Here is a 135006-nt window from a genome sequence, read left to right as displayed (position 1 = left end):
GGGTTTAAGATGGATTAGAAAAATATATAAAAAATAGACAAACGGGATTAGAAGAAGTATATGCGAATTGCGAAATGCGATTCGATCTTTCTTACTGGCACAAATGTTTGCTTTTTGATAACAGTTTATTTCTATTTTACGCGAGACCGGGTGTATACGATATGAACAGAAGAAAAAAATTGTTTGATTTTTAGCAGAGGCTTAACGAGCGATTGATTATATTTTAAGTGGTGTCAGCCTGAGTCTTTCCGAGGAGCGAAACTACAAATTCTGAGGGAGTGAAACGATCGGATAAGTCAAGTAATACGAGCGCGAAGCGCGAGCTTAAATTTTGTGACATTCAGAAAATGTGACAAACCAGAAAATGGGAGCCTTGAGCCACTGGCGGATTCGGGGGCACATCCGGCTCATATATTGTAGTGCCCCCCCCCCCCCTTTGAGAGTCACAATCAATTTTTTTTTATTGATGTGCCCCCCCCCCCTTAGAAAGTCACAGCATATATTTTTATGGTAATATGCACTTCATACATACATATGTACTTCATACATTTTTTTTTTTTTTTTTTTGGCTTCTCAAATTTTCTTCTGGAAATTCTGCCCCCCCCCCCCTCCCGCCCCTTTTGGAAAATCCTGGATCTGCGCCTGCCTTAAGCACCTTTTGAATCATAAAAAGATTTCACTAGATAAAATAATGCGAGAGCTGCAAAACACGAGCTGATTCATTTATTATTATTATTGTTTAGGACTACTGACTTGAGATTAAATTTCTATTTACTGTTTGACAAGAAAATAATCACGACTGAGCGAACAAGTATGTCAATAAATCAATAATGCTAGTCCAGCGCAGCGACCGAGGACATTATGAGAAATCTTAGCTAAATGGGTACCATGGGCGGATCAAGAGGGTGCGGCGCCAGCCGCCCCCACCCCCCCCCCCCCCCTTATTGGCGGAGAAAAAAAAAGCGAAAAGGGTTAAAGAAAGAAAAAGAAGGTGAAAGAGAGGAGAAAAAAGAAGAGGAAAAATAAAAGGAGGGAGACGAGTGAATAAAATAAGGTGAAGGGAAAACTTGGAAAATAATTTCAAAAATATTTCATATCACTATATAAAATTTGCACCCAAATCCACTTCACAAATTTCATACACACTGCTTGAAATAGTTCTTAAATTGACCCCTTTTTAGATCGGAATATCAAATATTTGTAGCTCGCGCTTGCGTTATTGATTTTCATGATTTTATTTTTTAATGCTTTTCAGTTAATGATTGTTTTGCACAGTGTAAATATTTATTACTATTATTTTTTTATCATTAACTTATTTTTCTGTAAGTGTTTGTAAATTAGGTATAGTTTAGGGGCTTGCCTTTCATACAAGTTTCGCCTTTTTTCGACAAGCCCCTCCGTTTTACTCTAAAATAATAAAAAATCATCTAAGGCAGTTTTGTTAAAGCTATAGACCTAATTACATTATATATGATATTATGTCTTGTAAAATTCTTTACTTTGTTATGTTATGTTTGTTATACCATGTACAACATTGTGAAACGTAAATCAATGAATGAAATTAAATGAAATGAAATAATAAAAAAAATGTATTCAAAATGCCCAGATTCAAGGTCTGAATCTAAAAAATCGCCAGTGGCGTAACAGGCGGGGGGGGGGGGGGGGGGCAGGGGGGCAAGCTGCCCCCCCTGGCGGATTTCACCGGAAGATTTCACCGGAAGAGTTTTAAAAAAAAGGCGGGAAAAAGAGAAAAGGGAGAAAGAGAGAAAGGGGAAGGGAAAGAAAGAAAAAGAGGAAAGGGGAAAGGGAAAATGAAAAGAAAGGGAAAGAAAGGAAGAACATAAATAGGGAGAATGGAAGGAAAGCGGGAAAAGGAAGGAAAGCGGGAAAAGGAAGGAAAGAAGAACACGTGAGGAAGTATAAATATCCCGAAATACTAACAATAAATACATTTGCATGATTAGCAAGAGAGGGAGATAAAATAAAAAGATATGACTCAATGGCACGGGCAAGAATGGCGGGAAAATGGGAGAAAGAGGGAGAAAGAAACAGGAAATGAAGGAAGAACCAAATGTTTAATTGGAAAATCAGAATATATCGAGAAAAGGGACGAGAAAAAAAATAAAAGAAGAACCTAATAACACGACCGGGTTGCCGAGGATTGTAAAATATAAAGAACGGGAAGAAAGGTGGATGGCGTCTAGCCGTCTATTATAAGGGGAAGAAAGGTGGATGGCGTCTATTATAAGCTTGCTAAATTTTATGCAATAATGGTCGCAATCTGGGGGGCGTTTCATGAAAGGACTTGTCGGACGTTTTATCCGACAAGTCCCATTTTATCCGACAGTTACCATAGGAACAGTGCCTCTCTGCCAATCAAAATCATGGAAAGATGTCAGATCTGACAACTTGTCGGATGAAAATATTGATGAAACGCTCCCCAGGACAAAAAATCCCGGGAAAATTCCTTAGCCAAAGTAGGGTTATCCGAGGGCTAGTTATATCCCCCGATATTATGTCCTAACCTAAGTAAAGCTTTGCGCTGGCTAATTTTACCGTAAAAAGCTTGTTTACATTGAATAAATTTCCAAAGCGACTATCACATAAGTAGAATTCAATTTCTAAATCATTTTTAAAGGCCAATTTTTTCTGGTTCGCTTCGCTCGCTGGCGACTTTCATAAATTTTTTCCACATTTGCTATGTTGTGCTGCCTCAAAATATTTCGTTTTTTATCCGCAACTGCGTTGAAGTTATATGTGTCGTGTATGTACCCGAGATTTGATAAAACAGTGGCCATCTGCAATGTTTAAAAATATCACGACGTTCCGGGGGCTCCGCCCCAGACCAGTGGCGGCACGAAGGGGGGAGGCACGGGGGGCATTCGCCCCCAGTGAGTTGGCCCCACCCCCGAAATTAAAAAAAAATGTATAGTAATTGTTGTCATAAGCGGCCTATACTAAAGCTGCAAAGTGCTCCAAAACAGCTTTTTCGTTCCTTAAATTTTGAAAATTTTCTCATCCATTCACTCTTAGCTATTAATAATTTTTGTGACTAACATGAATCTTTCAGGTCATTATATAAAATTAAAAATGTCGCCCGCGCTATACACGCTCGCAGTAACTGTTGACTGAGATAAGTAAGTTATCTGTTCAAATGGGGCTTAAAAATCCATTGTTCAAGTCAATATGCTTCTCGCGATTAGAATTTTTATTATTCGTTTTAGCGAGATACGCATCCTGCCTATTCATAATTTTCATAAATAAAACATTTTCAGCTCGCGGTACGCGCTCACATCAAATGTTTAATTAGCCATCCAGTTCATGATTACAGAAATGCTTATAGAACGTCCAGTTATCATCTCAGGATGTTTAAAATTTTCAGCTCGCGCTTCGCGCTCGCATTACTTACTTGGTGAGATATCATCTTCATGACCCAATGCAAACTTCTAGTCCTTAACAGGTCCCTTTTCAAGTCAGTAGGGTCTACTTTTAAAAAATAACACGCGCTTCTTGCTCGATTTTGAGAAATAGGCAAAATATTTGTGTGTTGACCCGCCCCCAAATGTTCTTTTGTCTCCCCCGAGGTTAGAAAACCTGGGGCCACCATTGCCCCGGACCCGATCCTCATAGCACTGGCCCCAAAAAGTTCTACAACTGAGAACATAAAAGAAAAGATGAGAGAAAAGGAAAGGAAGATGAAAGATATGATGTTATTTTCTGAATACCATGTCAAAATCAATCTCAAAGTTAGATTCTCATGAAAAGCTAATTCTTTTTCTTGCTCACTTCACTCGTTCGGGACCTCTCTTTGCTGCGCGCGCCATGTTGTGCCCCCTCTTTTTTTTTTGGGGGGGGGGTACTTATCAGGCATTGAGCTTCGCCCTAATGCTCGGGGTACAATCATAAAAAATCTTGTTCATACCATGATATAACCGGGAAATTTTTGGCTCTTGCCCCCCTGGCCACCGACCCCTGTTACGCCACTGAAAATCGCGCGCGCACGTTTATTGAGATAAGCAGTTTGTTCTTTATTTAAAACGTGCTTAAACTATCCAGTTTTAGATAAGAATATACAGAAAATCTGCTAGCGCTTCGCGCTCGCATTATTATTATAGGAATAAACACATCCTCTTTATGATTAACAAAATGATGAATAGAGTGTCCCGGTTTTAGGTAAGAAATCTCTCTCCCCGCTCACGCTTCGCGCTCACGTCAATTGCTTAGATGTATACCTATCCCGTTTATGATTAAAAAAAGTGCTTAGAGTGTCCATTTTTTAATGTCGGAATATCTTTTTTTTAGCTCGCGCTTCGCGCTCGCATCATTTAATAGTTGAAAATTTTATCGTCTTCATGGAAACAGCTAATCTTTTTGATCAGGCCAGAACGTATAAAACAAATTATGCTCCCGCTTCGCTCTCGCACTAATTATCTAGTTACATACGCATCTTGTCTAGGATCACAAACATTGCCCAGAATGTTCAATTATCAGAACAAAATACATGAATTTTCCATCAAATTTTAGTTCCCGCTTCGCGCTCGCAATATGTAAATAGGGCTTTTGAGGTCTTTACATATTTAAATATTTGTACTAAGAAGTGACTGTTAAGAATATATACCCCTTCAAAGTAATAAACAAAAATCAACTTTGATCGGCCGATCGGGGGAAGTATGGGTAAAATAATCCCCCCCCCCCTATTGGCGAAAGCTGGATCCGCCCCTGGGGTATTACTGGCAGATAACGTAAATCAGACAAACAAAACCTTGAAAATTTCATCACGATTGGACCAGGAATTGAAAAAGTTATGAAAATTTACATTTTGTCTTGATTTCGTGAACAATACAATATTACTCTTCAAACCTGCTTACGATGTCATGTAGCCCCACTTATCATTTTGCATTTTATCATGTGAAATTATGTTTATTCATATTTTCTCCTTAAAAAATGTAGAAAATAGGATTGACTGCTGATTTACTGTGTGTAATAATCATTGCTAAAACTTAATTTCCTACTACGCCCAGGTATGATTTCATGTATTAAAATTAGAAAACAGAAAGTGGGATATGACATTATCAGCCGAACATATTTGCATATTAAATGACAAAATAACTGCTCACAAAAAATTTACTCTTAAATAACTTTATTCTTTTTCATCAGATTTTAATAGAGTTTGCAGCGTTTTTCTCATTGTAGTTTACTCTTATTTGTTTAGATATTATTGTTTAAACTGTTTAATCAACTAGGCCTACCGTATGAGGTTCATGTAATAAACAGCGATTTGTTTAAATCTTACCAACGTCCAGCTGGAAATTGTAGGATAAGGTATATAAGGAGCTATTTGTATATCATAATTTTTATGTCACAAATTGTTTTTTTTTTATTCCTAACTTTCTCATTCTTTGCTGGGTTTTCATCAAACCTTCGACCAATAGTTGCTCTTTATGTTTTTCTGCTTTTTAAAAACCAAAACCAACATATCATCGGGTGTGATCTTCCCCTTTGCTACTTATTTGGTGTCAGTGTGCCGTAATAACTAAGAACGATTATTGAAGAGGGGGTTCTGGTGGAGGGGGTGTGCAGGCGCGTATCCAGGATTTGCACCTCAAGGGGCCCGACCTAATTTGGGCGCCCCTGTGAATTTTTCAGAAATCCCCCCCTCCCCCGCCAGGCAATCATCTAAACAATTGATGCGAGCGCGACCTAAAAATTGGACTTTCTAACAATGTCTAAGCACTTTTGGTAATCATGAACATAATGAACAGGATGGCATCTAGCTATAAGCATTTGATGCGAGCAGACATGAGCTTGCCCCCCCCCCCCATGTAAAACATGAATTTGGCGCCCCCGGTCAAACATCAAATTTGAGCCCCAAATGTCGAATATGAATTTGTCGCCCCCTCCCTAGGTTAAAAATGAACTTGGTGCCCCCGGTCAAACATCCAATTTGCGCCCCTATGTCGAGCATAAATTCGGCGCCCCGCTTTAACATCAATTCGGCGCCCCCTATGTCGAACATCAATTCGGGCGCCCCTAGGTAAGCCATAAATTCGGCACTCCCCGACCTAGGCTTAACATCAACTCGGCGCCCCTACGTCGAACATCAATTCGGCGCCCCCTAGGTAGGACATCACTTCGGTGCCCCTAGGTCGAACATCAATTTGGCCCCTAGGCCGAACATCAATTCGGCGCCCCCTTAGTCGAACATAAATTCAGCGCCCCCTATATCGAAGTTCAATTTAGCGCCCCTAGGTAAACCATAAATTCGGCACCCTCCAACCTAGGTTGAACATCAATTTGGCGTCCCTACGTCGAAAATCAATTCGGCGCCCCTAGGTCGAACAACAATTCGGCGCCCCCTAGGTTGAACATAAATTTGGCGCCCTTATATCGAACTTAAATTTGGCTTCCCTAAAGGTCGAACAACAATTCGGCGCCCCCTTATGTCGAACATAAATTCGGCGCCCCCTATATCGAACCTCAATTATGCGCCCCTAGGTCGAACATCAATTCGGCGCCCCCTAGGTCGGACATCACTTCGGCGCCCCCTTAGTCGAACATAAATTCAGCGCCCCCTATATCGAAGTTCAATTTAGCGCCCCTAGGTAAACCATAAATTCGGCACCCTCCAACCTAGGTTGAACATCAATTTGGCGTCCCTACGTCGAAAATCAATTCGACGCCCCTAGGTCGAACAACAATTCGGCGCCCCCTAGGTTGAACATAAATTTGGCGCCCCTATATCGAACTTAAATTTGGCTTCCCTATAGGTCGAACATCAATTCGGCACCCCCCTCGGTTGAACATCAATTCGCGCCCCCTATATCGAACATCAATTTGGCGCCCCTAGGTCGAACAACAATTCGGCGCCCCCTTATGTCGAACATAAATTCGGCGCCCCCTATATCGAACCTCAATTATGCGCCCCTAGGTTGAACATCAATTCGGCGCCCCCTAGGTCGGACATCACTTCGGTGCCCCCTGTGTTGAACATCGATTCGGCGCCCCCTATGTCGAAGATCAATTTGGCGTCCCTATAAGCAAAACATCGATTCGGTGCCTCCCCCCTTCCCTCTTTTTTGTTTTCCTTCTCTCTTTCTTTCTACCTTTTTTCTTTTTCTTTTCTTCATTCCCTCCCTTTTTCTCCCCCTTTTCTTTCCCTCACTTTTCTTACCCTTTTTCGCCTACCAGGGGGCCCCGAAAGCCCCCGCCCCCAAGATTACGCGCTTGGTGTGACAAGAAAAAAAAATAAACGAAACAAACTAACGCAAAAGAAATTTTCATCCCAAAATGAAGGTGATTTCGCTTAGGAAAACAACACACAAGCAAATCAATATAAGGGGGAAAATGATTTTACGCTCCACAAAACGAAGGTGTATTGATCAAATTTCTAAATTTTAGGACACCAATTTAATTTCAAGGGGGTGCTACCGCTACCTAGCTTTTGATGTACAAAAACATAACCCAGCACCATGGCTTCCCAGTAGTCTACTGTGCAAACCCTTCACTCGAGTAATCAGGGTCTGTGCCTGCAGACTATAGCTTCCCAGGGCCATGCTGCGTTGTATAGCCTTCTGCTTGTCATTCATATAGGCCCTATAAGTCTATTACACAGTAAAAAAAAATAGCACGTTGTTTAAGCCTGTCACGCTAACAAAAAGTTGTTTAAACTTTTTTGTAATTGTTAAACTTTTAAACAACTTAACAAAATTAAACAGTTGTTTAAAAAGTTTGAACAGGTGTTTAAAAAGTTAAACATCTTGTTTTATATAATTTTAAACAGTTGTTTAAAGAAGTCTGAACAGGTGTTTAAAAAGTTTGTTAGAGTGGTGGGCTCAAACAACGTGCTTAAATTTTTAAACACCGTTTTTACAGTGTAATTTGGATCTAGTTAATTAGATTCAATTCATAATAGTAGCGTAGGACCCACCATAAACAAATAAGCTTATAAACATCATGCGCTCACATCAAAATTAGGGCCTTCTTCATTTCTTTTTTTTTCTTTTTTAATTCGAACTTCTTCTTCTTCTTATGTTGGTTTGAACGCCTGAAAGCGAGGCCGTACGTGTCACCTTGGCGCCGGTCGCGCGATCAAGGGCAACAACGAACAGCTGATTTTCATTCACAAGTCCGGCTCCGCCACAATGAGATCATCTGAGCAGTGAATTTGATTGACTGGGTTTGCTTAATTCCTCGCACTGCACTGTTTACATCGGTAAGGTCACAAAATTTGTACGTGCCTTCATCATCGTACAGACGGAGCGCAAAGACCGGGGGAAGCAAGGGGCTAAACCTGTCAAGATTCGGTCCTCTTCGTTACTTTAGTTATTGGAGGATATCTTTTTGAAAGAGAACCCCAAGATTAGGGCGCGAAAGGTTTTCTCACATGGATATGCGTAGATGGAAACTACATTGTCAGATCATGGACCTATACTATCTATAGGTCCATGGTCAGATATACTCGGATCGCGAGGAATACCACCAGAACTGATCTATACACAGTCATCCCGGGCCCCCACCCGGCGTGCCCGGGGCCTCTGACTTCTGGTTTCCGTTTATCTGCTTGGATGTATAGTGGGAGAGATTGAGAACACGACTACAAACAAAATCTGGAGAGCAGATGGTTGGACTTGACAACTGAAAGGTGAGAATCAAGTTTTGATTGAAGTATGTTTTGACCTGCCAATTAAGATCGAGAGGAGCCCGGAGAGGAGGGGGGGGGGGGGGGGGCAGGGTCGGGTAGGGGGGGGGGGGGCAGGGGGCGGGATGGGACAGGAAAGAGGGTGAGAGATAATAACTGTACCCATTTTTTGTGTTCGCCATTTTTGACAAGTTAATGAAATGAAAGGTCTACTCTACAAAAAGAGAAAAGTGTGACAAACGCATACGTCACTATTCATCAAGGCAGTTATTATTTTTTAATTTATTTTTATTATATATTTTTTTTCATTATTATTCATCTATTTATTCTTTTTATTATTATTTTTGTTTGTTTTTATTTATTATTATTATTATTATTATTATTATTTTTTTTTTGTTTTTTTTTTGGGGGGGGGGGGTGATAGGCTACTGGCCATCCTTATATAGTATATCTGGTGTGGGGGGGGGGGGGTGCGGTCATCTAGAGTGCCGTCGTCTAAAACAATAAATTGTCTGAAAAAAAGTAAAGTGTTAAATGACTGTAAACATGTTAGATCCGTTCCTCTATTGATGTATCTAAAATCAACGTTTTGTGATGTTTTCTCAACCGGTTGTGAAGCAGAAAGATAGCTGGAATTTGCCAGACGGCACTAATTGTTATTAAACTTTAAATTTGAAACGTAAAATCAGACTCCCAACTCCCTGGTAAAACTGAATTCAGACTGTAGTGTCTTGCCTCATCTGATTGAACGAGACTTTATCTTCATACGACACAATGAATTTATGCTTCATCTAAATCAACATTATAAAAGGACACTCCTATTCCTTGATAATATATTTGAGTCTATATTATAATCAGTCAGTATTCTACTAGTAGAAAGAGTTGAAATCATGAGTCTGATCCATTGTTACAAACCGTATACAAGACTCGTTCGAAAACGATGAATCCTCGGCACTTATTATTTCATCCTTGGTTTAACCATGTAGTAGGGTCCATATAGGACATTAAGGACATAACTATAATGATTATGATCAGCCAAATGCTCGGATTCGACATTACCGAAAATACAGAAATGATAGCACCAGTACCCAGAAGACTCTGTTTCGTCTCCCGCTATTCAGTCTTCTTGTTTGGTTGAAACGGCCCCTTTTCATTATCGGAAGTAATAAATCGACCAAGTGCAACTTTTTCATTGTTTATTGTACGACCGCAACCGTGAAAAGTAACAGCTTTTCGAACCATGGACCTACGGTCGAACAAAGGTTCCTTTTCTCCATTTTCCACTAAGCTTGTAACCGATTTTGCAATCGGCAACCGATTCCATTCGATTTCACCACAATCGGCAATCACTTGCCGATCTTCGATCATGCCCCTAGGCGCCCTTGAAGGAAAAAATCGAAAATAAAAAATCGGCGTAGATCTGGTTACAGTGCGTGATCGCTCAGAACATATTTCAAGATTGTTTTTTGAGGTGCTAGCTATTTAGAGGTCGCATTATTCAGGGAGAAAGTCGCGGTATTATCTATGGCAATGTTTAAGGGGATAGATATCTTCTCTTCCAACTCATGCCATGGTGATAGCGGATGCCGCCGTGAACTTTGAAAGGTCGTATTACCGACGGAGCTCACTGCGTTACTCTCTTACATCGTTTATGATTATATACATTTTATTTTCAACCTCGTGGTGATAGCGGATGCCGTCGTGAACTTTGAAAGGTCGTATTACCGATGGAGCTCACTGCGCTACTCTCTTACCCCCTTTATAATGATATAAATCTTCTCTTCAACCTCGTGGTGATAGCGGACCCCGCCATTAACTTTTAAAGACTGTACTATTGACGGAGCTTATTGCGTTGCTCTCTTACATCGTTTATGATGATATTCATTTTATTTTCAACCTCGTGGTGATAGCGGAAGCCGCCGTGAACTTTGAAAGGTCGTATTACCGACGGAGCTCACTGCGCTACTCTCTTACATCGTTTATAATGATATAAATCTTCTCTTCAACCTCGTGGTGATAGCGGACCCCGCCAGAAAATTTTAAAGACTGTACTATTGACGGAGCTTATTGCGTTACTCTCTTACATCATCTATGATGATATTCATTTTATTTTCAACCTCGTGGTGATAGCGGAAGCCGCCGTGAACTTTGAAAGGTCGTATTACCGACGGAGCTCACTGCGCTACTCTCTTACATCGTTTATAATGATATAAATCTTCTCTTCAACCTCGTGGTGATAGCGGACCCCGCCAGAAACTTTTAAAGACTGTACTATTGACGGAGCTTATTGCGTTACTCTCTTACATCGTTTATGATGACATACATTTTATTTTCAACCTCGTGGTGATAGCGGATGCCGCCGTGAACTTTGAAAGGTCGTACTATTGACGGAGCTCATTGCGTTACTCTCTTACATCGTTTATGATGATTTACATTTTATTTTCAACCTCGTGGTGATAGCGGACCCCGCCGTGAACTTTTAAAGATCGTGCTATTGACGGAGCTTATTGCGTTACTCTCTTACATCGTTTATGATGATATTCATTTTATTTTCAACCTCGTGGTGATAGCGGAAGCCGCCGTGAACTTTGAAAGGTCGTATTACCGACGGAGCTCACTGCGCTACTCTCTTACATCGTTTATAATGATATAAATCTTCTCTTCAACCTCGTGGTGATAGCGGACCCCGCCAGAAACTTTTAAAGACTGTACTATTGACGGAGCTTATTGCGTTACTCTCTTACATCGTTTATGATGATATACATTTTATTTTCAACCTCGTGGTGATAGCGGATGCCGCCGTGAACTTTGAAAGGTCGTACTATTGACGGAGCTCATTGAGTTACTCTCTTACATCGTTTATGATGATTTACATTTTATTTTCAACCTCGTGGTGATAGCGGACCCCGCCGTGAACTTTTAAAGATCGTGCTACTGACGGAGCTTATTGCGTTACTCTCTTACATCGTTTATGATGATATACATTTTATTTTCAACCTCGTGGTGATAGCGGAATAGCGGATGCCGCCGTGAACTTTGAAAGGTCGTACTATTGACGGAGCTCATTGCGTTACTCTCTTACATCGTTTATGATGATTTACATTTTATTTTCAACCTCGTGGTGATAGCGGACCCCGCCGTGAACTTTTAAAGATCGTGCTACTGACGGAGCTTATTGCGTTACTCTCTTACATCGTTTATGATGATATTCATTTTATTTTCAACCTCGTGGTGATAGCGGACCCCGCCGTGAACTTTTAAAGATCGTGCTATTGACGGAGCTTATTGCGTTACTCTCTTACATCGTTTATGATGATTTACATTTTATTTTCAACCTCGTGGTGATAGCGGACCCCGCCGTGAACTTTTAAAGATCGTGCTACTGACGGAGCTTATTGCGTTACTCTCTTACATCGTTTATGATGATATTCATTTTATTTTCAACCTCGTGGTGATAGCGGACCCCGCCGTGAACTTTTAAAGATCGTGCTATTGACGGAGCTTATTGCGTTACTCTCTTACATCGTTTATGATGATTTACATTTTATTTTCAACCTCGTGGTGATAGCGGACCCCGCCGTGAACTTTTAAAGATCGTGCTACTGACGGAGCTTATTGCGTTACTCTCTTACATCGTTTATGATGATATTCATTTTATTTTCAACCTCGTGGTGATAGCGGAAGCCGCCGTGAACTTTGAAAGGTCGTACTATTGACGGAGCTCATTGAGTTACTCTCTTACATCGTTTATGATGATTTACATTTTATTTTCAACCTCGTGGTGATAGCGGACCCCGCCGTGAACTTTTAAAGATCGTGCTACTGACGGAGCTTATTGCGTTACTCTCTTACATCGTTTATGATGATATACATTTTATTTTCAACCTCGTGGTGATAGCGGATGCCGCCGTGAACTTTGAAAGGTCGTACTATTGACGGAGCTCATTGCGTTACTCTCTTACATCGTTTATGATGATTTACATTTTATTTTCAACCTCGTGGTGATAGCGGACCCCGCCGTGAACTTTTAAAGATCGTGCTACTGACGGAGCTTATTGCGTTACTCTCTTACATCGTTTATGATGATATTCATTTTATTTTCAACCTCGTGGTGATAGCGGACCCCGCCGTGAACTTTTAAAGATCGTGCTATTGACGGAGCTTATTGCGTTACTCTCTTACATCGTTTATGATGATTTACATTTTATTTTCAACCTCGTGGTGATAGCGGACCCCGCCGTGAACTTTTAAAGATCGTGCTACTGACGGAGCTTATTGCGTTACTCTCTTACATCGTTTATGATGATATTCATTTTATTTTCAACCTCGTGGTGATAGCGGACCCCGCCGTGAACTTTTAAAGATCGTGCTATTGACGGAGCTTATTGCGTTACTCTCTTACATCGTTTATGATGATTTACATTTTATTTTCAACCTCGTGGTGATAGCGGACCCCGCCGTGAACTTTTAAAGATCGTGCTACTGACGGAGCTTATTGCGTTACTCTCTTACATCGTTTATGATGATATTCATTTTATTTTCAACCTCGTGGTGATAGCGGAAGCCACCGTGAACTTTGAAAGGTCGTATTACCGACGGAGCTCACTGCGCTACTCTCTTACCCCCTTTATGATGATAGACATCTTCTCTTCAACCTCGTGGTGATAGCAGACCCCGCCATAAACTTTTAAAGAATGTATTATTGACGGAGCTTATTGCGTTACTCTCTTACATCGTTAATGATGATATACATTTTATTTTCAACCTCGTGGTGATAGCGGATGCCGCCGTGAACTTTGAAAGGTCGTATTACCGACGGAGCTCACTGCGCTACTCTCTTACCCCCTTTATGATGATAGACATCTTCTCTTCAACCTCGTGGTGATAGCGGACCCCGCCGTGAACTTCAAATTGATTTGAAAACGCTAGCTACCCAAAACATTTTAATAACATATTTCAAATCATCGTGTGTGCTTGCGTCGTCTACTTCATTTTAATTGCACTTGCGACTTTATTATGATGCGTCGTAAGAGATCATTCCAATAATTCTAAATCGCTAGCACCTAAAAATACTTCTAAAAGATGTCCCGCCGATCGTTCATTAACCTGTGATCTATGAGAAATATTTTCATTTTATTTTCCTTTGCGCCTTTGCTCGGAAGCTCTCTTACCCCCTTTATGATGATAGACATCTTCTCTTCAACCTCGTGGTGATAGCGGACCCCGCCGTGAACTTCAAATTGATTTGAAAACGCTAGCTACCCAAAACATTTTAATAACATATTTCAAATCATCGTGTGTGCTTGCGTCGTCTACTTCATTTTAATTGCACTTGCGACTTTAAGATGATGCGTCGTAAGAGATCATTCCAATAATTCTAAATCGCTAGCACCTAAAAATACTTCTAAAAGATGTCCCGCCGATCGTTCATTAACCTGTGATCTATGAGAAATATTTTCATTTTATTTTCCTTTGCGCCTTTGCTCGGAAGATGCGTCTTTCGTTTATCTTTCTAATAAAAATCACTCGGTTTATTTTAAAGCAATAACACCTCAAAACCCCTGGCTTTAAAACATGTTCCAAACGATCGCGCATGTTGGCGACTTCCATTCCAATGCATTCGTCTTTGTGACTTTGTCAGGAAGATGCGCGCGACCGCGAACAACATTTTGATGTATTTCTTTGTTTTTAAACATCGCCGATTCGATTTTCGATTCGATTTCGATTTTAGAAGCTTAACTGCCGATCCGATTTTCGATCTGATTTTTGATCCGATTTACAACATTATTTTCCACCATTTAATGGGGAGCGATTTTAGAGGTGGTTTGGGGCATATCAAAGGCGAACCACTTAGGGATTAACTTTGACACCTTAATTCGCGACCTCCAGACGGTTAAGTTCAAGAGCAGAATCCCGTAAGGGTCCAGCGCTTCCAAATCCATTAAATCCGGCTTAAACTTGAAGCGGCTTTTATAGCTCCATGGTATATTCAAACAAGGCTCTGCTACCATGTTAAGAAATTCCTGTTATCTTTTATAAGCTAAGCAGATCATCTAGTAAATTTATGTAGGCATATAGATCAAGACAGTGATTGCTCGACAAATAAACGAGATACATTGAGTATATATGTGCCTATATGTCGAAAGTAGATGTTCTGCTTCCCAGCAACGGGAGGAGGGTGGGCCGGTGGGGGTGTATAGTGGATTTTAGGAATATGCCAAAGTCTCCGTCTGTCCTTGGATGTATCGGGCCTACATTATAAGTTGGAGGGGGGGGGGGGGAGGACGGGGGGAGGGGTGTTCAGCATCAGTGGTGTAACAGGCGGGGGGCAGGGGGGGGGGGGCAAGCTGCCCCCTGGCGGATTTTACCGGGAAAATAAAAACACAAAAAACGGGAAAAGAGAAAAAGGAGAAAGAGAGAAAGGGAAAGAAAGAAAGGAAGCATAAAATCATAGAAGCATTTGCATTATTGAACAAAATTGGATAAGCAATTTTAAAGGGGAATCCAACCCAAATAAAAACTTGTTTTTATAAGAAAGAGAAAAATCAGACAAGTTGATAGGTGAAAGTTTGAACAATATTGGACAAACAACAAGAAAGTTATGAATTTTTAAAAATTGTAAATATTGGTAATCACTATACCCATGGAGACTTCAAATTGACCGCATATGGGATGTCATAGTGATGTAAGGCAAGGACTACTCTTCCATGTACTCCAATACATATTATGGCTAAAATGTCATTTTTCCCAAAAGTTTTATTTCAAGTTATATTTTTCTTTCATGAGGACCTATAACAATATACTACCTGGGTTATATTTAGATTACTGCCCCAGGGGAATGGGTACTTAGGAGAAAACCACAAATCCCTGATAATAAAGTACATGGCCTATGGGAAAGTTGTCCTTGCCCCTTGTCATAATTTACTTACCCAGTTGCCAATTTGAAATCTACATAGTATTAGTGATCTCAATTTTAAAGCAGCTATAACTTTCTTATTGCTTGTCCGATTTCTTTCAAACTTTCACCTTTCTGTTCAATTTATTTTTCTCCTTCCAATCACAACATTTTATGGCCAAGGCTGGATTCCCCTTTAAGGAAGGTGTGAATATTTAAGTTGCACAATTATTAGTAATTAATCAATTCATTAATTATTAAGATTCACAATTACTCATTTTCTGTATCACTGTGTGGGTTTTGAATTGACAAGAAATCAATTTCATTGGGTTGTGGCAAGTCATCCATTTTCTCAAAATAATATATAGGCCTACAACGTGATTAATAGTCTTTTAAAGTTTTATCATTTTCTTTTTACTCAGATTGTGATGCGTCTTAATGTGTGAACATCACACGAATATGCTAAATTTTTGACAAATGGATGGGAAAGGGGGAATCACCATAGAGGCCTATTAGGATTGTCTACATTGTACTTGACACAAAAAAACTCATTACAAATTTTGCATCTAAAGGTCGATTTTTTAGGCATATTGATAGGCATAACTTTCCTCCGATTTGGAACTTTCTCCATTCTGTTTTTCTTTGAACTAATACCCTTTCACACCATTCATTGTATAAGGTTGGGCTCCGCTTTATTAATGATAAAAAAACATTCCATTTCTTTCACTCGTGAAGTTTATGACTGTAGCGATAAATAAGATATATTTGTCAAAATATTATCTTCCTTTACAGAGCTTGCGATACCCACGATGCCAAACCGCAGACAATGGCTGGGCTTGCAGACTGTGACATTTCAATAATCCTGAAAGCTTCAGCGCTTCTGCGTACTTCTTCGGAACGACTTCTGACTGAAAACTGGCTTGAGCAAGGCGACACTCTACCCGTCTATATGAAGCTACTGAAACGGATCAAGTTCAACATGCTCAATGTTAGTACTTTCTTTGATCGGTAATTACAAGACCTATAGGTCCATGGTAAACCCGCTGATTGGTTGGACAGTTACCAGGGATTGAGATGAACTTGTCAAATATCTCCAGAAGTTTAAAGAGATGCTGTTAGAGAGATCATAGAGCTATTATGGAGAGATTATGCAGCCCTACGGCAAAATGAACGCATCACTACATTTTTAAGCGCAATTCTCTGGTGAGACCTTGCAATAATACAAAAGTAGGGGCAAGTATTTGGAACATTGATGCTTCCTGCAAAGCGATGATGGGGTGTTGTGGAGCCGATGACTCGATCACCACATCGACAACGGGATACTATATGCCGAGGATTAAAGGGACCAAGACACGAAGCAGGTTCTCACTCTCTGGCTGGTTTCGAAACAGCGGGTTCAAATACGCCTTCTCGGTGAGTCAATTTTTCTGTCTTCATTTTGTCATGACGTTGATAAAATCGGAGGAAATGAAACGAAAAGTTGTTAAGAAAGTGAGTTGTTAACAGTTAGGGCTGACCAGTCCTGGGAAATTCTATTTTACCGTTTTATGAAAAAAGAAAGTTAATATTTAGGTCACTGATCCTGCATAGGCCTTCAAACCACCATGTCTCTCGACTCTCTCATAGATCCGCTGTAAAATAATGCCAATGAGAGCAAGATCTTCTTTAAACCATGATTTGGTCAACCGTAGTCTTATAATCTGTAATAGTATTTGTAGAATAATTCAAAAAATCAAAATATTTATGATGACAAGAGAAATGACCGCTGCCTGTCTCAGTAGTGTCATGGGTCTCGAGCTCCCACCCTATCTATCTATCTATCCATCCATCCATCCATCCATCCATCCATCTATCTATCTATCTATCTATATAACTATCTATTTGTATATATTGTATATAAATATATGTTTTCAATCAATCAATCAATCTATCTATCTATCTGTCTATAACTTCTATTTATTCATCTATCTTCATATCTGTCTATATCTTTCTATCTACCTATCTATCTATCTATCTATCTATCTATCTATCTATCTATCTATCTATCTATCTATCTATCTATCTATCTATCTATCTATCTATCTATCTATCTATCTATCTATCTGTCTATCTATCTGTCCATCTATCTGTCCATCTACCTGTTTTTTTTATCTATATTATCTGTCTGTATATCTGTCTATCCATATGTCTATCAGTCTATCAATATCATTAAAGGACAATGAAACTCTTGGAGCAAGTTAGCTTTTGTGAAAGCAGAAAAATCAAAGAATAAGATCAACAAAAGTTTGAGTGAAATAGGACTAGCAATAGAAGAGTTATGAGCATTTGAATGTCGAGATCACTAATGCTATGGAGATCCTCCTATTGGCAATGCGACCAAGATCTATGATGTCACAGATAAACAACTCTCCCCTTTTGGACACTGAAAATATACCCCAAAACATCTCTTTTTACTCATTCTAATCATATGACAAACGATTCATCAATGATATAATGTTGTGAAACCTCTGTACTTGTCCTCTCATAAAGAGAACACCTCACCTTGTGATAGACTCTATAAAAGTGAGAATATAAGTGAAATAAGTACTAAAGTAATGAGGGAGTTGTACGTGTGTGACATCACAGATCTTGGTCGCATTGCCAATGGGAGGATCTACATGGCATTAGTGATCTCGACATTCAAATGCTCATAACTTTCTTATTATTCATTCAATCTTCCTCAAACTTTCAACAATATGTTTCTTTGATTTTTCTCTTTGATATGGATTCAGCTGGTTTCAAGGGTTTCATTCTCCTTTAAGTCATTTCCATTTCCATGTCTCTCCTTCACCACGGACCTAGAAGTCCCTGCTCTCATCTCGGGGTGACAGTGAGGTTAAAGGCAATGATAGAGAGTGAGTGTGAGAGGGAGAGAGAGAGAGAAGACAATTAAGGGACAAAACAAGGGAAAAGAGAAGAATATGAAAAAGAGAGCTCTGGGCCGTGTAACTCGTTTGTAGTACCCCTAAAATTCAATTAAGAAAAAAAATGACGTCACATTTTAGCTCGTCTTGCCCCCCCCCCCCTCGTTCCTGTCAAAATCCTGACCCCGCCCCCGCTCTTATCCGTTCTCTCAATTGCCTTATTTCCGTTGTCAGACATATAAAAAAAAGTCTTCCGTCTTCCTATAAATAAATTCATGTTGCTTATCCTCATCAGAAAAGGGTCAATAAACTGAGACAGAGAAACTCCAGACCGCAATTTGTTTACTAATCGATTGCCTATTGTGATGGTTTAATGTTCATGTAACTGTCCTCTCCCCAAAAGCCTTTGTCCCCAAATCTCTTAATCGTTGTCCGAGTTTTAATAATCGGATTCGCCGATTAAATCTTTAAATTGGAGTTTAGAGATATTAAAAAAAAACCTGAATTGGTGGTCATTTAAGCCAAAATCTATAATCTAAGTAACAATCAAACACGTTTTTATTTGCATTTTGATGTTTAGGTTTTGAACTTGAAATAGTTGATTGATTTTGATTAATTGGTTTTCTTATTTTATTGATTTGGCGTTGAGTATTAAAGTCCACCGGACATGACGTCACTCGAGTTCATTCTCCGAAATCCAAAATAACAATAATAATTAAATAAAACAAATAATGAAAATGGTAATAAAAATAATATGATAACATTGTCAAGAGATTTTGATGAAAATTTATCTAAAGATAGCAGAATTATGATTATTTTCAAAATGTTTTTTTAATGTCGCTTGCGATTTGTTCTCTCGCATCGTAAAATGACCCTTTTCCATTAATTTGTTAAACAATTTTAGTTTACCCGCGCATAAAATCACACAAATAGTAATTTGTTGAAGTTATGATGCACGTCATTATGTGTGAATCGAATGATTGGGATGTCACAGAATAAACAAACAAACACACACAAAAAAAAACCTCAAGTGAGTTTATCCTTTGTTTCACCATGCACACTTTAGGTCTATAATTAGCTCACATTTAAGCATTCATATTACAATGATTACTTCCAACACATAATTCTTAATCATATGTGATAGTCATAGTGGGCTTTTAGTGGGGTTGGGGATGGGGAGGGATTGTTGTTGTTGTTGTTTTCTTTCTTTAAATGTTTTATTGTAATTTATATTTTTATATATGTTTACCTGTTTAGCTTTTTTTTTTACTTGATGTTAATAAAAAATCGAGGATAAGACCGCCATTATGACGTTAACTGGCGCTAACTGATTTTATTGTATAACTCTATTTTTAGTATTTCTATTTATCATGCTGGTGTTATTTGTTGTTGTTCTCTGGTTCTTATAGTTGCTTTCTCTGTATGTTGTATGTAATATTTTACTCTTCTTACATTGTATGATATTGTAATATGTTTGTTAACATTTTAACAGGGCTCTCTTGTAAAACAGTTGTATACTGAAGAGACTACCCTGGGTAAATAAAACAAAATAAATAAATAAATAAATAAATCGGATGTTGGATAATCATGGAATAAACCCAGGAAAAACGCTGTTTAAGATTTTATACAACGCTGTTTACTATATGAACCTTACAGTATTTGTTTAACCGTTTAAACAATCATGTTTAATTTTTTGAAAATTAGATATTGAAAATTAAACTTTGTTGCTTAAGATTTAAACAGTTGTTTAAACTGTTTAAACAATTGCTGTAAGGTTCATATAGTAAACAGCGTTGTATAATTTTTTTTACTGTGAAGTCTGTAAACAAAATGCACTTTTCTAGATTTTTTTTCATATAATTAATGCGTGATTCGTAATACGTTGCTTGCTATTTTTGTCCTCCTGTTGAAGTCTGAAAACACTAACCCATGGAATCTAATCATGGAATTTACAAAAGAATAATAATGATCCAGTAAAAATACATTTTAAAGATGGAACTCTTCAGTCTGTCTTAATATTTTTGAAGTACATGACTGTTGCACCGATTAATAGGAAAACCTGTCGATACCAATCAAAGTTGAGCCAAATGTTAAAATTTGATAGTCCGAAAATGAAGAATGTCAATTTCATTTGAGTCCATTGTAAAAATCTGTGATTATAAAGTGAAAAAATATCCTTCTTTGTTCATTATCATGATTATTGCCTGCTTCAGACCACTCAGCCACCCGGGTTATTTTGTCTGAGCAATTTAGCTTCCAGCAATGGAATTATTCGATAAATATTTTGCTTCTTTGTTTGAATAATTATTTGATTTATTTCTTTCATTTCATATCAGTCTCTATTACGTTGAACCAGTATTTAAACAGTACATGTACGTTCATAATGACGAAATTTTTGTTGTAAAATACCAGAAAAAAGGTGGTGAGGTATAGGAGGAGAGTATATTAACATGATTAAGAAAGTTATTAGAAATTTCAGTTTTTTCTTACTGACGTCACATGCGAGCGGCTGCCTTATAATTATGTAATGTGATATAAATGCATAAATTCATATTAAATAAATGAATTATTTTGCAGATATGCATAATTCTTAACGCTCGTTTTGCACGATTTATTGTACCTTGTAGTCAACGCATACATTCGTAATTCCGAAGCTTCGTTATTCCGAAGGTTTGGATATTCCGAAGGTTCGTTATTCCGAAGGTTCGTATTTCCGAAGGTTCGTAATTCCGAAGCTTCGTTATTCCGAAGGTTTGGATATTCCGAAGGTTCGTTATTCCGAAGGTTCGTATTTCCGAAGGATCGTAATTCCGAAGGTTCGTTAGTCCGAAAACGAAATGAGGTTTGTTATTCCGAAGGTTCGTTAATCCGAAAAAGAAATGAGGTTCGTAATTCCGAAGGTTCGTTAGTCCGAAAACTAAATGATTAACTAACCTTATTTCGTTTTCGGACTAACGAACCTTCGGAACAACGAAGCTTATTTCGTTTTCGGATTAACGAACCTTCGGAACATCGAACCTTATTTCGTTTTCGGATTATCGAACCTTCGGAATAACGAACCTTCGGAATAAAGAACCTTCGGAATTACGAACCTTCGGAATTACGAAGTGTAACCGTAGTCAATACAATCAATCGTCAAAAAAAAAAATCGTTATACTGTACGATGATTGCTAAGCTTTTTGTTACGAGGACTAGTTTTACAGGAGCGGGTGTGAAATGATTAATTAAATTGCCTGTTGAATGTTGATATACTGAATGTGCAAGAAAGCTATTTCATTTTTTTTTAATGTCATTTCATTGAAACTTTATTATTGGGAAGCTGCTCACGTATGACGTCACAAATAAAAGAATAACATTTAATAACTTCTCTTAATCTTTGAACCTTCACCAATTTAAACTTTTCGTGAGGGTGAAATCCCCCTTTAAGTCACCATGGTCACCACACGCATGGAACAATAATCTGTTGACTTGTCTCTAAGCTTTTTTATATTACTTATTTTTAGAATGCATGATTTATTGGAACTGTCACTTTTTGAATAATGAATTTTTTCTATAATTTTGACTGTTATTGTCGATCATTTTCATGCACAATCGCCTGAATGAACAACTCGTTTGTGGTGAAGAAAACCGCAAATAACGGCGCAGGGGCGTACCCAGGATTTTCCAAAAAGGGGGACACAATTTTCCGAGGAAAAATTTGACAAGCAAAAAACACGAAAAAAGAAAAGAAAAGGTTTTTAACTAAAAATTAATGATATTTCGTCCCCGAAAAAATGACTTTCACAAGAGGGGGGGAGCACACTTCTGTTTTAATGTCATTTTTACATTACAAATTTTCATTTTGCTTCTCAAAAGGGGGACACGGGCCGGCTGTGCCCCCCCCCCCCCCCCACCGGATCCGCCAGTGTCCCGATGGTTGGTGTTTGTAGAACGTCATGTGTTCGATCTTGATCGTTTCAAAATATCACTGATTTTCTTCTCCGGGTGAACTTGAAATCGCTTTAAAATCCACATTACATTCTCTTTTTAAGAGATTAGTGCATGTTTAAACGAGTTTCATCTTCATTTTTTTTTGAAGGGGGGGGGGGGCATTTTATCGTTTCATTACATTTGTACTTATTATAATCAAACATAATGATAATTTGCAGCTCTGTACTACGTGTTCTAGGTAAACTGCCTGTAGCCAAATTTCCATATCCATCTTATTTCACAGGTTATTTATATAAAAGCATTTTAATTGCTGATGGAGCTACCCTGGTAAAGAAGGAAGAAATGAATAGATTAATGAATATTCATTTTTTGCCGATTTTTATACTATCATATCACACTTATTACAACCCCCCTAAAAAAAGTTACAGAAGTTGAAATCCAACATTGACTGGGTAGGAATTCTGCTGATCACTGCGAGTATTTTTGATCCCCCATTAACTATTGATTATGTTTATATTATGGAGCTCTCTCTGTCATCTGACACAATAGAGTTTTATTATTATTTTATCCAGATCGATGGAGACAGCAGGCTGGGGTGGAAATCTGGTTTCTCGATTGACAATATTTGTCTAGACATTTAAAATGCGTTTGAAACTTTGAAGCTGGATCAAGTTTAGAGTTGCTGTCGTTAATATCTGCCGGGAATTGTTAAACGGAGCTCGTACTATATGAGCCTATTTAATGCGACATGCAGGGTTATGTTTTTATTTCGTCTATATACGTTTAGTATCATAAGGAAGATCGGTTATAAGGAACATGAGAAGACATCAAACTTCTATTTGTTATATTATTTTAATTTGTATATGAATTGAAGTTGTCAATAAAAACTACTTAATACAAAAAAAAATGACTTCAACAAAAACATATAAGACAGTTTGGACAAACCAATATCGTAATATACAGCCCGGTGCCCTATTGTCATGAATTTGTGCAGGAAAATAAGATTAATGACGAACTTATGAAATAATGTACACATTTCTAGAACATGTTTAATTTCTATATAACTTCTACAATCTACAATGATTTTTATTTCATTTCTTTTTAATGTAGGACTATGTCCTTGCGGCAGTACTTTTTACCGTCCGTTACTTTTGTGAATATAACCATGTTCATGCTGGCTCTCTCATCTTTGTTTTTACTCAGAAAAAATGCACTTTAAAATCTTGGTGGTCTTATAGGGGTGTTGCAATAAGATATTTGCAATCAATTTCAAATATTTTCTCGCAATTTTACAATTACAAGATCAATTTTAACTGTAGAACATCATATTACGCTGTTTGTTTATAAACGTAGGTTCTTGGTTTCAAGAAGCAGATTAGCAATTCAATCAATCGAAAATAAGCAGTTAATTTCAAAATTTATGATTGATTTATGGACTGAAAATGTACTTGCAATTGATCGCAAGTTTCTTGCAACTTCCCATTAGTAATGTTATAGTGCTCATTTATCGTCAGTGAACCTCATTAAGCCCATCAATATTGTTGAAACCACATTTTGATGGTACTTAAACTGTCTGTAACTCATCCCGTGGTTTCTTTCAAATTCTAAAAGTATTCAATTATGTGGTTTTGACATATCCCAGTATTTTGTTTTTGGAAAATGTGGAAGTCGTGGGGGGGGGGGGGGCGCTACTACACGATATTTTAAATGGGCATGGCTATAATGGTAGGCTGATTTAGATTAATATAAACCACATTTTGCCTATTTCGAGAAACAACATCTTTCTATAATGACAAATTTGAATCTAAACTGAGTATGACATGTTTATACTACAAGGTTTAATGTGTAATAGGACGGTGTAAGTAATGAAGGGACAATGATTAAGGATATGGGGGCAAATACGAATCTAAAGAAGGGCATCGGGAATATATGGCCCGGGGGGGGGGGTCAAACAAGCTTTACACATGCGTGACCAAATTATTTACCCCCGAAACGAGTTTTTCTCTGTGTTCAAAATAACCCCCTAAACAATTATTTCGCGTGCTTCATTTACACATTTTTTGGCCCCTAAACAAGTTGTCGCCAGAATATGACACCTAAACAAGTTTTATCTACTTGCTCTCCGCGGGAAAAAGCTTGAGGAAAACACGTTTTGCTAGTCTTAAAAAAAACTTTGGAAAAAATATACCCTAAATACGTTTGACCCCGCGGTTGACCGTTGACCAGTCTTTCAAACCAGTTCAAACACACCTTTTTTAAAAATCGGTGTTTTTGATACCCTTAACAGTGCACGCGCGGCCCGCGTCCAAAACTGAAAAAAACCCACACCTTTTAACGCTTTTTTTGGTCACGCACGTGTACGGCAATATATTTGACTGCCCCCCCCCCCGGCATCAGGGTAGAATTAGTATAGAAGTTGGCCATTGCCGTGAACCCAATGTAAAAAAAAGTGCAAGCAAACCAGACAAATATTTGCACGTGATTCGTCTTGCACACATTTGGCTTTAGAAGGTAATGAATTCATTATAAATTGGGGTAACTTGCCTAATTCTAGTGCCGGCTTTTCGCTCAAACGGAATCTTCCAGGAAATATTTTGAAGTTAGAAGACATATTACTGACAACTTTAAAGTGGCAACATCCAAGTCAGGTTGTCTGGGTCGGAAATTGGGGTCGTCTGCCTCTATAATTAGATGGTTTACTTTCCAATAACATATTTGGGTACACTTGCGGAATTTTCTCCCTTTTTGCCATTTAAACGAATAGTCTTATCCAAGGCGTTTTGTTTTCTCTTATAGATCTTGTTAGAGGTCAAGTCCACCGAAGAAAAATGTCGATTTGAATAAATAGAGAAAAATCAAACCAGCATAACGATGAAACTTTCATCAAAATCGGATGTAAAAATGAGAAAGTTATGACATTTTAAAGTTTCGCTTTGAATAAATAGAGAAAAATCAAACCAGCATAACGATGAAACTTTCATCAAAATCGGATGTAAAAATGAGAAAGTTATGACATTTTAAAGTTTCGCTTATTTTTCACATAACAGTGATATGCACAACTCAGTGACATGCAAATGACACAGTTGGTGGTTAGTCTGCAGGCACAGACCCTGATTTGAAATTTGATCAATAAGTGTGCCTCCACGCAAAGACTAGCACATACAAAACTTGCTGTTCCTGAGCGAGAGAGCCTTCAGTACACAAGGCATGAGTAGGCTGCACATTCAGACCCTTAACTCGAGTGAAGGGTTTGCCCAGCAGACTAGTTGATGGTGTCCCTCACTCACTATTTCTTTATTTTTTTATTGTTTGAATTATACAATATTTCATTTTTTACAAATTTGACTATAGGGACCAACTTGACTGAACCATATAGTATTAAACAATGCCATTTCAACATGTTCAGGGAGGAATTGATTGTTTCACTTGACAATGAGGAGATCATTTGAATATTCCATATTTCAAATCATAAAATACAAAAGAATTAGTGAGTGGATGACGTCATCAGTCTTCTCATTTGCATACCGACCAGGATGTACATACAACTGTTTTGTGAAATTAAGCGAAATTATGTCATAACTTTCTTATTTTACATCCGATTTTGATTAAATTTTCAGTGTTATGCTTGTTAGATTTTTCTCTTTTTATTCAAGTAAACTTTTTGTTGGGGTGGACTTGTCCTTTAAAATGAAATGTACTTCCAAACAAGCAAAGCGATGCACTATAGTGCCTATATACATTTAAGGTCTAGAGGTATCCCAGTATCACTTTGATATAAATGGATAATGAAAAAAATATTTTTGTCTTAACTTTTGTTGATATGTATCACTGGCGTACAGATGAGGGGGAGGGGCGGTTTGGGGCCACGACCAAGAAAAATGTTATGATACGTAATTTTTTTAATGTTATGTAAATATCTATCACAAAATTAGATTTTCATTTTAAAAGGTTCATTTGTTTCTCTTGCGTCGTTCGTTCTCGGTTTAAAAAAATATTTTTACGCGCATCATGTTGTGACCCCCTATTTTTTTTCTCTCTTTACGCTTCTGATATAAATGTAAGGGAAATCTGAAGGAGCTAATGTCACACGATCACTATCCCTTCTGTCAACATTATGCTGCCGTCCAATGGTTTTCAATGCTCAACAGTCAATCAAAATCAAGGATTCTTTGAAAGTCACAATTGGATGACAAATTTACCATAATATTTACTTTCATCATGGACCTACACAACTGTTCAAAGGCCCGGGTTATTATCAGTTGTCAGTTGTATGTAAATGTAAAGCCTTTCGGGATGACCCCCACGAATAGCTATGGCGATGGGACAGGGTGGGGGGGGGGGGAATCCATCAAACTCCATGACCCAGGGAAGCTGCTGATGGACCTGGGCAGCCAGCCTCCCTGGAAATCAGGTTAGTGTGCAGAAATGTGACCAAAATACATTTATTGAGGAGCAAAAACCGTTTCTTTTTATTGTCAATTACTCACTGACCAAAGTCAGTTCATTTTGTGGAGCGAACCCCCCCCCCTTCCCTTTTTTTTTGCTTTTCAAATTATTTCCCAAACCAGCAACCCCTCTCCAAAAATCGTTCCTAGGCCTATTTTCAAATAATTTGCAATCGCGTCAGTTCATTGTGTTTCGTACATATCTTTTCATATGCTAAGATGGACAGTACATAAATGGGGGAGACCACACAATGAAATCTGACTGGACAGACGTCAGTCAATGTCACCTAACATAACAACAGATAGATGAACGCTGGAGGATAGGGGGATACTGCATTACCGTTGTCATGGCGATGGGATATGAAGTAATCCAATATATCTCCTACTGATGTCTGCTTGTTATGCTCATAGTCTGCCTTTCAGGACATCCATTTTATTTATTCAATTGTAGGTTAGGCTTCATAACCCCAATCTTCACTTTTTATCTTTAGAGAAATATCGGAGGAACTGTTATTCGCCATTCCCGGGGATGAAGTTTTTTTTCTTCATCAATTGGAAAGCAATGGTTACATGGAGTAGATAATACCGCAGTCACATCTGCTATACGGTGGTCGTACGGAGAGTTGAAAACAGCCGTTTTATTCATTTTTATTCAAACCACTTATATGTAGCTATATTACAAAAAAAAGTTTTAACGGCTGTTTTTGACTCGCCGTAAGGCCGCCGGAGAGCAAATGTGACTGAGGTTTAAACATAGAGATATATATACTCTCTATGGGTATAAACGGTCTGTTTTTTAATGGCAATTGAAGAGTTTAAATTTGACATATTGTGTAAATTTCAATTTATTTATAATTCATAAAATGCAAAACAGATATATACACTAAAATGAACAAATTGTTGCAAATAGTTTGCAGGAAAAAATGTACATTGATATATGGGGATGTAAGATATAGTTAAGATAGAGTTAGGTAAGGTAAAGTTACGCATGGTATTTACAATATATATTTACTATATTGATCGAAACTGTTTGTACAGAGACTGCCATATTAGACTTGTAGTTACGCTTCATTATACAATTGAACATCTTTATAATTACATTACCCAGCCCAGGACCGACAGAGAAATGGGAATCATAATTTGAAGAGATTCACAAAAATACCAATGAATTTTGTTCGTAGAGAATGTAGACTTACTAAACAAAAATAGAAATGACTACATCTTCTGGTATGTGTAAGTTATGACTTATGAGGTGTCACTATGGCTTCATTAAAAAAAATCTTCATGTCGGCAATGGTCGGAATTCAGCAGAGATTGATTCCGCGTCGATTTGGTTTCGATAGTAAAATTTGTATAGCGTGAACTCGAGTATATGATATTCAGATATGGCAGCATAAAGCAGGGGCGGCATCACATTCAAAGGGGTGTGCAGGGGGCGACCGCCCCCCATGAATATTCAAGTAGTGAGAGAAAAAAAATAGAGTAAAGGAAGAACAAGGTAGAAAGGTATGAAAGGAGAGATCTTGGCCCTGGAACTCTACAATATCTCTGATAATAAGAAATGAAAAATGTGATATTAAAAAAAACTAATATATGTCGCCTTTCCCCCATCTAACAGAATCCTGGCGCCTCCCCTGACATGAAGGTATGCATAATTTAGCACAGAGTGCCATTATGATGACAGTCCATGGACAATCTTGCAGAATAAAATCCCTGGTCAGAAACCCATTTGTCACTGCGGTTGTAATGATGCAAATGATGAAGCAAATCTCTTCAGGAGGCTGAGTCTGGAACCATTAAAAATTCGAGAAAGCAAAACGACACATGATGCATACAACCCTATTCCACATCACGAGGGCGCAACTTTTAACTTTTTGGTCCAGAAAGGTACAGAATCACATATTGACGATCTTTGAAAAAAAAAAGAAACTCATCACCGAACGTTTTTTTTTATTGGCCTCTCTTTGTTATACTTTCGTGCATAAAATCGTACCAAAAAATCGCAAAACAAAACAAGGGATCACCAAAAAAAAATCAGTCCCGTCATTCCTACATTTATGGTTAAAGGGGGTAACATGAATCCCGGGATACACGCTTTTCACTAAAGTATATGTGATACACGACAAAACAGGCCAATTCCATACACAACAATAAAAGACTTTCTTCTCATAATTATGATGATCATATCCTTTGCTGGAAAAAAAAATCGTGTATCTTAGGAGTGTATGTACGTCTACCGCTTTAAATCATCACTGTTGAAATAGAGCGATTAAAGGTCAAGTTCACCCCAGAAAAATTTTGATTTGAATAAAATATAGAGAAAAATCAAACCAGCGAAACGTTGAAGATTTCATCAAAATCGGATGTAAACTGAGAAAGTTATGACATTTTAAAATTTTGCAAAGTTTTCACAAAACAGTGATATGCACAACTCAAATGAGACATTCGATGATGTGCCTCACTCACTTTCTTTTGTTTTTTATTGTTTGAATTATACAATATTTCATTTTTTTATAGATTTGACAATAAGGACCAACTTGACTGAATCTTATAGTATTAAACAATGCTAATTCCACATGATCAGGGTGGAATTAATCGTTTCACTTGACAATGAGAGAAAAATAGAATATTCTGTATTTCATATAATAAAATACAAAATAAGTAGTGAGTGGATGACGTCATCAGTCTCCTCATTTGCATATCCACCAGGATGTGCATATAACTGTTTTGTGAAATTAAGCAAAACTTTAAAATGTCAGAACTTTCTTATTTTACATCCGATTTTGATGAAATTTTCAGTGTTATGCTTGTTGGATTTTTCTCTTTTTATTCAAATCAACTTTTTGGTCGGGTGGACTTGTCCTCTAAAGAACAAGATTTTCTCAATTTTTTGGGAGTAGTTCGTTTGTTTGGTTCAGAGGGATTCAGAAGCGAAACGTGAAAGGTGTCAGGGGTCACAGGTCATTGGGAATCTGACCCCAATCTCGTGTTTGTTGAATTCTAATGTCAACCCGATTTCCCGCCCAGTGGCTCCGATGTCAATGACTTCCGACATGGGTCTGTCGTCTGCCAATCTCATCCGTTCTACGTTTCCATGGTTACCGAAGTTTGTACATCACTCGTAGAATTATGATTTGTTTAGAGATGTGATAATAGTAGTAGAAACAGCAGTAATACCATGTTAAATAGCAGCAGTGGTATAATACTACCACACAGTGGCGTCATGAGCCAAAACAATAAAGGGGGCACAACATGGTGTCTGTGACAAATCTTCCGAGCGGGAAAAAAAGTGTTACACCTTTTGAAAATAAAAAAATTGTGAAGATTTTGACCTAATATTCAGAAACTTACATCGATTCTACCCTCCCCTTCCTTATCCTTTTGGGTTTTTTTTTCGTGGAACCTTTAATTTTTTTTTTTTTTTTTTTTTGGGGGGGGGGGTCCTCCCCCAGTCTGTTGTGCAAACCTTCCACTCGAGTTAAAGAGTCTGAATGCCCAGCCTACAATGACTCGTGAATTCTGAGCCAAATTGAAACAGCAAGTCTTGCTAGTATTGTGCGAAGACCCACCAGTGTTTCAATCAGGATCTGTGCCCGTAAACCACCTCACCCCCAGTTTTTACACCAGTGCAACCACTATACTATCCCCGCTGTCGCATTACACATCGTTTAAATTCAAATTAAATACGATCGGTTTAGTGGAATATATATTTTCGAAAATTTCGTCGAAAAATAAAGAATGAAAAAGGTAGTAAAAATATTTCTAGTTTAGTTCAAGTTTAGATATCTGCCCCCACTTCCCATTGAGTATAGTTCGATGTTAAGCCCCCATTGTAGATTTATTGTGACTTTGTGTCCCCCCCCCCCCCCCGGCCGCCGCAAAAAAACGTTGAAGAACAGTCACTGGGTTACTCGTATTATAAGGTCATAACTAACCGTGTGAAACGGTTTGTTCAATAAACAAAATTTGGGAATTAAAACAATAAACGTCATAAATATTACACAGACCCGAACACTAATATGCCACTTACAGCGATTTATGAAATAAATCTTGTTTCTTTTTCATTTATTTGAATGATGCATGAGAATATATAGATTATTATTTATTTGTCTCCCTTTTAAAGGGAAGTAAACGTCGCCTCTCTTTCCGATCCTGCATAATTGTTTATTATGAAACGTTCAACAGTCCCCATTTGTAAACAATTTCTATACATAACTATAACTGCTACATCATGCTGGGCATCTGTATTTCTTACATTGCCATTTTGGCACGCTTCGTGATGAATTAATGCATACTTTATTTTAAATAGAAGAGTGACTTAATGAAGGTGTTTCGTTCTACTTTGGAAGAAACCCATGTAGGAATGGGAGATGGCACAAATATGAAAAAGGGGGTAATACCTCTTATCTTTCGATGGGGCTTTGTCAAACCCTATTGATACGTTTCTTTCCTTACATCTCCCCCAAAGTATTTCTTCTGCATGTTCTTCAGTCGAAGCTTCATTTGTACATGGATATGTAAAGTATTATGTGCAGGATGATCACCCCGGCCCCTTTTCGTCTCCCCTACCCCCTCCCATCTCTCTATCTCTCAACATGCTCCCCTCTCCTCTCTCCCCATGCCCTCCTTCTTTGAGTATTAATTGATTACTGTAAACAAACTAAAATATTTCTTTGTAATCTATAATTTATTCATATTTCTAATTCGAATTGCGTGAAAAAACATTAACTGTACATGGGTGTTAAAGACAGGAAACGCAACTTTCATCATGCATAATTATGCTTGTATGAGAAGAATATGAGATGAATAGCAGTGGTATTCATATAATTTGAAATTACAAGATAATTATTAGCATTAGGGCAAGTCCATAAATGATCAACCACCTTGTACGTCCGACCCCCATTTTTCTCAAGTGTTACTTCACTTCATAAACTGACCAAGTCAGGGTCCTTTGATAACATTACAGACTGTCAACAGAACAAGAAATAAGAGACAGAAAATTTCATGAAGTTCCCACATATAGGGGGTCGATCGGACGTACATATTTTATGGAATTGCCCTTTAAAATAATGCCGTAATCTTGAACTTTACATGACCATGCACCACTTCTTTTTATTATTCTAAAAAAAAGGGGTTGCAAAGTAGCAAGTGGGTATCTTTTCTTCACTCTAAAAACACTGAGTAAAAATTTATCCAATATTGGGTAGAAAGGGAACATGCATGTTTGCTGGGTATTTCTTTTACCCCATAGTGGGCTATTTCAACGCAACATTGCTTAGAATTTACACAATATATCTCTTTTCCCAACCAACAAGCATGTTCCCATTTTACCCAATATTGGGTCAACCTTTTTTAGAGTGTTCCATGCAGTCATAGAATTGGTAGATTACGTGGGTTTACCTGTCGGTAGTGCAACACTTATGCAAGGATCATTTTCAATAACTTAGAATAATGGACTAATCATACAAATTGTGCTACTTTGTCCTTAATAATTACTAAGTATAACATTGAAGATTTATCATTCTCATCAACGTGACACGACATTTGCTCCGACGACAATTTCTCCTGGATTTGTTTCGTTTAAGATGTACGGTTAGGGTTCAAAATATGGTTTCATGTTAGGTTTAAAGGGATTGTCCGGGCTGAAAATATGTATACAGTGGCGGACCGTGACCCGGAGGAGACAAAGCATTGGAGGGGCACAGCATTGTTCACAAACAATACAGTGCCCCCCCCCCCAATGCTTTGTCTCCTCCGGGTCACGGTCCGCCACTGTATGTATATCTAAATAAAAAGAGTAAAATTCACAGAGCAAAATGCTGAAAATTTCATCCAAATCGGATAACAAACAACGAAGTTATTGAAGAACAAGATCATCAGCCCACCTAATAAATATTCATAAAGATATGCCGCGAACTGTTTCACCGGAATAATGCAAACCTTTAAAATTCAATAACTATTTGTTACCCAGTCAGACCGCAGGTCCCTGTGCTAATGAGCAAAAAGGCCAGATTCATCCAAATCATCTCGTGGCTGAATCCTCCTCCTTGCAAAATCTCGTGATTCGTGAGATTTTCTTTCTCTAAGAATTTACCTGTTTTAACCTCAAGTTAAATGAAATATTATTGCACCATCAGATAGAGTAAATGTTACTCTTTCATGTTGGTCATTTATTTTGTATACAATATTTTGTTAAATAAGTAAATTTCCGGCCTGAAAATGTGCCTCAAAACTGAATTTTCTTCTTCTGTTTTCTTTTGCAAATTGTGCAAAACTTTTTATTTTGAGCCTCAATGATATCTATATCACCATAAAGCTGAACTTCTGTACTTCCTCACAATGCCACTTATGATATGCGGCACCTTTTAATCGGGTCACACTTTTCCCACCAAGGTACAAGACGAGATTTCTGAAATTTTGTACTTGCATGAAATCCAGAGTTCTGATTGGATGGATAAGGTTCACAGAACAACAGGCGCGGGGTATTTGAGGAGATTACCACATGGGAAGTGTGACCTTCCCATGAACCCAGGCACTGGAACCGTTGGAATTTGCCACTATGTGGTCTCTTTGACCAATCAGAGTGCAGTATTCTTGTTTTCAAGCTGCTTTATGTACTTGGCAAATGAAAAGTGTGATCTTGACCCGATTAAACCAATTCTTATTTTGAAACCTATATCATTTTAAAGCATACATATTCAGCTTTATCATGATCTAAAAATCATTTGGGCTCAAACAAAAATAAAGTGTGAAAATAGCAGCTTTTGTCAGGTGAAAATAATTATTTTGTAGCATATTTTAGATCAAAATGTTAACCTATATTACAAAATCTTTGAATAAATTCAAACACATGACCTGACAGAATGATTCTTCTTCTTTATAATGATACCAAATTCATGGAATTCGATGCACAATTAGAGCAGCAATGACCGAATGAAAAGAGGTGTTTTGGTCCGCATCAAGCTCATTAAATATGCAAAACATCTCAAGTCATGAATATCACTTGGATGAAAGAAGCCACTTTCTTGGGACCTGCCGTCTGACTGTACCCGATTTCGATCTTTCAGCATTTTGCTCTGTGAATTTTACTCTATTCATTGAGATATAATTATCTCCAGCCTGGACCATCCTTTTCAGGTTAGGTTTACTTTTGTGTATAACGTTAAACCCAGTGGTTAAGTTAGGAATTCTATTAGTGTGTGAAATTTATAGCGGAGCAATTTTCGCCGGAGCAAATCCATGGAACCCATTACTATACATGTATAAATTAAAAAATGTAGGAGTAGTGTTATATACGACTGTGATAATATTGGTGAAAATTGACAACGAATGTATGATATTGAAAATATTTACATTAATAAGCTTAGAAATGCCGCTATGTGCACAATCGAAAATGAAAAGAAATTATACCCAAGTCGTAGCATCATATTTATGGTTGCAATCCTTTACATATTTATAACAGGAATCATCGTGATTATGGTGAAGATGTAACAATAGGCTAGGCAACCACAGACGACTGATTGAACATTTTAATTCGACTTCAAATAAATAAATCACAGTTATTGAGGTTTTGCTCGTTTTGACATTGGCTTATTACAGTTTTGCTTTTATCGTTTAATTTTTCTATAGATGTTATGGAGTCTCCTGAATGCTGCAGTCTTCATTAGTGTGTACTACCACTACAAGTACGAACCAAAGTATTATTACCTCAGGGAAATATTAGGGGTAAGTCCATGATTCTTTTGTTGAATCTGTTTCGGAATGTTCTGAAGCGGTGTGCCCACTTGTCCAGGGGAGCGTTTCATGAAAGGACTTGTCAGACGTTTTATCCGACAAGTCCCATTTTATCCGACAGTTACCATTGTAACAGTACCTCTCAGCCAATCAACATCAGAGAAAGATGTCAGATCTGACAACTTGTCGGATGAAAATGTTGATGAAACACTCCCCGGATTCCGAGCTAGTTTCTCCCCATTTCCTTCATAGTTGTTCTTGTGGCTCACTCCGCTCTCGGATTTTTTTTGAAATATGAACCCACCTACCCTTTTAACAGAAAGGCATCCTTCACGGACTATCAGCTCCCATGGAATTTGATGACACCATGGACCTACTGACACGGGCGCTTGTAGAACACATTTACTTGGCAGGCGCCGGTGCATGTGCAGAGGGGCAGAAGCTTATGCCTGACTCTTGAGAGAGAGGGGGAGGTTGAGCAGCAGGAGTAGTAGTCCAAGCTGCCTTTCCCAAAGCCCAGCCGACTCAGGAGACACCTTTCCCAACCAGCGCCCATCTTGGGAAAAGACAGCTTTCCTCTCACAGGGGCCATACTGGACTAGAGGTACATCAGCAGCAGCAGGTTCAGTACTTAGCAAACTGGACTTTTGATGCCTTAACCATGCTAACTGCTACAATCACACGGAGATCGTACGATTTTCATTGGGATAGAATTGCACTCTTTCAACAGAGGGTCTTTATTTTATGGCCTCCACTGGCTATTTCACCCCTATATCATGAATAATGGAATTATTCGATGGGGATTCTGTCGTCGGTGCGGAGGTTAATGGTAAGATGTTTTGTCAACTCTTCAAAGAAATACTCATGTCCTCTTATATCCTCAGTCCAGTGAATATACGGCCTTCCATCACTAAGGTACAACCTCACCAAGAATGGCATCTCATTATCTGGGATGTCTTCAAGGAAGATCACCACTACATACTCGGTCTGGGTATCGCTGACATGGTCCATAGCTGTACGGAATTTAAGTATAAACCAGCGATCACGAACTGCAGCTCTGCTGAGGATAACGACGGTCTTATAACTGTGACTTACCACATAGTCAACAGAGTCCAAGTAATGCATCCCTAGTACGAGTTCATCATCGCCAAAGACATTCCTCTGAAACTGCGGAAGTCGTTCTGCGACAGCCGGTCGGAGGTGTTCACGAATCCAGTCTTCGTCATCATCATAAAAGATGACGTTCAGATCAAATTCGTAGTCATTATGGTCCCGAGCATCTCGCATCTCCTTGTAACCGATAACAGCGAGTTTGATCAGGAACACCTTGTACCTCAGCTGCCAACGGTTGTAATATACTATTGCGATAATGAAAATTAGGCAAATAATTGCAAGGGAAGGCAAACAGATGATGATGACATTTATACTACAATATTCTTTAGGATCGAAATCAATCAGACGTTTACCCCGAAGGGGCTCGAGAGATGCCGCCTGGCAGAGGGTTCTTTTTTCGTTTTCTAGGCTAAGTGATTTGTCGAGCAAATCTAGAAACCAGCTGAGATCACAGTTGCAATCGATTGGGTTATTTGAAAGATCGATTCGAAAAAGAGAGGAATGTATTGGCTTAAAGGTATTTTGGTCTACACGAGTCAATTTGTTATTTGAAATCAGGAGTGTTCCCAGTCTCCTGTTATTGACAAATATATCTCTATCAAGTTCCGTCAAAATATTATCACTGAGATCGATTGTTGTTATCTGATTTAATTTCTTAAATAGAATAGCTGGTAGCTGTTCAAGTTTGTTTTCACTGAGAAATATAACCTCAAGCGATTTCAATCCAATGAACACTTCCGGATGAAGGTTTGAAAGCTCACAGTCTTGTAGGGAGAGATTCTTTAAAGCAGAAAGCGGTTGCAGAATCCCAGGAGGAAGAATATCTTCTACATGATAACTATTCGAAAAATTATTGCGATTCAAATCCAAAGACGTAAGGTTCCTCAAACGCTCGAAAAGAGATATATTCTTGTCAGAATTCCACAGGTTACGAATCCCAAGTGCCGAATTATTCATCTGCAAGTGTTGCAAGGATCGCACTTCTTTGAGGCATTTCGTAGGATCATACTCCATTGTCATATCATTTAGATGAAGTGAAATCAAGTTTGGAATCACCATCCGAAATATTACGATTTGAGTGTGTGACAAATCAATGGTTTCAATGCTCTCTAGTTCCAGAAATGATTCCGCGTCTACTTCACCGATCGGATTATTGTTCAACTTTAAAATCTGTAGTTTATGCAAGCCATTAAATGTAATATTTTTTATTTGAAACAAACGGTTTGATGACAAGTCTAAATGTGTTAGGTCTATTCTCCATGGAATTCCCCATAAGTTTGTGTGTTGCAAATTATTTAATGCCATGTCCAACTCTCTTAGATTATGCATGCCAGCGAAGAAACTTGGTTCAACTGAAAAGTATCTATTAAGTCTAAGTTTTAACTGCTTCACGCTTATCAGATTTGTGAAATTATATGGGTAACGCAAAGCATTCACTGAAAGGTCAAGTATTGCAAGAGAACTATTGCCCAGAGGATCAAATAGATCTGGTACAGAACTTAGATCGGCGTGAAAGAAGAATATGAATGTGTTTATTTCTGAACGGGAGATTCCTATGAACAATTTTTTCAATGTCTGGACGTTCATCCTGGGACCGATTAATTTCAGTATCAACGATTTGATATGGAGTGATTTAACCACGTCTGGGTCCACTGACCTGATGGGGTTATTTGATAGGTCAAGAGTTCCCACGTTGCAAGGTAAATGGAAGGCATCTTTTGTTAGGCATTTTATCTTGTTACGTGACAGGTCAACATTCTTCACTGTCCCACATGAGCTTATGTTTATAACTTTGAGCAGGTTATATTTAAGATTCAAAGTATCCACATTTGAGCTCCATGCTAGAATGTCATTTGGGATTGATCTCATTCTTGATTCCGATAAATCTAAGTACGACAGCTCCCTCGCCCATTTCAAGAGGCCTTTGCCTACAAACAAGAGGTGTGGGTTCGAGGAAAAACTCAGTCTGTCTAAATACGTGAGAGGTTGGAAAGCTGATGATTCTATTATCCGAATGTCATTTTTGGACAAGTTCAGTTGAGTTATGAGGGGATATCTTGTAAATGAGGAATTCAGCAGAGATTTGATGTTGTTACGCTCAAGATGCAGACCCTGGATGTCTCCTGGAAGATGCTGAGGAACATGACCAAAGCCCAGACCAGAACAGTCAGCTTTCTTTTCTCTTAGATCTTCCCCACATTTTCTTCGAGTTGTATGATCAAGATATGTTTTCTTGTGGGAAAACGTTATTGCTACGATTTGATTAACACTCATGATAGCGAAATGGAGAAGAAATAGTCGTCGTTTGAGTGCCATGATGAGCGCTATCTGTCTGAAAAGATGGGAGATAACGAAAACAGAAATTGACGAATTTTAAGTCATCTATGACTTAATTCTACAGAGAACATCGAAAACAAAGGCAATTCTGAATGTTATATATTATATCTGGCGCTGCACAGTGCATGGCTACCAGGTCCACGATCAATTGGACACGAAGCATTTTCGGAGTAATTTTATCTGTGATTTGTATTTCTAACATTTTTTTATGTATTGATGTGCGAAATAATTCATGTTCATAGAAGGCTGGCCTTTAAGCAATGTTTACAAAATAATCAACCTCAAACAGTCAGATGTGAACGATTGATAAAATTTACCATTCAACTTAAATCTTTCCTTTGCGCGCTGATGTTGCAATTTTGCACATTCGTACAATTAAATTCAACAATTGTAATAATTAGTTTTCATAAGGTTCATAAGGTTCATAAGGTAGTATTTATTGTCCAGATAAATAAATAAGTGGAAATTTGCATTTTTACATGGTATTGAACATACATAACATAGCATAGAAAATGAACATATTTACAAAAAATCAAACAATCACATATAGTCAATTATGATATACACGTGCAAATGCTACCCACTGGGTAGTATTTGAAAAAAAAATACTGTTATTGACATTAAAATTAAGATTGAAATGGAAATCTGAACTGAAAATTCTCTATCTTCAAATTAGATAAGCTAATAAAAGTCAGTAGTTCTTGGATAACATCTATATAATAATAATAAGTATAATTGGTGCAATATGGATATCTTGAATGAAAGAAAATAACGTGGAAACAATTGTCATTATTATCCCTAAAATTATTTCAGCGTGCAAAGAGTCATCAATGAAAAATAACATAATACATTAATAGACATTTTCGGGGAAAATTTCAGTTTTTATTGCAAACACACAACCCTGAAGCTTCTGATTTTCTACCTGTTGAAATAAATACATGAATAAAACAATTTCCATTAAAAATACGCATTGTTCATTGCTGTCTATGTGTTTAGAATAATCGCTTGACCACTATATCTGTACTGTCTACATATGTACATTGAATTCAAAGTTAGGCCGAGACGAGATTAAATGATGAAGCGTTTGATAAAATGAAAGCACATACAAATTTGCGATTAATGATTATGAAAATCTGTTCATACTTACCCGCTTTTCGTAAATTTCTGCTTATTATTGCATATGTAATTCTTGGCTATGACGAAACGACTCAGAAGAGGGTCACTGGTCAATCACTGTAATAAGATACCTATAATTTAGATTATCTTGAGCTCCTCTTGCGGCTCTGGACATTTAAACAACTTCATCAAAGCAGGCTTTTTGTGAGAATGAACACAGACTCATGAAGGTGTTGAGAGTTTAATATTGTTATTGCATGTCTTTGTATGTCATCGTTATGTGTTACATGAAGATAATGATGAGAATTATCTTCATAGCCACTTATAGTTAATTGATCGTCGTTTACATTTTGTGCATTGCGGCTATTTGTCGCTATGTGTATATTCGGTAATTATCCGTCATGATGGATAGATACTAAAAACAACTTTAGAACAATATAGAGTGTCTGTAATTCAAGCTGTAATTATAGACATAATTTGCCTGATATACCTCATCTCACCTCAATTTGAAATTACAGTTTCGGTTTAATTATTATTATGAGTTACTTTTGATAATCTTATGTTGTGCTGAATTGTTGCCTGGATTGATGCGAGCTGATTGTACGCTTATTCTCCTCCCCCATGGGTATACTGGGTGTAACTTGTACATAATAATAATTACAGGATTTGTATGGCGCACGTATCCAACTTGCTAGGTGCTCAAATCACCGCTACACTGTAACAAATATTGGGTAAAGTTTTAACCAGCACGAGGGTAATTATGTGTCCAACCAATTTGGGGCAGTAGTTTACCCAATGCAGGAAGCATATTGTCCAATAAGGTTAAAAAATAAGCAGCAATTACTTCAGAATGGGCAAAATTTTCATCACACTGGATGCAGGCGCGGATCCAGGAGGGGGCCGAGCCGGCCCCGGCCCCCCCCCCCTATTTTTTGGCAACCTGCAGAAAAAGTGTACTCTTTAACTTGATAGTAACGATGAAAAACAGAAAGAAAGGTAAGAAAGGGGTATTATACCCATGATGTGTAATTTACAGCCTCGTAACGGCCGGCCCGACCCGAAAGGAAACAAAAAAAAAGGTGAGGGGAACAATTGGAAAATAGAATTTATATAAAAAAATTCGCTCGCGCTTCGCGCTCGCATTGCCTGTGTAATGAATCTCATTCAAGAGGATTAAATGGCACTTAACATATTCAGTTCTGAAATCAATTTGCACACAATATTTTAGCTCGCAAATCAAGCTTTCATTATTTTGTTTGATTTACACAAATTGTTAATTATATATAAAAATTTTCAGCTCGCGCTGCGCGCTCCATTGTTTGATTTGTGATATACCTATCCTCTTTGGAAATTCTTACCAAAATTTCTCAAAATGTTCCTTTATCATGTCAGTAAAAATGTAAGCTCGTGCTTCGCGCTCACATTTAATTGTTTGAGACACAGCTTGTTCTTTATTTGAATAAAAACGTGCTTAGACTGTCCAGTTTTCAGGTCGGAATATCAACAATTTTGAGCTTGCGCTTCGCACACTCATTCAATTGGTGATACTTGTATCCTCTTCATTAATCATTAAAATAGGACTACCCCCTGAAAAACCAACAAAAAATCAGATTATAGCGGCCAATCGAGAAAAATGTTGATGAAAATATTTTTCGGCCCCCCCTATTGGCGAAAGCTGGATCCGCCCCTGGGATCAATAAAAATGCCCGATGGTGGTTGGACACATAATTACCCTCATGGAGCATATTTACCCTATATGTTTTGTGTGTATATTACTCCGGCTAATTTCTCTTCCGATTCCGGCGCTCACAGCCTGTTTTTAGAAATTATTTCATGTCGGGACCCACCTGGGTTGGGTGCAGCACAATGCTGGTAAATGTATTGCTGAAGGAAAACACGCCATGGCTTGGAATCGAACCCACGTCCCTCAGATTGAAAGACGAGAGTCTTGACTCTTAATCACTAGACCACGATCACCACTACATCCCCCATACCCAAAGTAAAAGTATGATTTTTTTTTTAAGTTTAGCAATATTTTGTGAAAACATTTCTGCATTTGGTCAATAATATAGGCTGATAATGTCATGTCTCCACTTTCCTTTTTCTTGTGTTATTACATAATCATAATCATTTCATATTTTCATACTTGCATGTGTGTACTTCAATATGTGTTCCTTTTGAATAAATAAGTTGAAGCTATATCGTATTCATTAATCAATTCTCTTCATTTATTGAGGACCAAATATGAATAAATATAATTCCATATAATACAGAACAAAAGAATAAACAAGATAAGTGGGGATATGACATCATCAGCTTGATCATTGTATATTCATGATATCGTGTATAGAGTTGTTTCACCGAAAAAAAATGCAAAATTTGAAAATGTTCCAACTTTGTTATTCATTGTCCCATTTTGTCTGAAACTGGGATGTTTTATGCGACAAAGTGTGGTAAATCCGATTGTTACCATGGTAACTGTGCTTCTCAGTCAATCAGAATCCAGGAAAGTTGTCAGACCCGGACGAAAATATTATTAAAACTCCCATTATCATATTGTATAACTTATCTCTGCCTTTCTTAGATAACGTTGTGTGTGTCGAGAGGCTCCGCTGCATTGCTGAACCTAAACTGTGCTGCACTCATATTACCTGTTTGTAAACACCTTGCTGCGAGACTACGGAGATCAAAACTGGTATGACACGATGTATGGTAAATGATTATTATATGATAATAAGAAAAGTAATAAGATTATATCATCCGGAGTCTTATATGAATATTTCGTAATTGAATTAATGTTAATATCAATATTAATAATAATTACATTGATAATAGTGATAATTTTAATAATAATAGACCTACTAAGAATATTATAATATTATGATATTAATAACAATAGTAATAATGATAATAATAACTTCTTCGATTTCCTGATCTTTTTTTTACTCAAATTATGTGTTGTGGCTTAAACCGAGATGGTTTTCAACATTGCTTGTCATATTTCTGTCTACAAAATATGTTTGCAGATGATTACACTGTATATTTATCTTATAATTTCTTTTCAAAATAAAGAATCCTGTGGAAGAGGGGGGGGGGGCATTATAATAATCATTATATCAATTATATTAATTGTATTGATATCAATTATTTCAATTGTATTATTCACTCTTGTTTGGATGACAAATCTGATTTTGATATCCACCAATTGCTGTAATGTTTTGCTTATTTGTCAACTTTTTAAAAAATAACTATATTTAGGACAATATGATAATTTAATATGATACAACACGTTGGCAGTGAATTATTAGTTAGATACATCTGTCATGAATAATTATGAAAGAATTGAGATAAGACCTAGCGTTCCATAGAAATGTCGTCTAAAATTAATGTTTGATCTGAGGCCCGTAACATAAAGCTTAACAATGATCATAGAGCATTTGTCTACGATTGATTCCATTGACTACAATGTACAATCAATTGCGAATATCAAGCATACGATTAATCGCGAATCTTTGTGTTACCATGGTTACAAGACCCAGGACTCTGGAGTTTAATTATCAGAATACTACTGAATGACTTTTGCTTTTATCTTTTTTTAAAAGTATTTCTTGACAGGATATTTCTCACCAAACACTGCCAAAGTTTTTGCTTTGCTATATAAAGTTTGTGGTATGTTTAATTTTCATACTCGTCTACAGTACATCATTCCTTGTCATTTTCTGTTTGAATTTTTCAGTCAAGTCGATCAATGAGACGGTGGCTCGATCACTATCGATTCACACACATTATGTGCGCAGGATGTGTGTGTATAGCAACAGGTAACCATGACAACAATTAAGTTGTTTGTCTTTCTTTGTGGAGTGAATTAAATAATTGTAGGTTTACTGGTTTGAGCTACATTCGTTCAAATTCTCAAATAAAAAACAGAGGTTAAAAAAATGAGTGAACGCAGAACGAGGTGGCAGGCAGGTATAGTTGCAGATATTGGGGAAAATCCTACTTTTTGCAAATCTTCATGAATATTTTTCTTTCAAACTTAAAAAACAACAGAACCTGCATTTGTAATAAACTCGGAAGCTTCACTCACTCGATGACATAGGAAATTGAACACTGCTACCCCCCGGAAAAATTCTACGTATCAAGTTTTTACCCACTCGCCCTACTTTTATGAGATACATACCTCCTTTAATATAGTGCATTCACAAACGAATAAATGAACGAATATATGAATGAATATAACAAGAAATGTTTTGATAAATGAAGGAATAATTATCGGATTGATATTCTGGTTGTGAGTGCAAGCTGTAAGATTCTACACTGCAAAACTCGGAATCTATATGTCCACACGAAAGAAGTGTTAAACAACACCAGTTTCGTTTTGGTCTAACACCAGATAGGTGTATATACAACACCAATTAGTATTAAGACAGCATCGGTTTGATTCCAAACCGGTGTTGTTTCAATACTTCTCTGGTGTGGACATATATAGATTCCGGGCTGGTGTTAAATCAACACCGGAGTTTTTGCAGTGTACTCTCAACAATTAACTCCCATTATGTGTCCATAATTTATTAAATAACCTCTGTTTTCTTTGAATCCTTTGCACAGTAAAAAAAATATACAACGCTGTTTACTATATGAACCTTACAGTAATTGTTTAAACAGTTTAAACAAGTGTTTAAATCTTAAGCAACAAAGTTTAATTTACAATATCAAATCTTCAATAAATTAAACATGATTGTTTAAACGGTTAAACAAATGCTGTTAAGGTTCATATAATAAACAGCGTTTTTACTGTGTGTGTTTGGGCATTTTTTCTTGTAACATATCTCTTTTTTAAAATTCTGTTTAGTGTGTAGGAAAAAAAAATTAACGTATTTTCCTACTATACTTCATTCAATAACATCAATATTCTCCTTTATTGTTTAACTTTGTAACGACACTAAAGAATCAAACCAAACCACCAACATAAAAAACAAATTGCACCCTTATTCTACCATAAGTATCGCTTAGGGTTCATGATTGTAGAATTACTTTGCTTTATTGTTGTAACTAACGACACTAAAATATCACACCAAACCACCAAATGATTGTAGAACTGAACTATTTCTCTTTCCGATTTTTATTATTTTCACAAATAGTTATTCATTGTACGGCTCATTCGTTCAACGCAGTGCGCTTTTCTTCCGGATTCAACAGTGCTTTCCCTGACATCAATGTAGCCACTTTTCCAGGCCAGGTATTTTATCTACTTTTTTTGTTTCCAGTATTGACTTACTGAGGGGAAGGAGGGGTGGGGGGGGGGGTGTAATAATATTCCCCATCAACACAGTCATTAAAGGGGTTATTTGCAGTGTTGCATTTTTAGCATCATTATCAAATCATTTATCGATTTGACATTGTATGTGCCAAATGTATATAATGAATTATTTGAGTATTAACATTCTGACTTGTTAGAATCATTCACTCGCAAAATTTGTCCCTTTTCAAAAGCACAGCCCCCCTCAAAAAATTTGCGTAATTATACCACTGTTTCTATGATTTCATGATATACACTGCAAAAACTCAGGTGTTGATTTAATACCAACCCGGAATATATATATATTCACACCAGACAAGTGTTTATCGTCGTTTTGGTCTAACACCAGATAGGTGTTTATACAACACCAATTAGTATTAAAACCGCATCGGTTTGTTCCAAACTGGTGTTGTTTCAATGCTTCTCTGGTGTGGACATATAGATCCGAGCTGGTGTTAAATCAACACCGGGGTTTTTGCAGTGTACGAACATCGTGTTCAGGCTTCAAAAATATGAAATTGTTAATAAAATGATTTCAATATAGACTTTCTATAGGAATCCATATGGCAAACATTATTTAATTCCTTCATGACATGTGTGGTGTTGATTTAACACCAGCCGGGAATCTATTATATCCACACCAGAGAAGTATTGGAACAACACCAGTTTGGAATCAAACCGATGCTGTTTTAATACTAATTGGTGTTGTATGAAAACCTATCTGGTGTTAGACCAAAAGGAAACTGGTGTTGTTTAACACTTCTCTGGTGTGGACATATATAGATTCCGGGCTGGTGTTAAATCAACAGCAGAGTTTTTGCAGTATGTCCAAGCAGAGTGAGTCCTCTTGCTTCTGGATCCAGCTCTGATATTTAAATATATATATATATATATATATAATGGTTCATCTTGGGATTATGATTTTTCATTTGTTTGTCCTTAAAAAAGATGACTGCTTAATTTATGTGAACAGTTGTATACGTGCCAGTATCAAACAAATATTGTTCAGAGAATTTGTATTGATTGACGTTTTATTAATGATTGTTCACACAGAATCCTTGTGCGATGCTTTTAACAACGGGTAAGTTGTCTGGTTTTATTTTAGTAGATTATTTACTTGAAATATCAAAATGAGAATTACAATTGGCACTGTCCTCATTTTCTCTAGAAAAGTATATGAGGAAAATTCATTTTCAGATATTTGATAAAATATATAATGCTCCTCTTTATGATATTTAATGATAGCAAATTAAATTCCTATTTAGGATAAAGAAATGATCCATTGTCCATATTTTTATTGCTTCTATGCAAAATTGCTATATGTTGATTGATGATTTTAACATAGTATATAAGTATGCATCCGCAAAATACCCAAGTATCCTGTCAATATACAAACTCTTTACTTTTCCAATTGTTTTTCCTCTTGTAAAGTGACATTTCTAAAACATTTCCGCGTTTCTAAAATCTATTTCCAGTGGCTGGAATAACAGGTTCTTGTATGCTGTGTATACTCTTATTTATAATCGTCACATCGCTGCCTTGTTTTAGGTGAGTTATAAATGAAACACCGTTTTATAATTTGCTTGACTTGTTCATGCCAGAAAAATTGTAGCATTGTAAAAATTAGGTAAATTAATTTATTTGCAATTAGAATATGAATTCAATAATTTAAAGAAAATCTGACAAATAATAATATCATTATTATAGGGGTATAATTCGAGAGCGAGTTCGGCAATGTTTTTAATATATGTTCTTTCAAATGTAGATGGTTTTAAGTGTATATACATTGTATGAAAATATGATTTACATTCGACGATTGTATAACAATCTTCGAATGTAAATCATATTTTAATGTATACATTGCACAATTAGTCTTCGGACTACAGCATTTAATTGTTTTTATTTGTTTATATCTAATAAACCGAAATGGAATTGAATTGAATTCAGTTTCAGAATAAATAATTTGTTCACCAAAGATATTAAGGAAAACAAGTTGTAATTATTTCTTATTTTCGATTTTTTATCATCATTTCAGAAGAGAGAGACATAATGTATTTTGGATGTCACACCACGCTTTCTTACTTTTCTACATTCTTCTATTGTGTCATCCACTTGGGTAAGTAGGACATAAATTGTGCATGAAAAATTTGGCACGTTAGACGAACCTTGTGATCAATAGGAGGTCCCCAATCAAGAATTATTGTACATATGTCTCGAATTGCTCATATCTCCCTATCACATTGTTTGCTGCTTATGCCCGATAAACTACTACTACTACTACTACTACTACTACTACTACTACTACTACTACTACTACTACTACAACAACTACTACTTCTACTACTACTACTTCTACTACTACTACTACCAGTGGCGTACCGTGGGTCACGGCATTGGGGGGCACCAGCAAAAATTTTGAGTAACTTAGTGAGCGCGCGAAGCGCGCTCAGTAGCAAGGTATACTGACCTAATATAGACATTTTAAAGACAGTGCCACTAAACGGATATGTATCTCACTTATCACATAGTGCGAGATGAAGTTTGATAATATTCAGACCTAAAAAGGAACATGATAAGCAAATTTTTGTAATCATAATATATGCATCTGTCTCGCTAAACAAACAATGCGAGCGCGAAGCGCGAGCTGAAATTTTTGTATATATTGACCACAAACGGACATTTTAAGAACTCTAGGAATTCATTAGGAATATACATATCTCACCATAGTCATCTAATGTGAGTGCCAAGCGTTTGTTGATTTTGTTAGAATTAGTTCTAAATACATGAAGCACTAGTAGTCATTGGAATCATGATTAACATACACATCTCACTAATCATATATTGCGAGCGCGAAGCGCGAGCTGAAAATTTAGGAAAATTCAGACATGAAGAGGGAAATTCTAAGGCTTGTTTGTAGGAATTCATGAAGACCATACGTATATCACTAACCAAAACCTGCGAGCGCGAAGCGCGAGCTGACATTTTTGTATATATTGACCCCAAACAGGGATATTTTAAGGACTATTTTTCGAGGAATCAATTTAAAGTACACAACATATCAGTCAGACCGCAGGTCCCTATGCTAATGAGCAAAAAGGCCAGATTCATCCAAATCATCTCGTGGCTGAATCCTCCTCCTTGCAAAATCTCGTGATTCGTGAGATTTTCTTTCTCTAAGAATTTACCTGTTTTAACCTCAAGTTAAATGAAATATTATTGCACCATCAGATAGAGTAAAAGTTACTCTTTCATATTGGTCATTTATTATGTATACAATATTTTGTTAAATAAGTAAATTTCTGGCCCGAAAATGTGCCTCAAAACTGGATTTTCTTCCCCTGTTTTCTTTTGCAAATTGTGCAAAACTTTTTATTTTGAGCCTCAATGATATCTCTATCACCATAAAGCTGAATTTCTGTACTTTCTCACAATGCCACTCTTGATATGCGGCACCTTTTAATCGGGTCAAGATCACACTTTCCCACCAAGGTACAAGACGAGATTTCTGAAATTTTGTACTTGCATGAAATCCAGAGTTCTGATTGGCTGGATAAGGTTCACAGAACTACAGGCGCGGGGTATTTGAGGAGATTACCACATGGGAAGTGTGACCTTCCCACGAACCCAGGCACTGGGACCGTTGGAATTTGCCATTGTGTGGTCTCTTTGACCAATTAGAGTGCAGTATTCTTGTTTTCAAACTGCTTTATGTACTTGGCAAATGAAAAGTGTGATCTTGACCTGATTAAACCAATTCTTATTTTGAAACCTATATCATTTCAAAGCATACATATTCAGCTTTATCATGATATAAAAATCATTTGGGCTCAAACAAAAATAAAGTGTGAAAATAGCAGCTTTTGTCAGGTGAAAATATTTATTTTGTAGCATATTTTAGATCAAAATTTTAACCTATATTACAAAATCTTTGAATAAATCCAAACACATGTCCTGAAAGAATGATTCTTCTTCTTTACAATGGTACCAAATTCATGAAATTCGATGCACAATTAGAGCAGCAATGACCGAATGAAAAGAGGTGTTTTGGTCCGCATCAAGCTCATTAAATATGCAAAAAATCTCAAGTCATGAATATCACTTGAATGAAAGAAGCCACTTTCTTGGGACCTGCAGTCTGACTGATATATTTTGCCATAGTCATCTAATGAGAGTGCCAAGCGCATCCTGATTTTGTAAGAATTACATCTAAACACATGAATCACTTTTTGTAGTCATTGTAATCATGATTATCATACGCATCTCACTCATCAGATATTTCGAGCGCAAAGCGCGAGCTGAAAATTTTGGAAATTCAGACCTGAAGAGGGGCATTTTAAGGACGTTCCACAGTTATATTTGTGCGCATTATGATCTGCGCATAGTTTACACTCTGCGCGCTGACGTCACAATGGATGAACAGGTGATTAATTTTTTTTTTCTCATCTTCTGCACTTTAACTGCAGATCCGATGCGTTATTTCATGAAGCTAAAAAATTGAATTATTCCATGGACCATTCAAAAAAATATTCTCTACAATTTCAAAATACTTTACTCTGCAGTGCTGCCAAGAATAACGAATATTACCCCGAGTTTGAATAAATGGTAGAGTGGTTTTGATTTTTTCTTCACATAGATACTCAGCATTCGGCCCATTTTTGGTGTTTTAAAAAGCACATTTGCTCTAATCAAAATGCTGATAGTTTAAAAACAAGCACATGAACCCCTATTTTTTAATGTTTGTACCTCTTAGGTATACCTTCCTCTACAACTCTGCAAATTTTGGTGAAAATGACATGGATTTTGAATAAAGTGCAGCATTTATTGTACGTTTGTAGTTTGTTACTGAAATTTTACATTTTTTAGATTGGGATTTTGTTATCTTTTACGCCATTTTTAAGAACTGACAGTGCTGTTAAACTTAACATTGCAAACAAATAGCACTATTAATAGATTCTCCATTCTAACGATACAATTATTAACTCTCTTGCGAAATTTGATGACTTTTTCATGTATTTTGACTGAGAAATAGATGTTTAAACTCATTGTAGTAATCTTGGGCGGTCTAAAAATGCCAAATTCTTTTGAATGCGCAATTCTTAAGAACATCAATTTGGGTGAACTTTGAAGCTCTATAGCAAAAAATCAAGCATATGGACCTATGTTAATTTTTGCATATTTCGAATATTAAGGTTCTAAAGTATCTATGTGCAAAGTTTGGTGAAAATGACATGGATTTCACTTTAACTGTGGAACGTCCTTAAGGGTTGTTTGTAGGAATTCACGAAGACCATACGTATTTCTCTAACCAAATGATGCGAGTGCGAAGCGCAAGCTGATTTTTTTTTATTCATATCACAAAAAGGAACATTTTAAGGACTGATTTTAGGATTTCATGAAGAGCAGACATATCTCACCAATCCACAAATGCAAACGTAAGCACGGACAGGAAATGTTTTATATTAGGACCTTAAAATGGGGGCAATCACTTTAAGTAGTCATAAAAAAGAAGCATGTCACCCGGGCATGTCACTTCATAAAACAATATTAATTCGAAGTGCGAGGAAATATGTTTGGTGTATATAGACTTGAAAACGGGAGGTTTTAGTATCTTTCCAAATACGCTTCTCTCTCTTTCTCCCTCTTTTTCTCCTTTCCCCCCCCCCCTTTTTTTTTTTTTTTGCCAGCCGATTGGGGGGGGGGGGGGCACGTGCCCCCCATGCCCTCCCCCCCGTAGTTACGCCACTGACTACTACTACTATACTACTTCTACCGCTGCTACTACTTCTTCTTCTTACTACAACAATTATTACTACTTCTACTACTACTACTACTACTACTACTACTACTACTACTACTACTACTACTACTACTACTACTACTACTCTACTACTACTACTACTACTACTACTACTACTACTACTACTACTACTACTACTACTACTGCTACTACTACTAGTACTACTACAACAACTACTACTACTACTACTTCTACTATGCTACTACTACTACTGCTACTACTACTACTACTACTACTACTACTACTACTACTACTACTACTACTACTGCCGCTGCTACTACTACTACTACTACTACTACTTACTACTACAACAACACCAATTATTACTACGACTTCTACTACTACTACTACCACTACCCAGCCCCCCCCCCACCACTTTTTTCCAAAACCGTATACAAAACGTAAAAATTACCATAATTATGAGTGTGATTTTTTGCATGGTCAGCCCCCCCCCCCCCGCCCTTGAAAACCGTTCCGCGGCCCCTGACTATTACTAATATTACTACTACTATTACTATACTACTAAATACTACTACTACTTCTTTTTCTACTTCTACTACTACTATTACTATACTACTACTACTGTTAATAATAATTTTAATAACAATAATAATAACAATTATCATAATGATAATAAATATGCAATTGACTGGTGACCTGCTTCTTGTAACAAGGTGTGTCCATAGATTTGCTATACAACTAAAATTGCTATATCAATTTTAAAATTGCTACAGAAATTCCCAACTGTTTACAGATATTTTCTTGCAACACCCTGCAAGAGCTATACAATTGATCCATTGTGTATTTAAGATGATGTAAATTATATTATTCCTGCTTATGGCGGGTTCCTATATAGATTGCTGAAGTTAAATTGCAACACTTGACTACAACACAAATATAAAGGCTCCAAAACAGAAACAAAAATAAATCCACAATAGAAACTACATGCACTGTAAAAAAAAAACATTGAATCAGTAGTTAACACTTAATGTATTTAAGTAGAATTTACAATTTGTAATTATTTTTCGTTGTTTTTAAGTAGTTTCAACTTGTCTTTTAATTTACTTGATTTACTTGATTTATTTGGGTTCAATATACATTTAAGAAAATTCACGTATTGATAGCTTGCTTTGATTGAGTAAATCTAACTCAATTAGGCAAAGATGATTATTACTTATAAAATCATGTTGAATGTACTTATATTTTCAATTAACGCCATATTTAAATAATGCATGAATATTCATTAGAGCAAGTAAATGTTTTTTTTTTTTAATAACTGTCATTTCTATTTGTGTTTGAAATTGTTTTGGATAAGGGTGTGCTAACTATTGTATTCTTTTGTTGAATCAAAGAAAAGGCAACATTAAATAGTCATTTAGCAGAAAATTATTCTCACTGTTTTATTTGTAAGAATGAAACGATCGCGTATAAATATCAATGTCAGTACCTATACATGTACAGGTAAGTGACAATTCACAAAGTCTAATATTTGGATAAAACATGTATAAAATGAAAATGATGCCACCAAAAGTGGGACGATGGGGGAGCGGACTTTCGAATCACGAAAGTCCATCCACTCCCCCATTTGATATTTTCAAATATTTTAGTGATTGTTTTACTTAATTGAATTAAGTTATTGTAACTTAATTTTCTTGAGTAAAATGGAAGCAAAGAAAATAAGTAAATTTTACTTAAAACTGCCAAAGTCATAAATACTTGAAAAAATTAAGGCAATTTTTTGCCACAATTTTATTAAGTAATTTCTACTAATTTTTTTTTACAGTGTGCATTTACAAAATATAAATCTAAATAAACATGAATCATTCGTTTTTATTCAGAGTCTTCTTAATATTCTTGGACAAATTTCTGTTGTGCTTTTGTTAATGGCTGGTTATCGTGAATTCATTGGAAATATTGATATTTGAAATATATTGCAACAACTTTTTGTTTGTAAACAAATTTTCGGCATTACTCCTATGTGTTTAAGATCGCATGCTCTATCTGTAATGAAAATCATAAGTCAGAAAAAATTGGAACCAGTGGGATTCGAACCTGCCATCTACTGCTTTCCGGGCAGCAACTTAACACAGGTTCGAATCCCACTGGTTCCTATTTTTTTCTGACTTATGATTTTCATTACAGATCGAGCATGCGATCTTAAACACATGGAGTAATGCCGAATATTTGTTTACAAATTATAATTTCCTCCTATTAAAGCATCTTTATTTATTTACTAACTTATTGCTTTTCTTCAATTATGACATTGTTTCAATTATGTCATTTGAATAGTGGATGTATCAAACTTAACGTTCATTTTAATGTTTTTGAGCAAAATTTTGAAAACGTGCAAAGAAAATTCTAAATATTTTTAGAAGTATCAAGTCACCTTTATTTCACCCATATTCCACAATCACAACCAGATGTGTGGTTTGATTTTTTTTCACTGAAAAAATGAGTTTAGTTTCCTTCTCGTATTATTATGATTACCACCATGCGAATATCACATTTGCAATTAATTACATGATCCATGGAGATTCCCTGCGGCGTACAGCTAACTTCTAGCGGCGTTGACCCGGTCAAAACGACCTCCATGACTGCGTAGGTTTTCATGGGCGTGACTGAATCTATTTTCTACTTCTTTGAGCTTTGAGGAAACCCAATCTTAATGAATTCCAAACTGCCAATGAGTTTTGAGCAATCCATTTTACAGTTTAGCAGCATTTATTATTATTGCTCAATTCACGTAACTTTCGACAAATCCGTTATACAGTTTAGAATCATATTACACTATTCAATTGACGTTATGTACCCGTTTGTTTTTACATTGTGTACCCGATTGATTTATGTTGTACAACGTATATTCATTTCTTATATATGTTACAATTTTGTATCTGTGATTTTGATGGTTTTCAATGCGGAATTAATGAAATTAAAAGTGAAATATTCTCTTTGAAAATGATTCAAGATTGTTGCCAAGGGATGGCTGTGTATGATGATGTAGTTTACGTAGATTCAAGTTTGTTTCGTTTATTTGTTATCTAAATTATGTTTGCAGAAGAAAAAAAATGATAAAAATTGATTATATAAAAGATTAAAAATTGAGCAAAGTTTTGAAAGGAACAATTATACACAACTTCTTGGATTTAAAATCCAAGCTGACAAGTGAATGACGCAAGCAATATTCCTTGAGGTTCAATGTGATTCTGTAACACATAAGTTGATTTACTTTCATTTGTGAAAAAGAAGGATGTGTGTGTGTGTGTGTGGGGGGGGGGGGTCATATTGCAGCTACAGGCATTGATTACATAGTCTCCAGCCCCCCCCCCCCACATGCACAAAACAATATCGAACGATGAGACTTGTTGATACGAACTTAAAATATGATATTCTTTCTATTTAATTAAATTCAATTTATTTCACATCTGGATAAAAAGACAATACATACAATTACAGTGATCAAAGGCATATAATACATGAGATCGCACAAAATACAGAGAATACAAATGTGTGCAATTTAACAAAGGCCACTTTTTATACGGAAATCCATTCCTTGCGCGTTGTTTATGTTTGTATCACTTATAGTGAAGCCAAAGAGGCCTAAAAAAGACAATATGAACATCTAGATATGATTTCCTTACACAATTTGCACTCTGGGATGACGCCAGAGGAAAGTTTACATGTGACATAATTTTTCCCCTCAAATTACTGTTTCCTTCATGTAGATCACAGATCACAACAATTAGTATTACACCACGTGCATAAAATATTCTATTCGGATACATTAGATCATTATTTAGCCAATAATTTCACTCTTGTATCAAATATCCATATATAGGTACGATACTCGAAATAGTAATTGCCAAAACGTGAAGATCATATAGGGATCACTTTTTATTTTAATGGCACCAATCTTGGAATGCTCTTCCTAATCAAGTAAATCAAGCTGTTAATTTTTTTCTTAATTTAAGAGTGCATTAAAGAAGCACCTAAAACTGGAAGCTACTCGAGAACAATATTACCAGTAAAATCACACATTTTGTACAGTTGGTTTCTAGTATTGTAGATAATGTAGGGTATGTAAAAATATAATCTTGTTTCATATACTAAGAAGATTATTGTTTGCTTCATATGTTTGCAAATTATTTGACTGATGGATCTGTATTTTTTTATATACCATATTCCAGTACTTGTCGTAGTTTATACTTTTTGTTACTATATATTAATAATGTTTTATACTAACTATAGGACCCCATTGGAAATAAGCCTTTCGGCTTTAATGGGCTATCCTGTCAAGGTATTCTTCAATTTCATTGTAATCTCCTGTGATATTCTTGACGAATAAAATCAATCAATCAATTGCGTCTTTCTTTTCCTAGCTATTTCTTCCTATTTTTTAGTTGGTTACTTTTTCTCTACTTGAGAAATCATAGGAGGTAGTTGCAAGTGGCATAATTAGCAAACAAATTTATGGGGCGCAATATGGTGGGCGTGTACAAAAAAAAAAACCCGTAAAAATCCCAAGTGAGCAAGTAACAGTTTTGACCTTAATAAAAGTAACTTCTTATTTTGTGAAAGATTTTGGCATACTTGTCTTATTATTTTTTTCTTTCTCTTTCCCTCCTTTTCCTTATTCTTCTTGATATTGGCATTTTTAGTTGGGGGGGGGCATGCCCCCCAGCCCTCCCTGCTGTACGCCAGTGATAGTCGCCCATCCGCTCCCCCTAAGCGAAGCTGCAACATGGGAGCAGTGGGCACAACAAAATAATGTTTTCTATTCTAAATGGATATGAAATAGAGACAATTTTGCGAATGCAACATGAGGCCAGTTATGTGTCTACCATTTTCTTCCTCCCTTCATTATTTTACAGTGGAATTTTAAAGGAACAATGCAACACGGAAAACCATACCCCGGGTTGCGTGTACCCGGATGATCCGATTCCGGAACCGATGTCCGTCAAACCGGATCCGAATGAGAGAGTAGAGTACAGTCGGATAATACCACACCCAGAACCGAGTGCTGTAAACTCCTCGCTTGTCTGCAACGAGAAACCTCGTTTTATTTCGCACAAATCTCGGGTAAGACCTCGATAAGATCAGGGTCTACTTTATGAAAAAAATAATGAAAATGTCACTTTCAGATGTTCAATAAACCAGTAAACCCGCCTTTCAATCTTTTTTGTGAGACAAGGACGGAACTAATCGGTATATAATATGCATCTTTAGTTTTTAAATTTCAATAGTTGATACGTCGTTGTGAAATGTTGATTTTTTTTCTAACAGAAAGTAGGATAAATCTCCAAATAATGAAGGTAGAGTCCTTGAAAAAGCCAAAGAGATCCTGACCAATGAGAACCATGCCCTTCATAAATATTATAATTTGATGAGGTCAGGCAAACGTCTGAGATCCCTTCCCGGCAGAACCTCACGCTTCGTAAATTCTTTTGTTCCAGTTTCAATTCGTGCATTTAATAGCCATACTTGAAATTATGTTACCCCACTGCCTTTATCTTACTTTCTCTTATCTTTGCTTGTTGATTTGTATAATGTTTAATATATGTATCGTGTAATCTTATGTGTGCATCATGTAATATTCTAAATTATTTTGTGCGAACAAATTGAATTTCCATTTGTAATTGATTGCAATTGGACAATAAAAATATCTGAATCTGAATCTGAATCTGAACTTGGTAACATAAAAATATTATGTTTGTGCTCAATGGTATGATGCATTTTATGCATTTATCAAGACTTTTAATTTTGTCATACATGTAATTTTTTTCACAGACTTGGAGATTTTTGTTAGTCCCCGCATCTCTCTACATTCTTGACCGTGTGTGGCGATGGTTTAAATCGCGCCGTTCGGTAACCATCGAAAATCTTCGTTTTTTACCGGGTGACGTCATAGAACTTCGGCTACATGTCGAATATTTCAGTGCACTACCTGGTCAGGTATGATGAATTGACTGTTTTGAACTTTAAATTGTCATAATTTTCTTATATCATCATATCCGAATAGATGAAATTTCGAGCGCTATTCAATATTTTTTTTGGGGGTGGTGTTGTCCTTAGCTTGAGATTATTTTTCAGAATATTATTGAATGACTATAAGTATAGAATTTCGTTTTGGCGGGAAATTATATCTTAATCCCGTTTCTTTTCCTACTTTGGATGAAGCTTAAAGCCAATAAAGCACATCCATACTGCTTAAACAAAACATCAGCCCAAACTTCTGCACAAGAATCAACCCATTTCTGGTCTCTTGGGGAGACCTTGTTTTAAATCATGATTTACAGCTTTAAAATTGTGCTACTTTCTGCGGTATCCATAGCATTTTTTTTCCAAAGAATATGATTATGTTTTCGACATTCTCTTTTATACTAAGATCAAAATACCATTGATGTTTTTACCAACATTTACAGGGGCACTTGTCCGCCATTATAATTATGATATTTGGCATTTAGAATGCTTGGCGAATGAAAATAATCCAAATTTCTCCACATTGTGTTGCTGTCATTTCAAGTTATTTTCAAATGTGATATTGAGATTATATAGATTTCAGTATCATTATCATGTTGCAATATATCATTGTTTATACTGAGTATATATATACAGATTTAATGGGTTGATAATGTAATTTCGAATTTATAGCTAATGAGATATTTTTTTTCTCTCTCTCTTTATTTCAGTATATTCTTATCAATTGTCCCGCAATTTCATGCATAGAGTGGCATCCTTTTACACTGACTTCGGTAAGTTATGATCTATTATAACTTCTTTCACCACATGGTATTTGTAATTTTCTCCATTCTTTTTATTGTGGATGCAACATACATGAATGTTTGGAAGTAAATGTATCTGAAGTGGATTATAAATTTCTATCATGGCTAACTGTTAAGTCACACCACATAAACGAATATTGGTCAATGTCATGACGAATATCATTTTCAATCATATTTTCTTCTCAGTGTCCAACCACTTCAAATCCGACGTTTAGTTTACAAATGAAAGTCTGTGGCGACTGGACAGGTAAGAAAGCAAATAAACATTTTTTTATCAAAGATTAAAAAAAGGAAAAGTTTAATGGGATGACTTGTAACTTTAAATGATTTTCTTTCCTTGGTTTTGGTAGTTGCTTTAAAAAAGCTTCCTATCAGTGTCATTTTGACTTTTGTGCCTAACCTATAATCGTACATATTCCTGTCTCGGGGTGTTTATGTTACATTGTCACCATATGAATCTTGCATGCTTCTATAAAACCATTTTGAATCAAATTCAAAGAGAATTGTTTAATAATGATGTCAAAATAATAGAGAAAACATGCTTGTGCTGATATTTATTTTCAAGTATCAAGTATTTTTAAGGTAAAACTTTATGCCTACAACAAGGTATGCTAACAAAGTATTTTAAGTATAATCTCTGATTATAACAGTATGCTTCATGGGTGGTGCCAGTGTGTTATGAGGGGGGGGGGCAACCTAAATGTGATGTCATCTATTTGCTTAGTTGACAAGCAAGGGTAATATTAAGTTACACGAATAAGATGTCTTATTTTTATATTCTTTTTCCACCTTTTGTCCCTCTCTCTTTTCTCCTCCCCTCTTCATCCCCCTTTTTTCATTACTTTCAAAATCATGGGGACAGTCATCCGCCCTTCACTTGGCGCTGCACCTCTCATGCTTATGGTTCAGCATATATTTTTCTTGATTTTTATTTCAGATTCGTTTCGTCAGCTCCTTCAATATAGGTTAAAAGCCACAACAGGGGATAATATTTATGTAAATATGCCAAAGTAAGTCTTTATTTTCTTTAAGATTACATGTATATATTTCTCTCCCCTTTTTTCTGATAAACATCATCCAATCCTTTAGATGTGCTGCACTGCATTGATCATAATTTTACACAAAAATACAACAAATCATGTACCTAAGTATTGATTGAATGAGTTTCTTGTAATGATTTGTTATTTGGAAATGGCGGTTATGAAGTCTTGGGTATGCACAATTTTGGAAAAAAAAATATTCAAACTATTTTCATTCTCGAGCCATGAATATTGCAGATTGGAGTTGTGTGAATAATTTATTTAAACTTTTCATAAAGTGTTAGATAATTGCTCTTTCTTTCTTTCCATTTTCTTTGCTCGTCAAATTTTCAAGCAAGGAAGAAAGGAATTCGAACCCCCTAATTGAAAACCCTGGCTATGGGGCTTTGTAGAAACACTGTTGAAGAGAAAGTTTAATTTTGTGAAATTAGGTTCTTATCTCCAAAACAAACAGATAATTCTTCATTTTGATTCGTCTAAAGTACTTGCTTCAGATACTTCGAAGGACATGAATGAATTATACTCCAGAATATTTTGAGCTCATGAATCATTCCTCATAATGGATGTTTTCTCAGCGTTCAACAATAAACTTGAGAATCATCTTGCTTTTAATATACTTTAATTTAATTTTCTTTTCAGAATTCTGATAGATGGACCTTTAGGTAGTGCGAGTGGAGATATTTTAAGATATCGCGTCAGTGTTTGCATCGCTGGTGGCATAGGTGTGACTCCATTTGCTGCTACACTCAATCACCTTGCGTAAGTAATTTACTGTCATAGCACCAAGGCAAGGTTTGCATAATATGATATGGGAAGAATTTGGGTTAACTTGTACTAAAAATCACTGCTTGCTCTTTTTATAGGTCTCAGCATGTTGTGCAAAAGAAGGTAATTGATTTTTTGGTTTGACAATGACCAAATTGACCTAGTCTGTAACTTTTTATTTGGGATCTTACTCGAGTCACATCAACATTTTAGATGACCCAGGGAGACTCATTTGCCAATGGCGAAATGTGTTGCATTAATCAGTAATGTCCTACTTAATGAAATACATGATTAATGTCCTCACTGTATATAACTTTTAAAAATTAACGGACCATTACGTGAGAAGAATAATGGTTTGCCAATTCCAACTGGTTGAATACCTTCCTTAATTAGCGGATCATGATCATGGTAGAATATTAATTTGATTTGCAAATTTCAACTGGTTCTTTGCAAAGCAACACAAAATTGTAAGTATTCTTAAACCATCATTTTTCATGACTTTTCAGGGTTAGAAACTCGTGCAGAGTTCGGAAGTTGTCAGTTTGGGGAGTTATCTATAATATTATTTCTGTTGTTTCTTAATTTTTTTGTGCTTGTTTTTACATGCCTGTAAATTTGTTAAATTGATGTGTCCGATTCCTGTCAAATGATCTCTATTTACTTTCAGATCCCTCAGCTGTGAGGAGCTATCAAAACTCAAACTCGCTCGTTTATATTTCATATGGACTTGTCGAGATGAAAGTCATTTTCAGTGGTTCTCTGAAACTATCAATACCCTACAACACAAGGTATGGTGCCTGTCATATTTTTCTTCAGTTTATATTGATATCTGTAAAACACTTATATTGTAATACCCATAATTTATATTTCTATTGCAGGTTCGTCATGTTTTTTTTTTATTTTTCATTGATTGCAATACTCGTAATTGTTCATTTGTCATGTAAGTTTTTGTTTTGTTTTGTTGTTGATGATGTACTTATTAAATTTTGATTCCCCCTTTCAGAAAATGAAAGGGACATTTTCAGATTCTTTTTGTTAATCTGACTTTCTGAATTACCATTAACCTTTATTATTCATCTATTTATTTATCTATTTATTTATTCATTTATTCATTCAATTAGTTATTTATTTATTCAATTAATCTTTTGGAGGGGTACGATTTTTTGTATCATTATTTTATTTTCATTACGAATCAGTTATTTAACATAGCTTTCTTGTAATGTGTATAAGACTGCAAAGAAATTACTCCGCAATTATTTACTTTCCTTTTCTTGTCTGGTCTCTCTCTCTCGTTCTCTTACTCCCTATCTCTATCCCCCTTTCTCTATCTCTCTTTCTCTATTTTCTTCCTCTTCTCTGCTTTTGTCTTCTACCCCTCTTTCTTCTAGTTATGGGAGATGAATAGACCTGATTTTCTAAATCTTCGTTTACACACGTCTGGGAGTATATCGAAGAACGACTTTTCTACCGGAACTCAGTTGTGCTGCTGTCCCGTACAGGGGCGTCCAAATATAAAAGAAATTTTGAGTGACATCACAATATGCAATCCCAAGTAAGTACATTATTACTTCATTATCAAACTCTAATACCTTGGTCACATTTGCTCTACGGTGGCCGTACGGCGAGTCGAAAACAGCCGTTTTAACATTTTTTTGTACCAAATACATATAGGTGGTTTGAATTAAAATTAATAAAACGGCGATTTTCGACTCGCCGTACGGCCGCCGTAGAGCTAATGTGACCGAGGTATTAGTAGATTTTATCCTTCCCAGTTTTCTTTCTATTTTTTTTTGTTTGGAGACAGGATTGGTTGCAAAAATAATTTGGGGAATTACTTTAAATTTAACAAATCGCTAATCTGGAGTATTAGGGCGTTAATAAAAACTAATATTTTCCGTTTCCAGATATTCTTGGTTGTATTTTTATTTTATGTCTGCTTTAAAATAATTGCACAATACATGTCTAAAATATGATATAATAATACATAACGGATCCATGTATGTATCAACAATATTTTTGTAATATGTATGATACACCTTTATGAAAAGAAAATTTACTATGTAACTGATATAATGAAGTAGATTGCCATCGGGAGTGGATAAACTTGAAATTGATGGCGGCCTCATAAAATATATCAAATTCTGATGATATGCGTCATAACTTTTATATTAAAGTAAAGATCATTTTGGTTGTAATTTATGAGGAGGATACATACATTATTGATTGTTTTTGTTTTGTATAATTTCTTTGTATTTTTTTGGTTCGTCAACAAATTCACTTCCCCCATTTCGTGATTAACAATATTATACATTATCTTCCTCTATAATTCCACAGACAAGATATTGGAGTGTTTGTATGCGGGCCAAGGAAGATGACGTCACGTGTCCATCGATTATGCAATCGCCTTAACAAACACAAGGCTCGACTCCATTTTAACCAGGAAAGCTTTAGTTGATGATGATTTGTAATAGAAACGTGAAGGTGATATTAGAATAGGAGTAGATATATTATGTATTTATTGTTTCACTAAACATGAATTTGTTTTAAAATATCATGTAGAAATATATTTTTTCTAAACCGTTTTGTAAAAAAAACGCACTAGCTCTCATCAATGATTCTTTGTTTTTAAATCATTTTTATACTTGTACTTTTGAAGAAGTGTGCCTTTTATTTTAATAATAAAATAATGATAATATAGGATTTATATAGCGCATGTATCCACCTTGTAAGGTGCTCAAGGCGCTCCTATATTACCCCGGCTAAGCAAGTCTACCGATTCTTGGTGCTCGCAGTTTTTTTGAGGAATTACTCCCTGCCGGTACCCATTACCTCACCTAGGTTGAGTGCAGCACAATGTATAATAGACTTATGGTGCTAATGAAATTATGATGTTGTTTAAGTCATAGTGCTGGTGTATGGGGGGGGGGAACCACCCCTATAGATTTCCAAGTAGGGAAGAAATAAGAAAAAGAAGAGAACAAAATAAAGTGTTTGAACAAGAGAGAAAGAATAGAGAAGAGTGTGATAATATAAGGAAAGGTCTTGGCTTTGAAACTCTATGGCCCGTGTACTGAAGTCAGGTTTAATCTAGATCACGATCGAAGTAAGTGCTAAAATTATGGGAGCCAAAAATTCAAAAATTCTGTTTATATTGTATCTTTCTTATGTTTACTATTTTGTTTCGTTTTGCTTTCATAATAAAGAAAAATACTCAGTTGTCTTTCCCAGATAACTATGAATGATACGAGTGTCAAATGAGTTTAAAAAATTGGATGTGTACTGTTAGGGATTTGTGCTCCAATTGTCTCTCCATAGTTAAATCACAACTTTAATTTAAACCAGTGTTAAGAATTCGGGCCTATAGGTCTAATATCCCTACAATTCAACTTAGAAGAAAAAACATGACAACACCCCCATATGACGTATTGCTTCCCCTCCCCCTTTCCCCCATCAAAGTAACATAATCCCGCTCCTGTCTGATGGTGTTTTTTTAATAATGTGTTTATGTACTTAAGGTGCTAAAATATGGTGCTAGTGTATTTATGGTGCTAATATATGGTGCCAATGTACTTATGGTGCTATTGTATATATGGTGGTAACATAAATTCTGATAATGCACTTTACACATTTGATAGCAGATTGCAAGGGAGCTAAACAGAATTGACTTGCTAAATATATATACATGTATATATTTGAGCTGGTTAATTTGCTTTTCTTTTGTGATTCTAAAGTAATTTGTCCATAATTTATATTTGTTATGATGTGTGAAATGTCAATTCTATCTCTTTAAAATAGACTTGCTTTGTTAACGTTATTTGTTTATATTTCTATATTTAAAAGAAGCTCATTTTTAACTTAGAAACTTAGATTTTCTAGATAAGGTGATTGTGACTTCATAAGGATGTTGTTACTCTTGGTATAGATTTTCTATGCAAATTATTAGGATTGTAGAAAATATGAATAAGTGGGAAAGGTGAAATTAATATACGAACTCCATGGGCATCAATAATGTAATGAAGTCGGCATGTTTCATATATTGTCATTTTGGTAATTTGACTTTGATTAATTCTAATTACGATATACAATATTACCTCTTGTGTTGTGAATAGTATCTATGCTCAGACCTAAAAATAAACGTTCAATATCTATTTGAAAAATACTGCGTTTTGATTCGTGTTTTTTTTTTCTCAAGGACTTTCGTGGTTGATTTTGCTTTTGAACGTACTACTCAAAGATATCCAGCCTTGTCCAACTGATCGGGGGGGGGGGGGGGGGGTCAGAAAATGAAATCATTTGGGAAAATTTCAAATCTGAAGTTGTATAACTCGCTTTTTGGTCAATTATGACGCTGATTACTGTTAAAATAGCATCCTTGGGAGATGTCGCGAGCGCGAATCGGGAGCTCTAACTTTTGTACCTTTAATTACGCAAGCCATGAAAATGAAACATTCCGAGCAGTTTTTGTAATTATGAAAAAGATGTAATAATAATAATAATAATAATCCGCTTTTTATATAGCGCTTAATACATCGGAACGACGTGTCTAACCGCTTTACAGATATATTATTACCCCTGTCATCGGATTCAATCAGTCATTCCCACACACAATGTGTGCACATCCTCCACTCCCTGGGGAGTATTCCAGTCAGTCGCCTGTGAGGCGCACACAGTACTGGGCAAGCTACAATGACTTTCACATCCTACCGGGTACCCATTTAGCACCTGGGTCGAGAGTGGCAAAGTGTGGATTAACGCCTTGCCAAAGGACGCCAGACCGCGGTGGGATTCGTACACACGACCCTCTGTTTACAAGGCGAGAGTCAGAACCACTACACCACGGCTCCTCCATGTGTATTTAACTACGATAGGGATTATAAGAATTAACGCGAGCGCGAAGGGCGAGCTGATTTTTTTACTATGCTGACCAGAAAAGGAACCTGTGACCCATGAATAAGATACTCCGATTGAATAATATGCGAGGGCGAAGCGTGAGCTGAAAGTTTGTGACATTTCAACCTGAAAACCGGATATTCTAAGCATTTGTTTAGTATACAGGAACAGAATGGGTAACTTAAACAATAATTGATGAGAGAGCGAAATGTGACTAAAAAATGTGTAATATTCAAAGCTGAAAACTGTACATTCTAAGCATATTTGTAACCATGAACAGGATTTGAGTGTAGAGTGTACCTTAAGCCCCTTTCACAATTGACGTACGACCACTTGCGACCTTTTGGTCGTGCGACAGGCTGCAACAGGCATCAATCGCCAGTCATCTCATAATATCGCACATAGGCTTTCACAGTTGCAACAGCTGTCGTACAACAAAAACAACCAGTAAAACCCGTTGCACGAGTAAGTCGATTATGATCCTATTGTGCTCGTGCGATCACATGCGAGTGTTGCACGAGGGATTGCGAGGGGAACGGTCGCACACAACGGTAGTGCAATGTTGTAAGCCGTTGCGATCGGTCTTGCAACAGTCTTATGGCACATCATATTATCGCACCCAGTCGCAAGACAGGTCTCTGTACATGTAGGTCGCTAGCACATGTGCAAGTGTTGTACGACCTCCAGTCGAGTAAATGCGACTACTTAGTTGTGCCACCTCTCGCACCAAGTCGTGCAACGTTGAACAACACTCCCACGATGATCGCCCGACCGATGGTACGACCCCGGATACGAGCTGATGCGAGTGAATCGGTCGTATTTGATCGCGTTCGGATTTTGAACATGTTCAAAGTTCAGATGTGACCAGTCACGACCACCTCGAGTTCGTGCGACCGTCTACAACGACTGCGAGTGCTCGCAAGTCACCAAGAGATCGATCGTGCAACAGCAGAAAAAAAACTGTTGCAGGCGGTCGTAAACTGGTCGGATGTCAATTGTGAAAGGGGCTGTACGGTCGCATACATGCGAATGCAACGGTAGTGGAATGTTGTAAGCCGTAATTTCGATCGGTCTTGCAACAGTCTTATATTATCGCAACCAGTCGCAAGACTGGTCTCTGTAGGTATCTAGCGCATGTGCAAGTGTTGTACGACCTCCAGTCGACTAAATGCGACTATACGTAGTTGTGTCACCTCTCGCACCAAGTCGTACAACGTTGAACAACACTCACACGATGATCGCCCGACCGATGGTACGACCTGATGCGAGTAAACCAATCGTATTTGATCGCGTTTGGATTTTGAACATGTTCAGATTCAGATGCGACCAGTCACGACCACCTCCGACCACCTCAAATTCGTGCGTTCGTCTACAACCACTGCGAGTGCTCGCAAGACACCAAGAGATCGATCGTGCAACAACAAGAAAAATCTGTTGCAGGCGGTCGTAAACAGGTCGTACGTCAATTGTGAAAGGGGCTTTACTAAACAACAATTGATGCGATCGCGAAGCGCGATCCAATTTTTGTTTTATTTTCTAACTTAATGTATAAGCTTTTACTTAAAAAAAAACGGTATTTCATTTTGAAAAAAAAAAATCTTTCCTGCGGAGGGGGGGGGGGGGGGGGGCAAGTGTCGCCCTTTCCGTCGCCCCTGCGCTGGGCTGATTATTTCCTTTGTTTAGCGAACTTATGTGATTTCTGATCAAACGTAGTTCTTTGAACACACCCACCATGCCCACGTGCACTGTCACCACAGATATACACCCGTCACTCAGTCCAAATACACTATCATGACAGACATGTCACGCACATCGTTCTAATCAGGCCCTTTTATGTAATTTACACACCCACATTTGACACACACCCTTCTACTCATGCACCCTCTCACGTATTTAACACACCCACATGCACCCATCACAAAAACACACATACTTCTTTCTAATCAGGCCCTCACGTAATTACACCCCGCATAAATTCTCATCACAGAAATAACACACACCCTTCCACTCAAGCCCAAGCAGAATGAACACACCCACGTATATTCTCTTCTCAGGCCCTCATGTAATGAACACACCCACACATTCTCTTCACAGACGGAGACACACACCCTTCCACTCGGGCCCAAGTAGAATGAACACACCCACGTATGTTCTCTTCTCAGGCCCTCACATATAATGAACACACCCACACATTCTCTTCACAGATGGAGACATGCACACACCCTTCCACTCGGGCCCAAGTAGAATGAACACACCCACGTATGTTCTCTTCTCAGGTCCTCACATATAATGAACACACCCACACATTCTCTTCACAGACGGAGACACACACCCTTCCACTCACGCCCAAGCAGAATGAACACACCCACGTATATTCTCTTCTCAGGTCCTCACATATAATGAACACACCCATACATTCTCTTCACAGACGGAGACACATACCGGGCCCAAGTAGAATTAACACACCCACGTATGTTCTCTTCTCAGGTCCTCACATATAATGAACACACCCACACATTCTCTTCACAGACGGAGACACACAACAATTCACACACACATATAACCACCCACCCATCCACACACACACAAATGGGGAAATACAATCATCGGATATGCATTACGACAATGGGTGTAGCGTATATCTTGATAACATTATTTTATATCCCAATCAAAGTATCTTTTCTTTCCTTATATCAGGTCGGTGTATATCACATTTCAACTCGCGTTTCGTGCTCATGGTGCTAAAATTTATTGTTTGTTTTATTTAATGAGATAGGCATATGTATTCAGGTCACAAATGCTTTATCATCTTTTCAACTCGATGTATAAACAGAAATCAGCACTGCGCTTCGCGCTCGCATTACGGTTAGAAAATTATGTTAATGGGTGAAAAGGTCCCATTTCGATCAGGTCACAATACCAAGAAATTGTGATACGCACTCGCATTGTTTTCGTAATCATGAATGCAATAAAAGTGCTTAAAATTATCCCCTTTCAGGTATTATTAAGAATTATATCTCATACTTCGCGCGTAAGAATTGCATGGCCTATATTATTTTGTTTGTAAAATAAGGCTAAAAGTACTTACATCAGCCATTAGAGCCATTGTGGACACAAAATGCTAAGTACTGCTGACTTATTTGATCGGCATAATATCTACATGTCTACATATGCACTTTAAATCAATTTTATTAGAGTTTACTTTGATTTTCATTATGTTTCCTGCATTTAATTCAATTTGTTCAAGTCCCCCTTTTCATACGAACTTCACTCAAGAAAAACGCAAAGAGTGAAGCGTGAGCTCATTCGTCTTATTTTGTTATTTATTTATTTATGTTTGTTTCTTTGTTTGTTTTTTGCTTCCTTTTTTATTGATAATTCGGACCTGATAGGGATAACGAGTCAATGTTTATGCACCCTTATTTAGTTATCATGAACATGATGATTGTAACATACTAATTAATATGCAAAGCGCAAGCTATTTCTTTTCTTTCTTTCTTCTGCATATTGGCTTGAAAACGAGACATTTTTAGGCCCGTGCCAAAAAATCCTCATGAATAGGAAACTTAATTATTTATATTTTTTTTTCTTTTCAAGCAGGCAATGCGATGCAAAGCTCGAGTGAAATTATTATTTTGATTGACCTGAAAGTTTTCTTTTGCCAATTTCTTCTTCTCCCTCGTGCCCCTGGATACATCTGCTTAATTCGTTTGTCTATTCTGTATAGTAAATGAAATTTTCTTAAAGGTCAAGTCTACCCCAGGAAAATGCTGACTTGAATAAATAGAAAAAAATCAAACTAACATAGTGCTGAAAATTTCATCAAAATCGGATGTAAAATAAGAAAGTTATGACATTTTAAAGTATCGCTTATTTTTCACAAAACAGTGATATGCACAACTAAGCGTCCCCGTCGATGATGTCCATCACTCACTATTTCTTTTGTTTTTTATTCTTTGAATTATACAATATTTCATTTTTTATAGATTTGACAATAAGGAACAACTTGACTGAACCATATAGTATTAAACAATGCTAATTCCACATGTTCAGGGAGGAATTAATCGTTGTATCACTTGACAATGAGGAGAAAATTAATTATATTTCATATTTCATATAATAAAATACAAAAGAAATAGTGAGTGTACACCGTGGCGTACAAGGAAAAAAATGTTCGCTCGCTCCAAAATTACAAACTGTGAAGTTGATATTTGGGCAATTATTATCAGCCTCCCCCCTATATACGTCCATGCCTACTATCCCCCACCTTGATCATCCTTGTCGCTTGCCCCCCCTGACGAAATATGCCAGGTACGCCACTGCCCCCCCCCCCTCAAACTCAAAGTTCCAACTTTCGAGAGAGAACCAAGCCATAGATTTTTTTTCTTCAGTTTTCTATTTTCATCGTCAACGACACCTTATCATGCTTACACACACATGAGTACGAACCGGATTGTAGAAAATATAAAGAAATATTTTGGAACTCCTTGCTTTACAAGCAGACTTTAGAGTTTATGGTGGTTTCAACGACTAAAAATACAAATGACTGACTACAAGGAGGAGCAAGTCAATGAAATTGAAGCCTTAGAATCAATATATCCAGATGAATTTTCGGGTAAGTTTTCCGCGAGTTGTCAAACTTTTTGTAACGTTCGTTTTTTTTTCATAGTCCCACATATTGCCACGTGTGTGTGTCAGTGTTTTTTGTTTAAACAGAATTTACGTCTGGGGAGACTGGGACCGATCTTTAAAAAATTATGTGGAAAGACGTGACTAGCCAGGAGGCCCCTAGCAGGGTGACCAGTTTCACAAAATGAAATACGGGACGATTAACAAAGCACAATCAAATGCTCCAGCGGATCGACCAAGCAAGGCTGAAGTCTTGAAGAAGGCTCCAAGCCGGATAAACCACTCCTAGTACCAATGAGGTCCAAACATTAACATGTATGGACCTCATAGGCGACAATGCGTTAAAAACAGGTTAGAACTTCTAAACGTACTGTTTCCTGCACCCAAGTATGATATTACTCCCAAAATATGAGTTTTGTCCTCGTTTGTTTATCATTTATTAAAAGATTGCCCATTAAATATATTCCTATTCCTAATTTGAATTTAATAAAATAAAGGAAAACTTACATTTGAGTCATTTTCGATCTTTTTTTGGCAGTCAGTCCGGTCACCGTCGAGTGCGATCAAAGCGGTATGAAGCTGATTTTCAGATCACGTGATACGTGTGGTCATCACCTGATCAATCGACTATCCTTTTTTAAAGACCGCAACAATTATACATTTTATTATAAAATATATATAGAATGAATAATTGCATGATATTATATATATTTCTACAATTAAAAATATTTTGTGATATGAATTTAATATTTGACGTAAAAATCGCTATTTAACAAAATATTTATTAAAAATAAAAAATCAAACAAAATAAAAACGCCTTGGACACAGTGCAAAAAACCTAACAATTTGGCCGCGTTCTTAACAACTATCGTAAGGGGCGCTCTATTTATAAATAAAGTTGCATATGTAGCTGTCTACCGCGACAGGAACAGCCGCAGAATTGAAGCCAGAAGCGTGGGAAATTGCCAGAAAATTCAAGAAAAGAACCGGTGAGTACCGATTTAACAGTACTAATTTATTAAGTAACATTTATTGAATCATTACAAGATTTATTTTTTAGTAAAACAAAGCTTAGTTCTAAGCTAGGGCGGCCCAAATGCGCGTGAGTGGAGTCCCAGTTTATTAGCACGGGTAAGTATTGGGGTGTCGCCTAGAGTGGGATAAACTATAGTCTAGAATATCGACCGAGCGATTATTTTTTAATAATTAAAAAATCAACAAAGTCAGAGAAGGCTGCACAATGTTTAAAAAATCATAAAGAAAAGGAACGAACAACAAGAAAAGGAAGGGAGATTGAACAAAAGAATGAAGGAGAGAAAGAAAAGAGATTAATTGAGAGGAAGAAAGAAAAAAATTAAGGGGAAAATGAAGGAAAAAAGAAAGAAAGAAAGTTAGAATTATAGAAAGAAGGATGAAAGAAAGAATAAAAAAGAAAGAAAAGGGGTTTCTGTCATTCTTTGAAATGAACAAGAAAGAAAGGGAAAATGAATGTGTGAAAGATAAAATAAAAAGGAGAGAAAAGAAAAAGAAAGTAAGAAAAAAGGAGGAAGAAAAAAATACATGAAGGAAAGAAAAATGTTTCCTTCATTCTTTGAAAGAAACAAAGAAAAACAGGAGGGGAGGAAGGAAGGGAAAGAAAAAATAAGGGAAAAAAATTAGAAGGACACACATAAAATAAAGAAAGAAAGGATGAAAGAGTGGGAAGACAGAATGAAGGGAGGAGAGAATCTGAGAATCTGCTCCAATCGATCCTACGCCTAGCTAGTAGCCTGCCACACATAGGCAGGGGCCCGTTTCTCAACACCGTCATAAGTCTAACTTTGACTAAATCGAAGATAGTGAGCTACTTGTCCGCTAACCGTTTCACGAAGCCCTCTTTGCCAAGATCGGGGACAACAACCTGACTAAATATTTATGACACCTCCGAACCTGTCATAACTTCTTTCTTAATGACGTAGTGTAGGGACAGTGATTTTCCGTTTCAAAAAATTGCCTTTTCCGTTTCAGAAAATCTCAAATTCCGTTTCAGCATGTCAGAAAACGGAAATTCCGTTTCCCCATAGACTTTGTACACACGGAAAAGTGACAATTCCGTTTACACATTGAATAGCACTCGCACTGGTCAAAATTTGTATCTGCTACTGTACCAACAACACAATAGAATCCGTTCTAATCGTATCTATCCGGGTGCATAAAATATTTTTACAAACCCATTTAGCATGCATACATCCTCACCTTTCACATTATTAGCATTATTTCACGGTGAAATGATATTTCATCGATAATTTTGGGGGTTTTTGGACATCGTTATCATCAGTCAACGGCTTTTGCCAATCCGCCATCTTGGATTTTAAGACCACGATATTGTGCTGTTACATCTTCAAACGTAGAGGGCAGCAACACACGACCGTGTAGTTGAACGATATGTGTGCATGTGAAGCCCAACCCGGCGCCGGCCGGCCGGGTACGGGTACGGTGTGCGGGGTACAATCGAGTGTGCTGATGTCGAGTACAGTCACGATGTGTGAATTGTCATGATAGTAGCGAAGTGAGATCGTGTTTTCTGGGGGTTTGTGGCCATTTAATATTCTCATTTTGTTGTGATATTGGAATAATTTCTGTTGCTATTCTATGTATTTTGAGGGAAAATACATTTTCCGTGATTTTCCGTTTGAAATGCCACTTTCCGTTTCAAAAGGCCCTTTCCGTGAATTCCGTCCGTTTTCCGCGATCGCGGAAAATCACTGTCCCTAGTAGTGGCATCACGTGGGTAGACTATGACATGCAAAAGTGCCTCGAAATTTGAAAATTATAATCTTACGTAATCACTCATATAAGTTGAAATTACATTACAAAACAGGTGTGATAGATCATTCAATAATTTTTGTAATGCACAGAAACTATAAAAACTGTTGGTCAAACGCAACAAAACCATTCATTTTGAAATAGTAAAATAATTGAATCGATAAAGATTCTACCACGTCAGGCCATCCATAACTGGACTCGTATTCGTCGTTTTCAGACACTTATCAACATTTTTGATAAATGCTATCTCTAATTTATGCAAAAAATTGTCAAATCGTGTGTTTCGGTATGTAAACATTTAAAATTTATGTTAAACTATATTTTGATGATGTTTGGAACCATTAATAAACGTATAATTATCATTATTTTACAAAGAAAACAACTGTGGTTTACTTTCGTAAACTATCAAAATTTACTATCCCGGGGATACCCATCTCAATGTCCACATGTAAGTTTTTTAGTCATGAAATGAATTATTCATAATTTGATTTTCTCAGCAATTGAATGCTCCAGTCTTCATGGTTTAAGTATGCATGGTACATATTTTGCCTGTGCTATTATTTTGATTAAATGTATTTCCAAATTAATCACAATAATTGCAGTTTTATCATATTTTTGCTTTTAAAAAATTATGCTATTTTGTGACTAAGGCTACGTCTCGTCTGCTCTTTCAACTGATAGTATCGATATCAAGGTATTCTACATGTAGTTAGGAAGCCTTTCGTGAAACGGGTTTAGTAAGATTGAAACTAACTCCGTGGTTGGTGGATAAAGATATGACTAACTTGTCCAGGTGTTAAGAAACGGGCCCCAGGAGGCTGCATGCAGAAGCTAGTATACATGTTGACTTTGCGTGTGTTTGCGTGAAGATCGAAGAAGATGTTGGGTAGCAAGAAAATCACTGCAGAACTTGCGAAAAGTTACAGTAATCGATTTTATTGTTGTCTCTGCTTCGTCATCTGTTTGTTATTTGCCAGTTATTTCATGAAATTTCTTCACTTTTTCAGTTCCATTCATTTTTCTGAAATACGATACAAATAGGCGTCCCAGAAAGGGTTTGTCGGGACGCCGGAACAAAGGAGCAAAATACGGGACGATCCCGGGAAATATGGGACGTCTGGTCACCCTGCCTCCTAGAGAGTAAAAATCATTTACTAACGTGTGCTTACTCTCCACGGAGCCAGGGATTGCGTCCCAATCATGTGCGTTTACTGCAAAAAAACCTGAAATTTTTATCCCCCAAGAATTCTACTTTCTAAATTCAAAGATCTAGGCCCTAGCCCTAGTGGAATGCAACTTCTATTTGTTTAGGGTTACACTGCCATCTTGGTTTTTATTAAAAAAAAAATAATTCTGGAACCATTAGTCCGATTGCAAGCGAACATTGGAAACCATGCAGTTTTTCAATTGTCCGGCTGAGTGATTGGTCCATTGACATTGGGTAGATTTAGGTCAAACTGTTTTCAATAACATGACAATACTAGTATTTTTTAATTCAAATTTGATATAATAATAAAGGAAATGTGCCACCTAGTTTAATTTCATACATTTTCAACATTTAAAAAAAAACATTAAATTGATTTAAAAAAAAATTGAAAATATTAAATGTATGCATGGACCATTTTGCATATAAGCTATGCCTGAATGAACCTCATTCTCCATATAAAATCAAAACTATGCCCTTTCATATCATACAGCTCTAAAAAAATACATTTACAGACCGACCCTTGTTTACTTTCTCTGTTATGGCAAAAAAGCATTTTTTGTTTGTCATACATGTATGTAAGCCAAGACCTCAGGTCCAGGGCCAAGGACTTAGACATCTAAGGCCAAGCCAAAGGCCACACAGTTGGCCTTAGCCTAGGCTGGCCCTGTCCTTGTGGCCAGCCTCAGGGAACAGAACACTGTCCACAAAGGATGTAGGGTTCAATTCAAGCTAAGGTAGTTTGAAAAAAAGATAAATATGAATATTGATCTTTGAAAAAAAAATAGAGTGATCTTTTCTTTTTAAATAGAGACTTACAAGTATTTGTTTTGACCTATTTATGCCTTTTTTGGTACCTAGAGAATTCTTTAATTTGATGTTGGCATTACCTTTTAAATGTATCTTAGCCTTTTTTTGTTTTCAATGCATTTTACTATGTTTTATTGTGCCGATTGATAAAAACTTGTAAACATGAATTTCCAGCTCCTGTTGTTTTTTCATGTGCGACAGTAACTTATGAACATGTTTCATTATCGATAAAGACCATTTTTTGGATTGAATTGAATTGGCTGGCATCATGTACAATTACAGTGTTGTGTTTGGTTGTTGTTTGAAGGTTTGCATGGTGGTATGTACAATCGCTGATGTGGTTTACGGTACACCATGTGAAGTGTTATAGAAACAGTGGATAGAAGAAGAGAAGAAATGGATAGGCGAGAAAGTGGAGATTTGAGAGTAGAGTATTCTTTCTTGAAAGTAGTCCTAAAAAGGACTGTAAACCAGGAAAGATTGATGAGTTGAGAACAGCTTGAGTAGTAGAGCTAGTGAGGAGATGCTGGCTTGAGTCGGCGAGTAGAGCATCTCCTCACTAGCTCTACTACTCAAGCTGTTCTCAACTCATCAATCTTTCCTGGTTTACAGTCCTTTTCAGGACTACTTTCAAGAAAGAATACTCTACTCTCAAATCTCCACTTTCTCGCCTATCCATTTCTTCTCTTCTTCTATCCACTGTTTCTATAACACTTCACATGGTGTACCGTAAACCACATCAGCGAGTGTTGTGTTTTTATAATTTCTAGTACTGGAGACGGAACCTTTCCATGTATTCCAGGTGACAGTGTCAGCAGAGGAGGAGTCGGGTGAAGATGAAGAAGAAGAAAAAGGTAAACGCTGCTTTCTAAATAGTCCTGATGAGACGGTGGTGTTTTGAAGCCCTCTTTCCCAATGCTAACAAGGAGGGCCTCCTGACTTCCAATCCCATTCCGAATCACATTCCCAGTGCTAATCCGCTCATCTCCCCTCCTTTTGGAACGGGATGAGGGATTGGGAGTCAGGAGGCCCCCTTCATTAGCTTTGGTAAAGAGAGTACTCCAGACTTTATACATCAACGTCCAGTCTGGACTACTTTCTAAATTGCCGTTGTCATCTTGAATCAAAATCTTGTCCTTTGATCAACCATCCCAGTTTATATTGGTTTACAGGTATTATCTTATTAGAAAATGTAACTGAATCAGCTGAAAGGTTAGAAGGACAAAGGCATTGGTCGGAGGTTTGTTAAGAGGCCTGGGCCATAACTGTTAATATTTTTGACAGGTTTTATAATGTATGTACTGGTTACCCTACATATTAAACTAAATTTGATTTACCACAGTGAGCCTCTGCACTGAATACATCCAAATGTGACAGTGCACTCTTTACATCCATTCACATGATAATCAATAGCTTTCTGTTTTCTATACCAGCTGAACTACCCCCCCCCCCCGCTCCAGGGGATTGTTAATACATGAACATGTCATTTGACTTTGCTTGATTTAAAGCATAGGTGTCTGAGTGGTGACTGACTGTTACTCTATGGTACATGTACATGTATAAATTGTTGGATATATTAAACAGACTTTGAAAACGTCTGACACAGTCATCCTTCCATGAAAAGCTCCCCAGATTACAAGACGATCAATATCAAAACTTGACTTTATATAAAATCAAAAGGCGTATCAGTATGTAAGTTTTCTTTAAATTACTTGTGCAATTATTTACCTGCATCTATATCCGGGTATTGACTCACAGAACGTCGGCTTATAATACCTTTATTGTTGTATTTTTTTTCCACAGGTCAGCTCTCGGTCACCCTAAAGTTCACCTACACACCATGCTACCCCGAAGAAGCACCAATCTTTGAGGTGATACTCGATGACGAGCTTGTCCAAGACTATGAACAGCAGATTAGTGAACTAGTTCAAGCCCAGGTATATTACAGGATTCTAAACACTAGCGTACTTACGGGGGGGGGGGGGGGGGGGGGGGGCAGAGGGGGCAGTCTGCCCCCCCCCCTGACGAGCCACAACCCATGCAAAGGACGTATCCCTGCCCCCCCTGACGAGCTTGAAAGACCTTTTTTTGCCCCCCCTGACGAGCTTGAAGACCTTTATGGCCCCCCCTGATGAGCTTGAAGCTTGTCAAATTTTTTTCTGGTACGAAATCCTTCATTTGTGATTGAAGACCTTTTTTTTTTTTTTTTTTTTTGCTTGTCAAATTTTTTGGCAGACGGTTTTGCCCCCCTGTGAAAAATTCTAGGTACGCCACTTATTCTAAACCTTACAACACTTTCAGTGCCAAGATTCTGCTTAATCTTAAATGTTAACTTTTCAAATACCTACAGTTCTCTGTAGTGTATGCCCACAGAAAACACTTTTGACAGACTTGCAAGTTACAAAACAATTGAATTTTTAGAATAACAAACTTCACCTTGAAAGTGTGCAACATAATTGTTGTTGACATTCATACATGTATGTTATATCGAGCCTTTTCAACAAGATGCAGAGCGCTTTGAGATTCCATCACTGGTATTAAAGCATAGGAGATGAAACCAGGCAGTGACTATTAGTCTAAGTCCAGTGCATACTTCATCACTGATGAGGTATGTTGAAAAGGCTTGATATAATATACATAATGATAATAATAGCTGGATTTATAAAGCACGTTTTGCCTGAGGATACAAAGCGCTGCTATTATTACCCCGGCTTTAGCTCGAGCTACCATCACCGGCGCTCAGTGCATGCAAGGAAATAATCCTGTCGGGTACCCATTCACCTCACCTGGGTCGAGTGCAGCACATTGTGGATAAACTTCTTGCTGAAGGAAAACACGCCATGGCTTGGATTCGAACCCACGACCCCCTGTTTGAAATGCGAGAGTCGGAACCACTAGACCACGGCGCGCCCACATATATAAGGACAGTGATTTCCCGTTTTACCGGTAAATAAAACTAAAATTCTGTTTGATTCTCATACTCTTCATGTAAATATTCATGGAATTCATCTTTGCAAAACGTAATTCGGGTTTTTGCTGTGTTCATTTTCAGTGACATAATAGAATTTCCATTTTTAGATCGATATGAAACGGAATTACAGATTTTTAGAAACGGAAAAAACCATATTTGAAACGGAAAATCACTAACTCTACATCAGGATATTTGAATATCTAGATAGTAAAAGCTCGAGAGACGTTAGATAGCTACACCTTTGCACAATCCATGAATTTCACAAAACAATGAAACTTTTTTACCCTATTGCATAAAAGTTATTTTGTAATTTTGCTTTCCAGTGGTTACTACCAAATACAAATCAAGGATTCATTGAAAGTAACTATTGCATGTCAAAATTAAAAGTTGAGTCCGGTAGGAAGAATTTCCTCAATTGCTTTAGCGCCTAGGTACATGTTGCCAAGCTAAAGCCAGAGTTACAATAATGGCAGGTCCCGCTGAGAGAATAGTTCTCGGAACTGAAGTGGCTACCCTGGGTAAATATATGGTTAGTGTAACTTTTTTGCCATCATATACATATATTTGCTGCATGAGATGCGCATCACTGAAAAAAACATGCTTCCTCTTCCACTTGAAGCCCATCTCAACATTCGTGATCATATTGGTGCTCATATGGAAGAGGAAAAGATGGATTTTCAAGTTTGGAGCTTTGTTTTCCAAATAGATAGCAGTAAAAGCCAGAAAAACTCTCTCAAAATTGGAATTTGCTCTTGCCAGTGAAAATTTGGTAGCACCATTTTCCACTGTTCTAACTCGATCATGCGTGCATTATGAACGTTGAGATGGGATTTAAATGAAAGAAGAGAAGCATATTACATGAAACAAATTTGGACAACGACAGCAAAAATTTTCATTCAATTCATTCATTTCATTTCATTTATTATGTCGGTCAAACACAGATAATTCTATACACTTGTCAGTTCTCACTGTAGAAAAGGAAATTTCACAAAATAATACAGTAACAATAAAAATCAACTTAAGTGTCGTGGACATAATTATACAGAATGGTAGAGTACATGACATGTATATATGACAGAGTTACGGTTTCCTTTTTTCTGGGACGCAGTGTATAGGCTGTGAATATAATTTTTTTTTCCTTCAAACTTTGTAGGGTTATAAAGTACAGTACTTCACTTTCTAAAGCAATTTGTGGTTGAATTTCAACTGAATTTTTGTTTCTCTCATTTATGACAGATTGAAGAGAATATCGGTATGGCCATGATCTTTGCCATCGTGTCAGCCTCACAGGAGTTCCTGAATGAGAAAATAGATGAAATCAAGGCTACGAAAGACGATAGAAAGAGGAGGATAGAGGAAGAAAAGAAGAGAGCAGAGGAGGAAGCGGTAAATTGCACTTTTGACCTCTGTTTTCATACGCCCGTCCTACGGGACGTATTATGGTATCACACTCGGTGTCCGTCCATCTGTCTGTCCGTGTTTTTATGACATGTTTTCATCTTACCCTTCTGAAGTCATTGTTAACGCGATAACTTTAGTTTAACTTAACGTAGGCTCATATAATTTAGTGTGTATGATACTAGCATAGATCCCACGAATGCTATTGATTTTGAGGTCAGAAGATCAAAGGTGAAGTCGCCACCTTCCACTTTTCTTGCTTGACCAATAACTCCATTTTCCACGTTACAGGCGGGCGTATTATGTGCTCGCCTTTAATTTTAGCGACACTCTTGTATCTCCCTACGGTCACTTTTTGCCCACTTTACAGAGATCATAAATCCTGAGAAAATATTCTTTTTTCGCAACCATGAAATTTTACCTGTATACGCATTGACGCCATCTATGACGAAGGTCTCATGGAGCTCGCAGTTTTTTATCAAAGTCAGTCTGACCCAAGACTTTGTAAAAAGCATTGGGAATACATTATAAACTTGGTGTACCAGCGAGAAAGGGAATTCATTTGATCTGAACAAAAATATAAAAAATAGATGTTTTACGCACAGTCATGTCATGCTAGTGATCACATGTTTTTAAAAGACCATGGCCCGTATTCTGAAGTCGGGTTTAAGTTAAACTCAGGTTTAAAGTTGTGGTTTAAGTATGGATGGCCAATTGTTACATAAATCACTAACAGTAGAGATATTATATTTCAGGTCATTTGGCTCTTAAATCATTCATAATTATCTAGGTATCTAAGTATAAATAGATGATTGTCTTCGCCATCGGTGAATCAGGAAAGAGCACAGTAAACATAAGAAACGTACAACTTAATACAAATTTTGATACTTTTGGCTTCCCATACTTAAACCACAACTTTAAACCTGAGTTTAATTTAAACCCGACTTCAGAATACGGGCTCCTGCATTTAGTTTCCCTTGAACAATTTTTTCCCATTTAAACACACATAAAAAGTCTGTAAACACCACCTGCTCAGAAAAGGCGATGGTTTGGCAGTCCGATGACCTCAGTTTCGATTCCCATTTGGTGTGCTTGTGCCTTTTCAGTAAGGCATTTATCCTCATTACCAGGTCCCTCCAGGCAAAAAAGCAATTTTTTCACAACTTTTTACAACTCATTGCCTTAATCTGCCACATGTGCTTTAATAATTTATTGCAGTTGATAGGGACTTTCCATGGCTCTTTTTCTTATTTTCCAGGGGTCTTTTGGGCATTTCGTGGATGAAATCGTCTTTGGACCCCTTGTAATTTGTTCCCTGGTTCCCTCAGAGAGCACCTAAGCCGTTGGTCCTCTGGCTGCTTAGCATACAAGCACTCATGCTTCCTTTATAGCAATCAGGTAAAAAAAGTCATAACCCTTGAGTGATCAATAGAGACAGGTTTCACCGTATTTATTTATCATTTCTTCCCGACAGGCAAATAAATTAAAGGGCACCCTCGTCACGATAGAGAGCTTTCTAGCGTGGAAAGAAAGATTTGATCAGGAGCAGAAAGAACTCAAAGTGAAACAGAGCGCTGCATCCGACAGTACAGCGGGAAAACTCACAGGTGATGATCAAAATAATTATACTTGCTTTATATACAGCACCTAACGCTTACTTTGTCAGATGTTTATAAAGTGGTTGACCAAAAAAAAAAAAAAATGCAGTAACTACCCTAGCTTTAGCCGAGTAGTTTTATTCAATATTTTAAAACTTTATGTTAACACTGTGATTATTTCTATTCTTATTTCAACTGAACTTTTCATGTATTAATAAGGTTAGATTAAAATCCCCAGGTTATCGCTATGGCCTCTTTCACCGTTAAGCAGCACTTTTCACCTATTTCAGATTGGGTTATGCTCTACAAAATAGAAACTAGATGTAGTTAGATGAAATTCTTTGGTGTGCTAATGATTGACCCTTATACGATCTACCTCCCAAAGCAATAACGAAAGTCCTACTTCTTGTATTGCCTTATTAGGCTAATAAGCAGAGCTGCGTGATATGGAATCTGTTATCTTTTGGTACATTAATCAGCACAGTATTTAAAGGGGTTATCTGATAATATTACATAGGTTATGTAGATTCGAATCAGTGATAGGTCAATACGCCATCACGTGACCATAGCTGCGAGGGTCGCATTTGTTATATTCTGGGTTTTGATGTCACCTCAGTAGATATAACTGCGTTGTATTGTCAATTGCGGCGTTATATTCACTAAGGTGACGTCACACGCTGCTTACAAGTTGCGTAATCAGGTAGTTTGATGTACGCGCTAGTGTTCACGCGTCGATTGCATGAAGAATGCGCTTGATGTATTTTCAAATTATTTTCTATTATGAAGTAGATGGATCAGAGCTGTAGCAAGAATTTCGGGTTGGAGCAAGATGATGAATGTAATCTCTGATGGCGAATCCACATAGACTATATAATATAACAGATATTGCCTGGTCTTTCGTTTAAATGAATAACATTTCAACTCCCCTCCGAAGCTATATTTTTCCCTCGGGATAATATTTTCCCTCAGCGCTGCGCGCTTTGGGCAAAATATAATCCCTTGGGAAAAATATAACTCCGTCGGGGAGAGGAAATGTTGTATTCAAACTCTAGGTAGGCAATATCTGTATATTATTCTCTGCATGTCGGTTGTAAAGTAAGGAATTTATTGTTTATATATTATATTTCCTTTATCACTCAGGGAAGGAGCTTTTCTTCCAAAATGCAAACTTGGATACGTCAGATATGGATCTTTTGGATGAAAGTAAGTATATAATCATTGTTGCTCTGTTTATCATTAATGCAGTCATTGTAATCCCCATCATAATCATAACATTTTCAATACCATTGTCATCATCATCCTGGTCAAGTTGCTATTTCAATTGAAACATCAATTTCATCATTATCATCCTGTAAAATCCTGCATTATCCTTATAATCCTCATGTATTCATTGTAATCATTATAAAAATAATAATTTTGAGTATCATGATTGCTGTAGTCATCTTTTGTCATCACAACCACTATCATTCATGTAATTGTGATTATCATCATCATCATCGATTTCATCCTTTTGTCATCATCATCAACACTATCATTGCCCTCATTTCAGTCAGCATTCTTGTGCCATTATGGCACTCCCTCTTCCTGTTTCTATGTATTTACACATGAAATGATGATAAGAAGGAGGAGGAAAAGGAGAAGAAGAAGGAGGAGGAGGAGGAGAAGAAGAAGAAGAAGAAGAAGGAGGAGGAGGAGGAGGAGGAGGAGGAGGAGGAGGAGGAGGAGGAAGAGGAGGAGGAGGAGGAGGAGGAGGAGGAGGAGGAGGAGGAGGAGGAGGAGGAGGAGGAGGAGGAGGAGGAGGAGGAGGAGGAGGAGGAGGAGAAGGAGAAGAAGAAGAAGAAGAAGAAGAAGAAGAAGAAGAAGAAGAAGAAGAAGAAGAAGAAGAAGAAGAAGAAGAAGAAGAAGGAGGAGAAGAAGAAGAAAGAGAAGAAGAAGGAGGAGGAGAAGAAGAAGCTAAGAAGAAAAAGAAGGTGTTGATGAATTGATGATGATATAATCCGTGATTATGATGAAATTTTCAGTGTTTTGCTCGGTGAATAATGCTCTATAAATTTATTTACATGTAGATGATATGATTATTTTCAACCCAGAGTACCCCTTTAAGGGAAATCAAAACAGCGATCTGTATTATGCAGGTGATCCTTTATACACACCAGTGTTCACTGACTATTGACTGTATACACATCTCTCCCTCCGCAGGTGACAGAGTTGAAGTTGACGAGTCACTCTTTCAAGATCTGGACCTGGACGCCGATCTCGATCTCGACGACGACGAAGATTGATGATTGACCTCGGGATGATGGACTTCTATATTTGAAGGATCTCAGTTAAGATATGTCTCAATCAATAAACTGGACATAAGAAAAACTTTGGATAGCGAATCGTTGAACCGGATGTGAACAGTTCCGCAGGATCCCAAGTAAAAATAGATGCAGAGATGTGGTTTCTGTAACACCTTGTTGAATCATCAGTGGCTGGATGTGCATCCTCTACCCAGTGAACAATGTTTATTCCATTTCTATTGGACTTCCACTCTAATCATGTCTTCAATGCACAGGAGTACCTGGACCTCGTCTTACAAAGAGTTGTGATTGGTCTGATCGATCACAACTATGGACGGCCAGCAACGTTAACATCTAAAATGCACATTTGTACAAAATTTTTCCTAGATATGCTGTATATTCGTACATTCATCGTTCTCTTGAAGATTCAGTGTGATTCTCTTTGTTTACTAAGGAGATTATGCAAATTTCCTTTAGAAAAAAAGTAGGGTATGGATGGATCTCCATACAGTTGAGATTGATTGGATCAATCGTAACTCTTTGTAAGAAGGGGACCAGAAGTCCATTAGTGACATAATTACAGGAAATCTACACTATGTCCTTTTGCAAGCAATGACAAGCACATTGATTTAATATCAAAACAATGATGCATGGCATGCCTGCGGTTACATATTTTTAAAAACACTTCAAATTAAATATATGCATTATAGATGTTGGTGTTGCTGGTATATATACATGTAGTTGTGATAGATCATGGGCCCATCTTACAAAGAGATGCAATTGATCTGATCAATTGCAACTATGAAAAGCCAGCAAAGTCAACATATTTAGTGCATGTTTGCTCAAAGTTTTTTCTAGATATGAATCATGAATGTATATCCATAAAATCATTGATTTCTTGACAGTTCGGTGTGTTCTCCTTTGTTTACAAAGGACATTTGGCACATTTCCTTTAGGAAAAAATGATGGCACTGATGGATTTCCATAGAGTTACGATTGATTGAATCAATCACAACTCTTTGTAAGACGGCTCCCCAGATCAGTTCAGCTCCCTTCCAGCCTTGGATCGTAACAGTTAATTGTGACGACACTCTACTTGGATTTAACTGTCATTTTGTCCTTTCCTGAAAAGTTTTGGGTGTGGATAGTTTATAGTTTGCATTGCAAATCCTGTGCTTGAGGAAATAATTCTTAATAGCCTGAAGATCCTGACTGGCACTTGTGCACAGAAGGCTTTTTTTTTTTAGATAACAACTTGTACTTGTGGTGGTCTTGTGTCAAGACCCACTTGTTGATAAATGTTCAGTCAGTGTTTCTGCCTGCAGGTTGGGGGAGGGGGGGGGGGAGCTTGGATGGAATCCACCCCAGAAGTTTCATGAAAGACATGTAGTTGTACACTGTCTGTTCACAGCAATCAGTTGGGTTGCTGGCAGCATACAATTAATTAATTAATTTTTAAAAAGTTGCAAGGTCCAGGCACGCAGGTCCAACGTTATGAAGCTCTTTGTATTTACCCATTAGACTTTTTTTCAAAATATGATTTCATATACGATTCCAATAGAAATATTGTTTTTATCCACAGTTTATGCATGCCTTATTCTAGCATTTACTGATCGAATCTGATTGAGTTTATTTGCTATATTGTTATCTTTGAAAAGTGGCAAGCAACAAAGCAACAAATTTTGCAAGAAAAAGATGAAAGTTAAATGGTTGAAAACAAGAAAGGAATTAATAATTTTTTGAGGATGCTCATTTGTTCAGAATATTACAAAGTTCATCTGCATGTAGTTCAGTGTGGGCTGAATTGATGAATTTTGAGGAAAGCTCAGAGAAAGTTCTATTCTAAATTTATGGCCACGGTGGCAATCTCATTATCTGAAGCAGAGAACGTTTCTAGGTAAATCTTGCCACTTACAGGTATGCCATGACTATCTCATATACCTGAAGGAATTTATTCATCTTTATGATATTTGTTTTTATCTGTTTCGAAAGAGTTCTACTTTTTTCTAAAATTTTTGTTAAAAGTTTGAGGCCCAAATCAGTCCATATATATGTACATTCTGGACTATCTTTATCTAGCTTTTATTGACTTGTTTAGGTATCAATAAAAAATGTTTTTCTTACATTTTCAAATACGTTGTTGAGGTAAAAGAAAGGTTGATGAATGTGATGCGTCAATGATACTTATACAAATCTATAGGACAATCAAGTAGTATAGGCCTCCTTGGAACTTCCTCACAAACTGTAGTTCAAACTGTCCATCTAGTTCATCTTTATCCATTCCCTTATTAGCAAAATCAAGAAGCAAAATAAAAAGGGGATTTTGTTAATAAAAAATTGGCAAGCCCCTCCCATCCCCCTTCCTCCTACCCGAAATGTTTTCTCTTCATATTTGAAGAGGGGATGAGGTACTTCCCAACAAAATTGGAAGCACACAACATACTATACATGTAGTCACAATGCATCCTCTTTTAGATTTGTGCCTTATGAAAATAACAAAACTTTTTTATGGTTCTTGTTTTTATTTGCTCTGTTTGAAATGCAAGAAGATCTCGGAAAACAAAATCAGAGCAAAAAAAAACAAAAAACATTTTCATTTTCAATGCTTAGACTTGCTTTAGCATTTATTGATGTCAAAACACCCAGATTGTCTCAGTAAATATCAAGTCCACGACCACCCCAAGAAAAAGTTGAGCTTGATAAATAGAGAATTCATCATGCTGCAAATTTTATCAAATTTAGAGGTTAAATGAAAATGGGTGATTTCAAGTCTGGTGTTGAAACTCTAATTTGATTTGCTTTTCCGAGCTCCAAAATCTATTTTGAGTTTACACAAATGGTACAAACCGCGATATAGACAGCTCAACACCTGAACAGCGACTTTTCAGGACCAGCTTCCTTTTGTGTTTGGTGCTTATCACCAACACCAAACTTGAGATCACCCAATGTTACGATGTACTAACCATGGATGGTATGCAAATGATAGAGCATATAATGCGCCATACTGTATCTGTCGTGTTTTATTATTTGAAATATCAAGTATTTCATTTCCCCTCCTTATACTGTAAACTTTTGATTCTTCATGGAACATGTAGCATTATAGAGGTACATGTAACTCTGCTTTCAGGAAACCAAAATACAAGGAGAGACTCCATTTTATCAGAAAGAATAAAATGAGAGGAGCAATCTAAAACTTGTTTCATCAAAATCGGTTATAGAATAGTATAATAAATGTCTCCATTTGTTTTGTACACAAAATGTCAGATTTTTCACTTTATTTTACATCATCTCCTCTTGACCTCCATATATGTGGTGCAGCAAGATGCAATTTGAAAGATAATGGGAAAAATCTGTGTGCAAAATAAATGGAGAGTTGTCCACGAAATCTGCGATTCTAAAACATGGTGGCCAATTAGAGGATCCCCATAGAAAGAAAAGAAAAGACATTTTAAACGTCCATAACTACCTTTTTTCTTAACTGATTCTGATGAACTTATTTTAAATTGTTCCTCTCATTTTACTCTTTCCAATATCAAAGATTGCTTCTTTATTGGGTTTTGGTTTCCTTAAAGTCGACCTTCAATTAGTCAAATGATTGCTTTAGTGGAAGCAATTTTCTTTTTAGACTAGATTATTCAAAACACGTGTTATATAATATCTCTTCTATTTCTTGTGAGTCGAACGCATTTCCGTGGTCTCCAGAATTTTTACTATAGGCAGAGTTGCCTGTATCTTAATTGTGGGTTCTTTTATCATCAAAACTATAAAATCCATTAAAAAAAATGATAAATCCGTATTATTGAATCAAAGGAAGGCTTACATATTTAACAGTTGTGTTTGGTAAAGATCATGTGTTAAGTGAATGATGGATGACTAAAAGTGTCAGCCATTCCTCCAATACCCAACAGTGGCCCAACACTCAACTAAATTAGTTCTGCATACATACATGTATGTCTGACTAGAAAGAAAAAAAATGAATTGAAAAGGATTTTTCCTGGATATAAAGATGTGATGCACGCCTGTTGGGTTTAGGTGTCTTACACCAACAATGATCAGAGGCATAGACTTTAGGAAATAACGCTATCTTTCTCCCTTATTTGTCTGGATTCGTGCATTCTCAGAATCCTTGATAAGGGACATGATTTGATCTGTGGAGAAAGCACATAGAAAAGCATTAATTGGGTATTTTGATTTAACAGATTAAAAAATGCACATTTAGGGCTCATTTTTTTCTTTCTCAAACCCCTGTGGTCAGGGACATAGTTTTCCTAACCCTATTTATAACTGATAAGTGGTATATCGTGCCATTTATAGATGTTTTTATCAATATCTCTACGAGAACAGATATTTTTTTCTTGTTTAAAGAACACTATTAAATATGTTTAACAAATATACACGTCTAACCGTTTGTGTAAAAGATTTTTTTTTCTTTTCTGAAGTATTACACCAGGCACCTGATGCAGAAAGAGTTGCGATCAAATGCATCTCTAAAAATCACACAAGTCTTGATGTTCAACCAATGAGAAGAGTGCATTCGGACTTGCATTTGATTTTTTAGACTTGCGTTTAAAAGCAACACTTTCTGCAACAGCGAGCCCCTGAGATTTGAATACTGAGCCCAACCCGCAAAACACTGAAACAATGTGGCTAAATATGATCTTTCTAAAATTATTCTGTTTTACAATGTCAGTGATATGCACGGAACAGGTAGTATGAAATTAAGAGAGAGTCTTTGGTATGTGAAGTCCTTTTTGTATGAGCCTTATATTATTATAAAATAAAATTCCCCTCCATCAATAAAAGCCAGTGAAGGCGGATCAGAGAGAGGAGGAAAGAGAAATATATTTGCATCATGTAAAATAAAGAAAATGCTTTTTAATTCATTGAATATGTACGTACGCATGTGACTATGTACATGTAGCTACATTGAAGTATAGACCTTGTTCATTTCAATAATGATTTTATGATGATGTACTATTTTTCTTAGGGGAAGGGGGGGGCTGCTAGTCTTGCCCATTTGTATCTGTCTTACACAAATGTAGCCCCCCCCCCCCCCCCCGTCAAATTAAATGATGATATCTGAGAGAGAAATAGAAAAGGCCAACATGTAGCCTAGCCCTAAATGCTAACGGCGGACCGAAATCTGTGGGCCAACGTCAACCGGCCGCGCCGGCCGTCGCGAAGTCGAGTCGTGCCTAATTCGTCCCTAATAATTCTGCATGCAGTGATTTTGGAATTTTGAACAGGTGTGGCCGACACCCGTCAAGAAGAAGTTCAACTTTGCTGATGATTTTAACATGAATATAAATTGATCATAAAGATTGCCCATAGATATTAGATGGCCGCCAGAAGGTAGTCTTCGCCTAATGTCAAAGCAAGGTAAGTTATCAATATCGGTAAGAGACAAGTCGTAATTTTAACAACAGCAGCGCTTCACTCACTGACTCAGCTCGGTGCAGCTGCAGTGTGGGTCGACTGAGTGGAATAGGTACGGGCCGGGGCGGCGTAGCTCCCTGACTCTGGCTCGGCATGCTTGGGGCGGGTGAACTCTACAAAAATGCCTGCGCACTTTTACTCTATGAATACTTTGAATTGAACTTCTGATTAAACATCGAGTTATTTTAAATTTCACACACAAAAAAAGTTAATATTTCGCGTACGCATAGCGGTAGACAGCTGGCAGCCGTCTTTCTGCTTCGCCTTCGAGGAGTTTTTAACATGTTTTTAAAATTTAAGTACTACGCCCGGGGGGGCCACTTCCATTCACGAGTGGATACCATGCGCGACCATGGGGTCTCGAAAAGCACCCTAAACACGTAATTTTCATATTCTGAAAATGCACCCCTGTACAAGTAATGGCGCGTGAAACCCTACCCTTAACAAGTATTGGAAACAAAACGATACTCTTGGCAAATATTCCCTGAATTAAATGAACCCCTAAACAAGTACAGGAATGTTTTATTGTTACGGGTCCTTCGTCGTCGGCTTTACCTTATTTGGTTTAGTACGACCCCACTTTCTACACCTCGCGCAAATCGGACTCTAAACACGAAGTGTTGGGGCAAAATGGACATCCTTTATAAAACATTTTAATTTTGTTTTATCATTCCCGCAAATTCGACCCTAAACACGTAATTTTCCTAGCGAAATAGACACCCTTTTTTCATTATTTTTGTGTTTTTGACACCCTTATCACGTTACGTACGTAACGTGCCCTATCGTGAAAAGGACATCCTTTTTACGTGTTTTTTTGGTCGCGCATGGTATCCACTCGTCAATGTAAGTGGCCCCCCCGGGGTACTACGGAGTACGGTAGGTCCTATTTAGTATAAAACTATAGTAGGATGGGGGGTCGGGTGTCCGGACACTTTATATTTTTGAAGCCTTCTTTTTTGTCGTTGGATTACACTAAAAATATGAATTCAATAGTTGTAATCATCTTCCATTTTGTTCTTTATAATATTTCCTAACATTTTGTACTAAAAATTGATGAAACTTCGCTTGTATTTTTTGTAAATTTTTCCAAATGACTTTCTAAAATTGATCGTCCGGACACACAACCTGTCCGGACACACAACAACTGGGTATATAGTATTATTATTAACAATAACATTTTAATTTTTTTATTTCTCCTCGACCTCGACTCGTAGTCGTACACAGACGGCTCGTGATGGTGTACCTCAAGTGATGTTCGTGCAGGCTCCACTCTACTTCACTACCGCTACACTACGCTCCACCTACCCGAACATCAAGCCCCAAAACTCGCTCTGATACTCCGAGTGGCAAAGCCAAAGGTTGGAAAAAATGCATATTTATTGTAAAAATCCTACATCTAAACCACTCTGGCACTCACGCTAGTGCGAGGTTAGTATACCCAGTTGTCGTGTTTCCGGACAGGTTGTGTGTCCGGACGACCAATTTTAGAAAGTAATTTGGAAAAATTTACAAGCGAAGTTTCATAAATTTTTAGTACAAAATGTTAGGAGATATAAAGAACAAAATAGAAGATGATTAGGCCTATTGAATTCATATTTTTACTAGTGTAATCCAATTCCAAAGACAGAAAAGGAGGCTTCAAAAATATAAAGTGTCCGGACACCCGACCCCCCATCCTAGCATCTAAACTGGCTTAACAATAATAAGAAGCTTAATTTCTTTACACCCTAATTTCACTCCGTATCCATCCTTAGGTCAGCCTCAAAATTGGGGATTTAGAGCCAACATGGAGTTCCTCATAATTCGCTGCCGATTTCAAGATATGGCATGCGCGAGGGTCCGAGCTCAGACCCTCGCGCATGCGATGTTTTGATATTGGCAGCGAATTATTTATACATCATGTACATGTGAGGAACTTCACGTTGGCTTTAAATCCCCAATTTTTAGGCTAATTGGAGGATGGATATGGAGTGAAATTAGGGTAAGTAAGAAATTAAGCTTCTTATTCTTGTTAAGCTAGTTTTTATAGGATTTTTACAATAAATATTCATTTTTTCCTAGCCTTGAGGACTCCATGATGATATTTTTTAATATTTTTACATATGAAGAGTTTAGTTGCAAAAGGGCTTAGGTCCACTGTAGACCATTCTGAGAAAAACTATGTTTTTTATTCTCACTGCAATATTCTTATGAGAAACTAAATTGTCATGATGTACTACCCTATCATGTGAACATAACATTGGGTATAAAAGAAATCTACCTGTCTTCAATTTTTTTTCTATAAATTCTTTTAAAAATTATCATTGTGGACCTAACCCCTTTTGCAAGTAAACTGAAATGAATCCAATCTATTTTGATTAAAAAAGTAAATTTTCTTTGCCACTTTTTTTCACGTTTTCATGTAAATTTCAAATTTTCTTTGTTTTCATCAAAGCGACTAAAAATTTAGAGGTTTTGAGACAGAAACAATTAAATTTATGAACAATGGACCTAACCCCTTTTGACAAATGAGCTCTTCAGAAGAGTTTGTTTGCAAAAGGGGTTAGGTCCACTCCAAGAAAATCATTTTTTTTAATTCTCCTATATTGCATATTCTTATGCGAAACTAAATTTTCAAGATTCCCTACCATGACAACATAAAATTGGGTATAAAAGAAATATACCTTTATTCATATTTTTTAAAATATTCTTTTCTAAAAAAATTTGGTGTGGACCTAATCCCTTTTGCAACTAAACTGAAATGGACCTAACCCCTTAAAAAAAAAAAGAAGATTTTTCTTTGCCATTTTTGATCACTTTTAAATAGGAATTTCAACTTTTCTTTGGTATCATCTTATAGAGCTACTAAAAATCTATACATCGAGACCAAAAAAAAATCAAGTTTGATGAAAAATGGACCTAACCCCTTTTGCAAGTGAGCTCTTCATATACTTCTTCATCATGGAGCCTTGAACCGCCTCTCATATGCATTTAAAGCGAGATCTCCACACCTGGATGGATTTCCCTAGGAAATCCATATTTAGAGGGTGATATCGGTATATAAACTGTGTGAATTTGATTGATATTTGAACCTTCAAACGCCTAATGCATATGAAGGGATAAAAACTCACTATGAATGGCAAAAATGAGAGGTTTCTGACCAGACCGATCTCGTGTAGATCCCTCGATCCGTTTGTCAACAAAGCAAATACAATAGGTCTGACCCTTAAACCGCTTCGTTATGACAAACCTTCGATTAGCAATGTTTACAAAATGCCGTTTTGAAGAACAATGTATAGATGAAAATTATAATTTGTTAAATAATAATTTTCGTTTGAAAGTTTGTGTTCTGGAAAGTGTTTCGTGTTTCAATTTCAAAGCAACGCAACATGCATACCTGGTCAACTCGTTCACATTCATGTGCTTAAAATAAATCCACTATTTAATTGACTCTCACCAGGTAAGCTCCTCACTTGTATAAGGATTCCAGCAATGGCTGTCAAGTTGGTCTTGCTGGCCTTCCTCTGCATAACAACTGTCACCTGTTTGACCAGCAGCGATGAAGAAGGGTTGTATGTCAACGAGTGGGCGGTCAAGGTGGCTGGAGGAGAGAGAGTGGCTCGAGAAGTCGCTGCTGACTATGGCTTCACATTTGACGGCCAGGTAAGAAATATACATGGGTTGAATATTGTTTGGACAGACCAAAATGTTGTATTTGGTCGGTCCAATTATGTGCAAGGGGATAAATTCTGATTCAATAGAATTTATTAAAGGCTAATATTATCTAGGGTTTTTTGTATTACCTTTTTATTTATCGTCAGGCAATTTAATCAGAAAAAATTGTGCGTTCATAATTTGACTTTCATACGTTAAACAGATTTTGGTCAAGCGTTGTAAATGTCAACCCCCCTCCCCCCCCCAAAAAAAAACACAATTATTGTGAAAATTCTAACTGTTTACATGTACATGTAGGCCTACTTGTATGAAGCAGTCTTGGGCAAAGTTATCTCTCATTAAAATATTCTAAAAGGTTGTATTGTATTGGAGGTATTGTATATTAATTAGAAACAAGGAATAGCGTGTCATTCCTGAAAAGTTGGTTACATAGTAATGCCCATACTGAAGAGTACATGTATTTGATAAACAAACTGGTTGATTTAGTTGCGTAGCAGGTAATCAGGAGTACCCATTTTTCAGGTATTATTTGCTTTCTTTCCTACTGCACTTGACATTCAAAAATTCAAAATGCAAACACCTAGTATATATGCACACCCTCATCTAGTTTTTTTTTACAACCCCAGACATTAGGGTAACACATCATACAGGCAAGATGAACAAATTATTGCAACACAAAAACATAGTTCCCTGGACGATCATATTTTAGCATTCCTGCAACCACATAGTCCTGTAATACAGAGCCCATCAAAATAATTTGTTTCTACAATGTACATGTAGCCGACTTGGCGATTGAATGATGCGTTTCCACGTGGTCAAAGTGGCATTATCACATTGCAGTCAATATATGCAATTTACAAACTCCCATTTCACTTCAATTTAAGATCACCATGATGTCTCATTTAATTTTCATGTGAAACTACACATACTTTATGCATAACAGAGATGTATTTATGGCTGTTGGGGACTGGGATAAAAGTTATTGTTTGCTTGACATTTGAATATTTGAATGCTCTACCAGTACAATTTTGAGTTTACTAAGACTCATTACCCGAGGCCATATTGATGTCTTGACAGAGATATTGATACTTTTAACTTAACTGACTCTTATTTTGATTGAATTGCTGTAATCCACATTTCAGTGTTTGTTGTCTTATCTTATTAGTTTATATATTTCATTCTTGCATGCAGGTTGGCACTCTGAAGGATACATATGCATTCTTGAAGAAAAAGATGAGCAAAAGGTCCAGGAGGGCTGCTGAAAATTATAATAAATTATTATCACAAGATTCAAGGGTAACTCTTTTCTTTCCTTCATCCTAACCAGGGCCCTGTTGCATAACAGTTATTATTATGGTAACTTTGCCATCCAATGGTACAGTAGCTGTCATGAAATCCAGGATTTTGATTGGCTGATGAGCATTGTTACCATGGTACATGTAGATACCAATGGATGGCAAAGTTACCATATTAATAACTTTTATGCAACAGGGCCCAGGGATGTAGACGAGGCTGGTACTCCCTTGTCACAAAGTCGCTGGAGATAACCCTCTCCCATAGACATTGTACATGTGACTTGGCCAACACCAACGCCAACGTCGCCTAAACAGGCCGGGGGGGTTGAATCAACCCCCCCCCCTCAACATTTTCTGCGATCATTCCGCCGCGCGAAATTTTTTGACCGCGCCACTCGCAGAGTTTATACTTTGAAGTCTCGCGCATCTTTTGAGACCAAATTTACGACGCCCGGGTACGCGGTTCCAAAATTACACAACATTTCGTAAGTGCATATCTGACCAAAAATTGTTCCAAAACGTGATTTTGTGTACAAAGTCAATGCAAATTGAGTTTTTTCATCTTATTCATAAAGATATGATTATTTTTATTTTAAACAGCTGAAATCAATTGATTTTAGCATAATTATGCATAAAAAAGATTGTGCAATAAATCTGGTGAAAAAAACAAAGAAAAACAAAAGGTTGAAAAACAAAGAAATACATAAGAAATTAATAAAACAAGAAGATACATAAGAAATTGATTTCCAAACCGAAGTTTTTTTCAATTGCGATTGTTAAGAATGCTACAAAGAATATTTTTACCAAAAATTAGCATTCTAGGAGCTTTATTTTAGTGAATTAGAGCAAAAAGTATGATTTTATGCATAAATTAGCATAATTAATTCATATGAAATAAAATCTCATTATTTTGGAAAAATTTTACCATACAGCCTTGTAGATTACATCGCACACTACCAGCGTGCAAATTTTTGCGGCGATCGGCGGCCGAGATCTCGGGGGGGGGGTTGAATCCCCGGCCACAGAACAGCCAAAAAAGCCCGGCCTAGTTAGGGTTAAGGCTCTTGGGAGTTGTGCTCCATGCATAACGCCATCCGTGAGGTTACGTGCAGGCCTCAACAAATTTTGTTTTTCATCACTTGCCCGACACTGATTTTTACTGGTTTGACGTATGAGAGATAATTGTGTTTATCCGAAAGATATTGAAATTTACTGACATTTTATTATTTTATTTCCAAAACAACCACTTGCCCGATTGGGCAATTGACTTTTATAAAAGCTTGCTCGCGCGTCATTTTCACTTGCCCCGGGCAAGCGATTTTGTCGCGCCCTGACATGTATGCTAATCCATGGACACCCCAAAAAACAACAATAAATCCCTAGACAAGTTCCTCTGTAAATAGTTAAACTAGTAATTTGGTCTTCATAAAGTAAAAATAAAAAAAATCAGCTCATCTGAAGGAGTGAATAATTATTGTTCTTCATTCTGTTGAAAATTCAAGCTTAAAAAGTTGAATATAAAAACAGAACACAAGTGTTTCTTTGATACAAGTTTTTCGGGGACTGGTTGGAGGTTTCATAGAGATTGCGCAGCGTGCACATCACATGCTTGAATGATTCTCGAACTTCAAATGTTGCTTTCTTTATTTCAAGTTCTTGTGGAGCTTATCGTGGATGAACTTTGACAAGTTGTGTATCATTTTTGAAGCTTAGGGTGTGCATTTTCAAACTGAATAATACTCTTGAAATCCATATGAGTGACGAATTGTTGGTTTAGGGTGGCAGGTCACAAATTTTTCTGATTTCTCAACAAACCTTTTTAAAGATGTGATGTCTTGAATGTCATATTTCATTATTCTTGTGTTTCTATTTGTGTAGGTTACTTGGGTTGAACAGCAGAGGATTATAGCTCATGCGAAGAAGAGAGCCGATGATGTCGTGCCTCCAGACCAGACAGGGGCTAACTGGGCTATCCCATTCAACGATCCTCTCTTTAAGAAACAGTGGTATCTGGTGAGTATAGTCTAGGCCTAAGAAAAACAATGTTCGGTTGCCCTCATAGACTTGTAGCATGCCACTTCGATGTCATCTGTATGCTGACATTGGAAGGTTCAGGTGTTGCAATTGTTGCTCGTACCCTGGTTTGATATAGATTTGAAATAACTATTAATACCTCAGTCACATTTGCTCAACGGTGGCCGTACGGCTAGTCGAAAACAGCCGTTTTAACATTTTTTGTAATAGCTACATATAGGTGGTTTGAATAAAACGGCTGTTTACGACTGGCCATAGAGCAAATGTGACTGAGGTATTAATGATTGAATAATAATGATCATAATATGCAACATTTATGAAGCGCTTTTAAATAATAGCTGGATTTATTAAGCGCTTTTTGCCTGAGGATACAAAGCGCTGCTGTTATTACCCCGGCTTTAGCTGTGCTACCATACAAGTGCTGAAGTATTTGAGGAAGTTCTTCCTACTGGGTACCCATTCACATCACCTGGGTTGAGTGCGGCATTGCATACATGTACGTACTGTTATCCAGACTTAAGCATGGCTACCCAGATGCAGATCGGATGCTCAAGCATTCAAGGAATAAACAAAATATAAATCTTAATGAAAATGAATTAATGAAGAGTACTGCATGAATTCATGAATAAATTTATGAATAGAATTGTTTAATCCGACAGAAATAGTCAATTATATATGATGATGATATTAAAACTCTTCCCCTCTTAGTACAATGATGGCCAGGAGGGTGCTACACCAGGAATGGACATGAATCTCATGCCTGCATGGAAGCTTGGTTACACAGGAAAGGGCGTGGTCGTCACTATTGTTGATGATGGTAAGTTACAAATATACAATATGCAAAGCGATCGCAGCGTGGGCGGCCTTGTTGTCCACAAATACTAGTGAGCTCGAGAAAGAAAACATGGCTGCCCCCTTGATAGCAGACGACATGATTATGAATAATGCGTATTTCAAGACTCGGAATTTAATTGTGAACTACTCTTGTGTGTCAAGTTTGGCAATCATCGTCATCAGCATCTGTTTTTACCACCTTTATGGGGTTGGGGCCAGGTATTGACTATGAATTAAAGCCCATTTTACCCCTGACAATGTATGATATGAAGTCAGGACTTTTTGTTTCTTTTTAAAGGACAAGTCCACCCCAACAAAAATTTGATTTGAATAAACAGAGAAAAATCCAACAAGCATAACACTGAAAATTTCATCAAAATCGGATGTAAAATAAGAAAGTTATGACATTTTAAATTTTTGCTTAATACCACAGAACAGTTATTAGCACATCCTGGTCGGTATGCAAATGAGGAGACTGATGACATCATCCACTCACTCTATCTTTTGTATTTTATTATAAGAAATATTCTAATTTTCTCCTCATTGTCAAGTGAAACAATGATTAATTCCTCCCAGATCATGTGGAATTAGCATTGTTTAATACTATATGGTCCAGTAAAGTTGGTCCTTATTGTCAAATCTGTGAAAAATGAAATATTGTATAATACAAATAATAAAAAACAAAAGAAATAGTGAGTGACAGACATCATCAGCTCTCTCATTTGCATGTCAAAGTTGTGCATATCACTGTTTTGTGAAAATAAGAGAAACTTCAAAATGCCATAACTTTCTTATTTTACATCCAATTTTGATGAAATTTTTCAGCGTTATGCTAGTTTGTTTTTTCTCTATTTATTCAAATTTACGTTTTTCTGGGGTGGACTTGACCTTTAAAGATATTGAATTTAAACTATAAAGATATATAAATGCCAGATGTGGTGCAATATCAAACTGAGTTTAAATAGAATATGACCACCCAATTGTTTGTATAAATAAAACTTTGTGCCAAATGATTCCGAGTGAAATTGCGTAATTGCTGAGAAATTAGCAAAATAAGCATGGCATTCGATTTGATGTTGGGTCGTTTTCTAAGCAGGCACTTTTTTACATACAGGTAAGAACTCAAACACTCAAAGATTACAGATTAAAAAAAGCAAATATATTGTTCTGAGAATTTAGTGTTAAATTAGAGAGATTGAAATATAGCTAGTTCTCATTCTCGTTTAAAAGGGATGCTTAATATACATGTAGCTATCAGTCTTCTGATTTTTTACAATATAATATTGCTCTTGAGTTTTTCCCCATTTATTGTTATCAATGACAGGATGCTACTTAACTCTAAAGAAGCAGTTGTCTGTCGGGCAAGTAAATTTTTAAATAGGTGCCCAAAAATCTATTTCACTTGCCCGAAAAAAATCCTGGAATAAAAAAGTTTTACCTCTTCAAAATAAACCATTGACCTTTTTTTTCTCTCTTTTGACATGAACTGTAGGGACAGTGATTTTCCGTTTCAAAAAATTGCCTTTTCCGTTTTAGAAAATCTCAAATTCCGTTTCAGCATGTCAGAAAACGGAAATTCCGTTTCCCCATAGACTTTGTACACACGGAAAAGTGACAATTCCGTTTACACATTGAATAGCAAAATCACAACACGTACACTCGCACTGGTCAAAATTTGTACCTGCTACTGTACCAACAACACAATAGAATCCGTTCTAATCGGATCTATGCGGGTGCATAAAATATTTTTACAAACCCATTTAGCATGCATACATCCTCACCTTTCACATTATTAGCATTATTTCACGGTGAAATGATATTTCATCGATAATTTTGGGGTTTTTTGGACATCGTTATCATCAGTCAACGGCTTTTTGCCAATCCGCCATCTTGGATTTCTTCGATATCGTGCTGTTACATCTTCAAACGTAGAGGGCAGCAACACACGACCGTGTAGTTGAACGATATGTGTGCATGTGAAGCACCCAACCCGGCCGGCCGGGTACGGGTGCGGGGTACAATCGAGTGTGCTGATGTCGAGTGCAGTCACGATGTGTGAATTGTCATGATAGTAGAGAAGTGAGATCGTGTTTTCTGGGGTTTTGTGGCCATTTAATATTCTCATTTTGTTGTGATTTTGGAGTAATTTCTGTTGCTATTCTGTGTATTTTGACGGAAAATACGTTTTCCGTGATTTTCCGTTCGAAATGCCACTTTCCGTTTCAAAAGGCCCTTTCCGTGAATTCCGTCCGTTTTCCGCGATCGCGGAAAATCACTGTCCCTAGAACTGATGTACCTTGTTCTTGCATTTCTTTTTACAAAGTGATTTTATCTTGGCCACCATTACCAAAATTAGGGTCGATTTTTACAAAGTCATTTTATCTTGCCCGCCATGACCAAATTTAGGGTCGATATATCGACCCTAATTTTTGTAATTCCACTGAGAATTTTGCTTGCCCAAATTGGGCCAGTAGTTTTGGTCTTTACTTCAAAACACTCTCCCGACTTTAACTTTTACTTGCCCCGGGCAATCGGGCAAGTGCTTAAGTAGCACTCTGTCAATGATATAAAACCAGATTATAATAGGATGTGAGAGGAATATTGGGTTGACTATTAAATCAATGGGTTCTACTCACCATAACTCCACAGCTGGGCTTTTCCCCAAAATACAATGTAATCAACCTGTCTGTATGTTGACAGTCAGACTTACACCGTCCTGTATAATATATATGATATTTGCCCAACTTTGAATGTAGATTTTAATAAGCACTGTTATCTAACATGTGTAGCTTCATTTCTTTTCCTCATAACATTTTCACTGGAAGATGAATGGTAAGTCTGTCAAAGAGTACCAGTCAATATATATGTTTTTTACTCGCTCTGTGTTTTAGAGTGTTTTATATGCAAGCTGGTACCTTTGCAACTTTTGTTCTTCTAAAAATGCATGTTTTGTATGGTATGCATGTCTTACAACTTTCATTTGTTTGTAAATTCGCTCTATTTAATCCGAGTTTTATATGATATTGGACTTTATTTTTACTAAAAGGTACATTTATTTTGACATCTGTTATCATTATTGTATTTTGTTTAGTTTTTATGTGCATGAACATTTCAGTTGGACCCTAGTCTCTTTTTTTTAATTTTGTTATGGGATCATCTTTACATTCCCCAACAGTGAATCATGTGATTCATGTTGGTTAAGTTTTGAATTAACAGAGAGAGGGGAGAATAAGACTTGCTCTCAAACTATCAAAATCTGAGGCGGGGAAAGTGGTTTTCATTTGTACAAAAGGCATGAAAATACAGGGTGTACATTTCTTTTTGCATGTTTTTAATTAACACAGGCAGAATAAAAACTATTTATGGAGCTAAAGAGATCTTACATGATTCCTGGGGGCCATTTCATTAAGCAATTAGAAAGTTAGATATGACTTAACATACAAGTGGTGACACTTTCTTATGCTACAAAAGTCTACATGCAAGTAATGCTATAGTATATATAGCACCTAGTAGGAATCTTTTTCAGTTTTGAGTAAAGTCATGCATAGCTTTATGAACACCCTCATAAAACACCACCATGACCCAGAAAATCACGATTGAAACACCATTTATCTGTCTATTAATAATAATAATTAACATCATTTATATAGCGCTTATCACAAACAATGTCTCTAAGCGCTTAAGGAAAATAAATAGAAAGACAAGAAATTCCAGCTAAAATTGAATTATACATGTTGACAGTTGAAAGTAGACAGTTGAAGCTACATATGCTAAGGACGATCTATTTAACGAAAAGGTGAGTTTTTAACATAGATTTAAATTTGTCAGTCGAGTCTGCTTGTTTTATGCTCTGAGGTAGGTTGTTCCAAAGTTGAGGGGATGCTGAATAAAAAGATTGTTTGTTTTCTGTTCACGTATGCTTTATGAATACTTTAATGAGAGATACTGTAACTTTGGCCAAGATTGCTTCAAATACACTGTAGGCAATAAAGCAGACTGTATTCATACATTATACCATGAAGCTATAGCTTCATGATTATACATACATGCAAGCCTTCCTTTACAAGAACGACCAGTCAGGTACATGCCTCACTGACCTCCCTAAAACCAGACCTAATCCAACTAACCACAGATTCATCTTTGCTCTCTTAGAATTTAATCTTTGGTACCCCCCATGCCTGTCCCACAGGTGTAAATCCAAGCAGCAAGCTAGTATTGTTCAGGGGGAATGATCTATTGTTAGTACATGTATGATGTCATGGATACACCTATGCCTGTCCCTATTCAAAATCTAAATCTTTTGAATGTGTACAAGTTATGCACTGAAACACTCCTGGGGGCCGTTTCATAAAGCTGTTCGTAAGTTAAGAGCGACTTTAAGAACGACTGGTGATCCTTTCTTTGGTAAATGGTATACACCATTGGCGATGTTTTAGCGCGTAAGAAAGGATCACCAGTCATTCTTAAAGTCACTCTTAACTTACGAACAGCTTTATGAAACGGCCCCCAGATATGAAAGATATAAAAGATATATGTTCTATAAATGTTTTGAATGTTTACATTGCATATTGGATGTTGCATGAAAATTGGTTTCTGACTTTCGTTATCAGAATTGCATAATTGATTGAAATTTGATTTTATTTTATTAGAAAGTCGCTTCTGAAATGTGAAGCCAATTGTATTTAAGATGCATGCATCAATGATAGTTCATCAAATCAGTTTCTTTGATTTAGGGGAAAAAAGGAATATATACAATGATGATGCGTGGTATGTCTGGCTGGCGGTTATCAGCCTTGTTTGTTGCAAGCTGGATATTACGCTTTCAAAATCTTCATTCAAACATTATTTTTTTCTTCAAAATAAAACAAAAATCAAGTCCTACATACAAATATTTTTCCTAATGAGTTAGTTTTTATCAAGTAATTTTCTAATCAAATCATTTCTATCAAGTATCTAGTTATTCTCTATGAAGTAATTTTTTTTTTCAAGTGATTTTCTTTCTGAGTTATTTTCTATCAAGTATAGATGAATATGTTTTGCCCTTAAACTTCAATATGATTTGAGATTTTCTTTACTCTTTTTTTTTTCTACAGGAATGGACCAACATCATCCTGATCTGAAAGATAACTTTGTAAGTGACCTTTGTCATCTGATACTAGTACATTGGCTAACATTAAACTCACAATATTCAGACCTCTATCACCAGAGTACACGTTAATTTACAAGAACTTGTTCAGGCTCGAAAATACCCAATAATTATTTTCCGCATTCAAGAAGACTTTTTCGGTTAAGTTCTCGAAGTTACGAGCATGCGCAGTATGGTCTGATAAGCAGGCAAGGCGCGAGATTGAAAATCACAAGCTCGGCAGCCACCCACGGCGACCGCGCCCAACTACACGCTAGGCTTAGAGAGTTCACATAATTTGCTTTTACACTGCCAACAAAAATGTACCTGTGAACTTTGAAAAATCCTTGCAAAAGTTCTTGTAATTTTGGTATGTACCTACCATAATAGCTGGTATTTTCCTTCAGGGATATAAATACGGTAATTTGTTTTCACACTGCCAAAATTACCTGGTATTTTCTGATCGGGGTAGATTGGGGCAGATTTCCTGATCAGAAAATACTTGGAACTGACAAACTTCGAGGCAGTTTGAAAACACGCCCATAGAACAAACCTGAGGTTCTAAACCCAATCCTCCTGTATATTGCAATATTTCTGCAGCAAACTCCTCTTCAGGGCATAAAACTCTCTATTATTTCACTGAGAGCTATTATGTTTTATCTGATGATATGGAAACAAAACAGTACATACAACATGTTGAGTGTATTATGGAATTTATTATCATTTACAGGATGTATAATTTGATGAAATACTAATGTGCTCATATCTACATAAATCTTTCCATAAACATTTCTTCAGAGATCAGACATTATAAAAATATATTTTGGTAATGTGTTTGCTAAGATGTACATGTATTTCTGCACGGATGATTACACAAGCTTTCTAGTGTTAAAATCTTTACAAACTGATCAGACATCCTATTCCATAGTAAAAAAGATTAGGGTAGTGCCCTGGCTCCTGTGTCTTTGTTAAAAGCTCTTTTGTTTCCAGTGGCATTGAGTCATGTCTTCTTAACCCAAACCTTGGTATTGTTATAGAAGAGGATTATTGATTTTCCCCATCCTCTCCTTTTCATTCCGCTTTCTCCTATTATCATTATCTCATGAGGTTGTAGTGATTTATTTTCTTAATAAAGAACAGGGAAACTCTCCTGCTTTAGTATTTTAAAACCATGCATGTATCCATGGAGGTGCCTCTTTTAGTGTATCCTAACTGAGATAAATTTACCATACAAGTGAAATAGGTCATTGCTCTTCTTGAAATATTTGAAAGATAGAGTGGTTGCAGTTTCATACATACATACCATGTGTGCAGAACCTTACATGCTGGAAAGTACTGGAAAAAAAAAAAAAGCCTATGAATGTGCTGGGTATTAAAAGGGGCATTTATATATGGGACATGCATGCTTGTGTAAAAATGAAACAAAACATGTCTAAATGTGTAAATGGTGCCACCAAAATGCACAATGAGTTCAATCAATACACCTGTCATATAATACATTTGCTTTTTGTGCAGTGTCAGCTAGCAGTTTACTAGAACAATATTAAAGGACAGAATGATCGGCTCAGTGAACCACAGCTCTTTCTGTGTTTGAGAGTTTTTTAATAGTGTAAGACGAATAATGTTGCATTTTGCTGGAAACCAATCACATTTGTCCAAGGAAAAGCAAGATATATACAATACACAAGTACAGTGTTGGTGAAATTCAACATTGTAAACTAACATTTTCTTGTTTTTTTTTCAATATGTAGGACATGTATGCAAGCTTTGATTTCAACAACGTAAGCAATGAGCACAGCCCCACCCCTGATTATAACAAGCCTGCTAGACTAGTACGGTAAGTATCCTCATGTTCCTGTAATTTATTTTCATGTTTAATTATTGAGCAACAGTTGGGAACATTCGGGTCTGGAGAGAAATCTAGCAATTGAAGCAGCTCCTTCTCAATGCATTTCCTCTAGTCTGGAATTTGGACTGGTGTAGCAGATGAGTCTCGTTTAGATACAATGCGAAAAATCACCCCCCCATATGTGCTTGAATAATAATACACGCATGTGTCTCTCAAATATTGCCAAAAATTCTGCAGACAAGCCTGTGCATTGAATGATTTATTTCATGTAATTGCGATTTCAGTGTATATGAATCATGATAATAATAAAGGAGATTTTGTTTTTGACGATCCATGCTCCTATGGCAAACTCAAGAACTGAACCATCTTCGTAAGCTTCATGTCCAAGGTTCTGTCTTTCATTTTCTCCAACTGAATTCAGGGTGAAGCGACAGTAAGCTGAAAACAACAGTGTGATTCTGATCAAAGTAGTCACATGATACATTTTCTTTAGGTCAACACGAGCGAGTCCTCGTTTAAAAAAAAAAAACAGTTTATTTGCAGGACAGAAATGCCTATTTCCCCTTTCCCTTTGACCGCTCTATCCCGAAGCAACATATCATTTGTTTGTCTTCATGATTCTTTGAAAATTACTTTTCACAATAGTTCTTTGCCCGAAAATGGTGCTGAACTTGTTTGGTGTATATGTTTTAATCAGCCTTTCAATGTGTAATGTTTTTATTTTTTACAGTCACGGTACAAGATGTGCTGGAGAGGTAGCTGCCGCAGCCAATAACAGCATCTGCGGAGTGGGCGTGGCCTATGAAGCTAGCATCGGAGGTGAGCTTTAGTAATTTTTTTCTTGGGCAGTTTCATTAAAGTATCCAACCTCCTGTTTGTGGGATCTCCGTGTGTGTCTGTTCTCTATTTCATATGAAAAGGAGAAATGTTCCCAAGTTACCTTAGTTTGAATTTCAGAAGATGGTTCAAACTTAAAGATAACAAAAATTAAAGTTTATGAAATGAAGTATGAAAGATACATGTACTTTTGTCCAAATTTCAAGAGTACATGGTCATATCTATTCACTTCCTTATCACAAGAAACATGTCTAAAAAGAAAATAACTGTCTTCAAGTTGACAGTGTTATGTTGCAACTGTGAAATAATCCAGGTTTTCTTATGAAAAAACGATTGTTTGGGCTAAATAAATTTTTGGAGTATTTCTATTTTAGATTTCTGTTTCGAACAATAAAATATGGATTCTCATTTTACCCCTATGATTTCATTTCTCACGTTCTTTGATTTCTTGTTTCAGGTATTAGAATCCTGGACGGTGGTGCCACTGATCGTTTGACATCCCAGGCCCTCCAGTTCAACAACAGCCACATTGACATCTATAGCTGTTGCTGGGGACCCGTTGACGATGGTATCAGGTTTGAGATGCCACACACCTTGACGAAGGAAGCGTTCGAGCACGGAGCGAAAACAGTGAGTACGACATGGGGATACTGGTGGTGATTGTGATGGTGGTAATGGTGATGATGATGGTGATGGTGGTGGTGGTAGTGATGATAATGATGATGATGATGATGATGATGGTGATGATGTTGGTGATGGTGATGGTGATGATGATGATGATGATGATGATGGTGATAGTGATAATGATGGTGATGGTGATGGTGATTGTGATGATGATGATGGTGATGGTGATGGTGATGATTGATGATTGATGATGATGTTGAAGGTGATGGTGGTGGTGGTAGTGATGATGATGATGAAGATGAAGATGATGATAATAACATTTTTTTTATTGTACGTGATGGGGAAAATGGCCGTGGAGATTGTGGTGATGAGATGATGATTGATAATGATGGGGGCAGTGGTGATAATGATGGTAGTGATTGTGCTGATAATGAAGATGATAAAAACAGCTTCTAGTGCTGAAAGTAATAGTGATACTGATAGTAATGTAATAAGGTAATAACGAGATTTTGCTCAGCGACATTCGGGGCTTTCAGCAATGCAACTTTCCACTCCCATCAGCATTGAATATTGCATTGTCCCAAAATGTATATCTGACACTGCCTATTCCCTCTGTAAAGAAAATTTTTAAACCTTACGGTAATGTATCTTTTTCTCTTTTAGGGTCGCAACGGGAAGGGGTCCATCTTCGTCTGGGCGGCTGGCAACGGTGGCAATGACAACGACCACTGCGGGGCAGACGGCTACGTTGGTGACATCCATACCATCGCCATCAGCGCCATCAATGACCATGGTCGACCAAGCTACTTTGTGGAGTCCTGTCCGGCCATCATGGCCGTGACACTCTCTGGAGGCCCTGCAACCGTTGGTGACCTGAGGAACGGCAACTTCAGGTGGAACCTTGTGGTAAGAATTCAGATGCTTACCTGGCAGGTTTCATTACGTTTGCTCCAGAGACAATTGCTCCAAATCTGCATGTTAAGACAACATATAACCTAACCTCCAAAACTAAATAAACCATAATCTTTATCTTTGCATTATTTGGAACCAAAAAATTTATTACAATCCTAGATCTAACACTATGCCCTCTGAGATGTTAAGGCCGGAACAAATGTTGCAGGAGCAACTGTTGTGTCACCACCTGGCCACATTCTGTGTTACACAACCAAGGCGTTCAAAAAAAGTCTGTGCTACAGAACCAAGAAGTCTTTATGAATCTTATTATAAACTGATAAAAAAGAGAAATGTTCGATGAAATTAGAATGTTATTGTTGCTAACATGATGGATAAAAGCTGATCAAACTTACAAAAATGATTAACTGTCTAATACCCCTTTCATACTGCCCTCTTCATTTTTCACTGGCGAACTTCTCCGCCTCGCATTCCTCACTTCCCCGGCGAAGAAAAAATGTACCCTTTCGCACTGACATTTCTTTCCCGGCGAAAGTCAACGGGCGATTGCAGAACAAAACGAAAGAAAATTGTAAACATAACTTCTTACCTATTACAAAAAGGTATAAAAAAAAAAATTAATTACAACATATTTTGGAAGTATTACGAGAAAAACAAACAATATCACCTTGTTTTTATATTTTAGCGCATTTTATACATGTAAAAAGTGCTTTTTCATAAATATTGTTAGGAAAAAAAATTATGTTCGAGGGTATCTACGTGGCCATAGCGTTCAGCTGAGCTTGCAACTTATCGTGCGCGGAATCTCGATACAGGGGACTTCGGGAGAGAAAAAAATTGACCTCTGATGTCATTAAAGAGGAGAAGTTCTCCGGTTTGCTTTCATACTGGCCTTTTCACCGGCGAACTTCGCCGGCGAAGTTCTCCACCTCTAGAGGTGGAGAAGTTTGCCCACCGGTGAAGTTCTCCTGTGTACCTTTCATACTTTCCCCTTCGCTGAAATATGAAAGGGGTGTAAAACAAGACAACACTGAATGTATTAATTCCGTTATTATTCGAAGACAGTTAATGAATGATCCAATCAACAGATGTGATGATAAATTGAACCTCTACTGCTGAAGATTTGTGTCAGAATTGGCTGTCCATACAGTAGTTAAAACTGCAACTTTAGAGCAGTGGAGCGTTTCATCAACATTTTCACCCGATAAGTTGTCAGATCTGACAATTTTCCTTTATTTTGATTGGCTGAGGAGGACAGTTCCTATGGTAACTGTCAGATAAAATAGGATTTGTCAGAAAAACGTCTGACAAGTCCTATCATGAAACGCTCCCCTGAGTTCAGAGTATCGTTCATGATGTCTGCTTTTTCTCTTTACTTTCATGATCAGTAATTGTTTCCTCTTGATTGTGCAGACTACCACAGACCTGTATGGAAACTGCACCACTGCTTTTGTTGGAACATCCAGTGCAGCGCCTCTTGCCTCGGGAATGTTTGCTGTAGTGCTGCAGGCAAAGTGAGTGGTCAAACACAAAACTAAGGGTGTAATTTGTGGTGTTCAGTAGAGTGTTTGTGTTGAGAGCATGTATCATGTTGTCTAGATTAGACCCAACACCTTTATGGCTTACAAAAATGATATATACACATATTGTGGGTGGTGTCAAGAATCGTGTTGGTGTTGAGAGCATCATGTTGGCTAGATATGACCCAACACCAATCGTGGGTTGACAAAAATGATATACAAAGATTGTGGGTGGTGTCAAGTACAGAATTGGTGTCGAGAGCATATATCATGTTGCCTATTAAACTTGGACCTAAATACCAGTCGGGGGTTGACAAAAATGATATACAAAGATTGTGGGTGGTGTCAAGTACAGAATTGGGTGTTGAGAGCATATATCATGTTGCCTATTAAAATTAGACCTAACACCAGTCGGGAGTTGTCAAAAATAACAGAAACAGGTATCGCGGATCGTGTCAAGTATTGTGTTTGTGTTTAGAGCATATATCATTTTGTATATTACTATTATTGTTATTTTGTCTCCCGAGTGTCACTGACAAATTGTGCTTCCAGCCAATCAGATGCTAGGCTTTCAGTAGCTTATAACGCTGACAATCACTTCATGAAACTCTTCACAGTTCCTTGCACATGCTGATCTTTTCCTCTTTTTTGTTGTGTTTCTCTAGTCCTCAACTGACATGGAGAGATTTACAGTACCTTATCACAGAAGGCAGTAAGATTCCCCAGCCTTACAACGACGGCTGGATCATCAACGGAGCCGGACTCCACGTGCATCATGATTTAGGTTTCGGAGTCCTGGACGCAGGCAAGATGGTGGAACTAGCCCTCACCTGGGATCTCGTTGGCCCGCAGGAAACATGCGAGGTGGATGCGGTCTTCCCAGACCTGTAAGTTACATCTAGTCCAGGATAGCAACAGTTACATTGGGTTTTTAGGATAAATGCATATGCTTCTACAAAAATGTTTTCTAAATATGATGTATGTACATAAATTAATTGTTTTCTTGACAATTTGGTGTGCTCCCCTGTATTTACAAAGGACATTTTGCAATTTTCTGTAGAAAAACACTGATGGATTTCCGTAGGGTTACGATTGATTGGATCAATTGTAACTCTTTGTAAGATGGGGCCCTGACCTTCTGTTCATTCCCCATCTCAATCACACTCTATCCCACTTCCTTGTCATCCCATCAGATCTCTCCGCCAGGGCGATACCAAGAACGTCATCGTCTCCGTGAACTGCCCCAGCGTCCGCAGCATGGAGCACGTCAAGTCGTACATCAGCCTCCAGGCCTACCGTCGGGGCGACATCAGCCTGGTTCTCTACTCTCCGTTCGGTACACCGTCTCGGCTCATCGACACCCGGATCCACGATAGCCACACCGAGGGCCTGACTGACTGGCCTTTCATGACCGTTCATAACTGGGGTGAAGACCCGAACGGAGACTGGACCCTGGAATTCAGGTTTGTAGACTGGTTTGGAGATGGGTACCAGTACAATTTTCCAGTAATTTCTACAGGAAATTGATTGATTACCAGCGGTACCTTTTCCATTGAATACATTTTTACTCTGATTTTGCTGATAAATTCAGCCTTCTGCTTACTCATTTGCTCTGGAAGGTTGGCATCTCTGCTAAAGATCAGGGGAACATTTCATGAAACAAGTAGTTAAATGATTTTCACCCAGAATTTTGTTCTGAGCCAATCAGATGAAAGGATTTCAACATAGAAGTTTGTGAAAATTTGTTTCGTAAATTGCTCCCCACATCTGCTCAAACGGCAGGCTTCATTTTTGTTTTGCCTGCATAGCCTAGCAAGACTTTTGGTGCCGCTTTTTTTATGTCGGCTTCAACAGCTGCTGCGGTGTCGTAAACATTGAAATCTTTACCAAGGTAATTTTTAAAAATGTCTTCATGTCTAACTTAACTGGGAGGTGGGGGTCAATTCAACCATTTAGCACACAAGATCATTATTAAAATGAAACATGTTCCAATAAATAAATATTTTCCCCTACGTCATCTTCCCAGATACAACCCGACCCCTGAGAATGCAGATCAGCCCGAAGACGAGGAGCTCGAGCTGTATCCTCGGGTTGAAGTCCACAGTGCTACTCTGAGCATGTGGGGAATGACCATATATGGAGTCAGCGAGCCACGTGAGCGTGCGGATGTTGACGAGGCCAAAGAGGCTACGACCACGGTGGGTAAAGAGGGGGAAGGTGAGGAGGAGGAAGAAGACAAGAATCCTGCTGTCAACCCCGATGATGCGGGTAAGTGGTGTTTTTTATTAGATTTTGATAAAAAAACAAATGAAATAGTGAGTGAAGGGACATCACCGACTTGCTGATTTGCATTTCCCTGAGTTCTGCATATAACTGTTTTGTGAAAAATAAGCAAACCTTTAAAATGTCATAACTCTCTTATGATTTTTCTCTTACGATTCAAATCAACATTTTTCTGGGGTGGACTTGACCTTGAAGTTACATGTACATTTTAATCGTGATTGAGTGTTAGTTTCTTCCACTGCCCTCGTTGCCTGTAGTTTCTATCTGTGGTTCCTTTTGGCTGGGATTGTCGGCACATTAATCTACAAGTCCTCAGGTTCATACTTGATGCAGTTGATACACTCAAGAACATATTCAAAAGGATATTGGTTTTATTGCACAACGTATCTATACGACAGTGATCGTGATTGCCAATTGTAGTTTCATGTTACTGGCCTTGATAACATTCCCACATAGTAATTATTATCTGGCAATAGTAACACTTCCTGTCTTTGAAATGTAGGGTGTGCTTTCACCAGCATTTTTGTTTTCTTGTGTGTCTTCAGGTAAGAGTGATTGGAACACCATCAGGAAAATCTACAACCAAGAACAACTGGATAGCGAAGAGATCAACCTAGACCTTGAGGATATTGCTAATGGAGTACCACTGCCACCTAACCGAGCCCACAACATCAACAAGATCACAGGAGGGATAGGTACAGAGTACTTTGATGGGAACCTCCTCAGCAATCAGGGTCTCGTCAAGCTAGCCATGTTTGCCAGAAGACTGGATGCCAATGACCCGATCCTCAGGTACCTGAACTCCCTGGATGACGAGTCCCTGATGATGCTAGGTCGGGACTTTGATCTGGACGACGTGATGGAGGACACGGTGATGGAAGGTAGAGAGGTGGATGTAGGTTTGGAGGAAGACGTCAAAGTGCAAGCGATGGCTGGTGGTGAGGCAAGAGGGATCAGTTTGGAAGAAGCAGGAGCAAAGAGAGAAGGGCTTGACGAAGTGGCCTTTGACAGACGAAGCAATGAGTTGACCAACACTGATATCCTTCACATATTACGTTCGCTGGATGTGGACACATTGCGGCTATTGGTCGAGTTGGTTGAGGAAATGGACACATCGAAGAAGATAGCAATGACCGGGTCCCTCCATCATCAAGACAAGTATGCCGAAAAGACAAACCAGGACGTGTTTGTCCAATACCAGAAGAAGACAGACGATGCACTGTTAGGGGATAGAGAGCTGGGTAACATAGAAGAGAAAGAAGAAGAGGAAGAAGAAGAGGAGGAGGAGGAAGAGGAGGAAGAAAAGGATTTAGTTGATGAAGTTATTCAATTTCAGAAGAGACTTGATGCGGACTTGCTTGGGAGGAGCTCGAGCAATACAGCAAGTGACATGGAGAAGAAAGAAGAAGAGGAAGAAATAGAAGAGAAAAGGGATGATGAATTAATTCAGTTCCAAAAGAGAACTGAAGATGATTTATTGGGAAGTGGACTGAGAAATGATTTCAAAAGGAAGAAAGAAAACGGCCCTAGTGAGAAGGAGGCAGACATCCTTCGAGAACAGTCAAAAGCAACTAATTTACTTGAAGATGATAGACTTGATGAATTACTAAGGGATCTGCAGGATCTATTAGAGGATGATTGATGTTTAATTTAGTATTTATTTAAATATAGGGTTGAATCGTTACATGTATATGTATATCAGATTATCAGAATTATAAAGAACATATTTATTTTTAGATCACATTCTTTATTTTCCATGCGTGAATGTGATAAAATATTATTATTCTAGGTTGTTGTTTATTTTAGCCATGTTTTTTTTAAGATTGATATGAAATCTTGACAAAACTGAAGTCTGATGATTGGTTCAATGAAGCGCTTCATAAATATTTTTTTTCACAAATTTTCTTGTAACAAATCAAATGTAATAACAATAATAATGGGCATTTGTATAGCGCCATCTATCTAGAAACAATCTATTATGATGCACATTGTTATTATTATTACCCCGGCCTTAGCTCGAGCTGCCTTTCATTGCTCGTGCATTCAAGGAATTAATCCTGCCGGGTACCCATTCACCTCACCTGGGTCGAGTGCAGCACAGTTTGGATGAATTTCTTGCTGAAGGAAAACATGCCATGGCTAGGAATTCGAACCCACGACCCTCTGTTTAAAAGGCGAGAGCCAGAACCACTAGACCATGACGCGCCCATGAAGCTTCAGTATGTATGAAGCTTCAGTAGCATATAGGAGTTTTTAGTAAGTATCACCAGGAAAACGGCTCTGATTGGTCTGTTACATTCAGACCAGGTTTGGCTGGAGTGGGGAATACTGGTGGTTAATGCCGCCTCAATATTTTTGTGAGGAAAATGGGAAATAGTTGAAAATGCAGGGAAATGCTACAAAATATACTTCTTGAATTTTTTCAGGTCATCTTTCTTGTTTCTTAAGCATATCACCGGGTACATCTTAAGTACCTCCAAGCATATATACAAGTTTTCCATCATCTCCCAGGAGCAGGAAATGACTTTATTTTCGGGGAAATTGCCAACCCAGATTCAGACATGGGTTTTAGAGATACTGGAGGTTGTACTTGTTGTGCTCTAAAGTGACACACCAGTGATAAAACGCAGACCTGCCAACCAGTACGTTTTTGGCGTATTTAGTACGTTTTTGCAACCAAAATATGGCAGTACGTTTTTTCTTTAAAAAATATGTTTTTGTTGTAAAAAAAAAAAAAAAGTTTTTTTTTTTTTTTACAAAATCTCCCTCACTCTAATTCTCACCATTTTCTCTCTCTCTCTCCCCATCTCTCTCTCTCTCTCCCCCTATCTTGAGGATAAAAAATTTGTGTCAACTCCCCCCTTCGTTAAATATCTTTCCAAAAATAACGATAAAACAACAAGGCTGATGTGGTTAGAATCTCGTCAAACCATCCTCTGAAACGTCATAAGCCGATGTCAAAGTAATTTGTATTTGTTATTTTACATAATTTACTTCAATTATATGAAATTATAAAAACGACCTAGCGGCTGCAATTCAATTTAGCATACAACATCAAAATTATTAATAATGAACCATCAATGATGAGGATAAATTAGTTCAGCTGCTCTTTTTAATGGGAAGACACATAGTTGAGGTTTCAAAAAATATATCAGGGACAAACATGCACTATCAATAGAATCAGCAAAACAGATGTCTTGTAGTAGATTTTCAGTGTGACGGTACGAAGAGAAGAGCGTACTTCTGTAACTTCACAAATCTTGGTCACATTGCCAATGGGAGGATCTCCATAGCATTAGTGATTTCAACATTTAAATGCTTATAACTTTGTTATAGTCTGTCCAACTGATCTCAAACCTTTCATTGATCTTAGTCTTTGATTTCTTGTCTCTGTTTTCATACAAGCTAATCTGTTCCAAGGGTTTAAAGGAGTAAAATTGTAAAAGTAGCAGAAAAAATAATATAAAATGTTTCCAAAAGTTTGATAAAAATCAATCAAAGAATAAAAAAAGTTATAAGAAATTTAATTATTTGAATTGTGACGTCATAGGCAAGCAGCTTTTCTACATATGGTATGGTAAAAAATCAATGAAATGTCATATACTCAGTAAATTGAAAAAATTGAAAATTTTTTAAAACAATAGACATATCATTTCACACCCGTTGCTAAAAAGAAAACAAAAATAAGTCATCACAAACTATTAAGAAATTGAAATTCATGCATTCTATATTACATATTATATAGGGCAGCTGCTCGTTTATCTGTTTATGACATCACAAATCAAAAACACAAATTTCTGATAACCTAATCGTTAATGGATTTTCTTCAAACCTTTACCAATATCTTTTATTATTCTGCTATTTCTACAGCAAACTTTTCTTTAGGGTGAACTTCCCCTTTAATTTTTTCTTTAATTGTAACTCTATTTTATATGATTTTTCACAGACTCGCAGGGCTCTAGTATTATAATTTCTTTTGAGGGATCTTGAAAGTTGCTGTATTATTCCTTATTTTGATGGTTGCCAGTTTACACTGTGTAACTAATTGAAATAGCCCCCTCTGTTTTTGATTTGTGTTTTGGCTTTACGTGAAAGTTATTATTCTTATTTTGTCTCTTTGTGTATTTTAGACGCAAGGATTGCTGCCTGTCGTGTTTGTCTTTATCATCTTTTTAATGTACATGTATGTTTAAAATATGAACCCCCCCCCCAAAAAAAAAAAAACACATCTTCTGGAAAATGATTATATATATATTCTTCCCCTTTCAAATATTAGTCTACATGGCACTATAAGAAGTGGTAGCTTTCAATTTCATGTGTATTTCAGCATATTTTTTATATTATGATTGTCATATTTAATCTATTATTTCTGTTTTTTGTAAGATAATTTATTTGCAACAGATGTGTTATTGGACGGTAAGAACCTTGGGATATGAAGGTTATTTGTTTTTGACAGTACTAAAAAGTTAGTGATATGATTTTGAAATATCTTTCCGTGTATATTTGTAGCATTTCTGTGTGCATGTATACAGTGTTGCTCAAAAGTTTGTGAACCCCACCAGAAAATTAACATATCTTATTAAGTGTTCGAGTTCTGCCATGTTTTAGATATTCGATTGTGAAGTCGGGGGATAAAATATTACATTCAATAAAGTTTGTTTCTCTGGACTCGCTGGACATTGTAGTGTTGTTGTCTACATTCAACACTCAACATGAAGGAGTGCATTTCGTGGTGGGGTTCACAAACTTTTGAGCACAACTGTACATGTATAAAGGAACTGAGGATGGGCTAGCAACATGAGCGTCTTCATACAGTGAGAGGTAAAATCAATAATCATTTTCATCAATCCATGCATTCAAAAACATTAATCTCTTCGATAACAACTCCATGTCTTTCAACTCTGTCTTTTTCATAATTTTGTTTGCAATATTTTCTAGTGTATTCAAAATCAAGGCATATTTTTTTTTTAATGGCACTATTTGATATCAAATTGATGAGTTGTTTCTGTGGTCATGAAGAACATATTATAATATAATGTGATTGATTTAATATGATCAGGCACATGTACTTACAGGGAATCACATGTAAGGGTAAAGTATTTATGGTAATTAAATGCACAATACTGTACTTCAATCCTGCCAAAGATTTATTGACTTTATCTCTTATTCATCATGGTTTAATTCTTCATTAAAATATATGTACATGTATATATATATATATATATACTGTATATATTTTTTTTTTCTCGCAAAATCTCATTTGGAACATTTGATTGGAAACACAGTAGATAGACATTAGTATTTAGAAATCAGTTTAGGGTCGGGAGTCAGATCATATTAAAATACTGCAAGAAACGGAGAAAGCAAGAAAAAAGAGTGGAGGAGGAGCGAGAGAGAGAGAGAGAAAGTGGGGAGAGCTGTCAGTGGACAAAATGGCTATTTTGTAGCCACTTGCAAAAAGGGCTACAAAATGAGAAAATGGGCTACAAAATGGCAAGTTACTCGCTGTGATATATACAGTGCGCCACACAAAAAAAGGAAACCCGTTTTCAGAGATAGATTTCAGTTAATGAATATGTTTTTACTAGAAATTTGATACTCGTGGCAAGAGTGGAATCTCATCTCTCATTTGAAACCAACAACTTACCAAATCGTTCACGCATGGCAGATTACAAACCGTAAACATTGAGGCATTTCAGAAACGATTTTCGCAGAAACTTGCGTGTGAATCTGAATCCACTCTCATTTCAGAGATCAGTGGGAGAAGCTTTACAAAGAATACAAAAGAAATGCTTATTGAGCCAATCGTCGAATATGCACGATCGCCGTATCACGAACCAGTCCTATCCAATTTTCTGCGCACCCTGGTTTTGACATTAAAATTTCAAACTCGTCTTCGCCTCATGTTAGGCTTCAAAATGAAGAGGAATAATTGAATGATATGATTATGTAAATGAAATATAATTTATTTGCATTTGAATTAAAAAGACATGGGATCAAGGTTTCCTTTTTTTTTTTTTTTTTTTTTTTTTTTGGGGGGGGGGGGGGGGGGGTAAGTAGTCTAGTGGTGTATGAGCATGGTATTTTAATGGGAGGCGGGCAACTAAAGATGAAATTTTTATCATTCATTGACCAGGGGTAATAAAGACTTCCTTACGTCTAAGACCTCTCCTTTCAGATATTTCCGTTTTTATCTTCCTTTTTTTCCGGGGGGGGGGGGGCTTTGCTGTTACTACTCGAAATATATCACAGGAGGCGGTGCCCCCCCCCCCACGTTGAACTGCACTTGTGCAGTAGGCCCTGAAAGATTTTCGTAGAAAAATAACGACAGGGGGATAAAGTCACGTTTCAAAGTAACAAATGCTTGGGTTTTTTTTTTTTTTGGGGGGGGGTGGTGTGTGTGTGTGTGTTTTTGTACTAATTTTTTTTCATAACTATTCGAAACTACCTCGCTTTCCCCCAAGTAACGCAATACGAACATACGGTGAATATGCTAAAATCATCATTTTTAGGTGCTTATTTTCAGCACTTGGGTGCTCAATGTATGTACTTTAAAGGGATGGTCCGGGCTACAAATATTTATATCCGAATAAATAGAGTAAAATTCACATAGCAAAATGCTGTAAATTTCATCAAAATCGGATAACAAGAAACAAAGTTATTGAATTTTAAAGTTTAGCAATATTTTGTGAAAACAGTCGTCATGAATATTCATTAGGTGGGCTGATGATGTCACATCCCCACTTGTTCTTTTGTATTTTATTATATGAAATTAGGTTTATTCAATTTTTTTCCTCCAAGAACTAGAAAAATTGGATTGACAACTGATTTAGTGCATTAAATATTTATTGCTGCAACTTATTTCATTATAAGGGAGACATATTATTCACACAAGTATGAAATCATGAAAAAATTATGATTTTATGTAATAACAAAAGAAAACAGAAAGTGGAGATGTGACATCATCAGCCCACCTAATTAATATTCATGACGACTGTTTTCACAGAATATTGCTAAAATTTAAACTTCAATAACTTTATTAATTGTTATCCGATTTTGATGAAATTCTCGGCATTTTGCTCAGTGAAATCTACTTTATGTATTAAGATATAAATATTTTCAGCCCGGACCATCCCTTTAAACACTGATTTTAACACTTCAAGTACTGCAAACCAGCGTGCAAAATGCGGTCACTATAAAAACGAAGTATTAAACTTGTCAATTTAGCACTTTATTTTTTGTTTTTATAGGGCTCACACACGCAGAAATAAAGTATTTGTAAAATAGAATAACGCATGTTTTTGCATGTATTATCATTTATTTAAACACGATTAAAACACCCACTATGAGCCGTCTGGTTTTTTTTTTCAGTGATACTATCACCCTATCCTACATGAAGTCACTTTAAAGTGTCAACATCTTAATTGCTATTTTGCCATTTACCAATTCATTATCTTACACCATTCTGATGACTGACATGAAAAGACAGACAACGATATCGCCAAGCAACAGAAGTAACTCGTGTTCGATACAATTTTGTTAATTCCATTTATGCGCCAATTCGATGCAGATATGCATACAACAACATTCACCTATTTCTCCTACAACTAAGAAAAAAACGATGAATATTTACAAAGGTCGTTTGGGGCGCACACGCCTGTCAATTGCTGTTAAATTAAAGTGGATTGATAACTGCAAGAAAGTGTTAACTCGAAATTGTGGATTTATGATGCTTGTCACTTATTTAAAAAAAAATCTTCAAAAATAGCGATAGTAGCATTAACACTGACACCCCCAAACACACACAATTCGGAGAAAAAAGAAGCACAATGAAATAAATGGATGAATTAAAAAGAAAATAAAGTAAAATGAATGAATCATCATCATGTTCAGCCCACTGCAAGGCGAATGCCTCCTCAAGTTGGTGCCAAAGGTGCTTGTCTTGTGCTGATGCAATCCAATTTATGCCAATGAACTTTGTGAGCTCGTCACTCCATCTCATGAAATAAGACAAAAATCAACATCAACAGCTTAAAAAAAAATGGAAAAACGCAACCTGGGAAATTCTCGAAATATGAGGGTTTCATATGGCAAAGAGCTTGTAATATGTATCGCATTTTTTCTTTGTTATAAAGTCTACAATTCGTACTGTAAATCACTTAACATGTTTAAAGAGTCTGAAATTCAGAAAAAAATAAATATTGATATATGGGGTTACCCCCACCCCCTATTTATTATTTTAATTCCACTTATTTTCCTGTATTTTTGGTTTTCTTTTACGAATGATTAGACATCCTAACAATTACACAATATTATACAACAGCAACGGCATACAAAACACCCACCCCCCCCCCATATCACGCTCCGTCATGTTTAATTGCAAAGCTCGACTAGGAAAAACACAAACCCATACTTTTTTTTACATTTCGAAATTGCGAACATGCCTTTCATACAAATCAAAGAAACCTTCAAGTTAACACTTGACCAAAGTGGCAAAATTTAACTTTTTCTTATAAAAAAAGGTGTTAGTTTTTTTTCGGAGGACGTATGACGTCATGATGGTCATTATTCACCATACAGAGTCTTCCTCATATTAGCATCTACTTCGCAGACGTACAGCATTCATAATGTTTGAAAACAAACAGATTAAAGGTCATGGTCGAAAGTTGGTGGACCGGGACACCTCGTCGTCTTAAGATTCGAACCGGACACAAATTTGCAAATATGTCGTTTGTCCACAATCCAGGACGACACTGCTGTTTCGATTCACCGATTTCGACAAAGGCTGCTTTGTGATGAAGGGCTTTTGACAAAAGATTCTCTGCGTTATAAAAAGCGTCGGCGAAGTGATTGCTAAAATGCCCTATTAACATACAGTGAATTTACGACCATTTGGCACTAAGCGCGCTAATGATTCCAACACTTTTTTGTGAGTGCGGTGTAGAATATAGATCACTTGCGATGTTGTTCCATCTTCAAATTTATTTTTGCCACAAACCAATGATTAATTGCCATTGAATCCCTGACGTCATTGAGTGTGAAATTGCTAAAATACATGTGAGTTTCCCACCCACAGTCTTTCGTTGTACCCATTTCAAGCTGTTATTATTTATTTTTGTTTGACATTTGTAGAATTCCATTTTTGCTGACGGATTTCCCTATGCATACTTTCTTCTGTGATTATAAGAGAAATTCGTCTCCTGTTGTTCTTGCAAACATTCGATGTAGGCCTATATTACGAAAATATCTTTCTAAAATGATACACCCTGAATCAGGGGGCAGCACCAGGATATTTAGATGTGGGGAGGGGTGGTTTTTTTTCATTTGGTCCAATGCCAATTCGTCCAATTACCAACTCGTTTACTATCATTCGATCTACTATCCACATGGTCTAATTGCTAATTTGTCCATTCACCATTTCGTCTAATAACCAGTTGGTCCAATAGCCATTTAGCCCATACTCCATTTGGTCTAACTGAACTACTTATTGTTAAGTGGGCGAAATGAATGAAAATAAAATGGATATTAGACCAACTGGTTATGAGACGAAATTGTCATAGTCGAACTGGTGATTTATTTAGACGAAGTGATGATTAGACCAAATGGTTACTGGACCAAATGGTTGATAGACGAAATGTTGATGGACGGAATGGCATACGACTAAATGTAAGTAGACCATGTGGTGAGTGGACGAGTTGGCAGTAGACGAATTGGCAATTTACCGGTTGGGGCAAGGTGAACTCATGATAACCTCATTATGTTTCTCCATTAAATGATAGGGATGCTAATGCGAAACGGCCTATATATTCTCATTTTTATTTCGTTTCCTCCCCATTTTCCTATCGCCCTTCTTTTCCGGGGCTATTACAAAATAACAAGGCGCATATATCTTTATTTGATAATCGTGATTATATTTTTTTCCTTATCCTTATACAAGAAATTTATCCACATTGTGCTGCACTCGACCCAGGTAAGGTGAATGGGTACCCGGTAGGAAGAAATTTCTCGAATGCTCGAGCGCCCGATAAAGGTAGCCGTGCTAGAGCCGGGGTAATAATAGCAGGGCCCGCTGGGAGAACAGTTTTCGGAACTGAAGTGGCTACCCTGGGTAAATATGCCGCTATTATTATTATAATTATTATTATTATACCTCTCTATTTTTCTTCACTTCTTTGATACTTCTATAATCGGAGGGGGTAGCATAGCACCGCCCAGGCCTGACTTTATACAAGCACTTAAACACGATACGAGAATCCCTCATCGTCATTACAACATAATAGTGGCAGCATCAGTGCATTTTGAATGAGGGCGGAGGCAAATAGTTCTAAAGCTGAAGCCACCCCCCCCCAATAGAATGACAGGAGTGTTATATTTAAGCGACTCCATTTTTGTCTTCCCCCTTTTTTCACCAATTGAAGAATCATGAGGGGAGGGGGGGGGGGTCATCCTGCCCCCCCCCTGTTCTGCATCGCCACAGTCAAGTAATGCCCTTCTTGTTTTGTTTTTTTCTTTTTATTTATCATTAAAAATTCACAGGAGATTGCGGCCTCCTGCCCTCCAAACATTGTGACATCGCCCCCTGAATTTCCCTTTTTTTCCTTTTCATATTTTTTTTATTTATGAAATAATTATCGGTAGTCACCCCTGCCTCCCCTGCTCTGTTTCTCCCTTTCCTTTATATAAATCATTGGTCGCCCCTGCCCCCTCCCCTTTTGGCCTTCTGGCACCGCTCCTGGTGATGACTATGAGGTAGAGTGATGACAAGATCGGCCTCCTGTCTTCATCTGATAACAATTTTACTGAAGTGGTAACATGGTCATAAATATTCATAGACTATACGGCCTTTTCATAAAGCTTTACACACAGTAAGCTTCATACCAACTGAAACAGTAATAATCAAAATGTGTATGTCATTCGCACAACCCAAAGTTATACAGAGTATTGTTTCCACAAACAATGAGTGTCCAATGTAGTGTCCAAATGTGGGAGGGGGGGTGATGATGTGACAAGCCGTTCTATACATGTATATAAGTCTAAAACATAGTCTGGGTCCTCATTATAACTTAATGTTACATCTTTTGAAACAGATACATCAAAGTTATAATCAGATAATATATAGAGTTTACAAAAGGAAGTAGGGGTCATGTCATCATTAGCTTACTCAGTTATCATGGTTATTTTTATACGCTGTTTCATCAAAAACATAAAAAAACCTTGGCATTTCAAAACTTGTAATGGGCCGGGGCTTTTATCGTCATGTTCAATATATCGCTATTAATCAAAGTAATATAAACAAAATCACAGCCAGTGTGGTTGTTGTGCTTATTTAACAATCATATCGTACTTATATGTTTTAACTCTAGAACCAGAACATGCAAAAGATGGGACATTGATAATTGCTGACCAATTGAATATTTACCTAGCAAGCACATAACTTTGGGACTGCAATGGGGGGGGGGGGAACTTACGTTCAACCCCCGCGTAAAGTTTAATGTTATCAAAGTTGCTTAAATACATCTCGGGAAAATGGAGAATATTTGCGAGTATTTGATTTGATCTATTTTTGTTTATTCGTATTATTTTTTTTCATAACATAAAATAATATGTTGATTACTTTTTTTTGCCATGAATCATTGATAAACTGTACTAAAGGATCATTCCAAACAACAATTACCTACTATTATTGTTACATTAAAAATGAACTGAACGATTGTCGAAACAAATGACAACCCAACTTCAAACTCATTAAACAATCAATTAATACATTATATAAAAGAGAATAGCTATATCTTTAAATGAATACACCAGTTCATAACTTGAATAATAAAGATGGATATGACAAGGATCTGGATGATTGTGACAGCGGTGAAGATGAAGGTCATGGAGATGATGATGGACATGATGGAGTTACTGATGATGATTAAATCAAACTTCGAGGAAGAATGATTTCATGATAACCTGAAACATTTATTCCATTCTGGAACGTGGACTCCGTTGCTTAAATTCTGGCTTCGAAAACCCTTGATGTACATGACGTACAACTCCCTCCCCCCGAAAAAAAACACACGCAATCAAATTTTTTTTTAAAAGCATATTCAAAATGGCGCCTGATTTGCTTATGATTTTGGCGGCATTCCAGGTTTTCATCATCCATTTATCCTTTCGACTTAATCTTCTTAATCCCATCCCTGATCCGATCCAACGAGATCAACATGGATTAAGAAAAAATATACTTTAACCGATTCTCTTCCATTCCTCGGTCTCTCACCGATTTAACACCAGTAATAAAGTTAGAAAATTTGATGAACTAATTTTAACGTTGCCATAGCAACGGGGCGAGAGAAAAGAACCCCCGTCGTCTGTTTAAGCATACTCACTTAATTTCTGATGATTTTTCTTTCGGCATTTTCATCTTTAAACAGTTAAATCGAAACTTCTGCCAGAGCGCCATTTCATCATTCTGCCGTAATCTGTAATTTTCGATCAAGGCTTGCAGATCGACCCACACGCTACTCCGGGGATGGGATTGGGTCTTATTAAGAGCTCGGCTCGGATATCTTTCTGTCAGGTGCGTGGCTTCTCCCTACTGCAAAATCTTATCTTAAGTTAGTTCTGACAATGATTCCTGTGGATCAGTATTAACATATTAATGATTTGATTAAGTTGAAGGTGTAGATGGAGATGGAAGCACACCGCATTATTTTCTGAATAGATAAAGAATAGTATGGGCATGATGGGGGCTAGGAAATCCCAGGGGGGCAGTAAAACATATTGCTGTACACACGCGTGACCAAGTAATTTCAAAACACCCCCTAAACGAGTTTTTGTCTGTGTGCAAAATAACCCCCTAAACAAGTTTTTCGCGGGCTTTATTTACACATTTTGGCCCCTAAACAAGTTGACGCCAGAATGTGACCCCTAAACAAGTCATTTTTTCTACTTGCTAACAATAAGCTTAAAGAGACAAAACTATATGGGTGCATGAAAAACACAAGGGTAAAAGGCTTGGGGTGAAAAATACCCTAACACGTTTGGCTAGTCTTAAAAAAAGCTTTGGAAAAAAAAACATACCGTAAATGCGTTTGACCCGGCAATTGAAAATTTGACCAGTCTTTCAAATCCAGCCTTTTTTCTGAAAATTTTGTGTTTTTGATACCCTTTACGAGTGCACGCGCGGCCCGCGCCCAAAACCGAAAAAATACCCCTTTCAACGCGTTTCTTTGGTCACGCGTGTGTACAGCAATATATTTGACTACCCCCCCCCCCCCGGTAGGAAATGAAGTTTAAATTACAACTTATTCAGGTGAGATATGAATTCTATAATTACATATCATTCTCACTGACCTGTTGTCACTTTATTGTCATTATCAATACCCCAATCAACGTCAACAACCTGATCATATCATTATCATCATCATCATCATCAACGTCATCACCATCATCGTCATCATCATCATCATCGCCACCATTGTCGTCATCATCGTCATCATCATCACCTTCACCATCATCATCATCATCAACGCCACATCTTCTTCGTCATCATCATCATTGCCACCATCGTCGTCGTCGTCATCATCATCATCATCATCATCTTCATCATCATCATCATCAACATCATCATCCTCATCATCATCACCTTCATCACCTTCATCATCATCATCATCATCACCTTCATCGTCATCATCATCATCACCATCATCACCATTATCATCATCGTCGTCATTATTATCATAATCATCAACATCATCTTCGCTATCATCGTAATTATGATGAAATTGATAATGCCAAAGGCAACGAAACTTTATCATGATGCTTGTAAATATAAAATGTAAAATATCGATCACGATAATATTTCTGTGATTTTTTTATTAAAAAAAAAAACATTATTTCATTTCATATTTAAGGGGGCGTATTCTTATATCAAGGGCGGATCCAGCTTTTTATAAAGGGGGGGTTGGGGTGGTATGCGAGGGAGCGTAGCGACCGAGTCCAAGCGAGCGGAGCGAGCGAGGGGTTAGGGTGTGGGAGGGGGGTGTCCCCCCTCCCACAGTAGGGAAAATTTTTGAAAAATAAATACATAGAAATAGAATAAAATAAAATTACAAGTTTAAAAAAAAAGATAAGATTTAAAAAAATGGTCCCCGGATTTTTTTTTTTTTGGGGGGGGGGGGGTTGCAACCCCCCCAACCCCCCCTCTAGATCCGCTTCTGTATATCTTCTATATTTTTTCAAGATTCAAGAAGTTTATTTCATTTCCATGACAAATATAAATCAAATACAGATACAAATCAAAGTACGAGTACAAAATCAATTTTACCTTAGCATAATTATATAACAAAAGCTTGTATAAACAGTAAAAAACGTGTATGGAAATGGAAATGAGGGGATCCACTAAAAAGCATTGCTTGTAGAGCGTGGATCCCCTATAGCGAGTTGAATAAATAATTCATATTAAGCAATGTCTACAACGCCAAACATTATTATAGCAGAATAATGAACAAATAAAACATAATTATCGATTCTAGATATTCATGATGTTTATGATATTATGCTTTGGATATTGTATTATCTTCGTTTTAAGGTTGAGATTTTGGACAGTATAGCAGAAAACACGGAAATTGAATCTCTATCGGTAAAAGCTTTTCCCCCAACTTTTCTTGTCTAAAATTAGAAAGATGCTTCGTGGATCATTGGACCCCCCCCCCCTCCCCCTTCCCACGCAGCGGATGATTGATTTTTCTTACCCAAACCTAGACCTCTGGGAATCCACGTTAAACAAATTTATTGCTATCCTATGCAAATGCACGAGAAAACAAAATTTATCTATCTCCTGGCGCGCGCGGAAACATGATTTTTATTGCAGCGCCGTGGAGTGATTGAAAAGTGAATTTGAAATGTTTGCAATTTCTGGCGTCAAACTGATTTAGGCCGTTTGCTTTACGGGTCTTCAGAGGGGGTAGCTCTGGAAAAAAAAGAGGGTATTTTATCGGAAAATTATTAATGAGAATGGCCGGAATGAATTGTGGTTTTGTCGACGTGTGGATTCCCAATCGCCCGTTTGACGCTTCTGATGTACAGTCGTTAGTCATATTTTGACTTTATCCCGGCACACGCAAAAGTACATGATTGGGACCAAGGGATTTGCTAAGCCCTTGGGAGTCTTTTAGCCCGGTTCGGCTGAGCTTGGAGTCGCCGAGCGCGCGGCGGGCAAGAGCTTAGCAAAATGTTGCCCCTCGTTCCCTTTAAAACAGAAGTGATGTAACCCATTTTCATATGACATGCCAAACAATAACTGGATCGTCAATATTACGTGAAGTAGGATAATATTCACGTTTCGGATTTTGAAACCATAGTCATTTGCGTTTTGTATGGAAAATGGGTTAAGGTGAAGGAGGGTTTAAAATGCATCATATTCCGAACAAACAGGACTACAGTATGCCTATAGATAGAAGAAAATGAATATACAGATAAATGAAATAATGAATATATGTATGAATGATTTGATGATGATAAACAATGAAAATGTCATAGAAATCAATCCCACGACCAATTACTTAGCTTTTTATGTTACGGCCTTCAGGGGCTCCGGAAATTACAATTAGGAGATCAAGGCTATCTGCATTACCAGTTATGCAAGTTCAATTCAATCTAACTCAATGCATTGATCTGTCAAGTATAAGAGAAACACAATGTACATCAAACAAATATCAATTAAAGGACAAGACCGCCCAAGCAAAAAGTTGGTTTGAATAAAAATAGATAAATCCAACAAGCGTAACACTGAAAATTTAAAATAAGAAAGTTATGACATTTCTAAGTTTTGCTTAATTTCACGCTATAGTCATATTCACATCCTGGTCGGTATGCAAATAAGGGGCCTGATGACATCATCTACTCACTATTTCTTTTGTATTCATGAAATATTCAAATTTTCTCTTCGTTGTCATGTGAAACATAGTTTTATTCCTCCCTGAACATGTGTAATTATCATTGTTTAAACATACTGGTTCTAACAAGAGGGTCCTTATTGTCAAATCTGTAAAAAAAAATTGTATGATTCAAACAATAAAAAAACCAAAAGAAATAGTGAGTAAGGAACATCAGCGACTCTCTCATTTGCATATCACTAAGTTGTGCATAACTGTTTTGTGAAAAATAAGCGAAACTTTAAATTTTCTTATTTTACATCCGATTTTCATATAATTTTCAGTGTTATGCTTCCTTGATTTTCCTCTTTTTCTTCAAATCAACTCTTTTTTTTTGTGGGGGGGGGGGGGCTGGACTTGAATTGAGATATGTAACATCGATATTATACTCCTAACATGATTCCCAGGTGAAGCGATATCAAATAAAATATGGGAACCAAACAAAAATGATAAATTTACTAACAAATTCAATTACTCAATGTTACAATATTAAAAAAAAATGAAGGTCCATTCAATTTTTGTTATTTACATGACAGACCTATTGGAAATAAAAATAATTGCGTTTTTGCAGGTCCATTTGTAATACAGTAAAACTTGTTCCTAATTGCATGAATTAACAAATTTGGAGCGATGATAATTGCCATTTTGAACTTCATGTTCATGGAATTGTGTGTTGTTTTGGGGGTTTAATGATATAATTGTGTGATTAATTTAAAGTCAAGTCGTCCCAAGCAAAATGTTGATTTGAATCAATAGAGAAAATCAAACAAGCATATCGCTGAAAATTCCATCAACATTAGTCGTAAAAAAATAAAGTTATGACATTTTAAAAGTTCGCTCATCTTTTACAAAAGAGTTATATGTACAACTCAGCAACATGCAAATGAGAGAGACGATGGTGTACCTCACTCACTATTTTTTTTTTTTGTGTTCATTTGTTGAACAGACTATACAATATTTCAATTTATTGGACAATAAAAACCAACTTGACTGAACCAAAAAATGTTAAGACAGTGGTAATTCCACATGTTCAGGGGGAAATAAAACTTTGTTTGACATGACAATGAGCACGATGAGGAGAAAATTAAAACTTTTCGTATTTTATAATAAAATACAAAAGGACACATAGTGAGTGGATGATGTCATCAGTCCCCTCCTTTGCTTACCGACCAGGATGTGAATATAACTGTTATCAGTGGCGTAACTACGGGGGGGGGGGGCATGGGGGGGCACGTGCCCCCCCCCCCCATTCGGCTGGCCAAAAAAAAACGGGGAAGAGGAGAAAAGGAGGGAAAAAGGAAGAGAAACGTAGTGGGAATGAAGAAATTATTGTTCATTATAATGTTATATTATAATTATGTTATGTTATAATATATAAGAAACATTATTTCATAAGTTTATTTTGCTCAGGCCTAGATGTCTCCATTGTTCCTAGTACTTGCATTGTCTGTTTAACGTTTTTAAGTCAATATACACCAAATATATTTCCTCGCACTTCGACTTATTATTGTTTTATGTAGTGACATATGGTTCTTTTTCATGACTACTTAAAGTGATTGCCCCATTTTAAGGTGTTAATATAAAACATTTCCTGTCCGTGCTTACGTTCGCACTAGTAGATTGGTGAGATATGTCTGCTCTTCATGAATTCCTAAAAATCAGTCCTTAAAATGTCCCTTTTCTGATCTGAATATCAACATTTTTCAGCTCGCGCTTCGCGCTCGCATCATTTGGTTAGTGAGATACGTATCGTATGGTCTTAGTGAATTCTTACAAACAGGCCTTAGAATGCCTCTCTTCAGGTCTGAATATCCTAAATTTTCAGCTCGCGCTTCGCGCTCGCAATATTTGATGAGTGAGATGCGTAGTATCATGATTACAATGACTACAAAAAGTGCTTCATGTGTTTAGATGTAGCAAAATCAGCAAGCGCTTTGCACTCGCATCAGATGACTATGGTGAGATATGTATACTCTTAATGGATTCCTAAAATATAGTCCTTAACATGTCCTTGTTTGGGGTCAATATTTACAAAAATTTCAGCTCGTGCTTCGCGCTCGCATTGTTTGTTTAGCGAGACAGGTATGTATCATGATTACACAAATTTACTTATAATGTCCTTTTTTGGTCTGCATATCAAAAATTTTCAGCTCGCGCTTCGCGCTCGCATTATTTGAGCAGTGACATACATATCCGTTTAATGGCACTGTCTTTAAAATGTCCCTATTAGGTCAGTATACCTGGCAACTGAGCGCGCTTCGCGCGCTCACTAAGTGACTCAAATATTTTGCTGGTGCCCCGCCAATGCCGTGACTCACGGTACGCCACTGACTGTTATGTGAAATTAGGCAGAAATTTAAAAAGGCATCACTTTCTCTTTTCACATCTGATTTTGATGAAATTTTCAGGTTATGCTTGTTGGATTTTTTTTTTCTTTTTTAATCTTCAAATCAACTTTTTTGATGGGGGTGGATCTAGCCTTTAAGTCAGTTGCCGCGTATTTAATACTAGATTTTCAGGTTCAAGGTAGACATGGAAATTGTACATTAATGAGTGATTCCAATATGCTTGCTTAAAGTTTAAAAAAAATCATATAATTCCATTTTAAAATAAGTATAAGATTTGGCGATTTAAGCCGCTAATGCAAATTCGAAGAAAATCGCGCGAGAATATATATAATCTAGTTACTTTTCCAATCATCACAAATCTATGTTGTAGTAAGGCATCGTGATTTACTTGGATGGGAACATAATTATATCGGGATTAGAAACTGTGAATAAGAAACGCATTATGATATCAAATAGCAGAGGGAAAGAAACCAGAGCGGGCGAAAATGAGAGGGAGAAAGAGATGAGTAGAGATTTAGTGAAAAAAGTAAGAAAAGTAATGATAATGATGACGGTAATAATATGAGAGAAGCAGGAGGAGGAGGAAGTGAGAGAGAGAGAGAGGGGGGTGGAGAGGGAGGGAGGGGGGTGGACGGGGGGGGGGGGGCTCCCGCTGTACCAAAATACCGTGTCATCGCATTTATAATTGCAACAATAGGGAGTGATTAATTGATGACGAATTCATTTCATTTTTAAAAAATTCAACAAAATTATAAAGCAAAGCGAATTATAATACAGCAAAATTATGATTTAAAATGGGAATATTTACAACATTTCTGCTGTAATAAAACTGATTTCAACTACAATTATTACTTCAGATCTTGAATGGAATGTGTAAATTATCACTGTGTATTTATACTCCTTTGCATTTACGTATAGGCTTTGTCTCATAATCTGAGTTAGATATGAAAATGTTCAAATATAGGCGTGACCAATCAAGATTATCGTTGCATGCGCACTCTGCTATAAGCAAGGTTTCCACTTTGGCGAGTTAACATCACGAGTTATGGCGAGTTATAGCGAGTTGCCAAAATGAGGCACTCGCGATAACTCGCATAAAGCTCACCATGAAACTCGGGATAACTCGCGACAACTCGGCATGGCTCGGCGGAGCTCGTTCAAGCTCGGGACAACTCTCCATGAAATCGTGAGCAGTTTCTAAATTTTTGAACATGTTAAAAAAATTTGCTAACTCGCTGTAACTCGTGCTGAACTCACCTAAACTCGTTATATACTCGCAGTACTCGCAATAACTCGTAAGAAGCTCGAGATAAACTCACAATAACTCGTAATAACTCGCCACATCTGAGTATACGCGAGTGCATTCCGAGTTTTCAAGAGCGAGATACGAGCATTGCGATCGTTTTACGAATCAACTGGAGGTGCCCACGAGATTAGCGCGACTTTAGATCGAGCACCCCGAGTTACAGCGAGTTTCGTATGAGTTTATTCCGAGTGCGTTGCAATAGCTCAGAGGCATGCCAGCTGAATGATAAATGTCCAGTGATCTATATTTTCCCCACATATAAACCCCTCAAAAAAGTTTGGAAATCTGAATTTGACCATTAATTTTCCCCAACTCCAAAATTTACACATTGCATATTTGACATCATTTAAAAGGTCATTCAATTTTCTTTACAATGGTACCATGCTTGTTATGATCATGCCATCACGAAAAGAGCAGGATTCAAAAGGGTTGGATAAAGTCTGAATTGAAAAGTTGCAAAACGAGCAAAAAAGTTTGGAAATCTGAGTTTGGCCATTAATTTATCCCGACTCCAAATTTTACACAATGCATATTTGATATCTTTCAAAAGATCATTTGATTCTCTTTAAAATGATCCCATGCTTGTTATGATCATGCCATAAAAAAAGAGCAAAATTAATAAGTGTTGGATGAGGTCTGAAGTAAAAAGCTGCAAAACGAGCAGAAGTAATCATGAAGGGTCAATACAGAACATGATTTTTTTGTCTGTGTCAATAAAGATGAAAATCCATTCAAATCAAACCCCTGCTTTTTCATTTCATAATGTTTTGTTGTGGTTTATGTTTGATTGCTGTGTGTTTGCTTGTGCAGAGGTGTGTTTGATTCCATTTAAATGTTGATGTTAAAGTGCATGAAAACAATTGCTGATAATCTCACTCATCATCATGAAAGAAAAGAACAGTGACTTTCAATATTGTGTCATTTTGCAAATTTTGAATTTTGACCGTGCCCCGCATTTCAAGGCACTGCACCTCCATGTGAGCAAAAATCATACCATGGAAAGTATCTTTTAAAAGAAAATTAAATGATCTATTCATTGATATTAATTCAACATTGATATTTACTAAAACCGAGGCGGGATTACCGATCGAACTCAAAAGAAACCGCTTAAAATACTCACTCATCACCACGGAAAAAGGAACAGTGACTTTCAATATTGTGTCTCTTTGCAACTTAATATTGAATTTTGACCTTGCCCTACATTTCAAGGCACTGCACCTCCATGTGAACCATAATCATATCATGTAGGGTATCATTTTAAAGACACTTAAATGATCTATTCATTGATATTAATAACAATTGATATTTACTAAAACTGAGGAGGGAGTTTTGATTAAAGTCGAATTTCCAAACTTTTTTTGAGGAGTTTATTTTAAAGTGAGCGCACATTTTAACTGACCGACGCAGTCATCGTACTTTAAAAAAGGCTGTTCCAACTGCATTATTACAACTTTCAACAAATAAGGAGAGAAATATGCCTCGATCCAAAAGATCCAAGAGTTGTGGCCATTCAGATAGGAAACAGCGAAAGAAGATGACATTCAAACAAGGGTAGAAGAAGTGCAGGAAGGGACAATTGAAACGGAAGAGGAGGTCAATGACGAGCAGAGCCAAGGTAAAAGAACAAGACACCAAACTATAGACAATTAAGGTCCAAGTGGAGCGCCTCTGGCAGTCTCACCTGCATCACGCTACCCAATATAGAAGTAGTGCTGACTCTGAAAACTATTATAAAATAATTATTCACAAAAACACCATTCATACATTGATACAATACTACGTTCATTGACAATAAATGACATTTGACCTTTATCATGTGACCTAAGACTTGTGAGTGATACTAGATTACCCCTATATCCACATTTTATAAACTGTATCTAAACTTTGAAAGTTATGACAGCACTATAGTATTAATCTCCAAAATGATCAAAGTTCAATAACCTTAAATGACCTTTGACTTTGGTCATGTGACCTGAAACTGGCATGAAATGTTCGGTGATACTTGACTACTCTAATATCCAAGTTGATGAATCATATCCATAAGCTTTCAAAGTTATGATGGTAATTCAACAAATACCCCCAACATGGCCAAAGTTTATTGACCTTAAATGACCTTTGACCTTCGTCATGTGACCTGAAACTCGCACAGGATGTTCAGGAATACTTGATTACTCTTATGTCCAAGATTCATGAATCAGATCTATAAACTTTTAAAGTTATGATGGTAATTCAACAGATCACCCGAACATCACTAAAGTTCATTGACCTTTGACCTTGGACATGTGACCTGATATCTGCACAGGATGTTTAGTGATACCTGATTACTCTTATGTTCAAGTTTCATGAATCAGATTCATAAACTTTCAAAGTTATGTTAATTTAACAAATACCCCAATTGGCCAAAGTCCATGCATTGACCCTAATTGACCTTTGACCTTAGTCATGTGACTTGAAACTCAAGCAGGATGTTTATATACTTTAATAACCTTATGTCCACGTTTCATGAAAAAGGTTCATATATTTTCTAAGTTATGATGACATTTCAAAAACTTAACCGTAGGTTAAGATTTTGATGTTGATTCCCTAAACATGGTCTACGTTCATTGACCATAAATGATCTCTGACCTTGGTCTTGTGACCTGAAACTCGAGAAGGATCTTTTATAATGCTTGATAAACCTTATGGTCAAGTTTCATGAACTAGGTCCATATACTTTCTAAGTTATGATGCCATTTCAAAAACTTAACCTTCGGTTAAGATTTGGTGTTGACGCCGCTTCCGCCGGCATCCATCTTTGAGTGCCAAAAATGTGCATTTCCCGCCCCTTGGTCGTATGAAACTCTTATCACTCGTAACAAAATCTTTATAACTCGTTCATAGCTCGCTTTAAGTCGTATAAAGGTCACCGCAACTCATACTAAGCTCGGTCTGACTCGTTTCGCGCTCGGTTCACTCGTACAACGAGCGTAGTGAACTCGATGTTGAGTCGTTTGTCACTCAAGCAAATTCCAGGGGAAAATGTAAATTTCACGCGAGCTTGTGCGAGCTAAGGCGAGTTAGAGCTCGCGCAGCTCGCGTATGACTCGCAACTCCAACTCGCCAAAGTGGAAACCTTGCTTAATACTGACCGCAAACCAATTAGTGCGTTTCTTTTATATTTGTAATATTCATCGCAAACGTTTTGTGTTCCGGAGCCCATGCAGAATTCGAATTATTACGGATATAAACTATTTTGTGCATTATAAAATTATTGATATGTTGTAATTCATGTTGTAAGTATTATATAATTTGACTCTTGAAAAACAAGTTTTTCATTATGTAGGTCTAAATATGTTTATATGTAAATATTTTTAAATAATAAATCCTCAAACTAGAGGCGAAGATAGAGAAAAAATGTGAATGAGATAGGAAAATGTTGAATAAACTATACCATGCAAATGAGAGATGTTCACCTCACCATCATCATCATCATCATCATCATCATCTTCTTCTTCTTCTTCTTCTTCTTCTTCTTCTTCTTCTTCTTCTTCTTCTTCTTCTTCGTCTTCTTCTTCTTCTTCTTCTTCTTCTTATCCCACTACTATGTCACTGTATTTGATGGAATGTACAAGTAAGCCTATGTTTTTAGTTCTCTTTTAATAAATGCACTTTCATATTCTGAAATCTACATGAGATGTGAAAATCGTAACTTGTAACCTATAACAATATTAAAACATTAATACTTGTCTAGGTTCTGAGATATCATCGAAAGGACTACCAACCTTATACTGACGTCTTAGAGAATCTGATACAGTACTTATAAATTCAATAAAACGTAGATAAACTACAAGTGCACTTTGTGAGAAGAAAAAAAAGTGCTTTCAGATTTAAAGTATATTTTTCCTCCTCCGGGCGGTGGTCTACTTAAATCTTCCCGAGGTTGTTAGGAACATAATGGCATAGGTAAGGATTTTGAGGGGAAAATAAGAGATAATCATCAATTGGCGGGGAAATATATCGCATTGCGGTTGATGTTTCACTATTCGATGAGGGAAGGCAAGGTATAGTAAACGCAAAGACAAAACATGGGGAAATTGGCGTTGGCCATCCATCATCGCGCGGGATCGTCGAGCCCCCAAAATGAAGATTTGTGGGTGATAAGTACACGTGGTATATACGGAATTAACAGTTGAACCCGACTTTCACGCTGCAGTTCCCCTGATTAGCGCTAATTAATTCATCGACGTCGTACAGGGGGGAAAGTGTGTTGTGTCGTGAAATATCAATTTGAAACGAGGAGAAAAGAAGATCGACGCTGAGGGAGTGTGGAGAAAGAGAGAGAGAGAGAAAAAAAATAGGGAGCCCGAGAAAAAAATGAGATTAGAATCTGTTAACGCATCCATAAAACATAAGGCAATTGTGAATGCATTGAACTGATGTTTTTGCTTGATAGAGAGAGAAAAAAAATGAGAGAGAGAGGGAGGGAGAGAGGGATAGATAGAGAAAGGAAAAGAGAGAGGTGAAGAGAGAGTGTGTGTGTGTGTGTGAGAAGAAGACGGGGAGAGGGAGAGAGTAAAGAAGGAATGAAGATGTGAGGGATGTCGCCGAATAAAAGCAAAACAGCATGAAGTTATGCGATTCGCCGAAGCTAACGGGGCGAGCAGAGGCAGGGGAAGGGGTAATAACAACCACAGACCAGAGAAGGAATAAAAGTCAACAAATCCACAGAAAGCAACTTAAACAAACACAAATTTTACTCAAACGCCAAGGTCAGAAAAGAAGATTTTCGAGGCATTGCGGGGCCCCTTTTTACCTTCAATTATTGAGGATTGAGTTTAGATTATAGGCCTACAGTTTTAAATATTCGAGGAAGATTGATCTAGGAAAGACGCAGATATATACACACGATCGTAGAATTATACATGGGTTTGTAGATGATGGGGGTGATATGGGTTTGGAAGAGAGTTAATGGTGGAGCTGGGGGGGGGGGGTGAGATGAAGGAAGAAGAAGGAACAAGAGAGAGAGGGGTGGTGAGAGGATATAATGAATAGAGCTGAATCAGATAGAGCAAAGTAAAATGAAGAAAAGGGATGAAATAAAGATAAAACTATTTATATACATGAGGGAGATTGGTCGAGAGAAGGGGGACTTGCGACAAGTTGACTCTGTTTTTTTTAAATCAGAAACGGATAATGCAAATGAATGTACAGGGGTGTTGGGGATTAAAATATGTGAGGAAAGAGAGTGAGAGAAATGAAAAAAAGAAGGGGAAAAATGAGAAAAAAATGCAAACAAACAGAGAAAGGGAGAGAGTTTGGGTTGGATGGGCATGAGGTGAAAAGAGAGATAAGGAGAGAACTGGGGAGCAAAGATGAGAGGGTATTCAGTGGTTTCAGAAGTGAGGGGAAATAATGTGGTAGTGATGAAAGTAAGATTTAATTTGCTATACGTCAGCCCCGGCGACAATGGGCTTCTAAAAAAATGCACGTCGAGCGACAAAAGGAACTTTAACGCAATTCATAAGATACAGCGAGCTCGCCCAAATAGCCGTGCTCGTAGCTGTGTTATATGTAGATAGATGCAGCGTGGTTTCCCCAATGATGAACACAAAATATATACGAACAAAATGGCCAGAAAAAAAGAAAGAAGAGGGGGAAAATATACAAGTCAAAGAGGGATTACTTGCGTCAAATTGACTCTGGTTTTTGTATAAAAATCGTTGAGCCTGTATACTCGGGGCCCATTCATTTAAGGGAGGCATTGCCATTCATACCGCTGACACACCAGTGGTTTAACAAAAATGGAGTCAAAGTCATGCTTTCACACCGGGATAATCATGGCATAGATACGTAATGCCCGACATATCGCCATATCGACCCACCATCAGCCAAATTTCTAGGAATTAATCCCGCTTTTTTCCATCGACGTTAACTTGGATATTTAAAAAGGATAACTCAACAGCACCACTTCCAAGACATCCCAAGACCTGCTTTTGCTAAACAAATTGGAAAAGAAAAACTTTTGAAATAGAAAAAAAAAATCCGGAAGAGTTTTCTTCTTTGGTCTGCGTCTCACTCTGCGAAAGCTTTCATCGTCTGCACAAAAAGGGGAATAAGTCAGTTGAGGATACCATAGCTCTCCTCGTGATGTAATTAAAGTGAAGGGATGAAAATGGAGGCTACCTACATACAGAAAGAGATTGAGAGAAGGATCCTCATCGAACTATCATCTTACATTCATAGCGCATCGATCAGTGATCTGCTGTACAAATAGATGGATGTTTTCCCCCGCTCGGATCGGAATCGAAACGGTCCCAACGTTCTTGGATATTCTTACATTTTGTTTGTCAACTTCGCGCTCATTTTGTTATATTCCTTGGTTCCGCGCCTTGCTCGTTCGCCGATATTTTTTGTGCTGGGCAATATGCGCTCCTCTTTCGAGACTGACCTATCGACGGCGGGGGCTTCGACCTAGAGTGCCCTGAAGTAAACTATCCCCCCAAAAGGAGAAAGAAATCGAAAAGCGAAATAAGAGCGTAAAGAAAATGAAGGAAATAAACAAAAAATATATATGAGTAGACAGATTTCTGAGTGAGGCCGCAAAGAGGCATAACGAATTGTTTTTGAAATATCAGAAGTATGTGAAAAGAATTGCTTGTCATATCTTGTGTTTTAGTTATATTTGGGTGGATTAGATCCGTGGCATTACACTGTAAAAAAATGAAGTGCTAATTTAGCACTTACATTGCTTGTGTAGTGACTGCACTTCGAGTGCTGATTTTCTATAAATTTGAACTAGTAAATCAGCACTGGTAGTGCAGTCACTATATAAGCACTGGGAGTGTTAAATTAGCACTTCATCTTTTTACAGTGTATACATACGAGTATTTTTTTCTTTTTCCCTATGTAAAACAAATAAATTTGATTTTATGTTGTGTTCGAAATGGCTAGCATTCATAGTTGTAGGCCTTAACTTGTCCTTAATCATGTGTATCATTCTTGTTCGCTTTTCTGCTAAGAATAAATGCCACTTTACTGTTGAGTAATTAATATTGTTAATGGATTTTATCAATTATGTATGTTTCGAGCATTATTTCAACACTAAGTGTATTTTGAGCCATTTTCTCGATTTAAACCATGCATTATGATGAAATGTTATCGTGGTGATGATAACCAAATCATGTTTTATCTGGTTATAATTCAAGTAAACATTTATTTTTCTTCCACAATTGACATTAATTTCATCCATTCAATCCGCCATTCTCGCCCACAATGTTTGTTCATTCTCCACTCCCTTGGGAGTATTCCAGCCAGTCGCCATTGAGGTGCACATAATAATGGACAAGTTAGCATGACTTTCACTTCCCACCGAGTGCATTTACACTCTAAAAACACACACACACAATTCGGGTCGAAAGGGAACATGCATGCCTGCTGTCTAATTTTCCCCCTATATTGGGCAAAATGTATGTTTTAAGGATAAATTTCAACGCAACATTGCGTAAAATTTGGTATTATTTTACTTAGCAAATATGCATGTCCCCATTTTACCCAATATTAGGTCAACTTTTTTTAGTGTAGCACCTGGGTGAGAGTGGCACAGCGTGGATAAACGCTTTGCCAAAGAAGCCTAGGCAATTGTGGGATATGAATAAATGAGCCTTTG

At 37.1% G+C, this 135006-nt stretch overlaps 4 protein-coding genes across 9 annotated transcripts; 3 read left to right on the top strand and 1 right to left on the bottom strand.

Annotated features, from left to right (window-relative positions):
• The first annotated feature begins 34440 nt into the window (after window positions 1-34440).
• Window positions 34441-62948, top strand: LOC129258684 (NADPH oxidase 4-like). Its single transcript, XM_064098767.1, has 16 exons — window positions 34441-34536; window positions 41696-41806; window positions 42848-42929; window positions 44253-44350; window positions 45464-45491; window positions 45886-45958; window positions 46446-46526; window positions 55076-55283; window positions 55992-56156; window positions 56894-56956; window positions 57173-57233; window positions 57924-57996; window positions 58666-58785; window positions 59459-59579; window positions 60180-60343; window positions 61126-62948. Exons 1-16 carry the CDS (start codon window positions 34441-34443, stop codon window positions 61244-61246), a joined length of 1665 nt encoding a protein of 554 aa, XP_063954837.1. The 3' UTR covers window positions 61247-62948.
• On the bottom strand, window positions 35335-37932 carry LOC129258683 (toll-like receptor 3). Its single transcript, XM_054896916.2, has one exon. The coding sequence runs from the start codon at window positions 37930-37932 to the stop codon at window positions 35335-35337; it is 2598 nt and encodes an 865-aa protein (XP_054752891.2).
• Window positions 62949-68096: 5148 nt separating the features above from the next.
• On the top strand, window positions 68097-85772 carry LOC129258748 (RWD domain-containing protein 1-like). The gene is made up of 7 exons (XM_064098766.1): window positions 68097-68296; window positions 73900-73983; window positions 74933-75066; window positions 77337-77486; window positions 78973-79105; window positions 80237-80299; window positions 81296-85772. Exons 1-7 carry the CDS (start codon window positions 68224-68226, stop codon window positions 81376-81378), a joined length of 720 nt encoding a protein of 239 aa, XP_063954836.1. The 5' UTR covers window positions 68097-68223; the 3' UTR covers window positions 81379-85772.
• A 781-nt stretch (window positions 85773-86553) lies between these two features.
• On the top strand, window positions 86554-112915 carry LOC129258750 (PC3-like endoprotease variant B). Of its 6 annotated transcripts, none has more exons than XR_010293428.1 (17): window positions 86590-86757; window positions 88029-88242; window positions 90254-90456; window positions 91660-91764; window positions 93642-93776; window positions 94506-94614; window positions 99725-99762; window positions 101508-101593; window positions 102336-102424; window positions 102900-103072; window positions 103730-103972; window positions 105392-105492; window positions 106164-106385; window positions 106692-106961; window positions 107525-107766; window positions 108327-111481; window positions 112529-112915. XR_010293428.1 is itself a non-coding variant. In XM_064098764.1 (16 exons), exons 3-16 carry the CDS (start codon window positions 90286-90288, stop codon window positions 109421-109423), a joined length of 3081 nt encoding a protein of 1026 aa, XP_063954834.1. In that variant the 5' UTR covers window positions 86590-86757; window positions 88029-88242; window positions 90254-90285; the 3' UTR covers window positions 109424-112267. The 6 variants fall into 6 exon arrangements, 3 of the variants coding, with proteins under 3 accessions (XP_063954833.1, XP_063954834.1, XP_063954835.1); XR_010293429.1 differs by having other exon boundaries at window positions 86596-86757; window positions 88029-88172; XR_010293427.1 differs by lacking the exon at window positions 88029-88242 and having other exon boundaries at window positions 86554-86757.
• The last annotated feature ends 22091 nt before the right edge of the window (window positions 112916-135006 follow it).

This window comes from Lytechinus pictus, chromosome 4, assembly GCF_037042905.1.
Source record: "Lytechinus pictus isolate F3 Inbred chromosome 4, Lp3.0, whole genome shotgun sequence".
Taxonomy (NCBI): Eukaryota; Metazoa; Echinodermata; class Echinoidea; order Temnopleuroida; family Toxopneustidae; genus Lytechinus; species Lytechinus pictus.
The sequence above is the reverse complement of the archived record's forward strand: the minus strand, read 5'-3'. Positions and strand labels throughout refer to the sequence as shown.

What these genes read in the sequence shown, in the direction of transcription:
- LOC129258684 (XM_064098767.1), top strand. Translation starts at nt 34,441, where the DNA reads ATGTTATGGAGTCTCCTGAATGCTGCAGTCTTCATTAGTGTGTACTAC. An exon ending in CTATTGTGTCATCCACTTGG is followed by an intron (nt 46,527 to 55,075) that starts GTAAGTAGGACA and finishes ATTATTTTACAG; the next exon opens with TGGAATTTTAAAGGAACAAT. An exon ending in ATCCTTTTACACTGACTTCG is followed by an intron (nt 56,957 to 57,172) that starts GTAAGTTATGAT and finishes TTTTCTTCTCAG; the next exon opens with TGTCCAACCACTTCAAATCC.
- LOC129258683 (XM_054896916.2), bottom strand. Translation starts at nt 37,932, where the DNA reads ATGAGTGTTAATCAAATCGTAGCAATAACGTTTTCCCACAAGAAAACA.
- LOC129258748 (XM_064098766.1), top strand. Translation starts at nt 68,224, where the DNA reads ATGACTGACTACAAGGAGGAGCAAGTCAATGAAATTGAAGCCTTAGAA. An exon ending in GTGAACTAGTTCAAGCCCAG is followed by an intron (nt 75,067 to 77,336) that starts GTATATTACAGG and finishes CATTTATGACAG; the next exon opens with ATTGAAGAGAATATCGGTAT. An exon ending in TACAGCGGGAAAACTCACAG is followed by an intron (nt 79,106 to 80,236) that starts GTGATGATCAAA and finishes TTTATCACTCAG; the next exon opens with GGAAGGAGCTTTTCTTCCAA.
- LOC129258750 (XM_064098763.1), top strand. An exon ending in ACTTCAGGTGGAACCTTGTG is followed by an intron (nt 103,973 to 105,391) that starts GTAAGAATTCAG and finishes TTGATTGTGCAG; the next exon opens with ACTACCACAGACCTGTATGG. An exon ending in GACTGGACCCTGGAATTCAG is followed by an intron (nt 106,962 to 107,524) that starts GTTTGTAGACTG and finishes TCATCTTCCCAG; the next exon opens with ATACAACCCGACCCCTGAGA.